The sequence below is a fragment of the Aquarana catesbeiana genome, linkage group LG02, assembly GCF_042186555.1.
Source record: "Aquarana catesbeiana isolate 2022-GZ linkage group LG02, ASM4218655v1, whole genome shotgun sequence".
NCBI classification, from domain to species: Eukaryota; Metazoa; Chordata; class Amphibia; order Anura; family Ranidae; genus Aquarana; species Aquarana catesbeiana.
In genome coordinates, this window is record NC_133325.1 from 559,011,431 (window position 1) to 559,155,609 (window position 144,179).

General features: G+C 42.3%; 2 protein-coding genes across 3 annotated transcripts; both read left to right on the forward strand.

Moving 5' to 3' along the window:
- The first annotated feature begins 2,317 nt into the window (after nucleotides 1-2,317).
- On the forward strand, nucleotides 2,318-69,084 carry NUDT3 (nudix hydrolase 3). The gene is made up of 5 exons (XM_073616030.1): nucleotides 2,318-2,497; nucleotides 46,375-46,485; nucleotides 60,007-60,051; nucleotides 63,421-63,505; nucleotides 63,656-69,084. Exons 1-5 carry the CDS (start codon nucleotides 2,402-2,404, stop codon nucleotides 63,814-63,816), a joined length of 498 nt encoding a protein of 165 aa, XP_073472131.1. The 5' UTR covers nucleotides 2,318-2,401; the 3' UTR covers nucleotides 63,817-69,084.
- Nucleotides 69,085-94,741: 25,657 nt separating this feature from the next.
- SMIM29 (small integral membrane protein 29) lies at nucleotides 94,742-142,873 on the forward strand. 2 transcript variants are annotated; one of them, XM_073616032.1, is made up of 6 exons: nucleotides 94,769-94,854; nucleotides 107,941-108,058; nucleotides 121,184-121,349; nucleotides 121,545-121,570; nucleotides 132,003-132,102; nucleotides 140,052-142,873. In XM_073616032.1, exons 3-6 carry the CDS (start codon nucleotides 121,239-121,241, stop codon nucleotides 140,118-140,120), a joined length of 306 nt encoding a protein of 101 aa, XP_073472133.1. In that variant the 5' UTR covers nucleotides 94,769-94,854; nucleotides 107,941-108,058; nucleotides 121,184-121,238; the 3' UTR covers nucleotides 140,121-142,873. The 2 variants fall into 2 exon arrangements, with proteins under 2 accessions (XP_073472134.1, XP_073472133.1); XM_073616033.1 differs by lacking the exon at nucleotides 107,941-108,058 and having other exon boundaries at nucleotides 94,742-94,854.
- The last annotated feature ends 1,306 nt before the right edge of the window (nucleotides 142,874-144,179 follow it).

Sequence of the window (144,179 nt, forward strand, 5' to 3'; positions counted from 1 at the left end):
ATATGAAGAATACAGGAGATTGTTGTCACATGTACCACACAGCCAGTACTTGCCAGATATTCCTGCAGCTAATTTAATGTTGCTGTAGGCCTCTTGACAGCCTCCATAACCAAGACCTACTAGAACAGATGAACTTTTTTTGGGGTTAATCAGAGGCACTTTAAATGATGGCAGCTGTGTACTGACTCCTATTTAACATGAGTTTGAATGTGATTGCTTAATTCTGAACACAGCTAAAGCCCCAGTTATAGGAGGGTGTGCACATTTATGCAACCACATAAATTTTAGGTTTTTCTATATCTTTACTCCCCCCTAAAAGATTTTTTTGTTTTTCAATTGAGTTGTACAGTTTATAGGTCACATTAAAGGTGGAAAAAGTCTCGAATGATTTATCTTTGTCTCATTTTTTTTACATCACAGAAGCCTGACATTCTGTGTGTATAACACGCACCCCAAGTTTAGGAGGGAATTTTAAGGAAAAAACTTACATTTAAATGCCCATCAATGCAGCCTTATCGGTGTCCATCTGCAGCCTTGTCAGTGTCATTGAAGCCTTCTCAGTGCAGCCTTGCAGCCATGTTAGTGCAGCCTTCCCCAGTGCAGCCTTGCACAGATTTAAATATGGCACCGCGGAGGGACTCGGCGGAGCAGAGTGAGCGCCGCTGAGATCGCAGGGACTGGGCGGAGCCAAGATACACATAGTCGGCTCTTCTCGGCTCCGCTCACAGTCATGCCCAGTCTATGATGGACATAACACAGGTCCAATGGCGGGACTGGGCGTGACTGTGAGCGGAGAAGAGCCGAGTACACTTGGCTATGTGTATCTCGGCGCGATTGCTCCGCTCACAATCAGCAGAGATCGGCGGGGGATCGGGGTATATAACAGGCACCCACGATTTTCCCCTGATTTTAAGGGGAAAAAAGTGCGTGTTATACGCCGATAAATTATGTATGTGTGTGTGTGTGTGTGTGTGTGTGTGTGTGTGTGTGTGTGTGTGTGTGTGTGTGTGTGTGTGTGTGTATATATATATATATATATAATTTTTTTTTTTTTTTTTTTTTTAAAGCCCCCGTCCCCATGCGTTCCCCACTGCCTATGTAAACAGTGATCGCACCACATGTGAGGTATCTCCACGAGCACCAAACCTCCTGTGTAAATCTAAACTGGTTACTTGCAAAGGCTTTTAAAGCATCACCTATGGATAATTAAAAGTACCATAGTTTGTTGCCATTCCATGAGTGTGCAATTTTAAGGTGTGACATGTTTGGTATCTATTTACTCAGTGTAACATCATCTTTTAGGCTGGGTTCACACGGATGCGAATTGAATATGGGTTTCTCCGCATCCAATTTGCATGACAGGAGACTGTGACCGGCTCTCAATGAAACCTGTTCACACATCTCCGGGGCGGCTGCGAAGTGCACAGCAGAAGGGTCCTTTGTGTCTTTGGCTCTGTTTCAGGTTCGAATTCAGCCACAAATTCGGACCTGAAACGATGAACAGGGATGCAGCTGACCCCCTGCTGTGCCCTGCGCCTGCACATAATGTGAACCCAGCCTAATTTAACAAGCAAAAAAAAAACTTAGCTATTACCTTTTGTATCAATTGTAAGCTCTAGCGAGCAGGGCCCTCTGATTCCTCTTGTACCAAATTGTAAGGTAACTGTATTGTCTGCCCTGATGTGGTAAAGCTCTGCACAAAGTGTTGGCGCTATATAAATCCTGTATTATAATAATAATAATATTTATATTGTGTTTGCGTTCACTAAAATTCATGTGTAATTTTTCCCAAAACATTGTTTGAAAAAGCGCTGTGCAAATATTGTGTGAAATAAATAATTGCAACACCCAACATTTTATTCTCCTTTGCTTTAAAACAAATATATAATTGGGGGTTCTGAGTAATTTTCTAGCAGAAAAAAAAAATGAACATGTAGGAGAGAAGTGTCAGAATAGGCCTGGGAAGCAAGTGGTTGTAGTTCAGATTTTATGTGTCAATAAGCGAAGCCTTTTCATTTTTTCACGTACTCCTGCCAGCCATGACAGGTCTTGGGAGTGACTATTCTCTATCTTTAACTCAGGCAGCCATAACCAGGCGCAGCAGCCGCTGCCTTGTACAAACGGCAGCGAGAAAATGGTAGTAGATAACCAAGAATCAAGTAATCACATATAAACAACTGCGGAGCGGAGACAAAAGATATACAATGTATTCAGCAGACAGGAGAAAAGGGCGGTGTGGGCGGTGCCCTGTACAGGAGCGGAAATAATCATAGAGGTGACCAATGGCGATGCAGCTCCTCTCCCTACTGACAGTCCTCTAGCTCCGCCCACCCATGTGGTCAGTCAACTGATCGTGACGTCAGCACAGGTCCTTTAGCCCGTTCGGATCCGGGGACTAGCGATGAAGCTGAAGAACAGCCAGACCCGGACGTATGACCGGGATGGGTACAAGAAACGGGCGGCGTGCGTGTGCTTCCGGGACGGGGCCGAGGATGAAGTGTGTATATTGCAGTCTTTTGTCTGCGCTTTGTGGGTGGGCTGTTTGTCAACATGGTTCGGCGTAAACAATGGGATACCGCTAGGTGTGGAGGGGCGGCTTTGCAGGCCATTGTGTGCCAGCCCTGAGCTGTCAGGAGGCATAGGCCGGTGTGTTGTATGTCTATGGAGTTGTGTGTGACATGAGTACAGATGTGTTGTGTACAATGGGGGGAGATGAGCGCCCTGGTGTAGAGTCCAGCCTGACAGAAAGGGGGCGCTCTTCAGTGTCTGCATTCAGGATGGCTGATTTCTGAGCTCCTGATCTCTACTAACTTTCCAGGTGAGATCACATTCTATATTACAGGCAGATCTTAGCTGCTGGCTCAGCGCATGTCTACTAGAGCTGGATGATTCTGGCTAAAATGAGAATCACCATTTTTTTTTTTTGCTTAGAATAAAGATCACAATTCTTGTGGTTTAACATCTTCTTCTTTCACATTTATACAAAAAAAATTGGGCTAACTTTACTGGGGTTTTTTTTTTTTTTTTTTTTTTTTTTTTTTTTTAATTTAAAGTGTATTTTTCATTTTTTTTTTTTTTTTTAAATTGCGTTTTAAAAAACACTGCGCAAATACTCTGTGACATAAAATATTGCAACAACCACCATTTTATTCTCTAGGGTCTCTGCTAAAAAGAAAAAAATATATATCATGTTTGTGTGTTAAGTAATTTTCTAGCAGAAAATAATGATTTTTTACTTGTAAGCAATAAATGTCAAAGGTTTGGTCTTTAAATGGTTAAATTTCCTTCATTTACATGCCAGTGTTCTGTCGAAGTGCCCCCCATCGAATAGTGCCCGGTATGGACTGCACATGTGCCGTATGGAACAGCACAACAGCTGATTTGCCGATCAGCTGGGCTGACGTAACCAGGACACATGCGCACATCGTAGCAGGTATCTCTCGATGGGAGATACCATTTCACAGGCACAATTTAAACCTATACAAACAGCGGGGGAGACCGTAGTTTTCACATTGTGCATCGCTGCGGCTAGTGGCCGTGTTTGAAGAGTTGGTTTTGTCTGTGTTGCAACCCGCCCTTTCACACAGGCAAAGTTCAACACAGCAAACCTGCCCTGCTACACAGACAAAACCGGACCATCAGCACACTGTAAAGCCGCTCCGCAACAGCGAGGCACAATGTGAGAACTACAATCTCCCCCCCCCCCCCCCCGCTGTTTGTATAGGTTTTAACTATGGCCGTGAAATGGTATCTCCCATCGAGAGATGCCTCCTATGATGTGCGCATGCGCCCTGGTCACATCACTCCAGCTGATCGCCAAATCAGCTGAAGTGCATCTCTGTCCTGCACATGGGGGCACTTCTAGACAGAACATCGGAGTTCTTTCCTTTGATAAAAGAACAAAAAGATACTTTGTTTCTACTTATTCGCTTGTGATAAAACTCGGCAGGCTGCCCAGATTTTTTTTTTTTTTTTTTTTTTTTCAGCTGTGAGAACTCTGCTTTGTTAAAAAGAATCATGACATGCTGTTTTGAAGATCGGGAAGGGAAAACAATTTCGATTCTTAACAATTAATCGTGCAGCTCTAATCTCGCCATCACTTTTGGGCTTATTTTATATTTGTCGTCGGAGGGGGGCAGTGTTTGCGGCAAAACCAGGTTGCGACATTTCTTACTGTGATATACACGTGTCGTGCATCACGGCAAAATCCTCCGCTTTCGGACTTGACAGGAGGTATTGTGAATGGGGCTGCGGTTGTAGCGCAGACTTTTTTTTAGGGGTGCCGAGGCGAACTAAAGCCTCCTTGTTGCCTTTGAAAGGCCTTTCTGAAAAGCAGTCCACTGCAGTTTGCTCTTCACAGACTAAGGAGCCCTTAGGCCTCGTTCACACAAGCGTACAAGCCAGTTGGGATGCAGAAGCTGCATGGACACAGCCGCTGCTCCCATTACTGTCTGTGTTGAGGACAGTGCACGGGCATTAGCTATGGTACACCCATGTGAACAAGGCCTTTAGGGCTCATTCAAACCTGCAGAAGCCTCTACTGCCCCTCTGTAAAGCAATCTGTGATGGCTAGATTTTCAGAGAGCAGTAGATTAGAGACTGCCAGACATTCAGGAGACACTACTGCCACTACTGTGAGCAGGCAGTTATTTTCAAAGGAAAAGATCCATAAGCCACACATCATGAAGCAGGCCCATGTGAATGAATTGAGATGAATGGCAGCCTCAGCCGGACCACAATCCCAATGTGTTTCACTCTGCCCCTTGAAACTTAATCATGGGGAGTTCATGGCATAAGGGGGTGTTTATAAGAGCATCATTGGCTTTCATGTGATAGTTCTAGAGCAGGGATATGTAATTAGCAGACCTCCAGCTGTCGCAAAACTACAAGTCCCATCATGCCTCTGCCTCTGGTTGTCATGCTTGTGGCTGTCAGTCTTGCTATGCCTCATGGGACTTGTAGTTCTGCAACAGCCGGAGGTCTGCTAATTGAATATTCCTGTTCGAGAGTGTTAACATTCATTTTTTAAAATGTTTTAGAGGTAGGACGAGCTCCTGTCCTTGCCTGCACTCACAGTGGTCTAGTTGGACTTTACCTCTGAGCTGCACCTACATTTTGTCTTTTTGTGTCACAGGCATTTTTTTTTTTTTTTTTTTTTTTTTTTGGGAAGAGACATACAATGTCACTTCTGCAACAAAACATACCTACTTGCCTGCTCACAGCAATACCAGGACTTTAAAATGAGCTGTGCATGTTATGCTTACAATGGCTGAGCCAGTCCTGTGTCTGGGGGTTTGACTAGCTCCTGCACATGTACAGGAGTGACCTCATCCCACACCAGCCAATCAAGATGGCCAAATCCCAGCACAAAGGAGAAGATGCCAGGGAGGAAGTATGCCCCCTTTATTTCTGCTTTAAAGCATAACTTCACCAAAAAAATCTGAAGTTTTACTTTTCCTCCTCCCACTATGTTTGTTTTTTTTATTTTATTAGGAGCGGGTACCTAGTTTTGACAGGTACCAGCTCCCACTTAGATCCAAGAGAAAGTCTGGCCTCCCCACTCACCTGAAACCTCCTGTGAGCCAGTATGAAGTCACAGCCAGCTTCCCACACTCAAGACCAGTGAAGAACAGGCCTGGGTGACAACAGCACTGGACTGGGTCTCTGGACTGGTCAGTACCTGTTTATAGTAAGTCAGCAGTTACAGTAATTTTTGTAGCTGCTAACTTAAAATTTTTCTACAAACTGCTGGGCATTTGGTCATTCTACACCAAGTCAACAGTGCCTTTTAAAGGAACATTTAAGACTGAGAATAAAGCCTGGTACATTGCACGGAAAAAAACTGTCCGCTCCGGTCAGAGCCGCTGTACTAACCATGTGAGGTTAGTTCAGCGATCTCCCCCGCTGGGCTTTTGTGTTCTGACAGGGGGACGGCCCCCCGCCAGAGCACTCCAATCAGCTGCTAGTTTTCCAGCATGCACGTCCGACAGAAGCCGGCTTCTGTCTGACAGACTGACATGCAGACGGGCCGAATGTCGGCCGTTTTTTTTTTTTTTTTTTTTTTATCGCCGTTGTCTCCCGACGGGGCTTTGGGCTTTCAGTGAGAATTTGTACTAGTTCACACTGGGGCGACCTGTCAGGTGACTTGGCCACCTGACAAGTCATGCTCCTTGCAGTGCAATGGAACTGTTCTAATGGGAGCGACTCAAGTCACTCTGAAAAAGGTTCCTGTACTACTTGGGGGGGCAACTTTGGAGGGGCTTGCATTGACTTCTATTAAAGAAGTTGTTTGCAAGCCACGCTGAGGTCACGCTGGATGGGGCGGCTTCAGAGTCCGGACGACATTGAAGCTGCTCCAGTGTGAACCGGCACTTCAAGTTGCATGTTAAGTGCACCAATCAACTCTTTCTTGTCCAGTCAACATGGAAGCTGCAACACAGAAAGTGGTGTCACCGAACTGTGCAAAACTCCTGAACAGAACCAGAAATCTTTGTCCTATAAAAAAAAAAAAAATGCATTGATGGATAACAACTGTGTATTTAGCTGTTTACCTGGCTTTGTGATTTATAGTAATTGTTATAATATTTTGAATATATTTACTTATAGTAAAGTGTTCTACTGTGTAAAGCCTAATACACACGATCGGACTTCAAACAAACTTTTCTGTCCAAAGGGCGTTGGCCGTGAACTTGGTATGCATACACACGGCAGGACTTTTTCAGCCAACTTTCACCAAATCATGTGGTTTTTCAGCTCTTTACCACCACCCTTTGGTCAACTTCTGTATTGTTGTCTGATCTTTTGCCGTGGTTCTGAGCATGCGTGTTTGGACTAAAGTCCTATGGACTTGTGTACACACGATAAAATTTTGCACCATCTGACTTTTGTTGCCGGAAAGTTTGCCTGTTTGCACAGCCAACATTTGTCTGATGAAAACCGAAAAAGTTTGTCCGATGGAGCGTACACACGATCGGATGTTGCCTTAAAACGGGTCATTTGCATGTTGTCAAAAAAGTCAGATCATGTGTATGGGCCTTTAGATATCGGCAATGGCCTTGGAGTGTATTGTATGGAAGGGAGATGTTTGCTAGTTCCCTTTTTTGTTTCATTTTGTTTTTGTGCTGCCATGCATACTATCTTAGGCCTGATTCACACCTATGCAGGATGCAGTTTGCATATTCCAGGTGCATTTTGTGTTTTTCAATACACTTTTTTTGATCCATTGAAGTCTATGGAACCAAAAAAACAGAAAAAAGTCCCTGGCCCTTCCCAAAAAATGCACAGATGTGAACGTGACCCATAGGAAACCAAGGTAAATGGACTGTAGTGTGTTTCTGCAAAACTGAAAATGTACTAAAAAATGCATAGGCGTGAACCAGGCCTTAGTGCTGCGTGTCACATAATCTATGGCACTTCATATCCTTATTCCATGTATGGTATTGCTGAGATGCACAATATACTTTCCATATGTACCGTTTTCACACATCCAGTGAAATTATGCAAGTTTTGTTACTGGTGTCGGTCTGTTTCCTAACTAACTAGACACTAATAACAAAACTTGCATAATTACACTTAAATGTTGAAATAATTGCTTTAAATTTTAAGCTTCTTGTGTTACACGGGTGGGCTCTAACACCCACCTGCCACACATATGTCCAAGGGCCGTACATATGTCCAAGGGCTGCAACACTTCCCATGCTGATTGATCATTCACTCCCAGTAAGTTACAGAACTGTCAGACAGCTTTTTGTTTGTTTTGTTCGGGAGTCAACAGAACTTTCCAATCAAGTGACCACTGCGACAGGCAATCGCACAGTGGTCACGTATTTGGCCGATCCTTCCCGCACAGACTTTAAGGCACACTGGGCAGGAAGGGGTTAAAAAGGTGGTCAAAATACCCAATAGCCACCATTGGAAGCCAGAAAATAACGAAGAAGCCCTTCACCAGCACTTCCAGATCTCCCTAAATTCCAGGGTATAGGAGGAGTCGGCATATAAACCATATGATCGCATTTAGTGCCCTAGTGAGCTCTTGCCATCCCTATCGTTATCAGTTGAGAGATACAGTGCCTAAAGCCTGCCATGCATATTCCTACTGAATTGGCTGAAATTTGAGCTTTGGCTTTGTTGGAGCCAGGTGGCAAATTGTCAGAACAGTGGCTGCATCTGGTCAGAATACAGTAGCCAGCAGGGAAGATTGCTTCATCCAGGCTGTTCAGTGTGGATGGAGAAATCTACACGTGTATGGCAAGCCTAAGCCTGTGGCGGCACTACATTTAACCACTTGCCGACCGCCGCACGACTATATACGTCGGCAGAATGGCACGGGCAGGCAAAAGGACTTACATGTACGTCCTTGCCTGCCCGCGGGTGGGGGGTCCGATCGGACCCCCCCCCCGGTGCCTGCGGCGGTCGGCAAATGTCCCCCGGCGATCGGTGGTGAGGGGGAGGCCATCCATTCGTGGCCCCCCCCTCGTGATCGCTCCCAGCCAATGGGATCATTTCCCTGCCTCTGTATTGTACACAGAGGCAGAGGAAATGATGTCATCTCTCCTCGGCTCGGTATTTTCCGTTCCGGGCCGAGGAGAGAAGACTGAAATGTGAGTGCACAACACACACACACACACACACACAGTAGAACATGCCAGGCACACATTACACCCCGATCCCCGCCCCGATCGCCCCCCGATCCCCCCCCAATCACCCTCCCCCCCTGTCACAAACTGACACCAGCAGGTTTTTTTTTTTTTTTTTTTTTTTTTTTTTTTTTTCTGATTACTGTATTGGTGTCAGTTTGTGACAGTTACAGTGTCAGGGCAGTGAGTGTTAGGCCCCCTGTAGGTCTAGGGTACCCCCCTAACCCCCCCTAATAAAGTTTTAACCCCTTGATCACCCCCCGTCACCAGTGTCGCTAAGCGATCATTTTTCTGATCGCTGTATTAGTGTCGCTGGTGATGCTAGTTAGTGAGGTAAATATTTAGGTTCGCCGTCAGCGTTTTATAGCGACAGGGACCCCCATATACTACCTAATAAATGTTTTAACCCCTTGATTGCCCCCTAGTTAACCCTTTCACCACTGATCACTGTATAACCGTTACGGGTGACGCTGGTTAGTTTGTTTATTTTTTTATAGTGTCAGGGCACCCGCTGTTTATTACCGAATAAAGATTTAGCCCCCTGATCGCCCGGCGGTGATATGCGTCGCCCCAGGCAGCGTCAGATTAGCGCCAGTACTGCTAACACCCACGCACGCAGCATACGCCTCCCTTAGTGGTATAGTATCTGTACGGATCAATATCTGATCCGATCAGATCTATACTAGCGTCCCCAGCAGTTTAGGGTTCCCAAAAACACAGTGTTAGCGGGATCAGCCCAGATACCTGCTAGCACCTGCGTTTTGCCCCTCCGCCCGGCTCGGCCCAGCCCACCCAAGTGCAGTATCGATCGATCACTGTCACTTACAAAACACTAAACGCATAACTGCAGCGTTCGCAGAGTCAGGCCTGATCCCTGCGATCGCTAACAGTTTTTTTGGTAGCGTTTTGGTGAAATGGCAAGCACCAGCCCCAGGCAGCGTCAGGTTAGTGCCAGTAGCGCTAACACCCACGCACGCACCGTACACCTCCCTTAGTGGTATAGTATCTGAACTGATCAATATCTGATCCGATCAGATCTATACTGGCATCCCCAGCAGTTTAGGGTTCCCAAAAACGCAGTGTTAGTGGGATCAGCCCAGATACCTGCTAGCACCTGCGTTTTGCCCCTCCGCCCGGCCCAGCCCAGCCCACCCAAGTGCAGTATCGATCGATCACTGTCACTTACAAAACACTAAACGCATAACTGCAGCGTTCGCAGAGTCAGGCCTGATCCCTGCGATCGTTAACAGTTTTTTTGGTAGCGTTTTGGTGAACTGGCAAGCGCCAGTGGCCTAGTACACCCCGGTCGTAGTCAAACCAGCACTGCAGTAACACTTGGTGACGTGGCGAGTCCCATAAGTGCAGTTCAAGCTGGTGAGGTGGCAAGCACAAATAGTGTCCCGCTGCCACCAAGAAGACAAACACAGGCCCGTCGTGCCCATAGTGCCCTTCCTGCTGCATTCGCCAATCCTAATTGGGAACCCACCACTTCTGCAGCGCCCGTACTTCCCCCATTCACATCCCCAACCAAATGCAGTCGGCTGCATGAGAGGCATTTTTATGTCCTCCCGAGTACCCCTACCCAGCGAACCCCCCAAAAAAGATGTCGTGTCTGCAGTAAGCGCGGATATAGGCGTGACACCCGCTATTATTGTCCCTCCTGTCCTGACAATCCTGGTCTTTGCATTGGTGAATGTTTTGAACGCTACCATTCACTAGCTGAGTATTAGCGTAGGGTACAGCATTGCACAGACTAGGACACACTTTCACAGGGTCTCCCAAGATGCCATCGCATTTTGAGAGACCCGAACCTGGAACCGGTTACAGTTACAAAAGGTACAGTTACAAAAAAAGTGTAAAAAAAAAAAAAAAAAAAAAAAAAACACAAACAAAAATATAAAATAAAAAATAATAGTTGTCGTTTTATTGTTCTCTCTCTATTCTCTCTCTCTCTATTCTCTCTATTGTTCTGCTCTTTTTTACTGTATTCTATTCTGCAATGTTTTATTGTTATGTTTTATCATGTTTGCTTTTCAGGTATGCAGTTTTTTATACTTTACCGTTTACTGTGCTTTATTGTTAGCCATATTTTTGTCTTCAGGTACAGCATTCACGACTTTGAGTGGTTATACCAGAATGATGCTTGCAGGTTTAGGTATCATCTTGGTATCATTCTTTTCAGCCAGCGGTCGGCTTTCATGTAAAAGCAATCCTAGCGGCTAATTAGCCTCTAGACTGCTTTTACAAGCAGAGAGAATGCCCCCCCCCCCCCCCATCGTCTTCCGTGTTTTTCTCTGGCTCTCCTGTCTCAACAGGGAACCTGAGAATGCAGCCGGTGATTCAGCCAGCTGACCATAGAGCTGATCAGAGACGAGAGTGGCTCCAAACATCTCTATGGCCTAAGAAACCGGAAGCTACGAGCATTTTATGACTTAGATTTCGCCGGATGTAAATAGCGCCATTGGGAAATTGGGGAAGCATTTTATCACACCGATCTTGGTGTGGTCAGATGCTTTGAGGGCAGAGGAGAAATCTAGGATCTAATAGACCCCAATTTTTTCAAAAAAGAGTACCTGTCACTACCTATTGCTATCATAGGGGATATTTACATTCCCTGAGATAACAGTAAAAATGATTAAAAAAAAAAAAAAAAAATGAAAGGAACAGTTTTAAAATAAGATAAAAAAGCAAAAAAATAATAAAGAAAAAAAAAAAAAAAAAAAAAAAGCACCCCTGTCCCCCCTGCTCTCGCGCTAAGGCGAACGCAAGCGTCGGTCTGGCGTCAAATGTAAACAGCAATTGCACCATGCATGTGAGGTATCACCGCGACGGTCAGATCGAGGGCAGTAATTTTAGCAGTAGACCTCCTCTGTAAATCTAAAGTGGTAACCTGTAAAGGCTTTTAAAGGCTTTTAAAAATGTATTTATTTTGTTGCCACTGCACGTTTGTGCGCAATTGTAAAGCATGTCATGTTTGGTATCCATGTACTCGGCCTAAGATCATCTTTTTTATTTCATCAAACATTTGGGCAATATAGTGTGTTTTAGTGCATTAAAATGTAAAAAAGTGTTTTTTCCCCAAAAAATGCGTTTGAAAAATCGCTGCGCAAATACTGTGTGAAAAAAAAAAAATTAAACACCCACCATTTTAATCTGTAGGGCATTTGCTTTAAAAAAATATATAATGTGTGGGGGTTCAAAGTAATTTTCTTGCAAAAAAAAATAATTTTTTCATGTAATCAAAAAGTGTCAGAAAGGGCTTTGTCTTCAAGTGGTTAGAAGAGTGGGTGATGTGTGACATAAGCTTCTAAATGTTGTGCATAAAATGCCAGGACAGTTCAAACCCCCCCCCCAAATGACCCCATTTTGGAAAGTAGACACCCCAAGCTATTTGCTGAGAGGCATGTCGAGTCCATGGAATATTTTATATTGTGACACAAGTTGCGGGAAAGAGACAAATTTTTTTTTTTTTTTTTTTTGCACAAAGTTGTCACTAAATGATATATTGCTCAAACATGCCATGGGAATATGTGAAATTACACCCCAAAATACATTCTGTTGCTTCTCCTGAGTACGGGGATACCACATGTGTGAGACTTTTTGGGAGCCTAGCCGCGTATGGGACCCCGAAAACCAAGCACCGCCTTCAGGCTTTCTAAGGGCGTAAATTTTTGATTTCACTCTTCACTGCCTATCACAGTCTCGGAGGCCATGGAATGCCCAGGGGGCACAAACCCCCCCCAAATGACCCCATTTTGGAAAGTAGACACCCAAAGCTATTTGCTGAGAGGTATAGTGAGTATTTTGCAGACCTCACTTTTTGTCACAAAGTTTTGAAAATTAAAAAAAGAAAAAAAAATTTTTTTTTTTGTCTTTCTTCATTTTCAAAAACAAATGAGAGCTGCAAAATACTCACCATGCCTCTCAGCAAATAGCTTGGGGTGTCTACTTTCCAAAATGGGGTCATTTGGGGGGGGTTTGTGCCACCTGGGCATTCCATGACCTCCGAAACTGTGATAGGCAGTGAAGAGTGAAATCAAAAATGTACACCCTTAGAAATCCTGAAGGCGGTGATTGGTTTTCGGGGTCCCGTACGCGGCTAGGCTCCTAAAAAGTCCCACACATGTGGTATCCCCATACTCAGGAGAAGCAGCAGAATGTATTTTGGGGTGCAATTCCACATATGCCCATGACCTGTGTGAGCAATATATCATTTAGTGACAACTTTGTGCAAAAAAATAAATAAATAAATAAATAAATTGTCACATTCCCGCAACTTGTGTCAAAATATAAAATATTCCATGGACTCAACATGCCTCTCAGCAAATAGCTTGGGGTGTCTACTTTCCAAAATGGGGTCATTTGGGGGGGGTTTGTGCCATCTGGGCATTTTATGGCCTTCAAAACTGTGATAGGTAGTGAGGAGTAAAATCAAAAATGTACGCCCTTAGAAATCCTGAAGGCAGTGATTGGTTTTCGGGGCCCCGTATGCGGCTAGGCTCCCAAAAAGTCCCACACATGTGGTATCCCCATACTCAGGAGAAGCAGCTAAATGTATTTTGGGGTGCAATTCCACATATGCCCATGGCCTGTGTGAGCAATATATCATTTAGTGACAACTTTTTGTAATTTTTTTTTTTTTTTTTGTCATTATTCAATCACTTGGGACAAAAAAAATGAATATTCAATGGGCTCAACATGCCTCTCAGCAATTTCCTTGGGGTGTCTACTTTCCAAAATGGGGTCATTTGTGGGGGTTTTGTACTGCCCTGCCATTTTAGCACCTCAAGAAACGACATAGGCAGTCATAAATTAAAGGCTGTGTAAATTCCAGAAAATGTACCCTAGATTGTAGGCGCTATAACTTTTGCGCAAACCAATAAATATACACTTATTGACATTTTTTTTACCAAAGACATGTGGCCAAATACATTTTGGCCTAAATGTATGACTAAAATTGAGTTTATTGGATTTTTTTTAGAACAAAAAGTAGAAAATATCATTTTTTTTCAAAATTTTCGGTCTTTTTCCGTGTATAGCGCAAAAAATAAAAACGGCAGAGGTGATCAAATACCATCAAAAGAAAGCTCTATTTGTGGGAAGAAAAGGACGCAAATTTCGTTTGGTTACAGCATTGCATGACCGCGCAATTAGCAGTTAAAGCGACGCAGTGCCAATTTGTAAAAAGTGCTCTGGTCAGGAAGGGGGTAAATCCTTCCGGGGCTGAAGTGGTTAAACCTGGAGGTACCTTTTGTTAAGCCCATCACGCCGACTGTAAGCAAATATGCAGGCCCACTGGACTGGGCTTTTTTCTGTGGTGCCACATATTTGCGTATCTCCCTTTGTGCTGGGGGTGTGCCGCACATCGTGTTCCCAGCACAGAGACCAGGGTCTGACTATCGGGACCTGGAACCGCCGATTCCGGCTCACCTCATCGCTGTGATAGCCTCTGATTGGCTCCTGTTTTTTTGTCTCTGTGAATGGACAAGACAGATGCATTGTATCATTCTATGTCCTTGCTGAGATAGAAAAAAAAACAAACCATGAGAAAATTTTTTAATTAATTTATTATTTTTTTTTAATACCTAGCTCAAGGTTTGATCTAGGTCAGTGCCAAGGTTAGTGTTTGGGTCAGGGTTAGTATTTTTTTGGACGAGGATTTTATTTTTTTTTTTTTATTTTTTTTTATTCGTATTGGTGCCAGTCAGTGTTGGTGGGTTTTATGTAGAATTAAAAAAAAAAAAGTGCACTATTGTTTCTACAGGTGTAGTGGCAAGAAATGTACAGTAGAGCTGCACAATTAATTGTTAAAAAATCGTGATCTTCATTCACCTCCCCTGACATCTCTCCTGCTAAGTTTGCCGATTCTTTCATATAAACAAGTGGAGAGACTTTATCTGCTCACTCAGCTGTCAAAATAAAGCATCCTGGCAGTCTGCCAAGTTTAGAACTTGAAACATTGTAACTAACTTCCTTCTTAGATCAAAAGGATAAACTTCTCTGTGTAAACAAATAACCTGGGCAATCTGCCAAGTTTTAAACAACCTGTAAATGCAGGAAGTTTAACCACTGAGGCTCGGTTCACACTAGGGGCGGCACGACCTGCACACGACATCCACGGCGACTTGCAAAACGACTTCTGTATAGAAGTCTATGCAAGTCGCCTCAAGTCGCCCCAAAAGAAGTACAGGAAACTTTTTCTAAGTCGGAGCAACTTGCGTCACTCATATTAGAACGGTTCCATTGTACAGAACGGGAGGCGACTTGTCAGGCGACTAGGTCGCCTGACAAGTCGCCCCTGGGTGAACCGGGCGTTAGTCTAAATCTTTTTCTGACACTTCTTTCTTAAAGGGGTTGTAAAGGTAAACATTTTTTCACCTTAATGCATTATATGCATTGAGGTGAAAAAACTTTTGACAATACCGCCGCCCCCAGCCCCCCCCCCCGTTTTACTTACCTGACACCTCGAATCTCCGCTGCTCGTTCTCGTCATCTCTATTGCAGCTCAGCCTGGTCGCTGATTGGCTGCAGTGGATGGATTGAAAGCAGCGCAGCCATTGGCTCGCGCTGCTGTCAATCACATCCGATGACGTGGCGCGCCGGGGGCGGGGCCGAGTGATACAGCGAGCGGCTATAGCCGCCGGCTGTATCACGGGAGCGCGCCCGCAACAACTAACCACCATGCGAGGGAGCTCGCATTAAGGTGGTTATTTCTTGCGGGGAGGAGCTGAAACAGCCGCCGAGGGACCCCAGAAGAGCAGGTTTGGGGCCACTCTGTGCAGAACGAGCTGCACAGTGAAGGTAAGTATGACATGTTAGTTATTTAAAAAAAAAAAAATAAAATTACCTTTACAACCCCTTTAAGTTAGAATCAATATTTTTTGCTAAAAAAAATCACTTGGAACCCCCAAACATTATATAAATATAGATATATAGATATATATATGTAGATATATAGATTTTGCACCCGCCAGTTTTAGTAAATCAACCCCTTTGAGTCAGGGGTGATAGGAGGCAAGAAGATTCAAAATCGGGGGTGCAGGGAGATGCAGTGCCAGAGTTCCAGGGGTACTTGGTTCTTCACAGGCCCAAATGCAAATCCAAACACTTGCTAGGAGATATATATATTCCACCCCCCCCCCCCAGCTGATTTTGAAACCTATGCTATTGTGAGAATTTACATATTTGGTGTCTATTTACTGGACACAACTTCAACATTTTGAGGGTATATTGTGTGTTGTGCGCTAAAGATATTATGAGTGTATGGTTTATTGAAAATATAGATATAAGCTCTAGCTCTTAGTGTGCCGGGTCTCTGCTTTCAGAAAATATGTTTTGGGGTTTTAAGCGCATTTTACCATATGTGTGCAAAATGTAAAAATCACCCTGGCTGTGGAAGGGTTTAAGCAGTTCAGAGTTTACCAAGTTGAATGGTTTTGTGTGCACAGGATCATCTCCATCACTAATAATTTACTTGTGCCTCTTCATTAGATTATGTGACATGTAGGAGCAACAAATAAGTTGTTAGTGATGGTGATTTCCTGTGCTGGGAGTTAATTCCTTGGTATCTGTGGTGATCGCTGTGTGTTAGAGGAGATCGGCAGCACTGTCTCTAAACAATAGGTCTGCTCTGGGGGTATTGTAGAGTCTTTTGAGATAAGTCAAAAGGGCGGCAATGCCTGGTGCATACAGAGTAGCATCAGCATTTTAAAGTGTTCCTAAACCCACAACATTAAGGCCCCTTTCACACATGCGGACAGTATGTCCGTATTTCATCCATCCGTTTTCGGATGAAATACGGACATACATGCATCCCTATGGGATAGCGGGTGTCAGCGGATGTACATCCGCTAACACCCGATGTCGTCCGCCTCCGCTCTCGTCCGATTCTGCGGACGGAAGAAAATCCTATTTTTCTATCCGTCTGCAGAGTGGATCGGAGGAACACGGACAAACGGTCCGTGTTCCTCCGATCCCCCATAGGGGAGAGCGGAGATCTGACAGGGCGGTCCCTGCACAGTGTGCGGGTCCCGCCCTGTCATCTGCCTGCTCAGCTGGGGAAAGCGGAGCGATCCCCGCTGAGCAGCGGATAAACATGGGGCGGATCAACACGGATCCGTCCCGTGTGAAAGGGGCCTTAGTCATTCTTGTTAAATTACTGTGGAACCTAAGGGGTTAATTCTCTGCATTGTGTAAAAAGGCTGTTTGATCTGGTCTTCTCTGCTCCTTCTCCTTCTTCCACTGTCCCCAATCCATCTCCTGATAAGACAGAGCCTTTGGAGTCACCCTGCACATACTCAGTTTGGTGTGTATTGCTAGAGAGGTGTTTTTTTTTTTTTTTTTTTTCTTTTCATAGGAGGGTGCATGTGATCAGCACTGTCCAGATAAACGGTCGGGGTTCTGTCTGCAGCCTCATAGGACAGTCAGAGGGGAATGGAAACTCCTCCTACAAGCTTTAACCAGACACTGATAGAAGTCACAAGACTGCTATATAATGCTGATGAGAGAGGGTATTTAGCAGTTTACATTTACTAAAATTATTGCATTTCTGTGTACTGTGGGAGACAAGATATAGTGAATGCAGGCGCCTGGGTTTAGTAACATTTTAAAGGATTAGTTCACTTTTTGTAAAAAAAAAAAAAAAAAAAAAAAAATTAATAATGAATGCACATCTTTTTGCAGGTAAAAAAAAATTAGCATTTTTTTACTAGGAGCCTGGAAAACATTGCACTCGCAGATCCGCAGATCGTGGGTGCCATGCAAGACTCCTGCAGACTGTCAGTGTAAGCTGCCTGCTCGTACGGGCAATGAGATACACACTGACAGGAAGAGACAATGAACTACCAGAGCACTCAACAGTGCAAGCTGATAACTACAAGCTGTCAGCTGCAAGGGATGTTGGTACTTGTAGTTCTCCCATTCACAAAACTCTGCAAATGAATGACGGGTGGCCATTTTTTTTTTTTTTTTTTTTTAACCACTTGCCGACTGCCGATGTACATCCAAACTTTGGCGGCGGATATCGTTGTTATGGCAGCACCTAGCTGCCATAACCCCGGTATCCCCGTTTTCGTGCTGCAGTCGGCTTTCAGATAAAAGTGGTCCCTGCGGTGGATTTACTGCGAGATCACTTTTATCGGTGGCGGGAGAGGCCCCCCTCGCGATCCGGTGCCCTCCGCCGCTTACCGGAGCTGTCGGTAGCAGCGGGGGCGATCGCGCCCTTCTGTGCCTGGAGACGAATGAGGCTAAGAAGGCGCCCACTCGTCTCCATGAAACTGCTGGGCGGAAGCAATGTCAAAACGTCACTTCCGCCCACGCCTCTTAAAGGCACGTTTTTTTTCAATGTAATTTTTTTAAATTACACTTTGTTTTTTTTTTTTGTTTTTTTTTATTGCATTTTAGTGTAAATATGAGATCTGAGGTCTTTTTGACCCCAGATCTCATATTTAAGAGGACCTGTCATACTTTTTTCTATTACAAGGGATGTTTACATTTCTTGTAATAGGAATAAAAGTGACACCATTTTTTTTTTAAATAGTGTAAAAATAAAAATGTAAAATAAATAATAAAAACAAAAAAAATTTTTAAAAACCCCCTGTCCCGACGAGCTTGCGCGCAGAAGCGAACGCATACGTGAGTAGCGCCCGCATATGAAAGCGGTGGTCAAACCACACATGTGAGGTATTGACGAAATTGGTAGAGCGAGAGCAATAATTCTAGCCCTAGACCTCCTCTGTAATGCAAAACATGCAACCTGTAGAATTTTTAAAACGTTGCCTATGGAGATTTTTGAGGGTAAAAGTTTGACACCATTCCAATGCGGGCGCAATTTTGAAGAGTGACATGTTGGGTATCAATTTACTTGGCGTAACGTTATATTTCACAATATAAAAAACAATTGGGCTAACTTTACTGTTGTCTTATTTTTTTTTTTTTTTTATTCAAAAAAGTTAATTTTTTCAAAAAAAAGTGCTCTTATAAGACCGCTGTGCAAATACGGTGCAAAAAAAAGTATTGCATTGACTTCCATTTTATTCTCTAGGGTGTTAGAAAAAAATATAACAATATATAATGTTTGGGGGTTCTAAGTAATTTTCTAGCAAAAAAAACTGTTTTAAACATGTAAATGCTTAAAATCCAAAACAAGGCTGGTCCTTAAGTGGTTAATGGTGAAAGCAAGGTCAGGGAGAAGATTTCCCCAGCTTGTTGTCATAAGAGGCAGCAGATTGGGGAGCGGCTGCAGGAGTGGGAACATGTTCCACCCTAAAAACGGGTGAGACATGTAACATGTTCCCAAAGGTGAACTTATTCTTTAAATGTAGACCAGCACCATCCACAACATTCATATCCAGCAGTAAACACAGCACCCCTACCTCTATGGCTTACAAAGGCACTGTAATCTCCAGCCTGGTATCTATCCCCACCAACATCTCACCCATCTAACCTCTGCTGTTGGCTGGGAGGACTGCATCCAGAGGTTCAGCTGACAGCTATGTTTGCAACCTTCCCGTCACCACTTTTGCATCAGCACCACCCATTGACACCGTGCCTGCACCCTTGCATTCTCATCTCTCCAGCTGACCCCCATGCACAGCAACCCATGCCCTAATAACTGCACTTGGCCCACATCTTCCCCTCCATGTTCTTACCACCTCTCCCACATGCTCCAATTTCACTCAAAACTCTAGCCAGCAACTAGTGCATGTGTGTGTAATATATATATATTTTTAATCTTCCAGTGTACCGTAGATGTTTCCTGATCCCTTGCCACACTGTCCACCTAGGCCTCTGCTTTAGCTCCGACTTGGTGTTAGGACACCATATAACCCTGTTCATGATTTATTCAAGTAAATTGTTCCATTGCTGAGTCTTGGATGAATCCTGACAGAAATATAATAATTTCCATAGCAACCACAATGCAGTAAATGTGTTTATTTTGATGCACAGGTTATTGGATTTGAATGCCCTCTCGTGTGATCAGAAACCCATAAGCTAAAAAAAAATCTGCGCTCCAATTAGTGACAGCCCACAGCTCTGACTATTGTAACCTTGCATTATCACTTTACTTGCCCAAGAGTGACAGCGACATACTGCATTTTCTTTGAACTCAAGCTTGGGATCTCACTGACTGAGGCTATTTTTTTCTTTATATTAATGGGGAAAATCTGTTTGAAGGCATGTGTCACCTGCAACCTACTAAATTCTTCATCTGGAGTGTATGAAAAATGAGGAACAACGGAGATAAAATAATGTAGCTACAAGTGTGGGAAAGTCCAGTTATAAAGTTTTATCGCACTCTGTGGGTTTGCTATTTTGACATCACACATGCTTGAAGTAATTGTAGGCGTATTAGTTCACTTGCGACAGAAACAATTGTGTACTGTCCCTGATACTTTTTTTCATTTGCACTAACCTACAATTTTTCAGGACAAGCTTTCGAGGGTGTGTCCCTTTGATCAAGGTCCAAGCAGTACTAATGCAAATGTTTTAGCAGAGTGTTAACATGACCATTTTCTCCCCTCGTCTTTCAGGACAGCACCTGGAGAGAGCGCAGCTCCACCCACTTTTCCCAGGAAACACTGCAGTCAGTTTTTTCTTTAAAGCCCGGACGCTTCCACCATGGCCTCAGTTGTAGTGTTTCCTCCGCCATGGTGGAAGCGCTGCAGGGAGCCAGGGGTGTGCTGCGCTTTCTCCAGGTGGAGAGAGTTTGGGGCATACCGGTATTTTGTTTTTTATTTCTGTTACAGGCCGGCCCAGCTTCCTCCCTTACGTGCGGGGGTTGCTCCAGCGTCCTCCCCTCCTCATACCTGGCGAGGGTCAGGCTGCTGGGGGTCCCCGCTCCTTCAGACCGGCGGCTAGCTAGGGAGGAGCGGCGTCTCCTTTTCATCCCCAAAGCTCAGCCTTCCAGGTTCCGATGGCGAGCGCGTCACTACGGCCAGGGGCGGCACCTCTAGCGACGCGGGTTCCGGCCGCTGGAACGCAGGAGGAGAGGGCGGTCTCTTCCGGCTGACGTCATTTCCGGCCCTCGCAGCGGCGAGCGGACCGGGAAACTTTAAATATAAGCACCAAACGCCATTGGGAATCCTGGCAACATGGAGGAGGAACAATCGGTGGTGGCAGGAGTAGGAGCCACACAAGTCAGCCAGGCCCAGGTAAGCGGGGACAGCGGTCTCTGTAACTTACTCTATGGGCGTGTTTTAGTTTCCCTCTTTGTTAAATTCTGGGAATTTTAAGAGCCTGCAACACTCTTGCTGTGTATTGAAGCAGGAAGTAAGTGTGTTTAAGGATTGTGAAGTAAATCTGTGGGGGGATTTACTGGCTGAGTTTAAGTAGAGGGGTTAAAGTGTTAGCTCCTCCATTTTTTCAGCATGCTGTTTTTTTATAGGGATAAAAACATACGGTTTTATTTGCTTATGTATTTTAGAAGGCAAAAGAAAAGACCAAACATTCCTCTTTTTCTGTTAAAAGGAAATGTCCATCTTGTAAAAATGTGCTTAAAGAGCCTTGGGCAAAAGTGTTATGCAAAGGATGTATTGCAGACTTCGTGAATGAGGAAACCACTCCTACTACGCCTGTGGTTCAGCAAGATTTACTGAGCTCTTTCAGAAAAGATTTGGCTGATACTTTTGAGTCATTTAGGTCTTACCTTGATAAACGTCCAGCTGCAGGTCGCAGCTCAGTACCTTGTTCCCAGTCCTCTGTTTCTGCATACAGAGGGGGCAGTGACTCGGAAGAGGAAGATCATAGCGTGGCTACGGAATCTGAGGAAGAAGCAGAGGAAGAGAGAGAATCTGCTTCTACTTCTCGCTATAAATTATCTCTAGAGGAGGTGGATGATCTGCTAAAAACTATCCACACTACTCTAAATCTTACAGAAGATAAAACCCTGTTGTCGTTACATGATGAAATGTTTCAAGGCATGGGTGAAGTGAAGCACGGTGTTTCCGGTGCATACGTTTCTGTCAGAAACAATTAAAAGGGAATGGGAGGACCCAGAGAGGGCCCCTTTCTTTTCTAGATTCCTCAAACGCAGGTTTCCCTTTGAAGAAGATAGCACACAGGTCTGGAACAAAAAACCTAGACTGGATGCGGCTTTTTCTCAAGTGTCGAGAAACACCGACCTTGCGTTTGAGGACATGGGTATCCTCAAGGATCCCATGGATAAAAGGGCTGACTCCCTGCTGAAGAAAGGTTGGGATTCCACCCTAGCAAATTTAAAGCCAGCTATGGCCTCAACAGTGGTGGCCAGAAACTTAGAGCATTGGCTGGAACAACTAAAAGCTCACATCGAGGCAGGTACCCCTTGTAAGGATCTTTTAGAGACACTACCGGTGCTACTGAAAGCAGTAGGATATATAGCAGATGCTTCAGCTGAATCAGTCAGGATGTCAGCCAGATCCTCTGCCTTAATTAATTCAACTCGTAGAGCGCTATGGGTCAAAACTTGGACCGGAGATACAACCTCAAAGACCAAGCTGTGTGGTCTACCCTTTGAAGGGGATTTGGTTTTTGGCCCGGGTCTTGAAGCCATACTGGAAAGAACAGCTGACAAGAAAAAGGCCTTCCCCATTAAGAAAAAGGTGATCCCTCAGGGCAGTAAAAATTTTCGTCCTTTTCGGAAAACCTCAGATACAAAGGAGACAGGTTATAAAAGACCTTGGAGGTCTTGGAGGAGAGGCAGGGGCAAGTCAGGAGTGCTATTTTGCCCTCCTACCCCGAATACAAAGAGCTAGTGACTGTCCTCCGACTGTGGGAGCAAGGTTACAGACCTTCTTTCCACAATGACAGAGGATAACACAGTCCGTTTATCCTCAAAACTATAAAAGAGGGTTACAGACTGGAGTTTGCCCAACCACCTCCGGTTCGGCTTTTTATAACGCAAGCTCCCAGAGATCCAGAAAAGCTTGCAGCTATGACTACGATTCTACAGGAATTAATTCAGCAAAAGGTGATCATAAATGTTCCCCCCCAAAGAAGTGGAACAGAGGTGCTATTTTTGGTAAAGAAGCCTTCAGGCAAATTCAGATTAATTCTGAACCTGAAGATTCTCAACAGATCTGTCAGGTACAAAAAATTCAAGATGCATACGATCCTTTCAGTAAAGGGTCTCCTGATCCCAAACTGTTTTATGGTATCCATAGACCTGAGGGATGCATATCTCCATGTGCCTATAGCCCCAGCATCACAAAAACACCTCAGATTTGCAATCAGGATGGGAGAGTCTATCATACATCTTCAGTTCAGAGCTCTCCCTTTCGGGCTGTCGTCCTCTCCGAGGATATTCGCGAAGATCCTAGCAGAGGCCTTAGCTCCTCTCAGAGTAGAGGGAATCTCGATTGTCCCATATTTAGACTATCTTCTATCATTTGCCAAAACAAGGCACGTGTTAGAGAAGGATCTGGAAAGGACAAAGACATCTGGAGAGCCTGGGCTGGTTAATAAACAAGGAAAAATCAAACATGATTCCATCACAGATAATAAAATTCCTAGGTTACACTATAGATTCCATACAGGAGAGAATCTTCCTCCCTGAGGAAAAGATTGTAAAACTTCAGAATGCGGTAAAAAAGACCCAGACAAACCTGCCGATTTCCATCAGGGCAGCGATGTCCGTCTTGGGGCTCCTTACTGCAGCGATACCAGCAGTACAGTGGGCACGTTTACACGCAAGGGATCTTCAGCAGACAATCTTGAAAAATTGGTCCTATGGAGAGTCCCTAGAAAAAAATGATAATATCCCCCCGAGTTCAGAGGAAACTGTGGTGGTGGAGGAGTCACTCCAATCTGGACGGGGGCCTGCTCTGGTGTTTTCCCCGGGAGAGGAGGTTGACAACGGATGCGAGTTCCTGGGGTTGGGGCTCCCACCTGGAAGGACAGATGGCTCAGGGGAATTGGACGAATAGGGAAGCCAGGAGATCCTCCAATTGGAGGGAGCTAAGGGCTATTCTAGGACTATGGGCTTTCGAGAAACTAGTCCAGGGTCACCATGTTCAAGTACTATCAGACAATGCCACAGCAGTGGCATATGTGACAAGACAAGGAGGTACGAGAAGCAAAGTCTTGCTAGCCTTGTCCCTTCAGATTCTATCCTGGGCAGAAAACAATTTAAAGTCCCTAACAGCTGTACACTTAAAGGGAGATCTGAATCTAGTGGCTGACTTTCTAAGCAGAGAAAGGATACTAGAGGCAGAATGGAGTCTAAACAAAGAGGTATTCCAAAAAAAAACAGAGAAGTGGGGAGCTCCTCAGATAGACCTGTTTGCATCCCAGAAGAATTCAAAGGTGAAAGCCTATTATTCACTAAACAGGCAAGAGGGTTGGATGCGCTGGCACAACCGTGGAACTTCCACTTGCGCTACGCCTTTCCCCCCCTTTCAAACGATCCCTTTGGTTTTTAAAGAAACTACAACAAGAGCCGTTTATAATTAGATTTTTTAAAGCATTGGCCAGGCTTAGGCCAATACCTTTTAAATATTTTCCTGAATGGGATTTATCATTGGTGCTACAGGGGTTGATCAAATCACCTTTTGAGCCCCCAGAGGAAACGACTATAAAATTATGGTCGCTCAAATTAGTTCTGTTGGTAGCAATTACCTCGGCCAGAAGAGTAAGTGAGTTACAAGCTCTATCTATAATAGAGATACTGTATTTATCGGCGTATAACACGCACCCCAAGTTTAGGAGAGAATTTTAAGGAAAAAAAACTTTTAGGAGGGAAGTTTAAGGAAAAAAAAACTTACATTAAAATGCCCATCAATGCAGCCTTATCATGTCCATCTGCAGCCTTGTTACTGTCATTGCAGCCTTTTCAGTGTCAGTGCAGCCTTGCCCCAGTGTCCATTGCAGCCTTGTCAGTGCAGCCTTGCCCCAGTGGTCAGTGCAGCCTTGCCCCAGTGGTCAGTGCAGCCTTGCCCCAGTGGTCAGTGCAGCCTTGCCCCAGTGGTCAGTGCAGCCTTGCCCCCAGTGTCCATGCTTGGACAGATCGCCGCCGACATACACATAGCATGTAGTTTTAAATATGGCGCCGCGGAGTTCGGAGGGACTCGGCGGAGCTGAACGAACGCCGATGAGATACACATAGTCGAGTGTACTCGGCTCTTTCCGGCGCCGCTCACAGTCCCGCCCAGTCCCGCCCTATGATGGACATAACACAGGTCCAATGGCGTGACTGTGAGCGGCACCGGAAAGAGCCGAGAACACTCGACTATGTGTATCTCGGCTCCGCCCAGTCACTGTGATTTTGGCGGCGCTCGTTCAGCTCTGCCGAGTCCCTCCGAACTCCGCTGCGCCATATTTAATACTACACGCTATGTGAATGTCGGTGGCGATCGCCGCCGATAGATCACAATTAGCGGGGATCGGCGTATAACACGCACCCACGATTTCCCCCTGATTTTAAGGGGAAAAAAGTGCGTGTTATACGCCGATAAATACGGTAATTTTACCCACTTTTTGTCCTATACCATCCAACTCTAAAGTTGGATGGTGAACGAGCGCCGCCAAAATCAGTGACTGGGCGGAGCCGAGATACACATAGTCGAGTGTTCTTGGCTTTAGAGTTGGATGGTGTAGGACAAAAAGTGGGTAAAATTACCGTATTTATCGGCGTATAAGACGCACTTTTTTCCCCTTAAAATCAGGGGGAAATCGTGGGTGCGTGTTATACGCCGATCCCCGCTAATTGTGATCTATCGGCGGCGATTGCCACCGACATTCACATAGCGTGTAGTATTAAATATGGCGCAGCGGAGTTCGGAGGGACTCGGCAGAGCTGAACGAGCGCCGCCAAAATCACAGTGACTGGGCGGAGCCGAGATACACATAGTCGAGTGTTCTCGGCTTTTCATACTCTGGATGTGAGAAGATGTTTACTTCATTATTTAGAAATCACGAGAGACTTTAGGAAGTCAAATTCTCTTTTTATTCTTTTCTCTGGATCTTGTAAGGGTCATAGTGCTTCCAAAAGCACTATAGGCAGATGGCTAAGAATGGCTATCAGTGAAGCCTATAAAGCTTCAGGGGCTGATCCTCCCACGGGGCTAATGGCCCATTCAACAAGGGCAGTAGCAACGTTCTGGGCGGAAAGAACAGGGGCTTCTCCAGGTCGGATCTGTAAAGTGGCCACGTGGACAAGCTTCTCCACCTTCACCCGCCACTACAGGTTGGACTTGCTATCAGCATCGGAACAATCGTTCGGCAAGAAAGTCCTGCAGGCTGTGGTCCCACCCTAGAGTAAGTACTCTTTTATCATCTCCAGGTGCTGTCCTGAAAGACGAGGGGAGAAAAACCCTAGTTAGACTTACCGGTAATGGTATTTCTACGAGTCTTTCAGGACAGCACCGATGACCCGCCCTAATTGTTTGTGTAACATGTGGTGTTATTGCTGTTTTGCTTATCTAATTTCAGCATGGCTGGAGGTACTCTGAGAACAACTGAGGTCATGGTGGAAGCGTCCGGTCTATAAAGAAAAAACTGACTGCAGTGTTTCCTGGGAAAAGTGGGTGGATCTGCGCTCTCTCCAGGTGCTATCCTGAAAGACTCGTAGAAATACCGTTACCGGTAAGTCTAACTAGGGTTTTTCCTGCATCAAAGCAGCATCTGCAGTCCAGTGCATTCATGTGCATTTTTGATCCAGTGCAGAAAAGATGCAGCATGTTCTACTTTTTTTTTTTTTTTTTTCTGGAACTGACTGTACTCTGGTACTACCTATGTGCTTTTGATGCTGAAAAAAACACACTGGACTGCATGAGGTGTGAACTGGCCCTTAGGCTTGTTTCACACCTATGCATTTTTTTAGTGCATTTTCAGTTTTGCAGAAATGCACTACGATTTATTTTACATGGTTTCCTATATGTTACGGTCACATCTATGCATTTTATGGAAAGGGCCAGACACTTTCCAATAAGAATTATTCTTAGTTCAAAAGTGCGTGTGGTTGTTGAGTGTTTTTTTTTCTTTCCTGAGTAGTGTTAGGCTCGATTCACACCTATGCATGTTGCTTTTTGGAGGTTTTTTTTTCATGCTTGCCACGTTTTTGAGCAGCGTTTTTGCTGCGTTTTTGCCGCGATTTGCGTTTTTTTTTTTTTGTTTTTTTTTTTACAGTCTTAAAAAAATTTTTTAAAAAATAAAAAAAAAAAAAAAAAGGCAAAAACGGTGCACTTGCGTTTTTGATGCTTGTCCATTGAATTGTATTACATGCAAAACGCTGCATTTTGCATGAAAAAAGTCCCTGACCCTTTCCAAAAATGCAGAGAAACAAAAAGGCATTGATGTGAACATGTTCCATAGGAACCCATGTTAAAAAATTCCCGTGCATTTCTGCAAAATGCAAAATGCATCAAAAAACGCGCTAATGTGAATGGAGCCTTAGTGCTAGTTCACAGCAGACGCACTTCCGTTCAGTTCCGTGTTCTTTTTTTCTGCACAAAATGCGTGCAGTGTTTTCAATGTATTCCAATGGCTCTAGTGCACCTCATTGAAATTGATTGCATGGTGTGAACTAGAGCCATTGGAATACATTGAAAACGCTGTGCATGCATTTTTAGTGCAGAAAAAAAGTTCACAGAACTGGTGTGAACTGGCCCTTAAAGTTCTCTTTTTAACAACCATAACATTCAGGTCTTCCATAGTGTGGTCTGGTTGTGGGAAACGATGTTCCACAAGTATGCCATTACATCACACATGGAACTTCATCCTGGACAATGCTGTAAGCTGTGGGATACTTATGCCCCGTACACACGGTCGGATTTTCCGATGGAAAATGTCCGATCGGAGCGTGTTGTCGGAAATTCCGACCGTGTGTGGTCTCCATCAGACATTTTCCATCGAATTTTCCGACACACAAAGTTGGAGAGCAGGAGATAAAATTTTCCGACAACAAAATCCGTTGTCGGAAATTCCGATCGTGTGTACACAAATCCGACGGACAAAGTGCCACGCATGCTCAGAATAAATAAAGAGATGAAAGCTATTGGCCACTGCCCCGTTTATAGTCCCGACGTACGTGTTTTACGTCACCGCGTTTAGAACGATCGGATTTTCCGACAACTTTGTGTGACCGTGTGTATGCAAGACAAGTTTGAGCCAACATCCGTCGGAAAAAATCCTAGGACTTTGTTGTCGGAATGTCCGAACAAAGTCCGACCGTGTGTACGGGGCATTAGTGTTGTCTTGACATATAATGTATGTACATTTTGACAAAAAGGTGTGTATTAATATGTATAAAGTTTAATACCAATGGCACTTTCAGAATGAGCATTTAGCATCTTGTGTTTTTTTAAATGAAAGGTGATTTGCACTGACTTTGTACTTGACTTAGTATTGTCCTGGGAAATATGATCAACTTGATAAAAATATGATCAACTTGATAAAAAAATGCTTATGGTTTCTCAGAGTGTAGGTAGGAATATTGTTGGTTGTTACATGATGGGTAATCTAGCACAATTAAAAGTTGCAAAGATAATTTTAAATTCAGAGTGAGTCGGTAAGATATTTGAAGGCGTGAGCCAGGTGAGCATCCTCTGACTTCAGTGAGTGACCAAGTTCCTTTTCAGTAAGGCTCTAAAACAGCAGTGTTTGTGTGGTGGTTATTTTTTTTTAATAGTGCTCCTTAAAAGACTGTTTTCATGTTTTAACATGCCGTTTTATCCCTTGCTGACCCAGTATTTGCAGTATTGATTTCAGTTAAATTCAATTTAAGCCGCTCCATTTTTTTTTGTTTGGTTTTTCTTTTAGACCGATAAACATGCATTTCTTAATTGTATATCACAGAGCAACTTTAAGAATCTTTATAAGCCTTACAAAGCGGAAAGGATTGGTGGGCTTTTACCTGAACTAACCTCCCTAAGTTCCTGCAGATAAATCAGTCTAAAGGGTTTTGGGTAGCACTAGGTTTCTTTTTTTTTTTTTCCCAAGCCTCATCCCATTTTAGTTTTTACCTAGTGATCGTGTCAATAACACCTTTCTAAGGAGACATTGCTTACTCACTATACTGTAGCTATAGAAGAGTGTCACCGTTAATCTGAGATAGGACTACAGAACCCTCCCCTCTTTTCTTCGTTCATCCTTGGGGGGATCGTTGTTGGAGTTTGCATACACTGCATTTCTGTACAAACAAAGATTGTTGTAGGAATGTATTTTAGATGGGATAATCCACACAATCCTTGTTTGTTTGGACAAGTATAATGGTCCTGGGATCGACCGATATAGTTTTTTCGGTGCCGATACGATACTGATATTTCGTACATTAAAAAAAAAAAAAATTACACTTGTCATTTTACACTTTTTTTTTTTTTTTATTGCTGTCACAAGAAATGTAAACATCCCTTGGACAGCAATAGGCATGTGAGAGGTACTCTTTATGCCGCATCAGTTATTACAATAAAGCTATCACCCCAGAAAAAAACCCTTGAAGCAATATCGGTTAGTTTAGTTTTTTTTTTTTTTTTTTACTTCTACAAAAGTGAATATCGGCTGCACAGATAATCGGTCGATCCCTACCATGGTCAGCAACCATTGGCTCCAAATGAATAGTATTCAGTGATCTTAAAGCTTACCTTTTGTGATTGCTGTCCCTGTACCCCCCCAGAGATGTGGAATGGGGCAAGACTGTCAACCATTTCCTCTTTAGATTGCCCTGTTTGCCCTGGTGGTGTTCTGTTATCCCCCCCAAAAAAAAAAAAAATTGGCTATACAGATACTTTAAGGTGCCATTAATTTCCGGATCTGTGTTTGGTAAGTACAATAAATATGGCAAGAGAAGGAACAGCTATAACTACTACTGTTTCTGTCCACAATATGCCAGGGAAATGTATTATTATTCAGAGTTTTAGTATACAGTTGTGTGAAAAAGTAAGTACCACTGTAAAAATTGACTTTCAACGCATTTTTACAGGAAAACATTTGCTTTTTATTTAAACAGTACATACACATAAAGATGGTCTGCTTGGGGGAAAAAAAACAAGTAAAATATAAACTAAAAATATTATTCAACCCCCTTTTTAGCCAAAAATTCATTCAGATAGGGGTTTTACCTAAATGACCATCAATCACTGACAGGGACATTTTTTACCACTTTTTCACGCAAATTTCCTTCAGTTGCAAGATATCTGCGAGTTTTCTTGCATTACCGGCCCACTTCAAATCCCCCCCCCCCCCATTCTTTCATTACTCGCAAGTTGCTTCAGGTGATTGTTTCTGTCGCAAGTGCACTAATATGGCTACAATCGAGTACTGTCCATGATGCTTTTTATTTGCACTAACATACAATTTTTCAGGACAAGCTTTTGGGGTATGTCCCCTTCAACGTCCTAGCAGTACTGGACACATACAGTACTCGATTGTTTGTTTCTATTACTCACACTTTGATATGCAGAATATATGGTTGACTTGATGACTGTCAGTTGTCTCAGCCCAAAGTAACCTCAAACCATAACATTTCCACCATCATGGTTTACAGTTAGTATGAGGTTCTTCTTGAAATGGTGCCTTTTTTTGTGCCAAATAGGTCTAATGTCACTGTGGCCAAACAATTCAAGCTGCCATTTATCAGTTCACAGCACATTGTTCCAGAAACTGATCTTTGCCAGTGCGAAACAGTAGTCTTGCTTTTGGCCGCACAGGCTTTTTTTCTGCCACACCTCCTATGGAGGCTAAATTGTAGGGCTGCAACTAACGATTAATTTCATAATCGATTAGTTGGCCGGTTATTGTTTTGATTAATCGGTTAATAACCTTAAAAAAAAAAAAAATGTGGCGTATAATTTAGTTAATATGTAAAGTTTTAAAAAAAGGCAATTTATTCTTAAATATCTCTATGCAGCGGTAAATATAAATAACCAACTATATGGTTAGGGAGCAAAATATCTAATCCACTCTGAGAATAACTGACAGAAGAGATATACTGTATATACTATTAGAGGAGATGTACTGTATAAACTGTCAGAGAAGAGATATTCTGTACATACTATTAAAGGGGAATCTGATAAATATTATCAGACTCAGAGATCAAATGTCTTCCTTCAAAAAAAAATTTCATTTTAAGAACGTTCGTTCCATTTTCTAATCGTTAGTGGGGTCAAGTCGACGTTCATTTTCAACCACAGTGACGGGAAAATTTGGAAATAGAAAACTTCTTGGTCAAAGGAATTTTTAGACAGTGTATGTGGTTTTTGTTCAGAAATTACATTTATTTTAAAAACAGAATGTTAAAAACAAGTGAAAATTTCAAACAACGTTCTTTCATTCAGCGAATGTACAAAGATTTTTTTGTCTGAAAATTCATCTGTGTGGCCAGAATAAGGCTCGGTACACACCTATGCAGTTTGCTTTTGATCTGTTTCTGCAGTGCTTTTTGCTGTGTGTTTTGATTTTTGCGCACATGATTTTGCAGCGATTTGTGTTTTTGCATTTTTTTTGCCCAATTTGTTGGGCAGATTAAAAAACACAAATTGCTGCAAAATTGAATCAAGTGCTTTTCTGCAGCTCCATTGAAATATATTGAACCTAAAAAGCACAGTTTTTGCGTTAACATGGGAAACCATGTTTATGAAATGTAGTGCGCTTCTGCAAAAAAGCACCAAAAAAACACATAGATGTGAACAAGGTCTAAGACGTTAAGTAACATAATGGGGTTAAAAAAACTAAAATTAGCTCTTTATAGTACAAAAAAAAGAGCAGATAATCACTACTGTAAGGGGTTCATTTTTTTTTTTACTGTAGAACTGTGAAAGTAACATCTACAGTAGCGATGATGTGCTTTTGTACTATAAAGGGCTTGTTTTAGTTTTTTTAACCCCATTATGTTACTGGCTGATTAATCGATTATGAAAATGGTAATGAAATTAATCGATTAGTTGTCGATTAATCGATTAGTTGTTTCAGCCCTACTAAATTGTGCAATCTCTTTATTATTGTAGATGCACACACACTTTGCCACCAACTGCTATCTGAAGTTGCCTCAGTTACCTGGAGATCCCTTGATTAAATTTTGCGGTTCCTAGAGATTGTTGGGCAGAGCAAATTCAGCCAGCTGTTGGGCTGAATTTGCTGTAGTAGGCAGTCCTGGACAAATTGGCAGTTGTTTTGACATCTATGCCAATTGTAAATTATTTTTCTTATTCTGTAATGATATAGTGGAATAATCTTGAAACGTCTTTAAAATCAATAGGCATCCACAGCCTTCTTTCTGAGGGCCCTAAAGATGTTTTTTTAATTTTTGCATGATGACACCACACATGTCAATAGTGTGCATGAGCTCAGGCTTGTTTGGTTTTAGGTCCGAACCCACCTGACCTATGCAAGCAGGAAGCTGTCCCTCTGGACCACCAATAATAAATAGCCAAGGCATTCAATGTCCTGCAGCCGTTCATATACATACCCCTTGTAAACTAGGATTCGAGCATGCTTGAGCTCATCCCTGGTTAATGGGAAAGAACACCAAACCCTAAATATCTGAGGTTTAAATAACAAAAATTATACCTGCATACTCCCTAAAGAGGTTCTAATCATTTACACCTGATTGTAACTTCATTGGTTTGAATTGGTGGTACATTTACGGGTGTACTTTCTTTTCCACATCACAATTTGTCAATTTAGATTGAGAGAGATTACACCAGGTTACTTGGTGTGCCATTTGTTCATGTATGTTAAATTTCTGTAAGCACTTTGAAGATCTAAGGCTGTTGAAATATGCTGAGTAAGTCAACAATTTTCCATTGGGTATACTTGCTTTTTGTGGCATGACTGCAATGTGTAAATCTATAAAAGTTAGGTTTCAGTAGCTTTTGTTTGCTTAAAAAAAAAAAGTGGTCCTTGCTTACAAGTGTTAATGCAATGCATAAAAACTGACTTTCTATAACAAATTGGTCAGAGAAGCAGGACATGGGTGGGTAGCCTGATACTTACTAGAAGTTGTTGGATAACAGTAGAAAACCCTTTCATTATGTCAACAGAGAACAGCTGAAGTGCAAAGACAGAAGATCATATGTGTGGAATAATAACAATCGCAAAGCAAACCATTCAGACAATTATGCATTAGGATCCAGACGGACCCGCCATTACCGTCTGCATGTTAATTTGCTGTTCTTGAGTTATCTCACAATGACTCTTTTGAAAAGGCTGTATAAATTGGATTGCCATTTATAATTTGCCTTTAGTGATGAATCATATTTCTGTTGGAGACAGACTAATGGAGACATTAAGGTTGATTACTAAAGGCAAATATGTTGCGCATTTGCTCTAGATTTGAGGGGACGTTCTGCTGATTTCTTTCATCCAATCTTGTACAAGCAAAAATGCTGTTTTTTTTTTTTTTTTTTCTTTGCATGTGAAGCTTTACTTCATTTACCAAGCTCTGGAGCAACTGCACTTGCAGTGCACAGTATATTTTCCATTAGTAAATCAACCCCACTGGGTACATAGAATCTCTGCATAGATGTTAGTCATAGTATGTAAGGACACAATGCAACCGATTATCCATAACACAACTTCTCTTCAGAAGTACCCAAAAGGGTAAAAACCTTTCATGACTGGTTGAATATTGTTTTTTTTCAGAATTTTAAAGCTTCATTAAGGATTATCGCATGGAACGGCGTTCAGAAATACTGAATAGGCATTGAAGGTTTACTTGCTAATTGCATTCAAATGTGTAGGTATGATGTTGAAAGATGCACGTTAGGCCATTACTGGAACCCATCAATGGCTTGGCTATTCGGGAGTGCTGAACATGACTGAAAATTATATCCCACGAGCAATAATCCAGACTTACATTATTTGAATGCAACATAATGCAATATATAGATATTAATGGAAACATTGTTTGAATGTATTAATAAAGCTTTGAAACTTTTCATAAACATTCTTGTTAAAATGTATCTTTTTTTTTTTTTTTTTTTTTGTTTTGTCTTTGAAAGCAGTTTTGGCTTCACCCCTTTGGGCAAGAACAAAAAGCTATGCCTTCAAGGTTTAGTGCTTCCAAAACTGATTTATAGGCTCCGTTCACATATATGCTTCTCAAGGCAGCCGGTTCACACATGTTCAGGGTGGCCGTGGTGTGGTTTTTAAAGAGTCCTGTGCGTTTTTCAGTCTGGTTCAGATGCTTTTTTTTCAGGTAAAAAAAATTGCACCTGAATTGGTGAACAGAACTGCACCAGACTCCTGTGCTGAAACTGTGGCCGCATATATGTGAACAGAGCTTTAATGTATTGGTAGAGAAGAAGAAAATCTGTACCTGTCTCATATCTATTTTATCCTCAGAATTTACCCACTGAATTTTACCTGGTGTCCTCCTTAGCACTGCCCATCCTGCCCACTTCTCTGTATACTAATTAGTGTTTTCAAGTCTTAGTGCATCACTCTTGGTCCTGTGTGTCCCTATACTGGTAAAAAAATGAAAACATTCCATAAAAATATCCTATTGTTTTGTAGACGCTTTTTGCGCAAACCAATCAATATACGCTTATTGTGTTTTTTTTTTTTTTTTTTTTTTTTTTTACTAGAAACATGTAGCGGTAAACATTGGCTTAACCACTTAAGCCCCAGACCATTTGGCTGCCCAAAGACCAGAGCACTTGTTGCGATTCGGCACTGCGTCGCTTTAACTGACAATTGCACGGTTGTGCGACGTGGCTCCCAAACAAAATTGACGTCCTTTTTTTCCCCACAAATAGAGCTTTCTTTTGGTGGTATTTGATCACCTCTGCAGTTTTTTATAAACAAAAAAATAGTGACAGTTTTGAAAAAAACGCATTTTTTACTTTTTACTATAATAAATATCCCAGAAAATATATAAAAAAAAGTTTTCCTCGGTTTAGGGCAATACTTATTCTACATATTTTTGGTAAAAAAAAAAATCTCAAGTGTTTACTGATTGGTTTGCGCAAAAGTTATAGCATCTACAAAATAGGGGATCGTTTTATGGCATTTTTATTTTACTTGTAATGGCGGCGATCAGCGATTTCTCCCCCCCCCCCCCCCCCCCCCGTGACTGCTACATTATGGCGGACAGATCGGACTCTTTTGGTGCGATTTTGGGACCATTCACATTTATACAGCGATCAGGGCAATTAAAAATGCGTTGATTACTGTGTAAATGTGACTGGCAGTGAAGGGGTTAACCACTAGGTGGCAGTTTAGGGGTTAAGTGTGTCCTAGGGAGTGATTCTAACTGGGGGGGAGGGGCTATGTGTGACACGACACTGATCACCGCTCCTGATTACAGGGAGCTGTGATCAGTGTCATTAGGCAGAATGGGGAAATGCTTGACATTAGCATTTCCCTGTGCTTCCTCTCTGTGAGACGATTGCGGGTATCCCCGCGGACATCGGGTCTGCGGCACCTGCGATCACACTCACGGAGGTTGCGGCTGGTACGCGCGCCCACAAACCGCTTCTTAAAGGGTAACGTACAGGTACGTTAATCTGCCTGTACGTGCCCTTCTGCCGACGTATATTGGCGTGAGCCGATCGGCAAGCGGTTAAACTGATATATATAACACAAAAACTAAAAACCACAGAGGTTCTCAATTACCACCAAAAGAAAGCTCTGTAGGGAAAAAGGGGGCTTCAATTTTATTTGAGTACAGCATTGCATGACTCTGCAGTTGTCAGTTAAAGTAACGCAGTGCCGTATTGCAAAAAAAATGGCCTGTTGTAACCCTAAAAAAAAAAAAAAAAAAAAAAAAAACAAATATTGGTCCTGTTCTTTAAAAAACCTGGTTGATCCTGCCTGTTCCTTTAAACCCCCACCCCTCCCTCATGTGTGCTGACCACGGTGGATATAAATCAATGAATTAAAAATAAATGAATCAGATTTTTTGTTTTAAATTTTTTTTTTTTTTTTTTTTTTTATTAAATTTATTTTAATAAAATGCTTTTGGAGTAAAAAAAAAAATCTATCTAAAGATTAGTTTTCTATTTTAAGATGCATTAATAATTTAGTTTATTCCGCATGAAATGGAGCTTTGTTATGTAGCTGTATATTCTGCAATATTTACATTTTTGGTAAACTCCTTCAATGAATGCAAGCTGAGATAACATGCACTGCATTGATGTATTCACACAATGTCACAGTAACCATGAGATAAACCACAGTTAAGGAATATTTCTTTATCCCATTGTTTTGCAAATCTATGTACACAAACTGTATGATTGAATCAGTTTTGATATTGCTGTTTTACTAACCTGACGGCTTATTCTTCTAATGGGGGAAACCTTCATTTTGTTTGCAAATATTAAAGATTCCAACTACCAGCAAGAAGTCCTTACATTTAAAGAACACCTGTCATTTCAGATCCATCATGGCTGCGCCTGTTAGCGGACATCCACTCACCTGCTGCCGCCAACGTCCCTCGCCTTGTTGTGTCACTGCTGCATCACCAGCCGTCCCATTTAAGTGAATGGGACTGTTGGTGAGTCCACAGAGGAGGAGCCACTGTGGGACAGAGATGACAGTTGCTCTTTTAAAATTATGATTTAAATCAAGCCTTTTTACTAGTGATTTAAATCGACTTGATTTGATTTAAATCAAATTCACCCTGGTGCTGACCATGGTAATCATGGCTGCTGATTCATGATTACCGTGGTCAGGTTACATGCCGCCTCTGTCATCCTGTTGCTCTCCTCCCTGCCTGTCAGCTTCTTTCTGTGAGCCGCCACTCCCCTCCTAATGCTGTTTTGAGTGGCAGTAACTTTACTGCTCACAATTACTGCCAGCCCCTCTGTTATGACAGAATGTACTACAGTGTTTTTTTTTGTTTATATAATCATTTAAGTTCATTTTTTTTTCCTCATTAATGTACACACAGCACCCCATATTGACAGAAAAACACAGAATGGTTGACATTTTTGCAGATTTATTAAAAAAGAAAAACTGAAATATAACATGGTCCTAAGTATTCAGACCCTTTGCTGTGACACTCATATATTTTAACTCAGGTGCTGTCCATTTCTTCTGATCATCCTTGAGATGGTTCTACACCTTCATTTGAGTCCAGCTGTGTTTTATTATACTGATTGGACTTGATTATTAAAGCCGCACAGCTGTCTATATAAGACCTTACAGCTCACAGTGCATGTCAGAGCAAATGAGAATCATGAGGTCAAAGGAACTGCCTGAAGAGCTCAGAGACAGAATTGTGGCAAGGCACAGATCTGGCCAAGGTTACAAAAACATTTCTGCTGCAGTTAAGGTTCCTAAGAGCACAGTGACCTCCATAATCCTTAAATGGAGACTTTTGGGACGACCAGAACCCTTCCTAGAGCTGGCCGTCCGGCCAAACTGAGCTATCGGAGGAGATGAGCCTTGGTGAGAGAGGTAAAGAAGGACCTGAAGATCACTGTGGCTGAGCTCCAGAGATGCACTCGGGCGATGGGAGAAAGTTGTAGAACCATCACTGCAGCCCTCCACCAGTTGGGGCTTTATGGCAGATTGGCCCAACGGAAGCCTCTCTTCAGTGCAAGACACATGAAAGCCCGCATGGAGTTTGCTAAAAAAACACCTGAAGGACTCCAAGATGGTGAGAAATAAGATTCTTTGGTCTGATGAGACCAAGATAGAACTTTTTGGCCTTAATTCTAAGCGGTATGTGTGGAGAAAACTGGGCACTGCTCATCATCTGTCCAATACAGTCCCAACAGTGAAGCATGGTGGTGGCAGCATCATGCTGTGGGGGTGTTTTTCAGCTGCAGGGACAGGATGACTGGTTGCAATCGAGGGAAAGATGAATGCGGCCAAGTACAGATATATTCTGGACAAAAACCTTCTCCAGAGTGTTTAGGACCTCAGACTGGGCCGAAGGTTTACCTTCCAACAAGATAATGACCCTAAGCACACAGCTAAAATAACGAAGGAGTGGCTTCACAACAACTCCGTGACTGTTCTTGAATGGCCCAGCCAGAGCCCTGACTTAAACCCAATTGAGCATCTCTGGAGAGACCTAAAAATGGCTATCCACCAACTTTTACCATCCAACCTGAAAGAACTGGAGAGGATCTGCAAGGAGGAATGGCAGAGGATCCCCAAAACTTGTTCCATCTTTCCCAAAAAGACTCATGGCTGTATTAGATCAAAAGGGTGCTTCTACTAAATAGTGAGCAAAGGGTCTGAATACTTAAGACCATGTGATATTTCAGTTATTCTTTTTTAATAAATCTGCAAAAATGGCAACAATTCTGTGTTTTTCTGTCAATATGGGGTGCTGTGTGTACATTGAGGGAAAAAAATGAACTTAAATGATTTTAGCAAACGGCTGCACTATAACAAAGAGTGAAAAATTTAAGGGGGTCTGAATACTTTCCGTCTCCACTGTGTATGTGTGTATGTGTGTATGTGTGTGTGTGTGTGTGTGTGTGTGTGTGTGTGTATATATATATATATATATATATATATATATATATATATATATATAATTTCTGCTAAATACCTTATTCCACCTTGCTGATATGGCACTGTGTAGTATATTTTGTCATAGCAGAGGGGCTGGCAATCATAGCGAGCACTGCCTTTACAACCACTTTAATCATAGTAAAAGTAAACCTGTTTAAGAGAGATTTGATCTTATCCTATACCTATATCCTCCTCTACATAAGAAGAGTGAAGGAGACAACAGCAGGAGCCCTGTTGATTAGATACAGTGAGTGCCGGTTCACACTACCGCGACTTGGGATCCGACTTGTCAGACCTCAAGTCGCCCCAAGTCGCTTGACATCTGAAAGTCCATGTAAGTGAATGAGAGCCGTCTATATGTACGCTACTGAAGTCGCTCCGACTTCAGAAAAGGTCCCTGTACTACTTCAAGGCGACTTGTAGGCGACTTGTACCCATTGCTTTCAATGTAAGTCGCCTACAAGTCGGATCGTGATCTATACTGAAGCGACTTCACAGGAAGAGAAGATGTTTTTTTCAAGCAAACCCCTCCCTCCCCCAGAGCGGATCGTAGTTTGATTGGCCACTGGAAAGTCGCCTGTCCTGGAGGCGACTTGAAGTCGCCTTGTAAGTCGCCCCAAGTTGCCCCAAGTCGCGCTGTGGTGTCGCCCTCGGGTCGCGTCCAGGTCGCTTCGCAAAGTCGCGGCCAGAGTCGTGTTGCCCCTGTGTGAACCGGCGCGCAAGGAAAAAGTATTTGATCCCCTGTTGATTTTGTGTTTGCCCACTGACACTGAAATGATCAGTCTATAATTTTAATGTGTGAAAAAAAACTCTGAAGAAAGGTATAGCACTACCTCATAGGTGATGATAAATTTATACAAAACACATAATAATAAAGTTCAACAACAATCGATTAAAGGTTGTATAAAAAATGTATATGTGAAAAAATAGTCAAAACAAATCTAATGTATCTTCACAAAGAAAGTCCAATCACCATGATCCCAAAGAAAAGTGCAGCGGCAAATAATCTCCTTTAAATAGTGCTCCACCACAAATCGTGCATGTAAAATGCAAACTCAGCAGAACTTAAAAGTAAAAAATCCTGTAACAATATTAGATTTCTCTCAACTAGCACCATACATGGAAACGATACCTCTACACCACAACGTATATCTTTTGGCAATAATCAAACAACCAGGCTCGGGAGAAACATATGGAGAATCATAGCGCAATATGTTTATTGCAGATAATTAAAAGCAGGTAGGTAAAACAATGCACACTTACATGTGCAATAAGTCAGCACCAACATGTACAGCTTTTGGATAAATGTGCTTCGCTGTTCCACCAAGCTGTAGCATGCTTTCCAAAACACAGGGGTTAGGAACCAAAAAACCGGATGACGTCAATGGGAAGCGGACGCACAGCCTTTATCGGCAAGATTTCTGGCTCCCAAGCGTCTTCTATACAGACAACAAGCTGAAATTAGGAGCACTCCCTTAAAGGGAGTGCTCCTATTCTCAACTTTTTACCTGCATGAAAGACACCTGTCCACAGAAGCAATCTCTCCACAATGGTCAAGAGCAAAGAGCTGTCTAAGGATGACAAGATTGTAGACCTACACAAGGCTGGTATGGGCTACAAGAGAGGGTGACAACAGTTGGTGTGATTATTCGCAAATGGAAGAAACACAAAATAACTGTCAAATCTCCCTCGGTCTGGGCCTCGTGCAAGATCACACCTTGTGGAGTTTCAGTGATCATGAGAACAGAGGGATCAGCCCAGAACTACATGAGAGAGTTGTCAATGATGGCAAGGCAGGTGGGACCATAGTTACAAAGAAAACAATTGGTAACGCACTATGCCGTGAAAGAATAAAATCCTGCAGCGCCCACAAGGTCCCCCCAGCTCAAGAAAACACACATACAGGCCCATGTGAAGCTTGCTAATGAACTTATGAATGATTCAGATGAAAACTGGGTGAAAGTGTTGTGGTCAAATGAGACCAAAATCGAGCTGTTTGGCATCAACTCAACTCGCCGTGTTTGGAGGAGGAGGAATGCTGCCTCTGACCCCAAGAACACCATGCTCATTGTCAAACATAGAAGTGGAAACATGCTTTGGGAGTGTTTTTCTGCTAAGGGGACAGGACAACTTCACCGCATTAAAGGGACTATGGACGGGGCCATGTACCATTAAATCTTAGGTGAGAACCTTCTTCCCTCAGCCAGGGCATTGAAAATGGGACGTGGATAGGTATTCCAGCATGACAATGACACAAAACACATGGCCAAGGCAACAAGGGAGTGGCTCACAAAGAAGCACAGTAAGGTGCTGAAGTGGCCTAGCCAGTCTCCAGACCTTCATCCCATAGAAAATATGTGGAGGGAGCTGAAGGTTCAAGTTACCAAACGTCCGCCTCAAAACCTTAATGACTTGGAGAGGATCTGCAAAGAAGAGTGAGACAAAATCCCTGAGATGTGTGCAAACCTGGTGGCCAACTACAAGAAACGTCTGACCTCTGTGATTGTACGAAGTCATCTTTTGTGAAGGGGTCAAATACTTTTTTAACTTATTAAAGTGCAAATCAATTTAACTTTTTTGAAATGCGTTTCTCTGGATTTTTTTGTTCTGTCTCACACTGTTAAAATAAACCTACCATTAAATTTATAGACTGATCATTTCTTTGTTGGTGTGCAAACCTACAAAATCAGCTGGGGATCAAATACTTTTTTTTTTTTTTTTTTTACATGAAATTTCCTCCACCTGTTAACAAAGCCTTTGGTTTGAAAGAATACCAATTAAATGGTTGGCCGTTTTTTCTTTGACTCCAGAAATAGATGTTTTCAGCAGAACCTACCCACAAAGGTCTTGTTCATCATGACCAATTCCCTTTTTAAAGGGAACCCATTAGACTAAAAATGTTGCAGCTGCCGCTGCTAATCAGTTATTGAAGAAACCTAACAGTAAGATTTTTGTTTTTGTCTGAAATACAGTGCTTTCACTTGAGGCATCTGTCTGCCATTTCTGACTATATAATAATAATGGGCTTCTAGCCCCTGAAACAAAAAAAGATGCCTAGGACTGGTAGACCTAATCCCTATACAGTGTCCCAGTGTTTGTGGACATCCAACCTTACCGGTTTGTTGCTCTTCCCTTTTTGGCCTATCTACTGTACATTCTCTTCACCAAGGTACTAGCCCCTGTTCTTGCTCTGCTCTTCAGGCATCCCCAGAGTGGGATATTTGAACAAACCACCATCTGGGGGAACAGTCGTCTCAGGAGCTCTGCAATTCAGGAGCCAGCTGATCCTCCACAAAGGATGCCAGCTTAATTGGCCGGGGAAGGATTCCTAGATAACCTCTTGGTTTTAGGAGAAAGCTAATTTCCTGATCAATGTTTTGGAGCTCAGGGTGCTTTTGTTTATCCTTTCTATGCTGGACCTCTTGCCTGTAAGTTCTTTGGACCAGGATCCAGTCAGACGATGCCATTGCAGTGGCTTACTTCAGCCATCAGGAAAGAGACAGTCTTGCGGCTTAATTTGAAGTAGATCTGATTCTGGCTTTAGCAGAACTTATTTTCAGCCCCGTCTGCTGTGCAGATCCCAGACGTGAATAAATCTGACTCAACATGAACATCAGCTCCCACCAGCTCCAGCATGGGTGGGGGGATGTCTCATCGGCTTCCAAGAGAAAGCTTGCATAGTTTGGGTGCAAGAGTTTGTATCCGGACCTTGAAAAGTAGTGTGCCTTCGTCCTCCGGCTTCAAGTTATTGCCTGTCTTCCTCAGAATTTTTGGCACTTAACATAATCCCTACCTTTCTAGATCACCAGCAGTTTCTTTACTTTGCCATGGCAAACAACCATCAAGTTGTGGCTCTCCTGTCCTCACTAAGAGTATTTATTTGCAAAGGTTCTTACACCAGTTCTTGGCCTTTTAGAAGTATTCCAGTCATTTGGGTATTTGGATTATCTGCTGGTGCTGCGTGAACAGACCTTTGGTATCCAGTGTGTCAATCTTGCAGGAAACTGGATAAATACTGAACAGCAAGGACATATTTCTGATCCCATAACATCAATTGTGAATTTTTAGGCCTTTTTCTAGATGCACTTCAAGCCAAGGTCTTCCTGCCTTGCTTGAGGTGCTGTAACCAAGTGTTTGGGCTGTTGGTATCCACTACCAAAGCTGTTCTCTGCTCAATTCCATTCAAATATCTTGCAATGGAACTTTATCTCATGGCATTGGAAAAGTTGAGCCTTCCTCTGAGCAAGAGGATGTGTTTATATCCCCCCAACCATGATTTCAGTTTTGGTGGCTCCTTCTAAACCCTCCCTCCACCCCCCTCCCCCAAACTCTCTCTCTCTCTCTCTCTCTCTCTGGCGATTGCCCCAAAGCAGCAGACCATCTTCTGTCTTGACAGAGTTCTGGATCATCTGTCTGCTCAGGTTTGTTGGTCTGGAGCCTAAACTTCCAATCAACATTCAATTGATTTGTCTGTCTTTACTACAACGGCTCCCCAATTTTCACCGATAATCCAATGTGGACCTAATTGGACAATGACAGAACAGTTCCTTAAATCAACAAGGGAGCGCCAGGTGTGTTGCAGTGACAACAGAGGTAGAATCCTGGGTCCTGATGGAGTTGCATGATCTCCATTGTGCACGTCCCCGGAGTTGACAGGCAGATTTTTTTTTTTTTTTCATACAGAATCTGGAGCTGGGGGAATAGTCTCTCTTCACCTGGACGTGTTTTGGGACTTATGTCTGCTTGTGGGATGTTGGATGTGGATGTGCTACTGTTCAATAAAAAATGGACAAATATTTGTTTCCAGGATGAAGGACTGAGTGACATATAAAGCAGATACCCAAGTAGTGCCTTGGAATCGATATGCTTGATCTATGCCTTTCCTTTGCTACTTTGAAGGGTCAAGGGCATTCCAGTCATTCTCATGACTTCAGATTAGCCTTGCAGAGTGTGATACGCCAGCATCGTTCGTTTGTTAGCAGACGCTCTCTGGCCTCTGCCAGCGTGAGCAGATCTGTTGTTTAATGGACCAGTCTTCCTCTCTGCTTCTTAATCACTGGCTTTGACAGCCTGGTTGTTGAAACCCAAGTTCTGAGAGGCAAATGCATTGCAGATTCTGGTATCCCCACTATGCTTAAAGGGTATCTGTCACTTTTGTGGGGAAAAAAAATAGCATATACAATTAGCAAGCGATTTATTGAAATTTTATGCTGGATCAAGATTGGGCTTAGGGTACGTTTAAGGGGGCCTGGGGGCTGCCTTCAGGTGTGTGTTGTGTGTTTTTTTATCTTCATGCATAGAATGCAAAAAAAAACTTATTGCCTTTTAGAACCACTTTAAATCATTTTCTTGGAGTCCATAGAGATACTGCCACCTGCAGGTGGATTAGACACTTGCAAACAAATAAAATTTTAAGCAAGCCCAGGATAGCTGCTCCTACTACCAGCATACTTCCTTTTTTTTTTTTTTTTTTTTTTCTTGCTAGGAGGATGAACATCCTTTTCATTAACTCTGCTGGGGCTGAGCATTGGGAATTGCCTCATTATTTGTACCGCTGGACACCTTTTTTGAAATCCCTGCTCTTCTCTGGTTTTACCATGGAAGGGGTAAAAGTTGAATGCTGGCGTAATCCACTGGGTGGAACATTCTGCTCTTCCCCTTTTTAACTTTTCATTATTGAGAAAGCTTCACTTTACAAAGAGCCAGGTGGTACTCCCAATCTCTGGTACTGTTGACTTTTTTTTTTGTACCAGAAGCCTTGCCTTGAACTCTGAGCTTGGTTGCATCACTGCCACACAGTCATATTATGTTTGTATCTAGACACAGAGGAGAGAGTCAGGTGTAACAGATGACCCCAGCTCACACTCCCCTAACCATTCATGAGACATTTTAACTCTGCCCTCTGAAAGCACTGATGTCTGCAATCAAAAATAACCTATAATTTTAGGGTTTATTTCACTGCAGTCCTCCCTAGCTCTGCAGGAGAGACTGAATCCCCTGCTTTATTTACTGCATTCAAACTGGACAGATTCACCCATTTACCTTGCGGAAAAAGACCATGGAGGCTACAGGTGTGCTTCTGCTGCAAAGTCAACCTCTCACTGCCTTGTGGCCTTAAATTGTTACTAAACCCACAACAGTAAAATCAGTCTGTATATGCAGTAGAGCAGGGTTAGGCAACCTGGGGCTCTTCAGCTGTTGCAGAACTACAAGTCCCATCATGCCTCAGGCATTGCTGTCAATCAAAGCCAGTAATAAGGGAGTGGGGGGCGGGGCTGAGTCCTGCTGTCTGTGGTAATGAATGCAGCAGTATGGCTCGGGTAATGGATGCAGCATGGGGGCACTGGACAGAGGGGAGAGGCCAGGAGCACCGACGGGGGACCCAAAAAGAGGTTTGCGATCGCTCTTCTTCTTTAAAAATTTTTTTTTTTTTTTTTTTAATTTACCTTTCTATACAATCACTTTAACCGTTTTCCAGGGCCTTGCGCCTCCCACCCCAAAGCACCTTGTTCCCATGTTAAGGACAAGGGCCTCTTCTCGACAGCCCTGGCCGGTGGTTGTCGGGGTCTGAGGGCGGGGCTTATCGGAAACTGGAAGCCGCCCTTAACAAGGGGGCCCCCAGATCCTGGCCCCCCACCCATTTTGAATCAGTATGGGGTACATTGTACCCCTACCCATTCAACTTAAAAAAAAAAAAAAAAAAAACACAGGTTTTTAAAGTATTTTATTAAGGCAGCTCCAATTTTCTCCTCTCTCCTCCAGTTGTCCTCCATCTCCAGTTCTTCTCCTCTTTGTGCTGTCTTCTCGCTCTTTTGCTGGGTCTTTATCTGCTTCTCTATCTGCTGTCTTCTCGCTCTTTTGCTGGGTCTTCTCCCTCTGTTCTTCCGATTGTTAACTCAACGCGATCTCCCAGTGTAATGCTGGGTCTGCCGTGTGCAATGACATATTGGCGTGGGGCGGGGCCACCCGCTGATGTCATCTGAAGGCCCTGCCTCCTTATGACGTCACCACCCGGGGCATGATGGAGACCATGACGTCACAAGGGATGGGGCCTCCAGATGACATCAGTGGGGGGCCCCACCCTATACCAATATAAGTCATTGCACACGGCGGACCCAGCATTACACCGGGAGATGGTGTCCAGTCAACATTAGAAGGAGAACAGACGGAGAAGACACGGAAAAAAGAGCGAGAAGACAGTGGATAGAGAAGACCCAGCAGAAGAGGGAGAAGAACCAGAGAGAGGGAGAAGAAATCGTAAGAGACACCAGAGCTGCCTTAGTAAAATACTTTAAAAACCTCTGTACTGTGTTTATTTTTGATGTGTTTTTTTTTTTTTTTTTTAGGTGATAGGGTATGTGAATGAGTATGTACCCTCACATAGGGTTAGGGGCCAGGATCTGGGGGCCCCCTTGTTAAAGGGGGGCTTCCAGATTCTGATAAGCCCCCGCCCGCAGACTCCAACAACCACCGGCCAGGGTTGTCGGGAAGAGGCACTTGTCATCAACAACATGGCGACAAGGTGCTTTGGGGTGGGGAGCGCAGGGCCCCCCTGCCCCAAAGCACCCACCCCCCATGTTGAGGGCATGTGGCCTGGTATAGTCCAGGAGGGGGGGGGGACTCGCTCGTGCCCCCCCCCCCATCCTGACCTGCCGGACTGCATGCTCAGATAAGGATTTGGATTGGTTTTTGGGGGACCCTGCGCCACTTTTTTTTCCCGTGGGGGCTCCCAAAAGTGGCTAAAAGCTAGCGCAGCCAAACGCACACTTATGCCCATGCAAAACGCTGATATGATCGCATTTTTAAAGCAGCGTTTTCCTGCCAGCAATCCGACATGTATGCATGGATCCTATGGGTTGTCGCGCTGTGGTGAAGATGGCTGCGAAACTTATAGTAAAAAAAGTGTGTGTGTGTGTGTGTGTGTGTGTGTGTAAATATATATAATTTCCTAGCTCTGCCTGATTGAAACTTCAGATTGAGGCATCAAATAATGGGTTATAACTTCTGTGATTCAATCAGTTCTGTGTGTACATTTCAGCTTGAGTTATTAAGCTTTGCAAACTGGATTTTTATGACACCACAGTATACAGAAACTGGAGGGCATGTGGAAAAAAGCCTAGAACTCCAGCTACTGGCTAGTGGAAATAAGACTACATTATGTTTGCATGTAGTATTTCAACCTGAATAAACACATTTTCTAAAAAAAAAAAAAAATGTACATTTCCTCTTATTGTCGAACTAGAAGTGGTAAAATTGGTAAACTATCACAAAATGCATAAGCAAAATTTGATATAGGGTCAAGAGATGAAGATTGGCTATAAATCAATACAAACGTTACTGCATACTCTTTCCCCAGGTACTGTTGGTAAGCAGCAGTCGCTATCCAGATCGATGGATTGTCCCAGGCGGAGGTCTGGAGCCAGAGGAGGAGCCCAGTGCAGCAGCCGCTCGAGAGGTTTTTGAAGAGGTAGTTGCTCTCTTCCTTTTTTTTTTTTTTTTTTTAGTTTAGTAATTTGAAAATCTTCAATGTCCGCATAATACTCTAATTCTACTTATTAAAACTTTTGTGAAAGAAGTTGAAATATAAGGCTGAAACCATGTGTGCATCTTGGCTAGATGTCTTTTCCATTGAAGTGAAAAAGCATCAAAAACATAAGTGGCAATGTACTGTGCATTGTAGGCAAGCCCAAAATAATGAGCATTTGCCGCATGTTTACATGTGTTTTTTTTCACATTTATTTTAAGGGAAGACATGCATTGCCACATGTTCCAAAGTGTGTTGACTTGTGTTCTGATATGTTGCCATTGATATCAAGGGTAAACAGAAAAAACTAACTCGCCACGCTCAACCCAGGTATTTCTTAAAGGCTACGACGAAGATTAGTGCTGCGGCTGAGGCACCTGCAAGCAATAATATGTCTACTGTGCAAAAAAGCTGACTTAGTCAGGCACTGAAAAAATATTTATTGCAAACGGTGTTAAAAACCCGTAAAGTACAACTGCGCCAAATAAGGCTTACATCATAGCTCAAATTAAGGCCGCCTTTGGTTGAAATGCATTGGATCAGCGGTACTTTATGGATCTTTAACCCTGCTTGCAACAAATGGCTAGAATTTTAGTCCCTGATCTAGAGTCAGCATTTTTTGTGTCGTGTTATCAAGGGTAAACGCAATTTGCCAAAAGTGTGAGTTCAACTTTAAAGTGTGTGTTATCCCAACATTTCATATTCCTGACGTGTGTTTGTTGTACCATGTATTTGTATTACATATCCTGTTCTCTGTGTAAAATACCTTGTGAACCTGCCAATCCCCATGCTTTCCTCTTTCAAACTGACCACACTAGGCATGGAAGTAGTGTGGTCAGTTTTCTTTTTTTACATTCAACTTAGGAGCAACGCCTGCCTGTCCTTCAATGGTCAGAATTGTGCTGACACCCCCCCCCCTTTACAGTAGGTCCCTGGGAAGATGTACTGCTGTTCCTCTTATGCCTCCTAAGCCCCTTAAAGCGGGGATCCACCCACACCGCCAAAAAAAAAAAAATTAAAAGCCAGCAGCTACAAATACTGCAGCTGCTGACTTTTAATACATGGCCACTTACCTGTCCCAGGGTCCAGAGATGTCAGCAGGCGACGCCGAGAACCCGCTCGGTTCTCGGCAGCTGCCGCTGCCATCCTAGGTGAGGGAATCAGGAAGTGGAGCGTTGCAGCTTCACTTCCCGGTTCCCTACTGCGCATGCGCGAGTCGCGCTGCGAATCGTAAGTGGTCCCCGCTCTCTCCTGGGAGCTGTGTGTTTCCCAGGAGACATTGCGGTGGGGACGGGAAGAGGCGTAGATTCCCATGGGAGTCTATGCCGGTAGTGGGTGCAAATACCTGTCTTAGACAGGTATCTGCACCCCCCTCCCCCCTGAAAGGTGTCAAATGTGACACCGGAGGGGGGGAGGGTTCCGAAAAGCGGAAGTTCCATTTTTGTGTGGAACTCCGCTTTAATTACATAAAACAGAAGTCTTGTGATGACTTTTAAAACCAGAACAAAATGTACACACACACATGCATATACAGTCATATATACAAACATTTTGCCTTGCATTTCTATTTCAAACTGGTTGTTTTACAAGGTAAGGGTTCACATATAATTGAAGAAATATAAGGCCATATTTGAATTCCATTTGACATTTGAAATTTGAGCTGTGATAAGTGTGAATGCTTGGTAACAAAGTACCTTGTTTGCAAATCCTTACTTCTCATCCAGCAATTCCTTTATAAAGCAGCTGTTGAGTAGAATAATAAATATGCAGCTCTGTTCATAGATGCAGCAGATGCAGTACACGTTGCAACATAATGCAGTTTACAATAAAACCAAGCATATCCTTGGCAAAGTGTGGATTGACATAAAGAAATGTTTAGGTTTCCTGGTCTAAAAAAAAAAGACATACAGGTAACCTGATTACACATGTTTACATATATAAGCAGGGGTTAAAGGTCACATTAATCCCAGACCAATGTGTGTTATACTGATCACTTTATGAGCTACATAAATATGCAGTCTGGGGGGAAGACAAACTATATTGTGATTAAGAAAAAAGGTAAAGCAAGTCTAGGGTAGTTAGAAAAATTCACCATGCAGAAAAAGATGTAGTTTTGGCAAGTGGACAAGATCTTGGGAAATAAATTTTTCCTGACGCCTCCATGGCAGTACACACTGGGTTGTGACTCCGCCCCCACAACCTGACAGGATTGGTTAGCTATAAATTTGAAGGGGAGACACCCCGCTGCATTCTCTTTTTTATCCTCACCTGACAGATTGGGATAAGCAAGCTTGCTCCTGTTATCAAGATTAAAGAAAAAGGTCTAAGTTCAAGTACCCTTAAGGTACAAGTATCCGCCTTGTCGGCCAAAACAGGCATTAGATGGGCATTACATCCACTGGTAATCCAATTCCTGAGAGCCTGTCTGAAAATCAAACCACCCAAGAAACCAGCTTTTCCATCATGAGATCTCTCAGTAGTTCTCGATGCCTTCACCAATCCTCCTTTTACTCCATCTGAATCAATCTCTCTGTGGGATCTGACTTTAAAACTGTCTTTTCTCATTGCAATTACGTCAGCAAAGAGGGTATCTGAAATCCAAGCACTGATGGCATCAGAACCTTACTTAGTATTCTTTCCTGATAAAGTAGTACTAAGACCTTCAGACCACTTCATCCCGAAGGTAGCAACTTCCTTTCATTACAACCAAGACATTGTCTTACCATCCTTTACTAATGATCAAGGTGAGCCTCATCCCCTGGATGTTAAAACAACTATCATTAGTTACCTGGCTTCTACAAATTCTTTTAGGAAGACGGATGCCCTCATGGTCATTCCACATGGAAACCGACGAGGTCAAGCGGCTACTTCACGTACTATCGCCTCCTGGTTAGTCAAGTCCATCAAGAAGGCATACTCCATGCATCATCTGGCAATTCCCGAAGGCATCAGGGCTCACTCGACCAGGGCAGTGGCTACCTCCTGGGCAGCGTATTGCAGGGTTTCACCAGAAACGATTTGCAAAGCAGCAACTTGGTCCTCCAGACACACTTTCATTTCTCACTATAGAGTAGATTCTGCTCACTTGGCTATGGCAGACTTCGGTAGATCTGTTGTTAGAGCCAATTCTTCCGCATTATAAGGAATAAATATTATTTTCTTGCACCCTCCCAGCTGGCGAGTTATTTCCCAGTGTGTGCTGCCATGGAGGCGTCAGGAAAACGGAAAAATGTATACTCACCTTTCGGTAATTTTCCTTTCCTGACGCCTCTCCATGGCAGCACACAGATTCCCATCCCGTTTTATGGTAATATATTTACAGAGAATGCAGCGGGGTGTCTCCCCTTCAAATTTATAGCTAACCAATCCTGTCAGGTTGTGGGGGCGGAGTCACAACCTAGTGTGTGCTGCCATGGAGAGGCGTCGGGAAAGGAAAATTACGGAAAGGTGAGTATACAATTTTCCGTTATTTGAACCAAAGGCTTGATTGTTGCCGAAAGTGTGTGTGTGGGGGGGGGATTCCCAATAAAAGACTGGTATGGTGGTTTGGGAGAAATTCAGTTAAAATGAGTGTTGTAGTTATGGTCCAGACTTGCATGGGTAGACTGCTTCCGGTTCTAAAGCAATCAATGGAGTTTGGAGAAAAAGATCCAGTTTTTATGAGCAAGTTCAGTGGTAAGCTATAACTAAACAATAGGTAAGCCAAGAACTCCTGCTTGTTTTTTTCTTATTTTAGGGCCTGCCAGCTTATACAGAATTGTTAACCTAGAACTGCAATTTTATAATGGAGTTCTTGAATAAATATTTGGGAAATACTTAGTATAGAAGTTTGAGTACTATGCATTTTTTAATTGCAACTGTCAAGGCTCTCCTGGAGTGGAATTAAAATGGTTAGTTCTCATGTGGTGAAAAAAAATATTGAGGTTGTCATTGGTGGCTTCCTTCTAAAAATGCTGCATCTGTCTTCAATCTCATTTTTCCCAGTCATCTTCCAGGACGGCTTACAGAGAGAGAGGCTCCTTCCACCTAGCACAGGAAACACATTATCAACATTATAAAAGACCGCCCATAGGCCATGGCCCCTCAGTATATGTGTTTCCTCCGGGCAGAAAGGAACACTGAAGAAGTTTTGTTATTTTTATCTAGGCCTTCATGCTAGGCAGCAGATTCCAGATTCCTGGAATCTGTTGACAAAGGAGCGCGACTTGCTTACATCGCCAAGTGCGCACGCTCTTGAAACGCGTCCAGCTTTGATGACGTCATCCGTCCGCAGCAAGCTGTCCTGTGCGTTCCACGCCTCGATCTGAGGACGCTCTCCAGAGCCGGCGTCCTCCATCTGCCGGAAGTCCTCAGTTGTCAGCAAGGAATCCACACTGCTTAGGACTAGGGGATGCGTCACTGTATTATTAATACCATGCCTTGTTTATACCTACAAAATGTGAGTTGATCTACATCTATTATTAAAAGCGTTATTTCTAAAATACTGCACCCAGAGGCGTCTCTCTACTTGTGTTTTGTTGCAGCTGAGGAATTGGTTTCTACCCTATCATGATGGCAGCCCTGTTTGCATTTTTTGGATGCTTTTTTTCCATTTTCACCATTCCTAAATACACTCTTTTAGCTGATTATTTTTATGGACTGGATTTACGGACTCTATTTTTATCATTACTTCCTTTTTTTTTTTTTTTTTTTTTTTTAGCAGATTTGTATCAGAATGTGTATGATGTCTGACTTGTTTTGTGCCTATACTTGTTATAATGGGCAGGAATATGGCCTGTAGATGTGGTATCACGTCTTGCTTTCACTCTGACCCTTATACATGACTGAGTATGTTTTTGTTCCGTACTTTGTATATGTTTAAAATCATCAGTACTCTGTATATGTTAAAAACATCAGCACATCTTTTACACAGCCCCCCTAACAGAACAGATATAGTGAGTCAATGTAAATGTTCTGTTACTGCTTCAGGCTCAGTCTCCTAAAGAATTGATCGGCATAGCTTACCACAATGTGCTGTATGAAGTCAGACTTTCTTCTTTGGGCAGAGCACCTGTCATTCATAAAAATGTCAGGTTCATTCTTACCCAGTTCCTTTCCAAACACCCATAGCTGCCGTACCAGCATTTAGAATGGGGAAAGGTCATAGGTATGGGCATATGCATTTTGAGTTTGTAAAGCATTGTGGCAGAAATCTCACTGGATAAATACAAGGGCCTATTATCTAGATGTCCATTGATACCTCTTGACTGAAGATTATGTAGGGTGAGATCTAAATATTGCAGATCAACCTCTAGTTTGTTTATTCTGGGGCCCATATAAAGGCAAGAGGGCGTCAAAATATTTACTATCGCAAGGTGATTGAAATATGCAATGATGGGGCGGCAGGAGGCGGAGCCTAGCGGAGCAGACATGCATTGTTAGAGCTCCACACCGCTGAGGAGAGAAGAGAAGGACAAAGCGGAGCCTGCAGGCTCAAAAGGTATCCATTTGAACCTTTTTGCCCCAGGGAACAAACTGTGAAAGTTTGGGCAGGAAATATGGTACTGGGAGGAAACCGTGGCAGAAATAAAAATCACCTCACAAAGAGCTCACAGGCACTCACTGGAGCTGAAGCAGCTCCAGTCACCTCACAAGATACAGCATCAGGGCGCTCTCACAGACAGAAAATGTCACAGCAAGACTCTCCATTTGAGTCAGATACAGAACAAATCCTCTCACAAACTTCTCCACAAGCCTCCTCAGCATCCCCAGTAATATTATTACAGTTTGAAAAGATGCTTCATAAGGCTTTAAAACAAACCTCAGACCAAATAACAAAAAGCCTAACCAAAGAAATAAGAGAGCTGGGAAACCGCACCGCAGCCCTAGAAATAAAAATGGATGAAATTGAAATTACAACCCAAGAAAATATAACAGAATTGGAACAATTAAAAAAAGAGAATTTAATACTTCAAACTAAGCTCGAAGATTACGAAAATAGAGCCAGACGTTCAAACTTGCGCATAAGGGGAATACCTGAAACTGTGACAGACCTGCAATCTACTATTACAGCTCTATTACAAGAACTAAAGCCAGATATCCCTATTGAACGTTTAGAACTGGACAGAGTACACAGAGCCCTCACAGCCAAAAAGAAAGATGGACCCCCACGTGATATAATCACAAAATTTCATTATTACAGAACGAAAGAACAAATACTAATTGCTGCAAGAGAAAAAAAGGAACTTAATTTTCAAGGACACAATTATCAAATTTTTGCTGACCTATCCCAACTTACTATTACTAAAAGACGATCCATGAAACCCCAACTAATGGAACTGCAACGCCACAACATTATGTATCAATGGGGCTTCCCCTTTTCAGTCAGATTTAACTACCAAGGTACAATTTACAGAAGCAGATCAGCAGATGAACTACAACAAACCCTTTTAAAATTAAATCTGACAGAACCCACAAGCAGCAACACCCCCACACGCAGAAGAATGGCATCATCTTCACCTTCAGGCAGCACTCAGGAAATTTCAGAACAAAATGGGAATCATCATTCTCACAAAAGAGGCCGTTATGCCACATCATCCATGGACCAAGAAGATTCAATGGACTGACATCCTAATTCCTGATATCTCTTCATTTATTATACTAAGAGATGGTTCTCTATAAAAAACCTATATTTATAACTGAATGTAACTGCATTCTGATAGTCACACACTGTGTGGGATCATGTTACATTCCAGTTATATTTCTTATTACTTCTGATTCATATAGCCTTAGAATATATAAGTGAAATAAGGAAATTCTTGTTCAGTTATATATTATCAGGTAATAACAATAGATTTATTACTTTTTAGGACAAATATGTTCAATAATCCAGAAGTAATGGAAGCTTTTTCTTTCTTTTCTTAAAACAAATATATTATTACCTAACTAGTTCCTAGAATTATGTTTTTGTTTATTCTAACCTGAAGCAATACAACCTCAATTTTATGAGTTAACATATCTAAACAGTTACATATGAATAAAATATGTAATTGTTTACTCTAAAAGGGTTAAAATCCCAAAATAATTCAAACTATCTTCATCAATACCAAAGTTATTAACAGTACCTTTCTAACTGAATTATTTAGCCTAGGGCAAGACTAACCATATACAACCACCCTGGAATAAATAATTTCAACAAAAACTATATTCTGCACTCCAATTAATGAAACATCATTTTGATGTCTTTTGACATAGCACTTCTCTCCTGTAAGCGGAAGATCCGTGTACCCCCATTAGCCCTCCTCATTCTCCCAACCATATTATGTGGGAGTGTGACGAAGGCACTTATTCCCCTGAGAGAGATATTTATTCTCTTTCATGGGTAAATTGTGATTACTTGCAAAAAATAATTTATACAATGTATCATCTAATCTCATATGTTTTTTGTTTACTCTTTACTCCAGAATTCACTGGTTTCTTTTCTATCTATTCATCTCTTCAGTCCACACAGGTTGATCTGCGCAGTCAGCTCTGCATAACAAAAAGTAAGTCAAAACTATTTGATCTATTGCCATGGCACCACTGAGTATACTTTCCCTGAATGTTCAGGGAATAAATGTCCCTCAAAAAAGGACCAAAGCCTTCCGTACTTTCCATAACAAGAAGGCTCACATAGTATGCCTCCAAGAAACACACTTCACCAAAGATTCTACTCCAAAATATATTTCTCCTTTTTATCAACAAATTTACACGGCTTCTGCCTGTACCAAGCAAAGGGAAACTCTAATTGCATTTCACCGATCCACACCATTCACCTTATCATCAGAAATTAAAGACCCAGAAGGTAGATACCTGATACTCATGGGTTATATAATGGATACAGCAATCACGGTGATTTCCTACTACGCTCCTAACAAACAACCTACACCATTCCTCTCACATATATTACAAGTGATTAATACACACAAAATAGGAACAGTGATAATGTGTGGGGATTTGAACCAGGTCCTCCTCCCATTTCTAGATAAATCACCTTTTACACCATCCAAAATAACCTCTAGATTACCTTTTTCTCAACTTCTTTCCAAATACAATCTGGTAGATTCGTGGAGAGAAAGTAACCCAATGAAAAAGAAATTCACTTATTTCTCGCACCCTCATCAAACCTTCACCAGAATAGATCATATTTTTCTAACAATAGGAATGATACCAGAAATTATTGCATCAGATATAATTCCGATTCCGTGGTCTGACCATAATGCAGTATACACTACTATAGCCTCAGCCATACCAAAAGCGCGTTGACCCAACGTGGTACTTACCGGACATAATGCTCAAACACCCACTACATCAGATGGCCATTGAACAAGCTTTAAAGGAATACATATCAATTAATAATACAACAGACATCTCCCCAATAACACTGTGGTAAGCTCATAAGCCTGTCTTGCGTGGTACAATACAAAGACAAATGGCACTATTTAAACGGGAACGCAAAAATCTAGCAAAAAAACTAGAACTCCATTTTAATGCAGCCTACATATTATTTCAAGATAATCCATCTCAGAGTACAAAATCTCATCTGGAAAAATCTAGATTGGAATATGATCTATTTCTAACTGAGTCAGTTGATAAATCCCTCAAACGCTCCAAACACAATTTCTACATGAATACAAACAAACCAGGTACATATTTGGCTCGGGCATTAAATTCAACTAACAAATCTTTCAAACCAATACGTTTGAAATTATCAAAAAATGTTTACACTTGTAATCCAGTTAAAATAGTCCATAAATTTCACTCACATCTCGCAACTTTATACAAGACAAACAATGAATTTAATCCTACAGAGGCTGAATCCTTCTTCTCAAAAATAACCTTACCTGAGTTATCTCAGAATCAAAAAAGCAGTTTGGATGAGCCTATAACTATAGATGAAGTTGCTAACGCCATAAAAGACCTAAAACTTAACAAAAGACCAGGCCCAGACGGCTACTCGGCTTTATACTATAAAACATTCTCAGAAATACTCTCTCCCATTCTCACTGAAACTTTTAACAAACTTCTAGATGGACATTCTTTTCGGCAAGAAACACTAATGGCAATTGTTTGTATGATCCCAAAACCCCTTTCTGATGATACTTCCTGTGTGAATTATCGGCCTATCTCTCTGTTAAACCTCGATATTAAATTATTAGCAAAAATAATAGCAAAACGCCTCAATAGCATTATAGGAAAATTAATACATAGAGATCAAGTAGGCTTCATGCCAAATAGAGAGGCAGGCGATAATATACTCAGGGCAGTGTTATTGGCACATATTGCTAAAAAACGGAAAATCCCTTTATGCTTTCTATCTCTCGATATTAAGAGGGCATTTGACACAGTATCCTGGCAATATATGCAATATTCATTACAAAAATGGGGTTTTGGACCTCACTTTTTAACATGGATCAAAGCATTATATAATAAACCCAAAGCCTATATAAAATATGCTGGATACAAATCTGAAGCCTTTAATATCGAAAGAGGTACCCGACAGGGTTGCCCATTATCTCCCTTATTATTTGCCCTTATACTCAAACCCATGGCCCAATACATCAGAACAAACCAAACTATAACTGGCATTGAAGTAGGAGGTATTACACACAAATTATGTATATTTGCAGACGATATATTACTTTTTCTATCATCACCACAGGTCTCTGGTCCTAACTTAATACCAGCTCTTGATGGATTTGCAGCCCTATCCGGCCTTATGATTAATCCTAAGAAATGCCTAGTGCTTAATATTTCACTCACAAACATGGAATTGATCCCGGCTAGGGCTGCACTCCCATTCACATGGGCAGAAAAATCAATCCCATATCTTGGAATTCATTTAACAGCATCTCTTCTGACTTATTCTCAACCAATTATCCTCCTGTATTAAGACAGATCACAAATCTAATAAAACAATGGTCGCAACTTCCTTTATCCTGGATAGGGAAGATTAATGCAATCAAAATGACTATTCTACCCAAATTGCTTTATCTATTCAGAGTCCTCCCTATTCCAATTCCTTCCTATTTTTTGAGAATAGTACAAAAAAGAGCAACTTCGTTTATATGGGGCTCTTCTAAACCACGTATACCTATACACACACTACATCTTCCCAAAAATAAAGGAGGCCTGGGATACCCTAATTTTACTAACTACTACAGAGCAGCACATTTGGCCAGTCTGTCCAAATACCATGCAAAACAGGAAATCCCATTATGGGTATTTATAGAGGCTTCAGAAAATGACCCTCTATTAATATCAAATTTATTATGGCTTGATCCTAAAGACCGCTTTAAAATTCATAATCCCATAACTAAACCCTTCTTATCTCTCTGGGATAAACTAAAAACCAAATATCAGTTACAATCTCCACACAATCCTCTCCTTTCTTTTATCAGAAATCCGGCCTTTTATCCGGCATGGATCTACCCAAATTCTTTTAAAGCTTGGACAACATCAGGCATTCAGACACTAAATGACTTCATAGCATCTAAATCATTCCTTTCATTCCCATCGCTTAGAGAAAAATATGATCTACCAAACTCTGAGATATTTAGATATCTCCAAATCAAAAATTTCTATACACCATTCCTAAAGGGGGATACACCATTATCCCAATTATCCATTTTTGAATCAATCTGTACAAAAGATCCATTTGCTAAAGGTACAATTTCATCACTTTATAATCAATTATATGGAGTAGCAAATCTTAATAGACCCTCTTACGTTCAGAGGTGGGAGGAGGACCTGGGACAAACTTTAGAAGACACGGACTGGTCTAACATATGGCTCACATCTAAGTCATCTTCACCCAACATCTTAGCACTGGAGACAAATTATAAAGTCCTAACTCGCTGGTACCTTGTACCCGCTAGAGTGGCAAAATATTCACCTAATACCTCAGCTCTTTGTTTTCGAGGATGCCCAGAAATAGGCACATATTTACACATATGGTGGACATGCCCAGTAATCCAAACCTTCTGGAAGGAAGTCTTCGTGATTGCATCTAAAATATTTAAAAAAATAATACAACAAGATCCATATTTAACTTTACTTAATCTAAAACCGGAATGGTTAACACTCTCTCAATTCAAACTTATGATCCAACTAATAACGGCTGCAAAACAAACAGTGGCCAAGGCATGGAAATCTCCTACATTGGTACTAGCAGAAACAATTCACAGAATGAATAATACAATGTCCCATGCTAAGATGGTAGCCATCGATCAAAATCAAATTCCAAAATTTGAAAAACTTTGGCATCCTTGGATAAAACAACAGTTCCTGTCAAACTTCAATGACTCTGTCCTGTTGCCATGGTAACAGATTAAATGACTTACAGAGACACCCATTCTAAGGCTTCAAAGAGAACTAAAAAGAATAATAAACTGACGAGCGGGACAACCTTGTGGACCATACCTCTACCTTTCAACCCTTTTTCTTCTTTCTCTTTCCTTTTCTCCACCTTACGATTAAAGCTCATTATCAGAATTTATTTGACCTATATACACTCTACTTGTAAACAATATGTATAGTAGGTATAAATCATTTAAATACCTACAAAAGTAACTAAGGAAATGATATATATCTTTCATTTAGGTTTATGTGAACCCAATGTTTAATATTTGAAATTTCATGATATTTACCTATATAAACCCTACTGTAAAACAATGAGCTTACTTTATAGATCCTTGTAAACTTACTTTATGTATCTTTATAACATTGTATACTCAATAAACTTCTTTTGACAAGGAAATATGCAATGATAGAAGCTTGCCAGGCATCATCGCTGTTTCCTCTAGAAAACATCAAAGCTCCTTCTTGACAGAGCAGGGGCCACTTCTTGGACTAAAAAAGGTCAGCGCGTCTCCTTCCCAGATCTGCTAAATGGCTAACGGATCCAGCTTCCAAACCTTCGTGAAACATTACTGACCGGGCCTGTTCTCTAACCAGAACAGACTATCAGAAGAAAGGTGCTTAAAGCTGTGGTCCCGCCCTGATCAGGTAGTTCTATTTTGTCCTCTCTGTAAGCCATCCTGGAAGATGACTGGGAAAAAACAGGGTTATTACCTGTTAACGCTCTTTTCCAGGACGGCCTCAGCCCCCCCCTTGTTTCGAAGGAATAATTATGTAAAGCAAGTTGGTTGCACCAATGGAAGTGTTTATTTTATCTGTACCTTCAGTTATTTGTTAATACTGAGGGGCCATGCCCTATGGGTGGTCTTTTATAATGTGGATCATGTGTTTCCTGTGCTAGGTGGGAGGAACCTCTCTCTGTAAGCTGTCCTGGAAGATTCCTGGAAAAGAGCATTAACCGGTGATAACCCTGTTTTTTCTTGGTCCGACAGGCAACATGTTTGTGGCCTGATGCAGAAAGAAATTATACATATAGAATAATTGGCATAGCTGTAAATATATTAACTTTTTTATTCTTCTTTCTATTGGTATATGCCTTTTACATTGCTATTGAAAATGGTCCCGCTACCATTACAAACAAAAGCAGGAATGGAGGGGGAGGGAGGGAATGTTCCCATTGTGGGACTGGAGCAAGACACCTTTATTTTAACTTGTAGAAATTTTTAATTAAACGGTTCTATAAATACACGTTAGAGTGGAGTTCCACACACTTTTTTACAACTTTAAGACAAAGGAATGACAACCCCGTCACCGCTTGAGTTTGGATAATTTATTATTTATTTTTTCCTTACCTTTTATGAAGTACCTTGTGTGCTTCCATCCCAGCCTCGCCGCAGCCAAATGCGTCAGGTCCTCTTCTCCCCCCTCTGCCTTCTGGGACCTCTGTGTGTCCCAGAAGATGACGGGGCCGTTCAAAGCGCTGTGTGACTCCATGCGCAGTAGGAAACCCGTAGTGAAGTCTGAAGGCTACAATGCCGATTTCCCTTAGTTGGAATGGCGGCGCCTGCACCTGTTCCGATGGTCGGTTTGACCTTGTGGGGGCAACATTGCGGGCTCCCTGGACAGGTAAGTGTCCTTTTTAAAAGTCAGCAGCTACAGTATTTGTAGCTGCTGACTTTAAAAAAAAAATGTTTTGCAGCTGGAACTCCGCTTTAAAGCTACAATTCTTGGTCTTTCCTGAAAATATTATGTTCTGGGCTGTCATGCTGACCCTTTGGTTTCAATCATTTTGAAGTGCTGACCAAACAGGTATGCAGATAACGACTGGCTTTCTCTTTCTTTCCTGATCCACAGTCTTGTTCCTGATCAGTAATCAAAGTATTGAGGCTAGAGAGAGTCTAGCCTTTTAAGAAGGAGATTAGTAATAGCAGCCTCTTCGGTCTGTAATGACACCTTAATTTAACATACAGGAATATTGAGCAGGTTACAGTTTTTGAGTTGTGAATACTACTAAGCATTCCCTGTATTGGCACACTTTTGTTTGTTTTATAACCAGAGATTTTCTTTGATACTTCTTGTTTCCAATAGGCTGGAGTTAAAGGCACACTGGGTCGTATGCTGGGTGTGTTTGAAGTAAGTAACCTTTGTTAATGTTGAAATAAAGTTTGAGAAAGATAACACGTTACATTTTTAGAATTTAAGGATTTTTTATGTATTAAAACAGTTCAATAATGTAAATTTCAGTATAAATAATATTTGTAAGTATAACTGTCACAAGTGTAACTAAAGGCAAAACTTTTTTTCATTTTTGTATAGAGTAAAGGAGGATTATCACTCCTGTCAATTTTTTTTTTTTTTGCCATCTTTGTCCCATAGAGGATATTTCCCTTCACTTTCTGTCCATTAGTCAAAAGTTATAAGAAATCCCTCCAAAGTGAGGGAACTCCAGGGTGACCAGAGACAGCAAAAAAAAAAAACTGACAGGTGTTCTAATCCCTTTCAATGCTGTCCAAAACTAAAAAAAAAAAAAAGTTGTGCCTTGTAGTTGCACTTTAACATGGCCTATAAAGTTTTACAATTTCTTTGAGCAAAGTATTATAGTATCTCTATGCCTCTGCCAGGTATGCATGTTCTGTACCTGGAAGTTTTGTTATTTGTAGAAGCTCCCCCAGGCTTCTCTCACATGGGCATTGGACCCTCTAAAAAGTGATTTGAGTGGCCGTTTGCAGGTGTTCAGCACTGCCACCTCCTTATTTGCCCGTGTGTGTTTTTTTTTTTTTTTTTTTACCCAAATGCAGATTTAACATAGAAATTCCATGCCATTACCCCATGCCAAGTGTTTGGCATGCAGTTGAGGCATGGTCCCATTGACTTTAATAGCTGCATTTGACAAGCGGAATACCTTTCGAATGTGATAAGGCAAGTTAAAAACGCTTCATTGTGGATGGAAGAAATGGAGTCGTGGCAACGTTAACAGACCTGAGCAGCTGCCATAGTTACATAGTAGGTGAGGCTGAAAAAAAGACACAAGTCCATCAAGTCCAACCTTTGTGTGTGATTATATGTCAGTATTACATTGTATATCCCTGTACCCCATTCAGGTGCTTATATAATAGTTTTTTGAAACGATCGATGCTCCCTGCTGAAACCACCGCCTGTGGAAGGGAATTCCACATCCAGGCCGCTCTTACAGTAAAGAACCCTCTACACAGTTTAAGGTTAAACCTCTTTTCTTCTAATTTTAATGAGTGGCCACGAGTCTTGTTAAACTCCCTTCTGTGGAAAAGTTTTACCCCTGTTGTGGGGTCACCAGTATGGTATTTGTAAATTGAAATAATTTCCCCTCTGAAGCGTGTCTTCTCCAGAGAGAATAAGTTCAGTGCTCAGAACTTTTCTTCATAACTAATATCCTCCAGTCCCTTTAGTAGCTTTGTTGCCTTCTCTGTACTCGCTCCATTTCCAGTACATCCTTTCTAAGGACTGGTGCCCAGAATTGGACAGCATACTCCAGATGAGGCTGGATCAAAGACTTGTAGACTGGGAGAATTATCGCTTTATCTCCTGAGTTAATCCCCTTTTTAATGCATGCCGATATTCTGTTTGCTTTGTTAGCAGCAGCTTGGCATTGCATGCCATTGCTGAGCCTATCATCTACTAGGACCCCCAGGTCCTTTTCCATCCTTGATTCCCCCAGAGTATAGATTGCATTCATATTTTTGCCACCCAAATGCATTATTTAAAAATTTTCCACATTAAACCTCATTTGCCATGTGGTTGCCCACCCCATTAATTTGTTCAGATCTTCTTGCAAGGTTTCCACATCCTGTGGAGAAGTTATTGCCCTGCTTAGCTTAGTATCGTCCGCAAATACAGAGATTGAACTGTTTATCCCATCCTCCAGGTCGTTTATAAACAAATTAAATAGGATTGGTCCCAGCACAGAACCCTGGGAGACCCCACTTTCCACCCCGGACCATTCTGAGTACTCCTCATTTATCACCACCCTCTGAACTCGCCCTTGTAGCCAGTTTTCAATCCATGTACTCACCCTATGGCCCATGCCAACAGACCTTACTTTGTACAGTAAACGTTTTTGGCGAACTGTATCAAATGCTTTTGCAAAATCCAGATACACCATGTTTCCAGGCCTTCCTTTATCTAGATGGCAGCTCACCTCCTCATAGAAGGTTAATTGATTGGTTTGGCAAGAACGATTCTTCATGAATCCATGCTGATTACTGCTAATGATACCATTTTCATTACTAAAATCTTGTCTAAAGTCCCTTATCCCCTCCAAGAGCTTGCATACTATTGATGTTAGGTTAACTGGTCTGTAATTCCCAGGGATGTATTTTGGCCCTTAAATATTGGTGCTACATTGACTTTTCTCCAATCGGCTGGTATCATTCCAGTCAGTAGACTGTCAGTAAAAATTAGGAACAATGGTCTGGCAATTACTTGACTGCGTTCCCTAAGGACCCTTGGGTGCAAGCCATCTGGTCCCGGTGACTTATTAATGTTAAGTTTTCTAAGTCTATTTCTAATTCTGTCCTCTGTTAGCCATGAGGGTGCAAAGATGACGCTTTTTTTCTTGTGTATTGGTGTGTATCCATTAGTTGGAGTAGTTGAATGACTACATCTCCCCTGCCAATTCACAGAACATGATGCATTGTGTAATAGTAGTAAGAGGAAGGAGTTTTATGAATTAGGAGGCGGGGGGGGGGGGGTCAAGCGGCATAACTTTTCTAAATAGCAGTAGTTTCTGTTAATTTTCACAGCTGCTCAGGGCATTATCCAGTAGCTGTGAGCAAACAATTGCAGGAGGAAAAAAACTTCAGCTTAAGTGCCAGTTCACACAGGTGCTTTCTTCGAGATCGCATGTGATTTGCACAGCACTGCTGTGCAAATCACATGTGATGTCCGTGCAATGTGGTTTCAGCCATACAGCTAGTTTGGCTGAATTTGCATCGCATTAGGACCAAACCCGCACAGGACTGTCAGTTCGCAGTGCGATATGTGAGCTGAAATGGGGGTGTCATTAACATTGTATTGACACTCCCAGAAATTCGCATATGGCAGTGTGAACTGTCATGCAAATCGGGTGCGATACAGTAACCTGCAGTGTTCCCGCATCGCACCTATGTGAACCAGCACTTAAAGCAGATATATATTCAAAAATAAAACTGTTGTTACAGTAGTGGTTTAATAAATGTAATTTACCAAGCCTTGCCTGAAAATTTTTGTAGAAGTGATGGTTAGGCAGAACTGGCTCTTTGGCACAGACCACAACCTGACCTGGAAGCATTGCTTTCTGCAGGACAGTTATTTCACTTTGAAGTTAACATCCATTTATAAGTGTAAATTACTGTAATTAATGATATGAATAAAGCACCTTCCTATTTTGCATGAAATAGCAATTAGACTTTTTTTATACAGAAAAAAAACATGTTTTGTCCATGCAAAGATGCTTTCTTTTTTTCTTCAAAATGTATTTCTCTACAGAACTTTGAGAGGAAACACAGAACATTTGTCTATGTCCTGACTGTGACCGAGGTCCTGGATGATTGGGAGGATTCTGTTAGCATCGGTATGTGGGATAAGTTCATCTGCAGATAGTTTTATATATTTGATAAACCTTTTCACAGAAATTTGCAATAATCTTAAAGAATGACTTAAAATTTGTTAGATAACGTACCTGTGATCATAATGTAAGATAATTCAAGTCACGTCTTTATAGGGCGGAAGCGCCGCTGGTTCAGCATTGAGGAGGCTGTTCATGCTTTGCAGGGACACAAACCAGTGCAGGCATCCTACTTCCAAAGTCTGAGGCAGAACTGCCACCCTAACAATGGAGCCATCCCCCTGCCTAGCCAGAGTTCCCTTCCGGACGTCAGATGATCTGTTTACCCTACAGACTCCATCTTTTCTCCTAATCTCCTTTCTTCTCCTGTCCTGGGAAGCATCCAGCAGAAAGAACATCACTGAAAGTGATGAACTCCACTGGGCCTCTGATATTTTGTTGTTCAGCAATGGATTGTGTATGCTGTGATTTTTTTTTTTTTTTCCCCTTTTTGTGTGACATGGACACATTCATGGTTCACTCCTGCTTTCCCTTTTCCTATGTATTTGTGCCATGATCATCTTTACTATAATGTTCTGACTAACCCAGTTTCTGTTTCTCTTTCCTAAGTGGTATGATAGAAACGTTTGCCTGTTAAACCTTTACAGACAGCTATTTAGTGTTCATATTCATCTCCCATATGTACTACGACCTTAATTTCCTCATTTCTTAAGCTACAGCTAAACTAACTGGATGTACTGGAGGATTCTCTAGAGTTTTAAAATGGGGGAAAAAAAAACATTATAAAACCATTAACATTGCTGTTAAACTATAACATCTAATCTTATTTTAGACTTTTTTTTGTGTCCAACTATTTAAATAATTATAAAAAAATGAACTAAAGATTTTCAGAAACCGTTTCATTTTGTACAGTTAGCCAATACTGATAGTTATATATATAATTTTTTTTAAGCTTAGTGCTATGGTCGGTTATATTGTAAAATGACCGGCGCGTCTTAGTAAGCCAGCCAATATTAACATTTTGTTCTAGTATTTTTACTGTAATATAAAGCAAAAATATCAGGAAGCAGTTACTCCAGAAATATCTGAGTTGAATTTTTCAGCAAACTTTTTGTACTTTTAAGCAAGCATATATATATATATATATATTTTTCTTTTTTGTTTTGTTTTTTTTCCAGAATTGTGAAAGGGGTCACCTTTTCTTCAGTTAGAACTTCAAATCCAGTATTTTAATGTTTTTCTGTAAGCAGCTTTTAATACCAGTGTGTAACTATGTCACCTTTGACATACTTTTACGCTTTTCTATTTCCATAATCCTTTTTGCTTGTGTCCTATCATGATGCACTGCAGCTCTAACTGATCTGACTCCTTTTCTGCCATGTGGTTAATCATGTGGACTTACAAACTGTGACAACAGAATATGTGATCTCTGTTTGTGATGTGATGACACCTTACCTAATGATACTTTTTTCTAAATGTTCGCAGTTTGCTCACAGGGCACTTTACCCAACATCTTAGTTATTAAAAACCTGCTACCTCTTGGAATGTAGTCTCACGGTAGATTCTTTTGGGTTGCATGTATTTGAGGGCAAGTATTGGCTAATGAGGAACAAAAAGAATAGGTGCGCTTCTACAGTGGAACATACTTTTATTGCATTTTTGTAGATGTTTCCCCTTTTGTGTGCTGGGGGTAGAGCATGACACTTGAGGGCTGGAAAAAACAAATTTTTGAACTAATTATATGATTATGCCTTAATTATTCTGAACCTATATTTTTTTGTTTTTTAATTAAAATCTGGGCTATATTCAGCATACCGACAGTGGTAGTGGTGGACACAGATTATTTGTGTATTTATATTTTTTTTCTCAATGTGCCATATAGAGGATATGTTTAAATCCCTACTCCAGACTAGTATCTTTTTTTGCTCTACATTTGCTATGCTCTTCAATACTCTTGAGTGGCTTGTCTAATTCAGAGTATTTGAATTGCTTGCTCATGTCACCTCACGTTTTATACTGATCCTCCTCCAGAAGACATGCCTTTGTACCCTTTGGAAATAGGGGGTGTTGGTTTAAAAAAAATGTAAGTAAGCACTATTCTGTTAGTGGGATGAATTACTAAAACTGGAGAGTGCAAGAGTGCATAGAAACCGATCGGCTTCAATTTTGTTATTATTTTTTGCTAAAGCTTAATTGAACAAGCTGAAGTTAGAAGCTGGCTACAATGCACAGCTGCACCAGATTCTGAGTGCTCCAGTTTTAGTAAATCAACCCCAGTATGATATAAACATGTACTTTGGTAAAATGTACAACATAAGTGGAAACACCACATACCCAGTTATTTGGATTACATATAAGTGCTGCCGTTGTGTGTCATTATTCAATTCTATGCCATAATGTATGTAAAAACGATATGCTGTTGTTCTATATGCAGGCACAATGTAACAAATCCTAATTGAATGATGTAGTATACTTCTTTTGAATATATAAGCTTAGGGATTCTTAACCCATGAGTAGGAAAATGTGACTAAATCGAATCTAAATGTGTTTTTTGGTAAATTCTCCTGATCATGTTTGCAAACCTGTCCTGCATATAAAGTATTAATGTGGACCCAGTGAGCTAAAAGTCAGACACAAGAAGTAACTGCACATAAACTTTTTTTTTTTTTGCTTCTGGTAACTAATACATGGCAGGTTTGCTTTAGGTAAATTCTCAGACAGTGCATGTTGCTGTACTTTATCAGTGTCGGTGTAAATTTTTGTGTATGGCAAAAATAGGTACACTTGACTTACTAGATTCGCTGGCATTCACCCATTTGATTTAGGTTATTTACAATATGCGTTGAGATGCAAAAATTCTGATTATGATTTTAAATCGGAAATTGCAAATTTCAGCATAGTGACTGTGCATAGTAGGTGAATGTGCAGGAGCAAGCAAGGTGAGTTCTCCATAGTAGTCAATAGAAAATGATTGCTAAAGTCCATGATTGATCCACCATCTGCAAACAACAAATGTTTTGAAAAAAAAAAAAAATATTACAGCCGGCAGTTTTAACATTTGCCTTGTTTTAAAAATCGTTAATGCTACAGAGACCTGGGTTACCCATTGAAGAATGCAGTGTTGAATGCAGCTCAATCGGGTCAAAATGGAGGAGATAATAGGATAAAAGATCTGAAGGGTATTCTGTGAGAAATGATTAGTGAATGGATGACTGCTTCTGAATGGCAAGAAAGTTACAATCCCAGACTCATTAATGGGGCGTTGTACCTTTCTGACAAATTTGATGTGCAGGGAAAAACAATGAAATCATGAACTTTGGACATATGATGTTCCATATTGCTTGTAAATGGCATTAAAGTATTCACTAATCCCATTGGAAAGGCTACAAAATGAGTTATTTAAAAGGCAGAAACTTCTGAGACATGTACATGTGCTAGTTCCATGAGGGCAATTTTGTAGAAAAATTAAGTATGTGTCAGCAGTTCCCCTTTTGGAAAAATACAGAGCAGTGGGGGCACAGTAGATACAAGTCTGTACGAGGAAACAACATGTCTTGGACCATTATGGCATTGGGTATACAGTTCTGGAGAAACGATCAGACTGATGGCAGATAGGTATTTTTTCCCGAATATAGTACAGTGCATCCTGTGTGAATTCTCCATGTGCTGAATCATGACACTTATAGTTTACGCTGTCTGCATATAACTGGAAATCTGACCCTTTTTCTAGACTTTCCAGTTATGCCCCTGACAGGTGACTTTGTGTACAGGTATCGGCACGGCAGATTCATTCAGTTATGACAAAGTAGCAGGGAGCAATGCTAAATATTAAGAGGGCGCACTAAAAATAATGCAATTACCAGTTTAGGCTGAGAAATAGTAAGCACTTTCACACTGCCAGCGCCCGGGCGTAGGCCGCTATTTTTAGTGGCGCTTTCCAATCGTTTTTGCAGTGCTTTTAGGCTTTTAACACCTGCTAGCGGCCGAAAAAGGGTTTAAACCACCAGCAAAGCGCTGCTGCAGCGGCGCTATGCTGGCGGTTCAATGACGCTGCCCATTGATTTCAAGGGGCGCTTTAAGAGCAGTGTATTCACCTCTCCTACAGCGCTGCAAAGAAGCTGCTTGCAGGACTTTTTTCGACGTCCTAGCAGCGCAGTGCCCCAGTGTGAAAGCACTCAGGCTTTCACACTAGGATTGCAGCTGAGGCTTTTTTAAGGCGCTTTACAGGCGCTATTTTATAGCGCCTGAAAAGTGCCTCCAATGTGAAAGGCTGTCAGGAGCCACAGGTAGCTGTTGATCCCCTGATTGTGAACAGGGAAGTTATAGTATTACAATTATCAGAAAGGTGACTTTAATCTTTTAAGAGAAAAAAAAGTGGTATTCCGCAGCCAACCCAAAATACTTTACAGCTTGTTGTCCTCACCCACCTCCCTAAATACTTACTAAATAGGCCTAAATCGATCTAGCGCTGTGCACGGCTGGATCGTCTCTCCCCTTTCTTCCTCTTCACACAATGACTCGAGCAGCAGGAGAGATTGGCACCTAGTGCTGTCAATCAAATGTTGTGAGGAGGAAGTGGGGGACGGGGGCCAAGCCACGCTATGTGTCTATAGCATGTGTCTCCAAAGACCCACACAGCTCGGGGGCGAGCACGCACCTGTGCCCCTATAGCAAGCAGCTTGCTAAGGCAGTACAAGGAGAAGAGGAGGAGCCAAGATCGCCAGCAGGGAATCCAGAGGAGGAGGTTGGAAGTTGCTCTTTGCAATACTTTTGCACAGAGCAGGTAAGCATAACATGTTTATTACTTTATTTAAAAAAAATGCCTATAGTAACACTTTAAGCTTCTTTTGACACCTTCATTCATGCACCAGGCCCAAAATTGGGAGTAATGGACATCTTTGTCTTTAGCTTTGTGCACGGAATGGGCATTCTGCTCTAAAACCAGTTTGGTACACGTATTGATATCAGGGGACACTGAAAAATGTGCTGGCACTGGGCAGGTGGCACAGTGAAACACTGGATTCATCTGCATATGATCACTCTGCTAGCATTAAATGTAATTTGGGGTGGTGGTGCAGTTCCCCTTGTAGTGTCTAATCTTGACGGTTATGTATAACACGTCTTTAGATGGTAAAAATGCATAGAGAAAGTTTGACGCCATCTAAATAACATGCTTCATATTGTGTATATTTCGTTTTTTTTCTGTATTGCTGAGCCAGGAGAGGGAGAAACAAAGGTTATGAACCCTAAGCTTAAATTTGTTTTTGTTTTTTATGTCTAGTAAGATTGTGTATTTTAGTTTGTTTTATTTCCCTGCAATGTGAAATTATAATATGGATTAATTTCTGAAAGTCCTGTATACAGTTACGGTATTTCCACATTTCTGACTCGATAATAGTGGAGTAATAATAAACAGTCTTTAGCATTCACTGTTCTAAAATAAAACACTATGTGTTAATTTGGATTTTATGATTAGCAATGCATTGTACTGTCAAAAATGAAAAAAATATGTCAAATTTAGTATGGTGTGTTTTTTTTAATGTAATATTATTAACAGAAATAATAAAAACAAACTCTACTTGTCATTGGGTGTTCCTTATTCACTTTTATTTCTTTGTGTATATTTTATTGCCATGATTACTTACATTTTTCAAGTGACCATAAAATGAAGTTGCAAACATCAAAGAAGTGTATTCATCACAGCATAGTAGTAACTTGAAGTTGCATATTTATTGTACCTGCTATAATTACAAAATAAACTTTAAAATATAAATTTTAGTAACTGCCAATCTGCATAAATACATTTCTGACAAGCTACAACATACAGTAACAGTATGGTTTAAAAAAAATAAAAAAGAAAAGAAAAAAAACTTTGAGAAAAATTCAAGTATTTTTTTTATTTTTTTTTTTTAAATGTTACCTTGGCAAAGATGGTGTCATCCGTCCGCAGCAGGCAAGTGGAAGCATTTCTCCTCACCCCCAGTGATCAGACTGCAGTGTGTGTATCCATTGTGAAGTTGTTAACCTTCATAATACCTGAACAAAGATGGCTCTATCCTTTTTAATGATAAAGGCAAATTAAGAAAATTTTTTTTCTCACAAACCCTTCCCTCGGCTCATTTTTCCATTTTTTTTTTTGTGCTTTTTTAGATGTTTTGGGTTCTTAGGCCTTCATTCTGTTTCTAAAGCTTCCTCTGAAAAACGTGAGTTTGGTGGGGGGGGGGGTTCTGCCTGTAAGCTCATATGCCTGTAAAATGGACACATTGGCTAACATTGAGGGGAGTTTCCAGGCAGAAAAAAAGAGCTCACAGCCTGTATGAACAGCTTCTTTGATATGCTGTGTGCATGAGCCCATACACTCCCACGTTTTTTTTTTTTAGCTAAGGTTGAAGATCTGGTGTAGGGGGAATGGAACAACGTGGTTCGGAAGAAATCCTTTCAAACTCATCTATGCAAGCTCTATCCACTCAAAGATTCTGAAGTGAAGCACCTTAAAACAACTTCATTGGTTGAGGCCTCACTTGTGCAACCTGTGAGACATGTACTGCTGGAACTAGATTACATGTTTCCATTCAGAGATGTGCTTAATAGATCCAATGTCATGGATTTATGAAGATCTACCTAAATGCGGGCACATTCTACCCTGCTGCAATAGCCATGACAGTGGTGGCAAGGGCCTTTTAAAGTCTAGGTTGAAAACACTGTAACTGCAGTACAGACTGTAAGACAACTAGTCCAAAGTATTGGAGCTGAATAAATTAAAGATTTATCCAGCTACATTGGTGAGGTTGTAATAGAGGTGATCAGGTGCTAGATTAATGCTGTATGCAATGACAGTGAATAAAGTGCTATGGCTTCTCCAATGGGCAGACAACTCTTTGTCCACTCAGGGGTGGTGCAGAATACCATATAACGGTCAGATATAGTTTGATGACAAACTAGACAAAATTATTTCTAGGGTGACTGGCAGGAAGTTGAGGCGCATATAAGATTAAAGCGGGGGTCCACCTATCTATCGTTTTTTTTTTTTTTTGGAGTTCATTCACAAACTTTTCTTCTCATGATTATCTACTCACATGTTCTGTGTAATAAGTCCGCCTGTGTCCGATTTCATTGTAAAGAATAACTTATAAAATTCACTGAAGGCGGTTTCCATCTTCATTGTGGGCATTTGAAGCCCACAAGCATGTATTTCCTGGATGCGGTGAATGCTGGGAGCAGAGATGTTGTGATGACGCTGTTGCACAATGCATGCTGGGAAGCCTGAGACTAGCTCCCAGGGACTGTGGGAGGTCTGGGAGAGGCTAGAAACACACCTACTCCCATGGGAGGAAAACCAGGAAGTGCAAAGAAGATTAGAAAAAAAAAGGTAATTACGGCGATTTAAATTTTTTTACACAGCATGTCAGCATCTAGGCAAGGAAGAGAATGCATAGAGATAATGTTCAAAATTTGGGTGGAACCCCGCTTTAAGCAACATTTCAAACATAGAAGTTTTTAATCACACCGGCCACACCCAGAATGTTCAATAGATGCAAAAGCATACAGACCAGGTTGAGAATTCAGAACTCATTTAGTAGCACATTTCAATAACCATTGTTTCTTCACAAAGAGCGCTCACTATATTAAATGGTATCTGTCTAGGGTGCCCGATTACCTTAAAGGCCCACTGTGCGAGCCTTTGGAATCCTGCAATGCCAAAAATCTCACACTGAATGCAATCTTTCTGGTCTTCATTACCTTGTCTAAGAGGGATTCAAAGATAGGAGCACTAAGGCCCATGGAGCACTTTCCCTAGCTTAAGCTCTACAATGACATTGGCAGCTCAGAAATTTTCACAAATCATCGAATGGAAATGGCATATTTATTGGAAAGACAAGAACCAAAGTTCCTCATAGTGCATTACCATCTATAAAATTTATTAGCCTATATTTGTCTATATTTTTATCGGTTTGCCCTTTTTCTTACATCCGTATGCGGTCTGTGGTTTGATCTTTATCTTAAGGTATTTCTTTTAACTTCCACTGGGGGAGTTTCTTCCCCCTTTTTTCATCAACATTCAATCTAGTTTGTGGTTTGTCCACAGGATATATTTGGTGATTTAATGGCAATTCACTAAGCCTCCACTGGGGAAGTTTTTTTCTCTGAGTTGCCATTTACAGAGTATAGGATATTTTTTTAAATGTAATAATCCAACAAACAATGATACGTACCACATCACTTCTGCTACCCTTTGGAACGCAGGTGGAGCGCAAACGGTGTCCCTGCCATACTCTAATATGCAATTTTATCTCCTATCTGTGTAATTGCAACCTGTATTTTGTTATTGTTTTTCCATTGAAAAAAAGGTACACGACACAGTAACTACACAAGACAATAGGACAACAATAGACAATACGTAGCATTGCCACAGCACCAGCGGCCGGTATAGCAATTACAGATATCCACCAGTGATATAGTGAAAATCAAAATCATACAGTGAGTATAGTCATGCAAGGGTTTACAGAAGGGCACCAACATTGAGAGACATAATTGCAAAAAATGTCTTGGACCCCCCAAAAAGATCACAAGAATTGTCTTTCTTTCAAAGAAAAGGTTTTTACCCTTGTAAGCCGTGCTATGCATGCAAAAACACCAAATTAAATGGACAAAAATGCACCAACTTTAAAGCCACAAGCAACGATACTCAGTATGAGATTAAGGATTTTTTGACATGTAGAAGTGAAGGGGTTGTATATGTGCTGGAGTGCCCGTGTTCATTGCAATATATTGGAAGAACAAAAAGACCACTATGGAAAAGAATTAGAGAACACATACAAAATATTATGAAGGGATTCCCCAAACATAGCGTTTTAAGGCATTTTTCCTTACACCATAATAAAAATCCAGCACTCCTAAAATTCTGGGCAATTGAAAAATATAGTGCACATTGGAGAGGGAGTAATAAGGTGAAAGAATTAAGCAAACAAGAATCAAAATGGATATTCAATATGCGTACACTCACGCCACTAGGTTTAAACATAGATTTTGATTTAAATTGTTTTATATCAGATTTTTAAATACTTATTAGATTTTTTTATTAAAAAAATGTTTTAATATACTTTTAATTTTTTGGGTAAAATACTTCTCTGGATTAATTATAAAAACTTTTTAATTCTTAAATAATTTTTTTGGGCATGGATCATAACATGTTAAAATTATACATATCCTGACATAAAGGTTATATGTGGTTTTTGGCTATGTCGGGAATATTGAGGATAATTTTATTTCAGTGTGGAGGAGATGTAGTTCTATGTTTTAAACAGGAGGGGGAGTGCTATATCTCACATAATGGAATAAAATCCTTTTTACAAATTTTAGGTTATTTAGCTATATTTTAAAATGTGTATATGATTCTATTTTTTATTTTTTATTGTATTAAAGATTTGTTAATGTAGGCAATATAGAATCATGTTATCTCAACTAATATTAATGATCACTAGAATGCAAGAGAGATCGCGCTATTGAAATGATGATGCAGTGCCTCTCCCAGGGTTGCCATGACTACTAGTAGACACACGCTATAAGTATTCGGCAGGCGCACAAAACGGGCAACCTTGAAAAAGTCACGTGGCAGTGACGTAATGCGTAGGAGGAGCCTGTGACATCCCCAGCACTTGCAGTGTGTGAGTAAGCAGTGACGGATGAATTGCCTCACCGCTGAGCTCCGTGCAGCTGATCAATGCAAACGCGATCGCATGTAGAAGAGTATGTGAGTGAAACTGTCTTAGTCTGATACATAGTATCCAATTGTTTTGAATCTCTGCGCAATGGATGTATACATTTTTTCTTTTCATGTCCGGGATTTGAGTGGAGCAGCGGAGTATAATTAAAACAAAAGAAGTGAAAGTAAAACTTTTTTTGACACTTTATAAATTTTGGTCACACTACAACTGGCACTGATTGAACTTTTTTAGAACACTTGATAGATTTTGAGCACCTTATACTAATGCTTTTTTTAAAAAACAAACTCATTTTTTCAAAACTTACATTTATTCACACTGGATTTAGTTTGTTTTATGTGGCACGACACATATATGTATTTGTTTTAATTATTCAGGCATTTTTTATGAGCAAAATCACGTTCATGATGGAGGGATAAGTTCAGTGTTCGTTATATATTATATCTTATGAGGATTTTTGTAGATTTTTAAGATCACTTGGAGGTGTTTTATTATTTTAGGAGGACAGTCTTTAATCACGAATTGTAATGGTAATTAGAGGATAATATTAGCGCAATTAACCACTATATTATGCAAGGGTTATACACACTTTGATAGCATATCAAAATGAATACATAGGCAAAATCAAAGGATGTACATAGTTACCTGAAAAGGGCATGGGAACCCATCATAGGGTAACTCGAACAGCAATCAAAGAAGAGTTCACACTTGGTACATCAAGCAAGTGCGGTACAGGCACTAAACATAAACTGTAACAGATACTTATCAACCCAAGAAGTCCAGTGCTGTCTTTCTAGAACCCAAAGTCTTCACCAATGTTTTTGTTCTCACACTGTCATCTTAGATTTGGGAGTCAGCTGTGAGATCACTCAGGAAGTCACATGGCTACATCTTCCCCACTTAGGTGAGGAATAAGGAAGTAGGAGCAAGCCCCTGCTGAAAAACAGAAAATTGTTACCAATACTTTAATTTTCCTTTCCTTTCCTGGCCTGCCCTCACGACAGCACACAATGGGTTAACCCCTTCCTCCAGTCTCTCAGTACCACCTTCTCTTAGCTGATAAAAGGGAGCCTCTCCTCCCCCCCCTTATTCCATTAACTAGCGGACAACAGGCTTGTAGGGAGGGAAAAAAAGATTGTGCTGACGTGAGGGCAGGCCAGGAAAGGAAAATTAAAGTAAGTATTGGTAACAATTTTCCGTCTTCCTGGCCAGCCTCACGTCAGCAGACAATGGGATTTGATTTAGCTCATATAGGGTGGGATAACAAAAAGAGTTGAAAAACTGGTAATGCTGCTTTAGTGAATATTTTATTTTGCTTGGAAGGGTGCTGACACCACTGTGTTTCCAAAATTTGATGCACTAGCCGCTGTGACATCTAAACTGTAATGTCTTGCAAAGGTTTCGCAGGAGCTCCAACTAGCGGTCCTGCATATGTCTTCAACCAATATTTTAGCAGAAGCTGCCCATGAGGCTGCCACCCCTCTTGTTGAATGAGCTCTAATAACCTGTGGAGATGTCAGCCCCTGTTTCTCATAAGTGAGGCTTATCACCTTGGTGATCCAGGTAGCTATGATTCTAGCTGATGCTGCTTCTCCTCTGTCATGTCCATGTCCAATGGTCCGAGATCTAGTTCCTCTGCTTGTCTCGGCGGTTGCGTGAAGCTGGGTAGGACCGCCTCCCACTTTACATGGAACTTGGAAACCACCTTAGGGGTTAAGGCTGGTGAGGGCCTTAGGATCACTTTGTCCAGGAGAATGATGCAAAAAGGATCTTTGCAAGATAGAGCTGCCAGCTCTGAAACTCTCCTTGCTGATGTTATGGCTGTGAGGAAAATCAGCTTGACTGTCAGGAACCATAGTGGGCATGTCTCCGCTGGCACTAATGGGTGTTGGGGCAAAGGTTTTAGCACTCTGCCCAAGTCCCAGGCTGGAAACAGGGACTTCCTTGGTGGTCTTATTCTTATGGCCGCTCTAAGAAATTGCTTTATTAGCGGCTCGTCTGCCCACTTGTGGCCTGTGAAGCAAGACAAGGCTAACACCTGCACCTTTATGGTGTTGTATGCTAAGCCCATACTTAGAGCTGACTGTAAAAACTCCAGCACCTGCGCAATGTTTGCGGACAATGGGGCAAATTTTTGTTGTAAAGCGAATGCTGCAAATTTTCTCCAAATCCTGGCGTATGTGGCATTAGTTGTGGCCCTTCTTGACTTCAATAGTGTCGAGATTACCTCCTCTGAGATGCCCTGAGACTGCGGTCTGGCTGATTCTGGCTGATACCGAGGGTGTACCCCACCTGTAAAAGATTGTTTTCAGATAGTCCTTGTTGAGTGCCCACTCGTTTTTTTTGGGAAAATCCCGACTCAGATGGTCTGCTATATAGTTTTCACTGCCCGGAATGTAGGCTGCCATCAAGGCTTCCACATGTGCCTCGGCCCAGACGAATATCTCGGTTGTCAACCGCAGCAGTGGCAAGCTCTGGGTTCTTCCCTGTTTGGTTATATAAGCGACCGCCGTCCGGTTGTCCAAGATAAGCTTGAGCCGAGCTCCCTGAATCAGGTTCTCGATTGCCAGTAGGGCTAGGTATGCTGCCTGTAACTCCAACAGGTTGGAGTGTCTGGTCTCCATCTTGCTCCATTTGCCTTGAACCCGTCTGCCGAGGCAGTGAGAGCCCCAGCCCCGGAGACTGGCATCCAAGGTTATCTGGATCCAATCTCTGGGGCTGAGAGGCATGCCCCGCGGATCCGTCTTGGTATGAAGATTTTTTGGTGGAGTGATACGCCATCCCATGATGTTTGGAATGCCCTTCTATGGAATATTGCCCAGCGAACAGCTGGGGTTGCTGTGGTAAACATTCCCAGAAGCGTCATACAGTCCCTCGCCGACAGTGACGAGGACTCCATCACGCTGTTCACGTAGGCTACTAGCTCGGCTATCTTGCGATGTGGTAGCGAGACCTGCCCTTTATGTTGAAAACAAGCCCTAGGTACTCCATCTCTTGGGAGGGAATCAACTGGCTTTTCTGCTTGTTGATAATTTTCTGCTTGTTGATAATCCAGCCGAATTTGGATAGAATTTTCAGCACCACTTTGCTTTGTGCCGTTAACTCCTCGCTTGCACGGGCCACTACCAAGATGTTGTCTAAGTAGTGGAAAATTTTTATGCCCCTCAAACGTATAACAGCCATGGTAACTAGCAAGATCTTTGAAATGACTCAAGGTGCTGTGCTGATTCCGAAGGGCAGACATTTTAACTGGAAATCATCTTCCCCTACCATGAATCTCAGGTATCTTTGGTGATGCCTGTTGATTGGGACATGAAGGTAGACATCTGCTAAATCGACTGATATTAGCCAGTCCCCTGGTTGCAGAATTGATATAACTGTAAATATTGATAACATTTTGAATGTCTTGGGATCAATGTAGTGGTTTAGAGATCTTAGGTCTAAGACTGGTCTGAGATCTTCGGACACTTTGGGCACCAGATAAATTGGGGAGTAAACCCCTGTTGCCTGCTGCTTTAGAGGAACCGGTGAGATTGCCTCTTTCTGAAGTAATTCGGTCACATATTCTTGCAAGCACCTTCGTTTCTTCTGATCTTGTGGCCATTCTGTTTGGACAAGGATGTCTGGTGGTTTTTCTCAAAACATTATCTTGTATCCTCGATTGACTGTTTTCTGGACCCATTGGTCCTTGACTTTCTTCGCCCATACTTTCCAAAAGGACGCCAACCCGGCACCCACCTGGGGGGGATGGGCAGTCAACCCGTCAAAAGGTCTTCTCCGGTTTCTTAGCGGTCTGAGCAGCCTTAGACTTCACGTTCCGAAGAAAGGAGCTTTGTGAGCCTCTCAATTGGGGTCTCGTATATTCTCTGCCTAGTCTATATAACCTGGCCTCCTGTGCCCTTCTGAACTCTGATTGGCCTGACCAAGAGGTTTGCTGTCTCTTTTTGGGTCTCTGTGGTAGCAGACCCGACTTCCCTCCAGTAGCTCGTTTAATAGCTTCCTCCAGGGTGTCCCCGAATAGCATCTTGCCCTTGTATGGAATGTTACAAAGTGCCTGTTTAGAGGTATTGTCTGCCACCCAATGGTGTAACCATAGGGCCCTTTTCGCCATTACTGAAAACGTCATAATTCTTGCGAGCAGTTTTACTAGGTCTATAGAGGCTTCTGCCAAAAAGGCGGCTGAGAGATTAAGTTCCTCCATTGCTGAAATGATTCTGGCCGTCTCTACGTCAGACTTCAGGGCCGTCTCCACATTTGTGACCCAGACCTTCAGAGCCCTGGAGATCGAGGTTAGGGCTATGGCTGGGCGGCAAGCTGCGCCAGCAGTTAAATAGAACTTCTTTAGATCTGTGTCTGTGCACCTGTCCATCGGGTCTCTGAAGGTTGTAGAATCCTGCAATGGCAGGGACACCTGCCTTGCTAAGCGCTGCAAGGCCACATCTACCCCTGGAGGTGACTCCCAAAAGGCAGCATCTGGGGTGTTAAATGGGTATAACCTTAAAAAGCGATTTTGTATGTTTGCCTTCCTTTCTGGCTTTCCTTATTTCTCATCGAATAATTCATCGTCATGAACGGGAAGGTTGCCCCTTGCCTTTTCAAGTTAGGGAAATATCTTTTATTTTTTTCCGGAAGCTGTGTGTCTTGTTCCCAGTCTATGGCCTGCTTTACTGCTACAACGTAAGGGTCTATGAGTTGGAAGTCGAATAAATATTCCGACGGTTCATCAGAGTCCTGAAGAATCTCCTGAAGATATTTCAGGCGCCGGTGATGAGTCTCGCTTCTGCTTAGATGCGTTCTTGGCTCTAGGCTTAGTCCCGGAGGCACTTACGACTGCGACCGCCTGCATATTCTCCGTCACCGACTGCTGAATATAGTCCTTTATCCTACGTGCCTCTGTTTCTCTATCTGTGGCTACATCTCTTATGCATTCTGCGCACAAGAGTTTCTCAGGGACGGATGGCGCTGAATAGGCCCAGCAGAGGCCTTCGGAGGGACGGCCTCTTGTCGCACTTGGTTCTGCCGCCATAGCGGTCTGAGCATTTTTGCGGGGTGGACTGGCAGTTGCTTGGTATCTATGTCCTGGAGTTCCCCCTCAAGATTCATACCAAAAAGTGCGAGTCGGCACCCTGTCGGGTTGCCATGGAAATGGCACACCGCAGCCAAACGCGACCGCAGCTAATCGCACTGTGCAAATGCAGCTGATCACAGTGCCTGGAGTCTTGAACTCCACAGGAAAAAAAACATGCTTTTAACTGCGGCAGAATAGCTGTCCGTGTGAAAGGCGCCTTAAGGTAAAGTTATTTCCTTTAAAGAGCCATTCACATAGGGTGGGGGGCCGGGATCTGGGGGCCCCCTTATTAAAGGGGGCTCCCGGATTCCGATAAGCCCTCCGCCCGCAGACCCCGACAACCAACGGCCAGGGTTGTCGGGAAGAGGCCCTTGTCCTCCTCAACATGGGGACAAGGTGCTTTGGGGTGGGGGGCCGCAGGGCGCCCCCTCCCCCAAAGCACCCACCCCCCATGTTAAGGGCATGCGGCCTGGTACGGCTCAGGAGGGGGGGCGCTCGCCTGTCCCCACCCCCTTTCCGTGACCGACCGGGCTGCGTGCTCGGATAAGGGTCTGGTATGGACTTTAGGGGGGACCCCACGCCGTTTTTTCGAATTTTTTCAAATTTTTAAAATTTGGCGTGGAGTTCCCCCTCAAGATTCATACCAAACAGTGCCGGGCATTGGCGGGGATCCGATTCAGATCCCCGTGCTTGTCGCTCATTGGGAAAGGAAAAATTATTTTTCCTTTCCCGATGAGCAGCTCAGCGCTGTTATCCGCAGCTGACACAGTGCACTGCGAATACCTGCGGTTATGTGCAGATAGCTAAATCGCTCCTGGACGCAGTCAATCCTATTTTTTCTATCCGCACAGAACCGCATGTATCTAATTCGCAGCTAAACGCAGTGTGTGAATGGGGCCATAGGAAAGCATTATGTGCTTTTAGCTGTGGTAGAAAATGAGAAAATCTGCAGCTAAAAGCATATCCGTCCGTGTGAAAGGGGCCTAATATTGGATATGGAGTCACTTGGGGTGGCAGCAGGTTTGTAGGGTATCTGAAAAGCTGTAAACACATTGTGTAATGCATTTTGTTATCATGGCTCAGTAAACACTGACAAAGCCCAGCCACCCCTCCCCCTCTGTGAAGGAAACTCAACAGTACACTTCCCTCACTAGCTGTGGCAAACAGCACTGGAGCTTCTGGCTCTCCAGGATTTATGGTGAGCGTTGCTAGGTGACGCCTGTGACCTCTGCCCCCACAGCCCCGCCCCCCTGTGAGGTCATCGCCGACTGACCGAAAACACAGGGGAGGCGGCCGGTGCAGCTCCTAGCCTCCCTGGCGGTATGATTATTTCGGATTTTAGGTGCTGAAAGCGGTACAATTATTTTGCATGGAAATTTGGCGTTTTATATTGTAGGCCTGTAATTCTTAACAATAACACACTTAAATCTGTCCAAACAAGAGTCTAGTAGATATCCCGAGTATGATGAAGTTTGAAACACAAAACCATAAATTATAATATAATAAATAAATATAAACAATTAAAAAAAAATAATATAATAATAATAATAAAATAAATTTCCCCGCGATTCACTATCGCTCAATTCTGCAAGTGTTCTAATTTACTATCGCTGTTTTCTAGCTGGTCTAAAGCCACTTTTGACGTAAAGGGACATTTTTTGGTTGCTATGGACAATCTCCTGTTTCCAGGCAGAAAGAACAGTATATATAACATAAAACTGCATGCAGGGCATGGGCCAAAGCACTGGGGACAAAAGGGATGTGAAATAATTTCATACAGTACTGTAATCTGTAAGATTACAGTACTGTATGTGTTATGGTTTGTACATTTTTTTGAATTTGCCGCCAGGCTCCGCCCCCGTGTGTCGCGACGCTCGCAGGGAACGGAGCCTGGCATGGAGAGGCTTCGGAGGAGACAGAGCCCGCAGACACAGCGGGGGACATCGCAGGATCCTGGGGACAAGGTAAGTAACGCTGCACCAGGATTCTGCAATGTAATCCCAAGTGTGGCTCGGGGTTACCGCTAATGGGACTGAAATTTAACCCCGAGCCACACTCGAGATTACCGTCAGGGAGGCTACGGAGCAGGAAAGGAAAGCACGATACAGCAACACCACAGCCTAAAATGGTAAGCTCTTTAAGCCTTAGTATGCCCACATGGCTCCTGCACATAGAGCGTCCAGTGTGATAAAAGGAACTACCTTTATTGTTCTGGACCTTCCGATCCCAGGAGAGGCTTTAACCTGTGTGGGTAGGTTCGGTAGGGAGTGTAGTCTAATCCACGAGCATGATGGCCTGGAGTCCGACCAAAAAAAAGTAACAAGGGCGGGGGAGGAGGGGCTCCCTTTTATCAGCTAAGAGAAGGTGGTACTGAGAGACTGGAGGAGGGGGTTAACCCATTGTGTGCTGATGTGAGGCTGGCCAGGAAAATATATATATTTATTTCACATTTTTATTTTATTTTTATATTTTTATATTTTTATTTTTATTTTTATATTTTTATTTTTTTATTTTTTTTTTATTTTTTTATTTTTATATTTTTATTTATTTTTTTATTTGGTATGTCACATTAATTGGTGATGATTTTTTTCACTGGATTTGTATATTAATTATTCGGTTGGCACAATTTAATTCACTGTCACTTAGGATTGATTTGTGTATTGATTTAATACTCAGCTTATTTAGGTATTTATGCACGTATATTTAGTTATTATTTGGTGGTATGTTAACACATATACAGTTATTTCACCATTGAGCATATGAGCGCCTCTTATTTGCTCTTGTGTATCTAGGAGAAGGTTTCTGGGGGTGTTTGATACATAAGATCAGATAATATTTTAATTTTGGAGTCATTTAAAGGGGCAGCTCGTCTTTTATATATATATTTTTATATATATTTTTTTATATATATTTTTTCATTTCTTTTCATTAAGTTTTGATTTCTTGTTGCACATTGAGCGAGCCATTCACTGGATCTCACTCTCTATTACTTTGCACTCCATCCATTAGCGCAGTGGGGGTGGTTTTGAATCAAGGGCGGTTCACTGATTCAGATTACCCACTTATAGTCAACCTAAGTAATAGTAGCAGGGTTGAATGAGGGAAGTAATGATTGTATCTGTGGACATGGGGTGTTGCATGGGGGAGGTTTTTGCGCATTGGCGATCTCCTCATGAATTGTATCAATCTTAGTTTTGAAGTGATTGGCAATCTCCTGGGCAGTGAGTTGGTGGGTGGAGGCAGTGGAGGACAGAGTAGAGTGTTGAAGGTAGAGAAGAGTTGACATGGACTGGATGAGAAGGTGTTAACGAGTGTGATAAAGTAGGTCTGTTTGGCAGTGTGAAGGCAGGAATAGTATTTTAGGAGGGCAGATTTTTATTGTGTGAAGTCTTCCAGGAACATAGTCTTATGCCACACGCGCTCAAGAGCGCGGCTACGTTTTCTGAGACTTCTGGTGTCATCTGTTTGCCAGGGTTGTAGCAGTCTGGGCCCAATTCTGCGTGTAGTGAGGGGGGCAAGCTTGTCTAGGGAGGAAGACAGTGAGCTGTTGTAGATGAAAATGGCTAGGTTGGGGCAGGACAGAGGTGAGATTTTGTCATAGAGGTGATCAGTAGCACAGTAGAGCAGAGAAGGGTTGAGGTGGCGAAGGTTTCTACGTGTAACTGTTAGGCGGTTGGAGGGAGAAGAGGAGGAAGACAGGGAGAGAGCAAAACTAATAAGGTGGTGATCAGAGAGTGGGAGTGGATTGTTGGAAAGGTTGCACGGAGTGCACAGATAGGAGAAGACAAGGTCAAGGGTGTTTCCGTTGGAGTGGGTAGGAGCCTGTATCCATTGCTTCAGGTCAATCGATGAGGTTAGACTGAGAAGTTTAGAAGTAATAGTAGTGTTAGTGTTAACAGGGATGTTGAAGTCCCTGAGAATAATTGTGGGGATTTCAGAAGAGAGAAAGTAGGGTAGCCAGGCAGAGAAGTCATCAAAGAAGGCTGATACTGGTCCAGGGGGGTGGTAGATGACAGCAATTTTTGGAGAAATGGGAGAGAATAGACGAATGCAATGTGCCTCAGAAGAGGAGAGTGTCAGAGAGGGAGGTGGGTGAAGTACCTAGCATGTGGCTAGAAGGATTCCCACTCCACCTCCCTTCCGTCCACTTGGTCTGGGGGAGTGAGTCCAGAGAAGGCCCCCATGGGAGAGGGAAGCAGGAGAAGTAGTATCTGATTCATGAAGCCAGGTTTCAGTAATGGCAAGTGGGTTAAAGGAATTTGTGATAAAGAGGTCGTGAAGGGCGGTGAGTTTGTTGTAGACAAAACGTGCATTCCAAAGGGCACAGGAAAAGGGGGGGCTGGTTTTGGAAAGAGGAATAGAGACCAAGTTCTGTGGGTTGCGGCTCCTGCCAGAGGGTGTAGGGGGATGGGAGCATTCGGCAAAGACAGATGAAGGTGGCCCAGGGTTTGGGGATATGTCACCAGAGATTAGGAGAAGCAGGAGGGTGAGGGAGGTAATGTGGTAATGTGGAAATGTGATTTATGTGAAGGGGCATGTCTCAGAGTACTGGAGGTTTTATCAGTATATGGATGTAGAATGAGCAAGAGTTGGTAGGAGCAGTAGTAGGGAGAGGACAGAAGGCAGGGTGATATGTGTAAGCAGGCGGGTGGAGAGGGGGGGTGAAGGTAAGAGAGTTTGTGGAGAGAGGACACGAGTGTCAGAAGCAGTGGTAGAGAGTGCATGTTACAGAGTGGAAGGGGAGCTTAATAGAGAGACAGGGTCACCTGCAGTCTGCTAGGTGCTTTCCAGTGCAGTTTGCTGTATTTGTTTGCTTCGTACAATCCCTGAAGTGCAGAGATTGAAGTGCATATCACTTGTAGAAAGAATCACTTAGAGATAGAAGCCTTAAGGGATAGAAGCCACTGCAATGTGCTCCCCCAGCAATGTGCTGACCCCTTAAGGATGCTCAAATTTATACTGTTATAAGGGTGGGGTTGAAGTTCGTTAATTAATCATGAGTGAATATAAGAATGCCTAACAATCAAAGTTGACTTTTTGCTTCTAAAGTCAGAATAGCAAGAGGCCAGAGGCCAAGATAAGATCAACACATAAAACTTAGGTAAGATAGTCCAGAGCAACAAAAAACAACGTCATGGTTATGCACACAGGGCAACAGATAGAGAAGGCCACATACCAAAGACACACACACAGACAGCAAGCAGATCCCAATTTCATTTAATGGTGGAAGATGTGGTTGAGCTGACACATACCAAAGACACACACACACAGAAACAGCAAGCAGATCCCAATTTCATTTAACAGTGGAAGATGTGGTTGAGCTGACACATACCAAAGACACACACACACAGAAACAGCAAGCAGATCCCAATTTCATTTAACAGTGGAAGATGTGGTTGAGCTGACACATACCAAAGACACACACACACACAGACAGCAAGCAGATCCCAATTTCATTTATGATGCAGTCTTTGTTTTTCTGAGTCTCTCTGCCTGTTGATCCTGCTGCTATTCCACTTCCTTTAACAGAACAGCAAAAGTGGCAGTTAGAGGACTGAGATAAACCATTTAACATGAACAGGGGAGCTTACAATGATCAGATTTTATTAATCATTTACTAAAACCTTTATTACCTTTAGGAAAGAAAAAAACCTTTCCTGTAACTGCTTGAAAAGTGTTAACTGCTGTTCAGCTTTAATTTGTATATGTATATGTAAAGCGCTGCGTAAATTGACGGCGCTATATAAGTATCTGAAATAAATAATAAATAAATAAAATAATTTGCTGGACACCTACAGCAAATTTACTAGTCCATCTAACACTACCCTCTCCAGACAGTGCTGCTGTTCAAATGTGACTCATTTTCTCTTCCATAGATACTGTGGATCCCCAGGTAAAAATAAATGAAAAAGTAAGATAGTAATGCAGCCACCATAGGAGGATTGGTAAGCAGCAATATACTGTATTATAATTTTGTTTGTGTATTTAATACAGCTTTGTAGCAGCCCCCTAGCTTAGGTTGCTAGGCAAATTTAGCTTTGGCTCCCTCTGTAATCAAGGGTGCAGTAATTGTTTGTTTGGGCCTGTTCAGGTTCTCACAGGCTGAGAGTTTGATTACTTCTGTCTGCCTCTGGAAGAAGTTTTCATGGCTTAGGGAGGGAGATTCAAATTGACCAGCATGAATATTTCATACCCAACCCTTTCCTGGAGAGCAAGTGTCCAGTAGGGGGCTGGAATGTGGATAAATAGACCCTGGAGAAGAGGGGTCCTTCTTCCAGGAAGGTTTCAGAGGTGCAGGGCTGTTGCTGGCAGGCAGCCCATGGACTGAACAACTGCTGTAGGAGGCCTCAAGGGTGCCAGGATCAAAGGCTCAAATAGACTTTGCTCAGAGCTGATTGCAGAACCACATGTCATGGGATCTGCTTCAAAGAGGTAAATAATAACGGTATCAGCACAGACTGGTATTGTGGATGCTCTACAGATAAATAGTGCCATGTCCCATTAGGATTGAGGAAAAATTATAACAAAGGTCAAGAATCAGTCTACATTGCTTTACTGTAATATAGCCGCACTCTTGGATTTACTACCACAATGAAATGTAATTCTCATCGTTCAGATTCCATGTAGTTACAAGTTGGTTATATACAGATGCATTACTTTATTTGTCTCACTAATGTGAATTTTAATATATATGTTGTGTACTATGTTTATATAATAAAAATATATTTTTGTACATTTTGTCTGGTTGTGCCTAAAAAGTCCAAACCCTTTTTTTATATTTTTTTTGCTTCAAAGAGGTGACATCTCACTCACTAAGTTGTGTCTGGGGGAAGCTGGAAGGTGGCAGCTGTTCTGGGGACTTGTAAGTAGTGACCTCAGGTTGATACCTGAGACTGTGTGCTGGACACTGCGCTGGGTACCAATAGTTTTGCATTGGCACAGGGTGACCAGACACTCAAAAATGTGCCCTGTGGTCTCCAGCTGTAGGGTCTTGGACTATTCACTATTAACAATAGGGATGAGCCGAACACCCCTTCGTTCGGTTTGCCACCAGAACTTGCGAACAGGCAAAAAATTTGTGCAAACAATGTTAATGTCTATGTGACACGAACATGAAAAATCAAAAGTGCTAATTTTAAAAGCTTATATGCATGTTATTGCCATAAAAAGAGAAAAAGTGTTTGGGGACCCAGTTCCTGCCTCAGGGAACATGTATCAATGCAAAAAAAGTTTTAAAAACAGCCCTTTTTTCAAAACCAGTGATTTTAATAATGCTTAAAGTAAAACAATACCAATTAAATATTCCTTTAAATATGCCTCGGGGGTGTCCTTAGTCTGCCTGTAAAGTAGCGCATCTTTCCCGTGTTTAGAACAGTACCGCAGCAAAATGACATTTCTAAAGGAAAAAATGTCATTTAAAACTGCTTGCGGCTATAATGTATTGTCGGGTCCCTGCAATATACATAAAATATCATTGAAAAAAACACACCAAAATAAAAAAAATGGAAAAATCCATACTAGGCCCTTTAGGTTGACCCCGCCCCCTTTTGATGTCATGTGACTTCACGTAACGTCAGAGGGGGCCCTCAGCTATATAACAGCTGTCAAAGCAAAAAGACTGCAGTCGGTGGGAGCCGACTGCAGCCTTTTTTCCATTTTTTTTTTCTCGGTCCGTCGGCGCTGTTCGAAGATGGATGGACATCGCGGGACATTTTTTTTTTTTAATAAAGGACTTGTCCCAAACTGTCTCCTGTCATTTTTACTTTTTTGACACTTTTTTTGGTGAATTTGTAGGAATACAATGTACCCGATACCCATTCACATAGGGGGGCGGGATCTATCTGGGGGCCACTTGTTAATGGGGGCTTCCAGATTCCGATAAGCCCCCCTACCCGCAGACCCCCACAACCACCGGGCAAGGGTTGTGGGGAAAAAGCCCTTGTCCCCATCAACATGGGGACAAGGTGTTTTGGAGGGACCCCAAAACACCCTCCTCATGTTGAGGGCATGTGGCATAGTATGGTTCAGGAGAAGGGGCGCTCTCACCCCCCTTTTCCTGCAGCCTGCATGCTTGGATAGGGGTCTGGTATAGATTTTGGGGGGACCCCACGCCATTTTAAAAAAAAATCTTGGTACGGGGTTCCCGTTAATATCCATACCAGACCTGAAGGGCCTGGTATGGATTTAAAGGGGGATCCCCACGACATTTTATTTTAAATTTTGGTGCAGGGTTCCCCTTAACCGCTTCCCGACCGCCTCACACAGATATACTACGGCAGAAGGGCACGTACAGGCAGATTAATGTACCTGTATGCTGCCCTTTAGGAGGCAGTTCGCGGGCGTGCCCGCCGGGAGTTCCGTGACGGTGATCACGGGTCCCGCGGACTCGATGTCCATGGGGATAACCATGATCGTCTCACGGTGAGGAAGAACAGGGAGCTGCTAATGTAAACAAGCATCTTCCCAGTTCTGCCTAATGACACTGTCACTGATCACCGCTCCCTGTGATCGGGAGTGGTGATCAGTGACATGTCACACACAGCCCCTCCCCCCACAGTTAGAATCACTCCCTAGGACACACTTAACCCCTACGGCACCACCTAGTGGTTAACCTCTTCACTGCCAGTGACATTTTTACAGTAATCAATGCAATTTTTTAGAATTGATCGCTGTATTAATGCCAATGGTCCCAAAAATGTGTCAAAATTGTCCGATGTGTCTGCCATAATGTCGCACTCACGATAAAAATCGCTGATCGCCGCCATTACTAGTAAAGAAAAAAACTGCGCCCCATCAAATGCTGCCACTGGGCCCCATCAAATGCTGCCACTGGGCCCCATTAAATAGTGCCACTGTGACCCCCACGCCCATTCGCCATCACCCAGCACTTACCCTGTCTCAGTGGCAGGTCAGGCATGCGGGTGACGGCAGCGAGCGGTGGGTCCTTGCATCGGGTCCGACAGCGGCTCCTGTGTCCTTCTGCGTCTCCTCCTCTCCTCCCAATTTCCTCCAATCATAGTGCCTGTCCCTTTAGCCAATCAGGTCATGAGTAACAGACCCACGCACCTGATTGGCTGAGAAGCGGTTCAGTGTTAGGAAAGTGAATATTCATTCGCTTTTCTAACACACCTGGGTGAACTGCGGTCGCAAACAAACTGAAAAATTCTGAATAAAAAACATAAATTGCAGTCTCACTGTGCCCCATCATACGCAGCCACTGTGCCCCATCAAATGCTGCCACTGTGCCCCATCAAATGCTGCCACTGTTCCCCATCAAATGCTGCCACTGTGCCCATCATATGCTGCCACTGGGCCCCATCAAATGCTGCCACTGGGCCCCATTAAATAGTGCAACTGTGACCCCCACGCCCATTCACCATCACCCAGCACTTACCCTGTCTCGGTGGCAGGCCAGGCATGCGGGTGACGGCAGCGAGCGGTGGGACCTTGCAGCGGGTCCGACAGCGGCTCCTGTGTCCTCGTGCGTCTCCTCCTCTCCTCCCAATCTCCTCCAATCATAGTGCCTGTCCTTTTAGCCAATCAGGTCACGAGTAACAGACCCACGCACCTGATTGGCTGAGATGCGGTTCAGTGTTAGGAAAGCGAATTTTAATTAGCTTTTCTAACACACCTGGGTGAACTGCGAGGGCAATGCTTTGCCCTCGCAGTTCACCTTTTTTGAAGCCTATTAGAGCCTATGGCTCTAATCAGGTGCTTCAAAAACACCCCCCCCGCTGCTGGATGGACGCCTGAATAGGGGGTGGCGGCCATGGATAGATTCATGCAATGCATGAAAATATCAATCAGTCATAGAGGGGGGTGGCGTGACAGAGGGGGCGGCGCCCAGGTGCCCTTAATGGATGCACCGCCACTGCTGGCCAGTAAACACTGCAGCTGCCGCTACGATCCTGGTATAACCACTTCTCGTCAAGGATGTATATATACGTATGCTGGATGGGAAGTTGGTCTGGGATTTCTTTAAAAGTGATCCGCATCACAGTTGGTGCTCTTAAAATCTTATTTATTGTTAGAGATACAGTGAGTTGACGACTAAAGAAAGTTAAGACTAAAGCCGTGTAGGCTGAAACGTGTCAATTCACTGTATCTCTGACTTCTACGCTGTGGATTCTACAATAAATAAGATTTTAAGCGCACCAACGGTGGTGTGGATCACTTTTATGGATATACTCTACAGCTGTGAGACTGAAAATCGTGCACCGTGAGCTCTACTGATGCTGGACTGATTGGGTAGCAACACTAAACATTTATACTTTGTTCTGGGACTTCTTTATCTGCGTTTCTGTGAATAGGGTGGCCCATTGTAATGAACTGGCTGCCTTACCTGCAGAGCGCTGTTCGTATATGTGTGAATCTAGGCCAAGAAAGGATGTGTGTTACTGGCCAGATCACCAGGTGATTCCGTGCATGCTTTGAAAAGAAAAAAGGTTACAGCGCTCTCTGCAGGGACAACTCAATCCATACACCAGGTCCACTCACAGGTGCCGAGGCTCGATGTGTCCTAACACACTCCAATGCAAAGTAGTAAGAAGAGCCGGCAAAACTGTAGTCCTTGAAGTGTTGTTTATTGGTACATCAAAGTGACAATAAATCTGACGTGTTTTGCCAATAGCCTTATGCCGCGTACACACGAGCGGACTTTACGGCAGACTTTGCCTGGCGGACTGGATTTCGTCAGACAATTCGATCGTGTGTGGGCTCAAGGGGACTTTGTTTTCTCTAAAGTTGGACGGACTTAGATTTGAAACATGTTTTAAATTAATCCGTCGAAATCGAGTCTGGTCGAAAAGTCCGCTCATCAGTATGCTAGTTCGATGAACAAAAAGCCACGCTAGGGCAGCTATTGGCTACTGGCTATGAACTTCCTTGTTTTAGTCCGGTCGTACGTCATCACGTACGAATTCGACAGACTTTGGTGGATTGTGTGTAGGCAAGTCCGTTCATTCAGAAAGTCCGTTGTAAAGTACGTTGAAAAGTCCGCCGGGATAAGTCTGCCGTAAAGTCCGACCGTGTGTACGCGGCATTAGTCGTAGCTAGTTTGAAACAGATATGGCAAAATATATATACTCACATACACATATGCAAACTCCATCTCTACAAAATTGGCCTTCCCTGCTTCTATTGACATCCACCCAGAACCCTGCCTCCCCGCACGCCCACAGGGCGCGCATCAGGAGAGCTTTGTGATCGCTGTATTCTTCAAGCATCAGCTGTGTCCAATTACAATTTAAACAGGATTTGCTGGTTATCGTCAGTCCTTTCCTCGTGCTGACAGCACCGGTAAGCGGCAATCCACACAGGGGACTACACCGATAAACAGGCACTCATCATCTGTGTCCTGAATATCAGTGCAACCCCAACTGGGTCCCATTGACCTGGTTTGCGGCAATCTCCGGTTCTAAGCCCCAGTATATCTGCGCCAGGAGTCCGGGGCTTAGAAATCCTCTCTGCAGCCACGTGTCTTCTCCATAGCTGGACCACAGGACCTGGCAAAAACGGGTACCCGCTCCCCCCCCTGAAAGGTGCCAAATGTGGCACCGGAGGGGGGGAGGAGGCTTATAAGTGGAGATTCCACTTTTGTGGAAGAACTCCGCTTTAAAACCTTCTGCCTTTACAACGACCTTAAAGTGTCACTAGACCCACATGATTAAAAAACTATCAATAAATTCTGTATTACATGCTGTTCATGCTCAGTCACTATGAGATTCGTTTTCTGTATTCTGCAAAAAAACTGGTTGATCCTGTTGTTCTCTATCTCCACCTTCTGTTCACGTCCCCAATTCAGCTAGGGATTTTGCAGAGCAGTGTTAGCAGCTCTGCACATGCTCTGTTTTCAGTGAGTTTCTATGCTGAGCATTTCCTCCCTATCACATCTGAACAGCCCATGTGACTAGAGAGTCACACATGTGAGCGTATACACAGTGGTAAATCACTGCCCACTCCCTCTCTTCTCTTCCTCTATGCCCACTAACCAGCTAAACACAATAGGGATGGGATATTACATGTAGATTAATGGAGGCTTCACCTCCCTCTTTTTCTAAGACACAGGCTGAAGGGGTGTGACACAGCCCGTGACTTGCAGAAATCCGCCCACACCATGTTATTGCCAAAAAATAACCACTTCTGGGAGAAGGGACCGCGGCGCCATCTCTGGGAAGTTCGGCCCCCCCTCCTCCTTCCTCTGCTGCGGGGCCAATTAGAAAGTGCAGCCCACTTCGCACATGTGGAGTAGGGAAACGGCTGTGAAGCTGAAAGGCTTCACTGCCGGGTTCCCTTACCGGCAATGTCGGCGACTGCAACTGACAGCCGATCCGAAGATCAGCTGTGGTGCCAACATCGCAGGCTCCCTGGACAGGTAAGTGTCCATATATTAAGGCTGGGTTCACATTGGAGAACGCAGCGGCTCACAGTAGGAGTCCTGTGCGTCTCTACTGCTTCAGGTCCGATTTTAGCCCGAATTTTGGGCTGAATTTGGACCTGAAACAGACCAAAAGACGCACAGGGCTCCTGTGCAATTCGCACTGGAGTCGCTGCAGAGATTTGTGAACTGGCTCCATATTCAGCATAATTTATGCCAGCACATGCTAATGTGTAAAGCCTCGTACACACAATCGGGTTGTTGGCCAACAAAACTGTGGACTTTTGTCCGAAGGGCGTTGGCCCAAACTTGTCTTGCATACACACGGCCACACAATTGTTGGCCAACAAATAGGAATATAGTGACATACTACGTTGTTTTTGAGATCTTTAGGGCCACCCTTTGGGCTCCTTCTGCTAATTTTGTGTTAGTGGAAGTTTGGTGAGTGTTGATTTGCGCTTTTCATTTTGCGCTTTTCAGTTTGACAACCAGCCGTGTTGCGGAATCGGAGGAGATAACGTGTTATTTATTATTGGCCTTGGAGTTATTGCTTTGACATTATTTTTTTGGTTGAATAATAATTTGATTTGGTATATTTTGTATATTTTTGGATGCACAGAATGCACTTTTGGTTAAGTTCTATTGGCAGATAGCATGTCTAATTTTATTTGTTTTCTTTTTTTAGTGCACAATAAAAAAAAAAAGGTGGAGAATAATACTTGGCTATGTGTTTTACTTCAAATGACAGTTTGGGAGTAGGCAGTTACATTTTAAAAAATACAATGTAAAATTAACAAGGGACACCAACATAGTATCTTTGATCTTAAAAACTACCGGATAATGGTGCTGTGGTAACTTGGCCAAAAAAAAAAAAAAAGCATAATAATATTATTCTTGATATCACTAGAAAAAAAAGCCTTTGAAAATTAGTTTGCAATGACTCCATCAGTATCACCAGCAAAGCAGCTTCATTATTATCCCATTAAAGAAGAAGAGAATGTGCGCTGCATTTCAAGATTTCAGAATTTGCCACGTCACGAATGTTAATTCTCCATTACTAACGCTAGTTTACAAGACTGACCGCTTCTGGCTCGCCCTTGCTTCCGACGGACTTGTGTACACACGCTCGGAAAATCCGACAACAGACATTTGTCCGCGGAAAATTTTAAAACCTGCTATCCAACATTTGTCTGCAGAAAATCAACAATTGTCCGATGAAGCATACACACGGTCGGATTCCTGTAGGAGAATTCTATCGTGTGTACATGGCTTAAGATGTTGATCCCTTTTGTTTTAAATTTATCTGGAGTGTATATGGCAGATTTATACTGAACATTTAACTGGGCTTTTAAGAGCCACAAAAGAAACCCCATCAGCAAATTGTTAATGTGCTCCAGTCCCACTGTAATGCCCCGTACATACGGTCGGAATTTCCGACGGAAAATGTGTGATAGGACCTTGTTGTCGGAAATTCCGACCGTGTGTAGGCTCCTTCACACATTTTCCATCGGATTTTCCGACACACAAAGTTTGAGAGCAGGCTATAAAATTTTCCGACAACAAAATCCGTTGTCGGAATTTCCGATCGTGTGTACACAAATCCGACAGACAAAGTGCCACGCATGTTCAGAATAAATAAAGAGATGAAAGCTTTTGGCTACTGCCCCGTTTAGAGTCCCGACATACGTGTTTTACGTCACCGCGTTCAGAACGATCACAACTTTGTGTGACCGTGTGTATGCAAGACAAGTTTGAGCCAACATCCGTCGGAAAAAATCCTGGGATTTTGTTGTCGGAATGTCCGATCAATGTCCGACCGTGTGTACAGGGCATTACTGTGTTAGGCCCCTAAAGTGTATTTATAGCCAAAAGCTTTTTGTTTTGGATAGAGTGGGGATTTTATAAAATACTTACAATTTGTTAACCAGAACCTCTGGATTCACCAGTGGGGACACAGCTCACAATAAAAACTTGGTGGAAGGTCTAACCCCGTAGCACTCTATCCAGAACTTCTGGCATTCACTTTAATAATTAGTAGCATTGTGTTCTTTACAGAGCAATTCTGATTAAACAATATAAGCCTTCTTTTTTGTCCGACGGACTTGTATACACACGCTTGGAAAATGATATGTTCTTTATTGGCACCTATTGGATGAGATTAATGTTTGTCTTTCTTTTTTTTCTCTTTTTTTTTTATAAATTTAACCCTTTCATGACTAAGCCTATTTTTGAAATTTGGTGTTTACAAGTTAAAATCCGTATTTTTTGCTAGAAATTGACTTAGAACCCCCAAACATTATATATATATATTTTTTTAGCAGAGAATCTAGAGAATAAAATGGAGATTGTTGCAAAATGTTAAATCACACAGTATTTTTGCAGCAGTGTTTTAAACGCAAATTTTTGGGAAAAGGGACACTTTCATGAATTTTAAAAAAACCAAACAGGAAAGTTACCCCAATTTTTTGTATAATGTGAAAGATGATGTTATGACGAGTAAATAGATACCAAACATGTCATGCTTTATAATTGCACGCACTCGTGGAATTGCGACAAACTACGGTACCTAAGAATTTCCATAGGCGACGCTTTTAATTTTTTTTACGGTTACCAGGTTAGAGGTACAGAGGAGGTCTAGTGCTAGAATTATTGCTCTCGCTCTGACGATCGCGGCGATACCTCACATGTGTGATTTCAACACCGTTTACATATGCTGACGCGACTTCCGTATGCGTTTTCTTTGCTGCGCGAGCTTGCGGGGACGGGGGCGCTTTAAAAAAAAAAAAATTTCTTATTTATTTTTATATTTATAAATTGTGTTTTAAAAAAAAAATGTTGATGACTTTTATTGCTGTCACAAGGAATGTAAACATCGCTTGTGACAGTAATAGGTGGTGACAGGTAATCTTTATGGAGAGATCGGGGGTCTAAAAGACCCCCCGATCCCTCCTTTGCACTTCAAAGTATTAAGATCGCCGAAAACGGCGATTCTGAATACTGTGTATTTTTTTAAAACCGGCACCATTGGCAGCCGAGTAAACGGGAAGTGACGTCATGACGTCGCTTCCGTGTTTACGATTAGGCTTCGTTCCAGCCCGCCCCCAGCCACCGGAGGCAGCCGATTGGTTACTGGGCCTCCCGATCGAACGGGAGGCCCGGTAAGAGCGGCGGGAGGTGGGGACGTCCCCTCCCGCTCCTCCGGTATAACAGCCAAGTGGCTTTTAGCCGCATCGATTGTTATACCAGGAAAGCCGATGGCTGGCTCTAAAAAACAGTACCGGGATGATGCCTGCAGCCCCGGAAAGCCGAGTACGCACATCTGCGTACACTCGGCGGGAAGAGGTTACATTTTTTTTTCAATAAAATTAGAATTGAAACACAAGACCGACCGCTTCTGCCTCATCCTTGCTTCCGAGCATGCGCGTTAGTACTTTGGACTTTTGGCCGACGGACTTGTGTACACACGCTCGGAAAATTTGACAACACACATTTGTCCGCGGAAAATTTGAAAACCTGCCATCCAACTGACAATTGTCCGATGGAGCGTACACGGGGTCGGATTTACCGCCAACAGCCTGTCATCGAACATTTCCTGTCGGAAAGTTCGATCGTGTGTAAGCGGCTTAAACGCACGTTTATGCATAACATTTTGCTAGAATAAAGGAATGTTCTAGCCAGTAGAATGAGTTTACGCTCCTATTCATCTAAACTCAATACGTGCATAACGTGGCATTAAGGGTCATTTTTCTGCCAACTCCCAGCAGCGTATACGGAGCATTTTTTTCATGCGCCCGTGTACATGAGGCCTATATGGAGAATTGTCTGATACGCTGAACTTCTCCCCTCATCTTTCCATCTCCTTTTTTCTGGTTATAACTGAATTCCCCTGAAGTGCTGATAGAGTGACATTTTCTGGGGAAGCTCTTAACCAGCAATAATACAGCATGAGAAGCCAATATGAATGGAAGCGACATTGAAGGGAGATAGAGACACTGTGCACTCCGCCATTCCTCTCAGCACAGGGCGGTGAGAGAGAACCATACTGCCGACCGGCTGCAACACAACACACGCGCCCATTGACTGACTGAGCCTCAGTATACGCCCCGCTCCGCCCCCCTAGCCGCTTATTGGCTGGCGCTGGCGGCTATTCTCTTCCGGGTACGGACAGTGAAGGGAGCGCTCCAGCTGGGTAAGAGAGCTCATAGCGGTGTGTTGTTATTAGAAGGTGTCAGAGCTCTGGGTCTGTCCATTGCCCTGTCCCCTCTCCTCGGACCGGAAGTCAGGGTGCTGTCATTGTGTGTATGTTCTTTCTGCTCTATGGATTTGTCTCCTAGGTTTAGAAGGCTGACCTCTGTCCTTTGTGTACAAGGGAATGGGGAAGTCAGCGCTTTGTAGCTCATCTCTCTGTATATAGAGGAGTGCAGCTCATTCTAGAGGTCAGGGTGCATGCTTCATAAAGAAAACAACATTTGTGTGTCTAAGGCTGGCCATACACTATACAATCTTATTAGATCTGCTCTCAACTATGTTGTATAAAGGTCTGCCTGAGCCCTGATTGCACAGTGGTACGATTAAGTAGGTCCTCTATATTACATCGTTTTGGTAACTCCTAAAGTTTATAGTATGGTCAGATTGTAACATGTATGGTGCATTAAACAGTACATTTATGGCCCATATATGAAATCATTCCATGTGTGTCCACTATTAGGCTTTGACATACACTTTACCGCCTGATTGTACAATCTCCTTTGAATCTACCATCAACTAAGGATGAGCTCCGGCGTGTTCGCAAGCCGCACGTGCAGAGCCCGCCAGGAAGTCAGCACTGCATTGTGCTAATCACAGGCAGTGAGACATTTCCCGATCTCTGCAGCCACGCACCGGACAATGTCTCACTGCTTAGCACAGTGCGCTGTGCAGTGCCAACTTCCTGGCGGGTTCTACACGTGGGCTGTGCGAACACACCGGAGCTCATCCTTACTATCCACTATGTAAAATACGGGCCTGTGAGTTTGGATTGAAATTTGGTTGGATTGTAAAAGTTTGTCCTCCCATATTACATCACTTAGGTAAACTGAAATTGTACTACCAGATTGTAGTATGTATGGCAGCTCTAACAATTGATCTTTTTGCAGGCTCTCTTTCTGCTCTTTTCTCCTCTGGGACTGGATTAGTCCTAGATAAGGATGAGCTCAGGCGTGTTCGCAAGCCACACGTGTAGAGACCGCCAGGAAGTCGGCATTGCACAGCGCTAATCACAAGCAGTGAGACATTTCCTGTGATTAGCGCTGTGCAATGCCGACTTCCTGGCGGGCTCTGCACATGTGGCTTGCGAACACGCCTGAGCTCATCCTTAATCCTGGAACTGATAATCATTTTTTTTTTCTATGGTCCTGCTTGACTAATAGAAGGTAATTTTTAATCACAAAATCTATTACAGCAGCCAAGATCTGTTTATACCATTATTATATCACATTTTATTTTTATTTATTTATTCCTCATTGGGGGACATTTCCCTTCACTTCCTGTCCCATAGCCAAAACAGGAAGCGAGAGGAAATCCTTCAACAGTGAAGGGATCCCTAGTTGTCACCAGAACTAGTGCCCTCATTGGAATAGTTCTCCTCTATTACTGTTCCGGTGACAATGTCAAATTTGGGATCTTCTTTTAGTTTTGATGATAACGGTAAACCTGACAAATCAATGAGTTTAATCTTTAATGCGGGCACGTGCAGCGATGAGAACCTCAAAGGTGTTCTAATCCCTCTCCACGCTATGCAAAACTAAAAAGGGGGAAAACCACAAAAAAGTTTCCAAGTTAGTTTTGCCCTGTGTAATAAGTTGAGGTTGCCTGTACTGGATGACAGGCATGTTGTGTGTGTGTGTGTGTGTGTGTGTGTGTGTATATATATAAGGAACAGTTAGCTATTCAAATCTGTGTGCCGTAATGGTGCTCGTGGTCACACATCGGTACTATAATCCTGGGAACACTTAAATATAATCTAAAGAACTTTGGTCATGAGACCATAAACCACCGCTGTATTTTTGGCTGCAGAAGGGAACACCCAAAACAAAGCCACACACAGAAGTTTGCCCGCATGTTCCAGTTCCTCTTCCAATCAAAGATTTAAAGCCCCACTCCAGGGAAATAATAAATGGGGGGGGGAAAAAAAAAAGCCTCTTTGTAGTGAGGCTGCTCCATTCTGAAGGGTTAAATGCTATTTTAAGTCTAGAGGATGGAAGAAGCTGTTTTGCTTACTTGCTCCTCCGCTCTCCCAGCAGACAGCGCTCTCTTATTCTCGGGTAGAGGACTGGTCCTTGGTGTTCTCATGTCCAAAGCAGGGCTGTGGGCTCTGCATCAGTCTTGATGACTACAAGGGCATCCAGGCATTGGGGCATATGGCAAAAGAGGCTCCGGAGACTGGTTTTACAGGGTAGAGAATTGGATAAACGAGTAAGGACAGCCACAAAGCCCCACTGCAAGGGAGGATTTTTACTTTTTCCTAAAGTTAGGCTTTAAAACGGAGTTCCACCCAAAAATGGAACTTCTGCTTTTCAGTTTCCTCCCCCCCCTCCGGTGTCACATTTGGCACCTTTCAGGGGGAGCAAATACCTGTATAATCCAGGTATTTGCTCCCACTTCTGGGCACAGATCGCCGCAGTATCCACTGTGATCTACGCCATGTCGCAGAGGCATGATGGTACTTGTAGTTCCGCAACAGCTGGAGGGCTGGCAGTTTGACACCCCTGGTCAGTTAATCCATGCCAAATCTGGTAGAAGATGGGAGGCAGCATACAAGTGGAACTTCCCCTTTTGATTGAAGTTTCGCTTTAATGCTTTGAGTCCTGGGTTTTTTTTTTTTTTTTTTTTCTGGAACAAAGCTCTGTCTGGAAATATTGATGCTAGGCAGAGCCAAGAAGGGGTTATGTCATAATACTATGTGTATAATAAAAAAAAAATAATTAAAATATATATATATATATATATATATATATATATATATATATATATATATATATAATATCTCTATCGTATTTATCGGCGTATAACACACGCACCCCAGGTTTAGGAGGGAATTTTAAAGTGGATGTAAACCCGAAATTTTTTTTTTTTTTTTTTTTTGATGTCAGTGTAGAGTATAAGGTTTCCTATTATTTGAGCCCAGTCTTGCCACAAAGAGTTAATCCAGCTTTTAGCAATCCTCTTTTATTGTTCAGTGAGATAAATCTTGACAAACAGAGAAAAACTTTGTCAAATCCTCCCCCTTGCTGTGAATGACAGGTGAGTTACATCTTGTGCACTAGCCTAAGACATGCATTATTTTTTAATTCCCACCACCACTCCTTTCTTCAGCAGCTCTGCAAGGATTGGCTGTTCCACACCCCAGTATGATTTGGCATGCTGAAGGCATGTGGTTACTTTCCTGTCTTTTCACTGGATGTTAGAGATCATAGCAGAAGTTCAGTGTTAGAAATACACAGGAGAAAATGCATATTGACAAGGGGAGTGTAGAAGTGGGCGGGGAGTCTACTGACATCACGACTCCACCCACCGAGTTCCAGACAACAGACCCACCCACAGAATCTGCAGTTTTTCGGGTCTAATAACAGAGAGAGGGGAGACATTTGACAGGTAAAGATACATGCAGGAGGCATGTATATCCTTATAGATAACCCCTATGGCTGTAGTTTAGAAAGGATGACATTGGGTTTACATCCACTTTAAGGAAAAAAACTTTTAGGAAGGAAGTATAAGGGAAAAAAAAACTTACAGTTAAATGCCCATCAATGCAGCCTTATCAGTGTCCAGTGCAGCCTTGTCAGTGCAGCCTTGCCCCCAATGTCTATTGCAGCCTTGTCATTGCAGCCTTGGATGGATTTAAAATTGGCGCCGCCGAGATACACCTAGCCAAGTGTACTCGGCTCTTCTCGGCTCCGCTCACAGTCACGCCCAGTCCCGCTCTATGATGGACATAACACAGGTCCAATGGTGGGCCTGGGCGTGACTGTGAGCAGAGCCGAGTACACTCGGCTACGTGTATCTGCAGCGATCGCTCCGCTCACAATCATCATAGATCGGCGTTATATATATATATATATATATATATATATATATATATATATATATATATATATATATATATATATATATATATATATATATATATATATATATATATATATATATATATATATATATATATATATATATATATATATATATATATATATATATATATATTAATTATAATCTCTCTTTTTAATATGTCTTTTTCTATCACTCAAATTTATGTACTATAACCTTTAAATATAATCTATTTTAACGGATGACTCCTTCCGTCTATAATGCTGACATTCGTTACAGAGGTATTTCATTCTGAATCTGCCTGCTACCTGTTCAAGGTCTAGGGTTATGTCTTGCTGTAGGGTTGGTCCAATAAGGGTGTTAACGTTTCCTCTTGGTTTAGTGTAGGGATCTCCAAACTACAGCCCCGCATCTGTTGCGGAACTACACGTCCCATGAGGCTTTGTAAAACTCTGACATTCAAAGACATAATGGGAATTGTAGTTCCTGAACAACTGGAGGGCCATAGTTTGTAGACCCCTGGATTAGTGAATACAGGCGGTCAGGGCCGTCTTTATTATTGATTGGACCCTGGGCAAAAATTTTCTTGGGGCCCCCCCCCATTCATTTTCACGCTCCACCTGCTCTGAGACATACAATAAATAGCAACTAGACTTAAAATCAGTTTACTATATCAGATCAGGCAGCAATTGCGATTGGTTGCCAGTGGTTGCAGCATATCATTACTGCTTACTGACTGGTTGCCAGAGGTTACAGCACACATTACGGCTCACTGATTAGTTGCTAGAGGTTACAGCAAATGATTTCTGCTTGCTAATTGGTTGCTAGAGATTACAGTACAGTATTACTGCTTACTGATTGGCAGCTCATCATCTGCTCACTGCAGGGGGGCATGATATACATATGAATGCCGCCTTTATCTACATATCAATGCTGCCGGCTGCAGCTATTTACCTATGCCTCCGCTATTTACAAATGAATGCCGGTTATTTACATGTAAACACAGCGTCTGCAGGTGAGTCATCTGTACACAACAATAAGGCAGAGCTGGGCAGCAATAGTACCAGCACTTCACACTGAGATATTGGGACACAGCACAGGACTAAAACTTCAAAGAACAAGGGAATTAAAACTGGGATAGTTGGCAAGTATGAGGCAGCTGCTTTGGGCCCCACAACAATGACAGGGCCCAGGGCAGCTGCCCCTTTTGCCCTGCCTTAAAGACGGCCCTGCAGGCGGTCCCCGGGTTACAAACAAGACAGGGACTGTAGGTTTGTTCTTAAGTTGGAACAGGTACATTTTTTAAGTGTAGCTCCAGCCAAAAAATCTATTTTTAAGCTTTTCAGATAGCATAGGAAAGGGTTAACACCCCTGTAATGTTTGTTTAGCTGTCTGTGCCCTTGTTCAGAAGATTTCACTTCACTTCCTGTCCCAATGACAATTGGATTTTGAAAATTTTGGGCTGTTGGGGGAAACATGGACTGGTGATAAAGCATCAGTGGAGACACCTTTTTCCCATAGTAACTCTTATGCCCCGTACACACGGTCGGACTTTGTTCGGACATTCCGGCAACAAAATCCTAGGATATTTTCCAACGGATGTTGGCTCAAACTTGTCTTGCATACACACGGTCACACAAAGTTGTCGGAAAATCCGAACGTTCTGAACGCGGTGACGTAAAACACGTACGTCGGGACTATAAACGGGGCAGTGGCCAATAGCTTTCATCTCTTTATTTATTCTGAGCATGCGTGGCACTTTGTCCGTCGGATTTGTGTACACACGATCAGAATTTCCGACAACGGATTTTGTTGTCGGAAAATTTTATATCCTGCTCTCAAACTTTGTGTGTCGGAAAATCCGATGGAAAATGTATGATGGAGCCCACACACGGTTGGAATTTCCGACAACAAGGTCCTATCACACATTTTCCGTCGGAAAATCCGACCGTGTGTACGGGGCATTACAGGAGAGAATTTCCCTTCTTAGGGGTAGATTTCCTCTCACTTCCTGTTGTCTCCCTTCGTTTGTAAGTAGGAGTCATGTGCAAGTTGAATGTTTGTAAGTAGGGGACCGCCTGTAATGTGTTCACTTCAAACACCCAATCACTGAAATTTAAAAAGCTATGCTTTCAATTGAAAATATAGTGTATTTTCAGTGAGTATATATTTTGCAGCATAACAGATTAAAAGTGCACTAAACCTCACATAATAATAAACTCCTGTAAATAAGTGTCCATTTACACACATAAAAATCTACAAAAAGTCCAGGTGCATAAAATTATATATATCTCTTGAATGCTGACAAAACATGAATAATAATCACTCCATTCTCCATGACAGTCACTGCAGGATCTATGTGCTGAAAATAATCACCACCACCTCAGTGTGCAATGCCTGCTCACGTTAAAGAAAGATCCCCTTGGGTCTATTGGCACTTTCAGTGATACTCCAAAAAAGATCAGAAAGTGATTTCAAATATTGGTTCCAGGATTATCAGAACTTCTCCTCATAAAGTTTATTTCTCCAGGTTCAGTTTCTCAAAGCAAAATAAAAATCATTATCGCGCAAGATTGAATATATTTTTTGCTTTTTATTAATAAGAATTCCTTAATCATATGCACTCACATTTCATTGATGATAAAAACACCTCAAAAGAACAGTTTACAATGGGACAGCTCTCCTCCTCATTTCACTTCCTCAATTACGAGACACCGGAAGAGTCATCACCGGCTCCTCCCGACGCGTTGCGTCACAGGTCACATAACTTTCTGAAGGGAAAGTCACGTGCGTCACAGGTCACGTGAGAAAGTCACCAGACCTGTGACGAAACGCATCAGGATGAGCCAGTGACGACACTTCCGGTGTCTCGTAGTTGAGAAAGTGAAATGAGGAGGAGAGCTGTCCCATTGTAAACTGTTCGTTTTAAGGCGTTTTTATCATCAATGAAATATGAGTGCATATGATTAAGGAATTCTTATTAATAAAAAGCAAAAAATATATTCAATCTTGCGCGATGATGATTTTTATTTTGCTTTGAGAAACTGAACCTGGAGAAATTAACTTTATGAGGAGAAGTTCTGATAATCCTGGAACCAATATTTGAAATCACTTTCTGATCTTTTTTGGAGTATCACTGAAAGTGCCAATAGACCCAAGGGGATCTTTCTTTAAGGTGAGTAGGCATTGCACACTGAGGTGGTGTTGATTATTTGCAGCACACAGATCCTGCAGTGACTGTCTCACGGAATATATATATATATAAAGGCTGCACTGATGGGTACTTATGGGTGGTACTGATAGGTGGCACTGATAGGCATCACTGATGGCACTGGCAGGCATTGGGGATGGGCACTGATTGGCAGCTGCCTGGGCACTGATTGGCATTACCCTGGTGGTCTAGGGTGGCATGCCTGGTGGTCCTGGGTGGGCATCCGAGGGGGTCTGCGCTAATAAACAATCAACGCAGACCCCCCCTGTCAGGAGAGCAGCCGATTGGCTCTCCTCTACTCGCATCTGTCAGACGCGAGTGAGGAAAGCTGATCAACGGCTCTTCCTGTTTACATTGTGATCAGCCGTGAATGGACACGGCTAATCACGTGATAAAGGGCCTCGTCAGAGGCTCTTTACCGAGATCGGTGTAGCGGTCTGTCAGATTGACACCGCATCACTGATGGGCGTGACGCGGGTGCACGTGAGCGGTCGTTCTGGAGGGCCGTCATATGACGTGCACCCAGAATGAGAGCCGCGCCATTTGACAGCGGGGTGGAAAGTGGTTAAAGCAGGTTAGCTTTAGACCGTTTTAACCGGTTTCCGCTAGTGTAAATCTCCTTTTTATTGTGCCCCTAGGCATAAATGAGCAATCAAAGTAATACTGAAGTCTTTGTTATTAAAAAAATCAAAATAGAAGTCATACTTGCCTGCACTGTGCAACAATATTGCACAGAAAGCAACATCTGCTTTTCTGGCAGTCCCCCTCTGGAGCTGTCGCCTTCTTCCTGCTCCAAGTAATTCCTTAGCAACTTGGGTGTGTCTGTGCTCCTAAATCAGGCTGTGTGCGTCCATGGACACACACACGGCTGGTAAGCCATGCCCCAACTTCCTCCTCACAAGAGTTTGACTGACAGCGGTAGGAGCCTATTGCTTTGCTGCCCTCAGTTTCTCCTGTGAAATGAGGGGAAACTGTGCTGGGGCTGAAGACAGTGCTGGAGCTTGGCCTCTCAGTATGCTGTGTAAACTGTATGCAGCATCAGTTACATACAGCAATGTGTTCATTACAATGGCTATTAGTTACACATAGCTACTGTATGGTGTAGACCAGACATTTCCAAAGTCTGGCCCACATTCCGGTTTAATATGACCCCCCTGGTGATTTGGATATATATCTTTTGTGGTCCCCAGGGCCACAAAAAATATTTATCGGCACTGCCTCAGAAGGGGCGGGGCAATTGCTGTCAGATTACATACTGGAGAATCTCCTGTTTACTCTGTAAAGTCCTGTCTCCTGGGCTGCCATTGGATGACTGTTCTGTCTTTCATAGTAGGCGGGACTTTGTATTAAAGAGGCCACAAGTAAACAGGAGATTCTCCTGTATGTAATCTGTTGGCGCTCGTCCTGCCCCCCTCCCTGTTCCCTCCGAGACTGCAGATGGGCATCGATCAGAATGCACTGATTGCAATGGTGCGGCTGCATTCATGGGAATTGCGAGGCTGCAGATAGGCACTGATTAGGCTGCATTGATGGGCACTGACCTTTTATTTTGCTTCACTGTTCTTTATTTAAAATTTATTTTTTTTCCCTTAAACTTCCCTCTTAAAGTGAAGGTGCGAGTTATACACCGATAAATACGGTATATCTAAAACACGCCCGAGCTCATCCTTAGTCCTGAGCGGCAGTCGGGATTCGTTGGGGGCCATAAAAGAGATATGGATCTATATCTATCTCTATCCAAATAACACGCCCAAGCTCATCTCTTCACCACACACAGCCACAAAGGCAAGATAATTCTTGTTGGGCAGTGTATTAGTGCTCAGACGAACACACTTATGCCCCGTACACACGGTTGGATTTTCCAACAGAAAATGTTTGATGGGAGCTTGTTGCTAAATATTCCGACCGTGTGTAGGCTCCATCGGACTATTTCCATCAGAATTTCCGTCACACAAAATTTGAGATCTGGATCTCAAATTTTCCGACAAAAAAAATCCGTTGTCGTAAATTCCGATCATGTGTACACAATTCCGATGCACAAAGTTCCATGCATGCTCAGAATCAAGCAGAAGAGCCGCACTGGCTATTGAACTTCCTTTGTCTCTGCTCGTTGTACGTCACCGCGTTCTTGACGTCCGGAATTTCCGACCAAGATTTGTGTGACTGTTTGTTTGTACGCAAGACAAGTTTGAGCCAACATCCGTCTGAAAAAATCCATTGATTTTTGTTGTCGGAATGTCCGATCGTGTGTACGGGGCAATAGACTGAATTTTAATGGTTCAAAGAATGTCACGCAAAATGGTTGGCCCTCACGCATATTTACTTCATCATATCTGGCCCTCCTTGAAAAAAGTTTGGACACAACTGGTGTAGACGAACGTGCACATTTTTGTCTGGAATTCCTATTTTATTTTATTTTTTTTGTTTTGTGTTTTTTTTTTTTTTTGGGGGGTTTAACTCGAAGAAACTTATTTGAGAGCAAAATGAAAGCCCGAATCTATAAGCACTCAGCTGTATAACGTGACAATGCAGTAACCATCTGAGTAATGTATCCAGTCAGTGATTTGTCATTCCGTCTTTCTAGCTAGTAATCATTTCAGCTCCTTTTGACAATAAAATGTTTCTTCCTCAACCCCTTTTTTTGTCAAAGGAAGGAAGATATATAATACTGTGCAGTGCCCAAATATGTTGTAACTGTCTGAGAAAAAGAAGGCTTATATTGTTTAATCAGACTTGCAGACTAATAATTATTGAAGTGAATGCTATAAGTTCTGGATAGAGTGCTAAGGGGTTAACGACCCTCCACCAAGTTTTTATTGTGGTCTGTGTCCCCACTGGTGAATCCAGAGGTTCTGGTTTACAAATGTTAAGTATGGTATTTTGTAATATCCACACTCTATCCAAAACAAAAAGCTTTTGGCTAGACATACACTTTAAGGGCCTAACACAGTAACAGTGGGACTGGAGCAAATTAACAATTTGCCAGTGGGGTTTCTTTTGTGGCTCTTTAAAGGCCAGTTAAATGTTCAGTATAAATCTGCCATATACACTCCAGATAAATTTAAAACAAAAGGGGATCAATCTTAAGCCTTGTACACACGATAGGATTTTCCGACAGGAATCCGACCGTGTGTATGCTCCATCGGACAATTGTTGTCGGATTTTCCGCGGACAAATGTTAGATGGCAGGTTTTAAAATTTTCCGCTGACAAATGTCTGTTGTCGGATTTTCCGAGCGTGTGTACACAAGTCCGTCGGACAAAAGTCCAAAGTACAAACATGCATGCTCGGAAGCAAGGGCGAGTCAGAAGCGGTCGGTCTTGTAAACTAGCGTTGGTAATGGAGAATTAACATTCGTGACGTGGCAGAATATGAAATCTCCAAATGCAGCGCACAATTCTCTTCTTCTTTAATGGGATAATAATGAAGCTGCTTTGCTGGTGATACTGATGGAGTTATTGCAAATTGATTTTTAAAGGTTTTTTTTTTTCTAGTGATATCGAGAATAATATGTCCACTATTTTTTTTATTGTGCATTAAAAAAGAAACCAAATAAAATTAGACATGCTATCTGCCAATAGAACTTAATCAAAAAGTGCATTCTATGCATCCAGAAATATAGAAAATTATACCAAATCAAATCATTATTCAACCAAAAAAAAATAATGTCAAAGCAGTAACTCCAGGGCCAATAATAAATGACACGTTATCTCCTCCAATTCCGCAACACGGCTGGTTGACGAACGGCCGTTCAGATACAAACTGAAAAGTGCTAATTAACACTCACCAAACTTCTACTAACACGAAATTAAGTCACTACGTTCGTATTTGTTGGCCGACAATTCCTTGCCGCTTGTATGCAAGACAAGTTTGAGCCAACGCCCTTCGGACAAAAGTCCACAGTTTTCTTGGGCAACAATCCGATCGTGTGTATGAGGCTTTAGGCTGCACTGTCACTGGCAGCTTTAACCAAGCCTGAGCATGGTTCAACCCCCTTGGTCCAGTTCGTTTGTGTAGTGTGAGTACTTTGAACCTTGCCCAGGACCCTTGCATGATTCACTTGTAGTCTGGTACGGCTATTTTAAGCAAGTGCAAACCGTGCCTGAGCACAGAAGCAGGGATCCCTGTGGACTGGTTGGTAGAAGTGATAACGTAAGTGTGCACAGGAACACTGGCTTGCAAACCAGTGGGGAGGGAAGACAATCCAATTTATGCCATGCCAATGTGATTGCACCCTTACAGTTAAAGTCAAAACAAAATAGAAATAGTAGCTAATACAGTACCAACATCACATGTATAAGGCAAAACCCTCAAAATGGGACTTTAACAGTACTGGGTCATTGTTATGTCAATTAAATGGAAAGTGTTTCTAGGTAGTATAAGGCTGGGTTCACACCTATGCGAATTGGATGCGGTTTTCCCTCCACATCCAATTCGCATGGTAGGAGATTGTGACTGGCTCTCTATGGAGCCGGTTCACATATCACCGCTACAGCGCAAATTTGCACAGAGGTTTTGCACGTCTTTGAGTCCGTTTCAGGACCTGAAGCGGTGAATGGGGATGCATTGGACCCCCTGCTATGAGCCCCATGCAGAAGTAGTGTGAACCCAGCCTTAAAGTTAGTAAATCTTTATTAATATAAATTGTATAAAACATTACAATACATCTTAAAAATGATGGGGAAACAATGTTCTTAACACTGTACTCAGTTGGAATCACCAAAAAACAAAGTATGTGTTCAGCAACTTCCATCCTTTGTTCTTTGGTGATTCCAGTATTAAGAAAAATGTTTCCATAATTTTTAAGATGTAATGTTTTATACAATTTGTATTAATAAAGATTTACTAACTTTAATACTACCTAGAAATACTTTCCATTTACTTGGATTTTTCCTTGCTGTTAAAGTGTAACTACACCCCCACTGGGTGATTAATGTACATTGCAAGGATTTTAACAAACTGAAAAAAATAGCTGTTTTTCTCTGTCTCCATGTGCAAAATGAATCTGTATAGGAGTGATTTCATAATGGTCAATCAGCTACTGCACTTGCAGGGTTCTAATGATGAAAGTGGTGGGATCATCATTCCTTCAGATGTGACTTCCCTTTTAGAAGTATCTCACTAAAAAAAATATATATTTTTTTTTTTGCTGGGATGTGCCCAAAATCTGACCTGTATCTTAGTGCAGACTTTTGGGAAAATCAGTAAGCCAATCACACAAGCAGGAAATGACATTTCTGGGGGACATTCTGTACACCATCTGTGTATGTAACACCTCCAGGTTGCCATATTGCATTGCGTTTTACAGAAAATTACAGTGCTGCAGATTGAAAATGAAAGGTCATTTTTAATAACATTAAATTACGATATGACTTGTGTCGCAATTGTATATGCTCTATTTATTTATTTATTTATTTATATTTCTTTTATTTGCTATTTTTTTTTTCCCACGACAGTGGAGTTACCCTTTAAATTTCATTGGAAACGGTCACAACCTGATTAGAAAAGCCTGTCCCCTGCTGACATACTCTAAAGAAATAACCTTGCTCAGTGTAAATGTAGTGGTCTCTCTGGAAGGGTCTGACACATCCCATGCTGAGTCAGACCTTTAGTTCTGCAATCTACAATGTTTATACTCCCTGCTGATTGGAGATCCCTGGCTCTAGCACTGACTCGTAGTTGATACAACTGGCTATAGAAAAATGTTGACATTGGCAGCCCTTTAAACTGCTGATTGCTCATGAGATCCTGTTATCATCACTTTGTTTTTGAAATAGTTCCCTGGAAATGTCCTTCAAGTGCATTGAGTCTCTACTTATCTGATTAATGAACCATATTCACTTAATGTCCCATCTCTAAAAGTCTATGCTTGACATCTGGCCTAATGGCCTTGTAACTTGAAAGTAATATTCTCAATTTTGCTTACCAAAAAATTTACATTTTCTTCTCATGTAATAATTATTTTCAAATATTTTTTAGACAATATTGTTGATCAAGCAAAGTGCAGACAGTTTATAACACCGTCAGCCATTCTTTCTAATGTGCTGCCTCTGATAGCATGCTATAATGGAAACCTGAATACCACTTTATTGGCAAGGTAAGCAAAAATAATGGAAAAAATGTCACACATCCATAAGTAGGCTGAATATTGTTATAAGTTAATGGTACTCTGAGTTCAAAATGTAAACCTTGAAATCCATAAAGGGAAAACTGTTTACTTCCTTGGCATTTAAAGGGATACTGAACATACACTGTTTATTTGACATTGTCCCTTCTCTTTCTGTATATGAAGGATTGTACTGTAATCATTTTGATAAAAAAAACAGAGCTGCACTATTCTGGAAAAAATTAGAATCACGATTTCTTTATCGTACATCATGGGAAACAGAGCCTAAGTTAATAACTTAATGGTGTGTAATGGGTATATAGGCACCTTCAGGTGATGGAAACTAATATACCCAATCCAGGAAGTTCACTCCCTGTATAACCCCTCCTCCTTCCAGGAGCACATCATCTATGGTGTTGGTCACGAGTGAAGATGTGCTCTGAGGAGCTCCAAGAGGGATCCATGCTGGATTTAAATAGCCTCCATAGAACAGATCCATCCAAAGTGCCACTGAGGCCAAAGTGGATGGTACCTGGGCCTCGTATACGAAGCACAAGGTTGTGCCTGTAATGCCTCTCTTTGTGGGGCTGGACCCAGGGCTTTGGTCATGCTACATTACCTAAAGGCTTTACTGGTGGGGTGCTTTTTACAGGTCCAAGAGAGTGGAACCTCAATAAAAAGGGACCCGGTGCTTGAAGGTTTGCTAAACGCAGCCCGCCGTGATGGGTAAAGGTTGGATTGTCTGTTATTTCAGCAAATCCTGTGGCGGGGATAAGGTAAGGGAAGAAACTTAGGAACTAAAGTCCACCTATGCTTTCTTCTTTAAGGGAAAAAATGTTGTTATGCCTTAAATCTCCACTAGAGGGAGTGTATGCACATCCTGTTGTCTTCACTTCAGCTCATTGTCAGTCTGTGTGTCCCAAAGCCTCAGTTGGTGGTTACTAACCCAGAATCCGCTGAAAGGAAAATACCTTCAGACCAGTTATCTGGAAAGTGGTAAAAACAGATGCCAGCCTTTCAGGCTGGGGAGTAGTACTAGAAAAGACAACTGTCCAGGGACAGTGGTCAAGAGCTGAAAGAACTTTGCCCATCAATATCCTAGAGATTCGGGCAGTGCGTCTGGCTCTAAAGGCCTGGACTTCCAGGTTATGGGATTGTCCTGTCAGGATCCAATCCAACAATGCCACAGGTATGGCCTATAGCAATCACCAAGGGGGCACCAAGAGTCTCTCAGCGTAGAGAGAGGTGAACCATATTCTAACTTGGGCAGAAAGGAATGTTCCATACCTATCGGCAGTCTTCATTCCGGGAGTAGAGAATTGGCAGGCGGACTACTTTTGTCGCCAGCAGTTATTCCCAGGGGAATGGTCTCTTCACCCCGACATTTTTCAGGCTGTTTGCCAAAGATGGGGGACTCCGGACGTAGATCTTCTAGCGTTCAGATTCAACATGAAGTTAGTCAACTTAGTGTCCAGGACAAGGGACACTCGCATGCGGAACAGATGCGTCGGTGACCCCGTGGGATCAGTTCTCACTGATCTATGCATTTCCCCCTATTCAGTTGCTGCCACAATTTTGCAGGATCAAGCTGGAAAGAAAGCCGTTAGTTCGGGTAGCACCAGCATGGCCCAGAAGTTCATGGTATGCAGAAATCGTAAAGATGGCAGTGGAGGGTCCATGGTCCCTCCCACTATGGCCAGACCTACTCTCACAGGGGCCTATATTCCATCCTACCTTATGGTCTCTAAATTTAACGGCTTGGTTATTGAAACCCACATTCTTAAGAAACATGGGCTTTCCGGGTCAGTTATCTCTACCCTGATTAATGCAAGGAAGCCAGCTTCCAGAACTATATATTATAGGGTCTGGAGGCCTTATGTTTCCTGGTGTGAATCCAAGGGTTGGCACCCTCAGAGATATATCATAGGCAGAATTTTTGCCTTTCTACAATTAGGGGTAGAGATAAAATTGGCCTTGAGTACTATTAAAGGCCAAGTCTCAGCTTTATCGGTCTTATTTCAAAGACTGCTTGCTACACAGTCTTTAGTCCGGGGTTTTATGCAAGGGGTGATGCGGCTTAATCCGCCAGTCAAACCTCCTTTGAACCCCTGGGACTTGAACTTAGTTTTGTCAGTGTTACAAAAACAGCCATTTGAACCGATACAGCATATTCCCTTAGTCCTTCTGACAAGGAAGCTGGTGTTCTTGCTTGCTATATCCTCAGCAAGGAGGGTTTCAAAATTGGTTGCTCTTTCTTGTAAAGAGCCATACTTGATTATTCATGAGGACAGAGTGGTGTTATGCCCTCGTCCAGACTTTTTGCCAAAAGTGGTCTCAGGTTTCCACCTGTATCATAGAAGAACACATATATGGGAGCCTGAAAGGGCTACACACCCTGATACAAGTATTTGAAAGAGATGGAGGATTCCCCATGAGGCTTTTTAGCAGCAATTAAGAGTCAATATTTCGTAAAAATGTATTGATTTTATTATCAAAGACGATTGAAAATGAATAGAATACAAAAGTTAAAATATGAGATCTGGTGTACATAAGGTGAAACAATCTAGGCTAGGAAAGAACATACATCAAGGAATAATTTACTGTATTAGGATAGAAATATACATCATGAAATAATTCCCTACAGTATTAATAATTGCACCATCTGATTTATGAAAATACCCCAATGCATTTCGACCTTGGGGATTATGGTCTTCAGGGGGTTCTTATATTTCTGTTAATACATCAAAGGAACAGATTTAAATATTTAGCAAAATTGAGTATTAATGTCCACTAAAAACATATTTCAATATGCAATATCATATATTGAATTTTATATATCGCAGTATATTTACCCTTTCCGTCAAATGGGTTTGCTTAACCAGAGACTTCTTTAAAAACCAAAGGATTCCCTCGCAGACAATCCCGGACCCTGCTAGAGAATTGTCCACGGCTGCATCCCTAGGGGCGACCCCAGCCCGTGAGCCTTACAAGTGGTCACACAATGATAAAGCCCCCACAAGGGAAGCGTATTGGCGAGAACACCTGAAAATTACAATTGGGTATAGTTAGCATTTCAAGGATGCGAAGGAGGCAAAGAAGGGCAGACATTTTTAAGAGCGTTTTAAAATAGGGAACCCTCTTTATACTGCCGGAAACAGTGGTTATAAGATATTATAGATTTGTAAATTATTATTATTATTTCATTTATTGTGCCATGTATGATTTACCACGCTCGGGGATAAGAAAAATTGTATACAAAATCCCCAAACGTGGAGACACCAGTGGCCAATTTATATTGTACATGGAGAACTAATTATTTTCTCACCTGAACCAAGATATTGTCCTGCCATCGTTTTTTCCAAAACCATGTTCCAGGGAAGAGAAGTCATTTCATTGTCCTGATGTGGTGAGAGCAGTGGAAATCTATTTAAAGACTGCTCAGATTAGAGAGACTGAGGTCTTATTTATTCTGCCAGAGGATCCTAAGAAAGGACAGGCAGCGTTGAAATCCATTGTCGCTAAGTGTATTCGGCAGGTTATAATTCAGACTTATAATTTAAGGGGTAAGATTACCCTTTTTCAAGTCAAAACTTACTCTACCAGGGCGGTTAGTGCTTCTTGGGCAGTGCGTCACCAGGCCTCCATGGCTCAGATCTGTAAGGCTGCTACTTGGTCTTCAGTGCATACATTCACCAAGTTTTATTAAGTGGATGTAAGGGGGTATGAGGATTTTGCCTTTGGGCGCAGTGTGCTGCAGGCAGCAGTATAGGTCCTCAAGTCTGGGGGTACCCTGCAGGTTGTGTCTCACTTCCCTCAAGTAGCATTGCTATAGGATGTCCCATTAAGTTATTAGGCTCTGTGTCCCATGATGTACGATAAAGAAAATAGGATTTTTATAACATCTTGCCTGTAAAATCCTTTTCTTGGAATACATCATGGGACACAGAGGTCCCTCCCCTCTTTTTGGGGTTTAAGTATATTGCTTTGCTACAAAAACTGATGTGCTCCTGGAAGGAGGAGGGGTTATATAGGGAGTGAACTTCCTGGATTGGGTATACCAGTGTCCATCACCTGAAGATGCCTATATACCATTAGGTTATTAACTTAGGCGCTGTGTCCCATGATGTACTCCAAGAAAATGATTTTGCAGGTAAGCTGTTATAAAAATCCTTTTTTTTTTTTTTTTTTGCTTGGAATAAAGATCATGATTCTCGGCGTATTATCTTTCACATTATACAAAAAAATTGGGCTAACTTTGCTATAGTTGTTTGGTTTTTTTTTTTTTTTTTTTTTATTTTTTCTTTTTTTAAATTAATCGAAGTGTATTTTTTCCCAAAAAATTGCGTTTGAAAGACCGCTGCGCAAATGCAGTGACAAATATTTCCACGGCCGCCATTTTATTCTCTAGGGTCTCTGCTAAAAAGAAAAAAAGAAAAGTGTGTGTGTGTGTGTGTGTGTGTGTGTGTGTGTGTGTGTGTGTGTGTGTGTATGTATGTATGTATGTATGTATATATATATATATATGTGTATATATATATATATATATATATATATATATATATATATATATATATATATATATATATATATATATATATAGGCACGCCTATGCCCACCACTGTACCACCCTGCTCTTCTGTCCCACCACTGTAACCTCTTGCTCATCTGCCCCGCCAATTTTCCCCTTTTTCTCCTCTGCCTCACCACTGTGACCCCCTGCACATCTGCCCCACCACTGCACTACCCTGCACATCTGCCCCACCTCTGTAACCCCCCTTTTTAGGAGCCACATTAGGAGGCTTTGGTGAAATATCAGGGGGGTTTAAACAGGGAGAATCTGCGCCACACATGGTGATTAGGGTGTGCCCAGGAACACCTGACACACCCTGTGCGCATGCCTATGCCCACCACTGTACCACCCTGCTCTTCTGTTCCACCACTGTACCTCCCTGCACATCTGCTCCACCGCTGTGCCCCCATGCTCTTCTGTGTCACTGCTCAACCACCTTCTCATCTGTCCTAACACTGAACTTATCTGCTCATCTGCCCAACCACTGTACCTCCTGCAGATCTGCCCCACCTCTGTACCCCCTACTCTTCTGTCCAACCACTGTAACCCCCTCTGCTCATTTGCCCCAACACTGAAACCCCCCCCCCCCCCCCGCTTTTCTGAACCCCCTTCTCATCCCTCTCATCACTGTACCCCCTGCACATCTGCTCCACCACTGTACTCTCTTGCTGTTCTGTCCCATCACTGTAACCCCCTGCTCATCTGCCCTATCAATGTACCCCTTTTCTCCTCTGCCCCACCACTGTAGCTCCCTGCACATCTGCTCAACTGCTATATCCCCATGCTCTTCTGTCTCACTACTAAATCACCTTTTTCATCTGTCCCACCACTGTAACCTGCTTTCTCCTCTGCCCCACTGATGTACCTCCTGCACTTCTGTCTCACCAATGTACCCCCTGATTTTCTGCCCCACCACTGTCCCCCCTGCTCTCCTGCATCACCACTGTAACCCCCTGCTCATCTGTCCCACCAATACACTTCATTTCACATCTGCCCCACTGCTCTACCTCCCTGCTTTTCTGTCCCACTACTTTAACCCCCTTCTCATCTGGCCCAACACTGAACCCCCTGCTCATCTGTCCTACCACTGTGCCCCACCGCTGTACCCTCTTCTCACCTATGATATGCAGAGTGGTGAAAGGAAGCAGAGATGAGACACATCTACCTGTCCTGGCACACTCATCCTGCTGATCTACCTCTCGGATCCAGCCCAGGTGTTTGTATGGGATGTATGTGATGTCACAAGCATCTGGAATGAATGCGCAATGATGAGCTCAGGTCAGGGCCATTTTCTGAAAGCAGTGGGCCTGTGTGCAAGATCATAAGTTGGGCCCCCGCAGCTGAGAAAAAGTTTGTCATTCTGCGCCACAGCAAGAGTTGGGTGTGATTGTCATTGCACTGAATACTGGCTGTGGTTTAAAGGAACAAAGAGTGCAGGGGTTCAGTAGTAAGTGACGCAAAGGTTCAGAAATAATTTCAACAAAGTTCCCAGAAGCTCAACAGTAATTCCACAAACTGTCACCTGATTGTGGTTTTCTCAATCACGGTGAAATCCCTTCTTTCTGAGATTGGTAGTCATCTTCCTCCCAGATGGTGGGTGGGGCTAGCAGGATTGTGATCGTGATTGTGTCCTCTGCTGCTGGTCACATGTTAAAAAAAAAAAAAACAACCTTTCTAATACAGAGTAAAAATAATTACCATTAATAAACTGTTAGAAATGGTCATACAAATGTATATTTGAAATCAAATCTTTGTTGGCAATAACATGGTGTGGGTGGATTTCTGACAGTCACAGGCTGTGTTACGCCCCTGTCCCATATTCTGCCTTAGAATATGATGAAGCCTCCATCAAGCTACGTGTAATATCCCACTCTCCATTGTGTTTAGCTGGTTAGTGGGCATGGAGGCGGAGGGAGGGCGTGGGCTGTGATTTACCACTGTGTATATGCCCACATATGTGACTCTATAGTCACGTGGGCTACTCAGATGTTATGGGAGAGACACTCTCAGCATAGAAATTCACTGAAAACTGAGCATGTGCAGAGCTGCCAATACAGCTCTGCAAAATCCCTAGCTGAATTTAGGTTCTGGACAGAAGGGGAGATCGAGAACAGTAGGATACAGAAAACAAATCTCATAGTGGACTGAGTATGAACAGCATGTAATGCAGCATTTATTGATTTTTATGATGTGGGTTTAGTGACACTCTAATTTTTATCCAGGCATTGCTGCAGTACATGAGTTCACCTGTTTCCAAGAGAGCCTCCATGGGGGGAAAACGTAGACAGGCACTTGGGTACAGATTTCCTTCATGGGATAACCAATCTACAGAAGACAAAGCATTCAGTTAGGATAGAGATAAGAAATACTGTTACATCTCAACAGTTGCTAGAATGCTAAAGGAAAGGACAGGCTCTAAAGAGGTCATGTCTTATTCAACATTCTCACCTGCTGTCTTACTTGCACCAAGTGTCTAAACAAAAAAATGACCATCGGGTAGAAATGTTACTTGGTCGTCCAAAAGAAGGAAGAATGAGGCAGGGCAAGGGGCAGATGATGAGGTTAGAGAAAGGAGGAAAGTATAAAAGATGTGAGCAAGATCCCCCGTTCCCACTAGATCAGTGATGGCGAACCTATGGCATGCGTGCCACAGCTGGCATGCAGAGCCCTCTGTGGGCAGGTGAGCAGGGCCGCCATCTTTTCTCTTGTTCGTAACAGAAGTGACCGACTGTCCATTTAAAAGATATGCTGGTGCTCGGTCTGTTGACTCAGCTCAGGCTTTACCAGCAGCACACGCATGGCCTCCTGCAGTCCTGCCCCCTCCCACCCTCTATGCCTATTGGCTTCCTCGAGACGCCCAGGTCCTGTGCAATAGGCCAGCGCAGGTGTCAGTCATGGTAGCTGGGACGATGCATGTGTCCACTGCTTCGGCCAATCCATGGTTCTGCGTTGGCTCGGTGGGTGGGCTGGGTAGGTCCCGTACAAGGAGGCAATTGACCAGCGCAGTTGTCAGTCATGGGTGCTGGGCCGATCTGTGCATCCGCTGCTTCAGGCAATCTGCAGCTCTGCGTTGGCTTGGTGGGTGGGCTGGGCAGCAGAAAATTAACAACAAAGCTGGCGAGCCAATGGGGAGGCGGGGAGAGTGTCCCAGGTGTTCACTATCGGGCCAGGGCAGAAGTTTCCCGGAGTTCTGGCTGGAGCCCAGTAAGGCTGCTTGGAATGTGGGGAAAAGAGCTGACTGGTTGCCCATAGCAACTTAATACAAGCCTCTGCACTGCAATAGAGGAAAGAGCTGGCAAGAGGACTCCTGGTTGGCTGCAGCCGGGGAACAATGAGGAGCCAGGACAAGTGCACCTTGGGACATGTAATCCCGGAAGACTATGGCCACTATGGAAGACTATGGCTTCATTTTAATTAAAGGAAAACTACAGCCCCAGCATGCCCTGCAAAAATAAGAGGACGGACAGCCTGGAGCCCGGGAAAAAAAGGGCTGAGTGAAAAGGGAGAGCAAGGGTGAGATGAGTGTGGAGACAAGAGTGAGAGGAGGCTGAGGTAGTTTGGAAAAGAGCCCAAGCCACAACAGCCCCTGGAGTTGAACCAGCCAGAGGGGAGTGAGAGGACACGATCGAGAGTGAGGAGGGCAAGCGCAGGCAACAACAAAAGGAGAAGCTGCTGCCAGGCACACCGACACTGGATGCCGAAGCCGGGTGAGTGCTGAACTGACTGCAAACCCTCTTGGGGTGGGCGATCATCACCAGTGTTGGCACTTTGAAATGAATAAGTTGGTGTTAAGTCGCAGTTTGGGCAATCTGGCTCAAAAAGGTTCGCCATCACTGCAATAGACTCTTTCCAGGTACAGCACCCAAGGCTTCCAGGTCTTCTCAAACTTCTACTGGGTATTATTGAGGCTACACAAGAGTTTATCAGTAATCTTTATCTAGTTAGAGTAATGTATTCAAGTGGGACCATTAGCTGGTTCCAAATTCTAGCTGCCAGAATTTTTTTTTTTTTTTGCAGTGTTTAGGAGCCTAAATGTTGGTTTCTGAAAGGGCAATTTCAGGTTTTCTGAGAACATTTACCTCTGTTACTGAGTGTATTAGAATATAGATCCTTATCCAAAATCTAGTGATTTTGGGACATGGTTTCCAGTTTAAAAAGCTTTTAAAGTTGGTTGCAGTCCCGGCAAAAATTCTGGGTTGGTAAATAAAGGTATGAGGAGAGTGTAACCCCTTTTGTGAGTCTAGATCTATCCCAGACAGCTAATGTATAAGAAAGGGAAGGGATCAAAATAGAAGGCCGCAACCTGCTAGGTATCCATATCGACACTTTGAGCAGGGTTCTAGGGCAAGCTAAATTTTTCGATATCTACCCACTGAGGTAGATGTTTTCCAGAGATGATAGGGCCAAGTGTGCTAGTTGTGCTGCATGATAAGCCGACAAATTAGAGACTCTCAGGCGTGCCGACGCCTAGGCTTATACAAGGTAGATTTGTTTATTTTAGATGGTCTGTTCCACAGGAAGTGAAAGATCTTGGTTTAAATGGATTTTTAGGTCCTTCCCAGGTATTGCTAAGGGTAGCATTCTAGAATAGTATAGGAACATCAGAAGTTCATGGAATTGATCCTACCAAATCACAATAGGGGCATGGAGGAGCAATTCTGCAGCAAGTTGCTTAAAGAGGGCTGGATAATTTTCCCAGTAGAGGGAGTCTATAGATAAGGAAACATGGAATGGATTTGGTGGCCCGTTGAAATGCAAAGTTAAATTTAAGCTATGAGCGGGTATAAGTTGATGTTCCTGACTATTTTTTTCTAGTTGGTGAACCCCTGAAGATTTAGAAAAGGCCTGGAGCACTTTAAGCAGAGTAGGGAGTGTTGTATGTGGAGATGAAATGTACATCAGGACGTCATTCGCAAACAATGCACGTTTATGTTCTTGGTGACCGCAAGAGACTCTTCCTCCTTCTTTTTTTTTTGGTCAGGATTCGTGCGAATAACAATATCCAGTCGTTTTATAGCTAAGGCGAACAATAAGGGTGACCATGGGCACCCCTTGCCTTATTCCCCCTCTGAATATTTGAGTGGGGATTTATGTACTCTGATGTACACCTGTGCTGAAGAAGCATGGTATAATGCCCGCAAGGTATTTAGAAACTAATTCCAGAACCAAAAAGAGTTCCACAATAAGCTATCAACAGCTTTATGTAAATCGAAGGAGAGTAGAATAGCCTCTCTGTGAGTTGGAGAGTCCCAATGCATTTGGAGAGTGAGATAATGTCCAGTGTTATGCCGACCTCATCAGAAGTAGGTCTATGCCAAATAAATCCTGATTGCTTCCTATGTACAGTGCCTTGAAAAAGTATTTGTACCTCCTTGAACTTTTTTCACATTGTCATGTTACAGCCAAAAACGTTAGTGTATTTTATTGGGATTTTATGTGATAGACCAGCACAAAGTGGCACATAACTGGGAAGTGAAAGGAAAATGATAAATGGTTTTAATTTTTTTTTTTATAACAAATATCTGAAAAGTGTGACTGCATTTGTATTCAGCCCCCTTTACTCTGATACCCCTAACTAAAATCTAGTGGAACCAATTGCCTTCAGAAGTCACCTAATTAGTAAATGGTCTACCTGTGTGTATTTTAATCGTGGTATAAATACAGCTGTTCTGTGAAGCCCTTAGAAGTTTGTTAGAGAATCTTAGTGAAACAGCATCATGAAGGCCAAGGAACACACTAGACAGGTCAGAGATAAAGTGGAGAAGTTTAAAGTGGGGTTAAGTTTAAAAAAAAAAAAAAAAAAATCCCAAGCTTTGAACCTCTCGCGGAGCACTGTTCAATCCATCATCCGAAAATGGAAAAGAGTATGGCACAACTGCAAACCTACCAAGACATGGATTTCCACCTAAACTGACAGGCTAGGCAAGGAGAGCATTAATCAGAGAAGCAGCCAAGAGGCCCATGGTAACTCTGGAGGAGTTGTAGAGATCCCCAGCTCAGGTGGGAGAATCTGTCCACAGGACAAATCTTAGTTGTGCACTACACAAATCTGGCCTTTATGGAAGAGTAGCAAGAAGAAAGCCATAGGAAGTCCTGTTTGCAGTTTGTGAGAAGCCATGTGAGGAACACAGCAAATGTGTGGAAGAAGGTGCTCTGGTCAGATGAGCCCAAAATGTAACTTTGGCCTAAAAGCAAAACGCTATATTTGGCGGAAAAATAACACTGGACATCCCCCTGAACACACCATCCCCGCTGTAAAACATGATGGTGGTAGCATCATGTTGTGGGGGATGCTTTTCTTCAGCAGTGACAGGGAAATTGGTCAAAATTGATGGGAAGATAGATGTAGCCAAATACAGTGCAATCTTACATTCTATACACACTATTAGATTTTCTGCAGATTTTTGTCTTCAGATTTACCAAGACCATGTAGTGCAAGGGTCTACCTGATTGCATACAAATTGAAACTCTTAAGGTTTGACCTCATATTATATGGTTTTGGTAAATCTAAAGATAAGTCTGCAGAAAATCTAATGTGTGTATGGGGCCTTAGAAGAAAACCTGTTAGAGTCTACAAAAGACTTGAGGCTGGGACAGTGGTTCACCTTCCAGCAGGACAGCGACCCTAAACATACAGCCAGAGCTTTAATGGAATTGTTTAGATCAAAGCATATTTGTGCTAGACTAGCCCAGTCGAAGTTCCAGACCTAAAACCAATTGAGAATCTGTCGCAAGACTTGAAAATTGCTGTTCAGACGTTCTCCATCCAATCTGACAGAGCTTGAGCCATTTTGCAAAGCAGAATGGGCAAAAATGTCTCTCCCTAGATGTGCAAAGCTGACAGAGACATATCCAACAATACTCGCGAAAAGTAGTTCTACAAAGTATTGACTCGGAGGGAGGGGTGGGCCTGAATACAAATGTAGGCCACACTTTTCACATATTTATTTGTAAAAAAAAAACTTGAAAACCATTTATTGTCCTTCCACTTCATAATTATGTGCCACTTTGTGTTAGTCTATCACATAAAATCCCAATAAAAGACATTTACTTTTTTGGTTGCAGCATGACAAAATGTGAAAAATTTCAAGGGGTATGAATACTTTTTAAAGGCGCTGTATAGAACACCCCAGAAATGAGTTGTTGCGTCAAAGCCTTAGTAAGAATTTTAAGATCACAAATAATTAAAGGGATGTCTATAATTCCCAACATCGATGGAATCCTTGTTTAGTTTAGTTTAGGTATCGCGCTGATAAAGGGCTTATTTTCATTGTGAGGGTTAGATCCCCCTTCCCGAAGGTAGTTAAAGTACCGGACCAGTTGAGGGATTAACAAGTCTGAAAATTGTTTATAATATTTATTAGGAAAGCCATCAGGGGATTTATATAGTTTTAAGGTTTTCAGGTTTTGGCTCATCAGTTGTGAATGGTTTATCCATTAGATCTGTGTGACTAGGGAAAAGAGTTGGGAGTTGCATAGTATCTAGGAATGTGTGAATGTGAGTATTCTGTAGAACTTTTGGGGTATTTTGGGATATTTTGAGAATCATTTTTGTTATAGGGCCAAGCACAAAGCAGTGGGACCAAATGCTTTCCAAGTACTGATGGAGGGATAATTTATATTTGCCTGGTTTAGTGCTCATATTTCCAGTCCCCTTTTTAAACCATCCTGTCATGGCTGAACCTCAAGCTGTTCTGACAGGCAAGGCCTTTGGCACGTTATGACAGAGCTGAAGAATGCCCACCTCCTCCTACCTCCTGCATGTGTGTGCATGGGGTACTTTGCAAAAGATACACCCGTGTCAGAGCTGTGTCATTTTCAGTGTGGCTCTCAGAGCTGTGAAAACCTGTTTAGGCAGTTTACAGGACGGGAGCATCGGGATGACCTAATCTGTGTGCTGCTAAAACATCATTGTCCAGCCAGTAGGGTACTATCGGGTGAACAAGCTCCATAGCATTTATGTAATATGCAAAAGTGAGGCCAGTGTGTGGCAGAAATGTGTAAACCACTCAAGTGGTGGGATGGAATTAAAAATCGCGTGTAAGGTATACCAACTGGTATGCATGAATTTTAACAGTATATTTAGCATAACATGCTCAGTGCTATATTTTTATAGTGTTCTCCTTGTTTCTGTAGTTTTACAAAACTGTATTGTCTTTGCTGTTAGGTAAGTGGACATCCTGCAGTGTATTACAGCTACTGTCCCAGTTCTATGCCATAGAATGCCTGCACTTCTACTGAGCATTGATGCATGTATATCTGAACAATGTCTCTTCTGGTGAGGGCATACAGCTGTAACTAGAAGGTCCACTCACTGTCTATCATTCTATAACTTTACGTCTACATTTACTCAACCTGTGATATGTCAAAAAAACTGAAATTGCTCTTCGGTCTTCTGTTTGTGCAAGCAATAACTGTATTTAACTGCAAATCTACTAATAGAGAATAGAACCGAGTACGCACCAGAAACAAATAAAACCAGTCATATTTGAATCATAACTGCATAGAATTCATAGAGAAAGCATTTTTGTTTCTTTTTATACCAGATTCTTGTCAACATCACATTCTGGTTATCACACCAATGCCCGCCTCAGTGACACCATGAGTAATTCCACAGATTCCGGACCAAGTAATATTAATGCTGACTCTATGGGAGGGATTGTGCTGGTGCCTTTCTTCCTAATCACTTTGCTTGGTGTAGTTGTTGCAGTGGTAAGTTTAAAAAACTTCTGAGTGCTTCTACCATATATAACATAAGTCCTGAATGATTGCTTCATATTTGCTACAACTCCTGCATGCTGTCTTAATTGCTATGGAATTATTTACGTTGTCAGTCTGTTTAGTATTTTGTGCATTGCTTTTATGTTGATTGTAACAGATTTTCATTTTGTGCTTTTTTGTTTATAGATCATGTATGTAAAGAAGAGGAAAAGGTATCTGTGGTGAACAATATATGACATATTGCATAATTTTCACCTCTATTGGTCTTTTGTTCATCATTTCTTTTTAGCTACAGTATAGCGACACCTGCTTGAAACCACCTCCCAGAGCAGCAGCTATTTGTTAGCATTCATTGAACACCATTCATTGTTTTGATGTATTATTTATTCTTGTAGTTTTTGTAAAGAATCTTCTTCTTCCTAAAGTGTAGATATTAGCAGACCAGGACACCGAGTCAGGCTGCTGTACACACTGGCCAAATGTTGGCTGGTTTCTGTCGAATCGGCCAACGCCGGGTGATATTCAGCCTGTGTGTACCAGCCTTAAGGGTGGTCAGAGACACTGTAGCCATGGGCATGCAGGCAAATGTGACCTCATCCCTGGAAAGACCACACCTCCTTGACCACCTTACCTGTCCTTTCTTGCAGTTCCTTACTCCTTCTCAGTTGACAAGAATGCCTGTCACTTTTGGGTATAGAGGCGCATGTGACCGGCTTCCCTTTAATGGCATCTGTGCCTAGCAGCCAATTGCAAGGCCTGAGCACACATGATTGGGGGAGTGATGTCCTAACTTACCAAGATTACCAACACAGCCGATCTCAGCACCAGCTGCGGAAGAGCAAGGTTTTGCACGCTAGAGCAGGCAAGGTGAGTATAAGTAGGTTGGGGGTTTGCCTATTTCAGGTGCACTCAGAATCTGGCTGCCATGCACAGCTGCACCAGATTCTATCTTCAGCTTGTTCCAATAAGCTTTGGCAATAAAACCTGGAAGCTGATTGGTCTCTATGAAGAGTTGCATCAGATTTTGCACTCTCTGGTTTTAAAAATTAAAAACCCACTATCTCCTTGTCTTTTTTATTTTTTTATTTTTTTTCTTGCCATTTTTGTACCATGGTAAATATTTCCCTTCACTTTTTGTCCTGTAGACACAACAGGAAGTGAAAGGAAAATCTCTTAAAACTTAGGTAAATTCCCACTTGGACAATTTATTACAGGAACAGGTAACCACATTATACGGCTTCATGTACACACTGCCTACTTTTGACTGACGCAAAGCAGTTTGCTTTTCCCATGGCTGACGGTCAAAACGTTACTATTCTGAATGCGATTCATCCCTGTTTGAGAGGGAGGTTGAGGTCCTAACTGCAGCAGTTTCTAAACTCTGGCCAAAGCCTATGTCACATTGACACATACAATGGATATAAAAAGTCTACACACCCTTGTTAAAATGTCAGGTTTCTGTGATGTAAAAAAATGAGACAAAGATAAATAATTTCAGAACTTTTTCCACCTTTTTAATGTGACCTATAAACTGTACAACTCAATTGAAAAACAAACTGGGGGAGTGAAAATGTGTTGCATAATTGTGCATAACACCATCTTTTAACTGGGGATGTAGCTGTGTTCAGAATTAAGCAGTCACACCTGCCATCATTTAAAATGCCTCTGATTAACCCCAAATAAAGTTCAGCTGTTCTAGAAGGTTTTTCCTGAGATTTTCTTAGTCACATCCTACAGCAAAAGCCATGGTCTGCAGAGAGCTTCCAAATCATCAGAGGGATCTCGTTAAAAAGTATCAGTCAGGAGAATGGTACAAAAGAATTTCCAAGGCATTATTAGATATACCATGGAACACAGTGAAGACAGTCATCATCAAGTGGAGAAAATATGGCACAACAGTGACATTACCAAGAACTGGACGTCCCTCCAAAATTGCTAAGAAGAAAACTGGTCAGGGAGGCTGCCAAGAGGCCTACAACATTATTAAAGGAGCTTCAGGAATATCTGGCAAGTACGGGCTGTGTGGTACATGTGACAACAATCTCCCGTATTCTTCATATATCTGGGTTATTATTATTATTATTATTATACAGAATTTATATAGTGCAATCAATAGTATATAAGACATATAATTGGTAATAAGAATAGTCATATACTAAAACAGCGCTGTGTTGCGCACAAAGAAATGTGTGGCCAACTACACACAGACAGAGTCCATAAGAGTAGTGCAATATAGGTAGTGGTTCAGAGGGTGTTCAAGTAGATCCTAAAGCATGTCACAGCGTGCACCTTCCACTGATCACTCCAACTCCACCATGTGTGAACACACTCCCCTCAGGGGATCAAACTCACCAGAGCTTAATAAATAAAAGCCTTCAAGATAAAGATCTCCTGGGCCTCCTTAATACAGCACTTCTCTATATCATAAGGAGATGGAGGGGCTCCAAAGGATTAAAAAACAAGAAAAAAGCACAAATAGCGTAATTCCGTTTTTATTAATAAAAAGCACCCCTTACATCATAACTCCCCCATCACTAACAACGTACTAGATTTAAGCAGTTTAAATAGCAGATAGAGTGAACATCACCGTGCACTGCACCGTAGCTGTCTGGTACCCGTCTCAGCAATCAAGGAACAGTAGTAGTTTCCTCGTTCCGGGTCCGACCTCGATGGAGCGCACGCGTCACTGCCAGCGTTTTTCCAGCAGGTTCAAGTCAGAGTATAGAAGCTTCCATCCAGCATCAAGGTCTCCTCATCACTGATAGCAAACCCATTTATATAGTGCCAACAGTTTGCGCAGCACTTTACAACACGAAGGCAGACAGTACAGTTGCAATACAATTCAATACAGGAGGAATCGGAGGGCCCATCTCGTTAGAGCTTACAATCTAGGAGATAGGATAGAGTGGCAAGATGGAAGCCTTTTCACGTGAAGAAATACATCCAAGCCCACCTAAATTTAGCAAAAACACATCTGAAGTTTCCCAAAAGCATGCGGGAAAATGTGTTCTGGTCTGATGAAACCAAGGTTGATCTTTTTGGCCATAATTCCAAAAGGTATGTTCGGTGCAAAAACACTGAACATCACCAAAAGAACACCATACCCACAGTGAAGCATGATGGTGGCAGCCTCATGCTTTGGGGCTGTTTTTTTTTCTTCAGCTGGAACAGAGGCCTTAGTCAAGGTAGAGGGAATTATGAACAGTTCCAAATATCAGTCAATATTGGCACAAAACCTCCAGGCTTCTGCTAGAATGCTGAACATGAAGAGGAACTTCATCTTTTAGCATGACAACGACCCAAATCATACAGTACATCCAAATCAAAGGAATGGCTTCACCAGAAGAAGATTAAAGTTTTGGAATGGCCCAGCCAGAGCCCAGACCTGAATCCCTTTGAAAATCTGGGGGGTGATCTGAAGAGTGCTGTGCACAGGAGATGCCCTCACAATCTGACAGATATGGAGTGTTTTTGCAAACAAGAGTGGGCAAATATTGCCAAGTCAAGATGTGCCATGCTGATAGACTCAAAGACTGAGTGCTGTAATAAAATCAAAAGGTGCTTCAACAAAGTATTAATTTAAGGGTGTGCATACTTCTGCAACCATAATTTTTATTTTTTTACTTCCACCTAAAAGATTTCAGGTTGTTGTTCAACTGAGTTGTACAGTTTATAGGTCACACAAAAGTTCTGAAATGATTTATTTTTGTCTCCTTCCTTATTTTTTTTTTTTACATCACAGAAACATCACAGGGGTGTGTAGACTTTTTATATCCACTGTAGGCTTTTATGGAGTTTAGTTTAGGAGCTATGGCCAAAAAAAACACCAAGCCTAAGATTTCTATTCCTCCTTCCTTTTTTTTTTATTTATTTTTTTTATTTTATCTTTTTCCCTTTTTCTGATGACCTCTCAAAATTCTGGATTCTCAATCGCTTTTAGTCCCAGTGGTCACCAGGACAAATATAGAGTTAATCCCAAGCGTACCATACACATTACTGTCTGACTGACTTTATATTCTTTGTACAGTTGTCTCAAGTTTTGCCAAAACTATATAATAGGACCTACCTAATTATCTAGTCAGGCAAAAAAAAAAAAAGTTGGACTTTCACTGTAAAGTAAACAGCGCTATCAAATTATGTTAGAGCCTGTTCACACATAGGGTGCATGGAAATGCTGAAAAACGGATGTGCATTCCCTTCCATTGGCATGCATTTTTATGTGCGTTTTTATGTGCGTTAAATTACTATGGGCCCTTCAAAAGGACAAAATAATAAACAGCTTTTTTGTCAATAGTTTCGCATTGCGTTGATTTGCGTTGCGTTAAAATGCATACATGTAGCATTTTTTTTTCAAATAACAACAGTTTTTATTTGTCATCTCAGCAGAGAATAGTACAAGAACAGATCAAAGTAAGCTCCAAGTAATACTGAAATATGAGTACAGCAAGTTCAAGCAATGTAATAGCAATAGGCAGGATCACCATGCTAGATCATACCCTGAACTGTTGGGTAATATATGAAAATTGTCACAGCTGAGGTATAAGCTTATAGAGTGAAAGAGAGAGTGTGGAAAAAGAAGGGTAGGGGAAAGAGGGTACTGGGGGGTGGAAATAAAGGAATGGTAGGGAAATAGCACATTGGCTCATCTCCCGATTTAAGAGGGGTCCTCCCGAAGATGCCACAGCTCCCAGTCATGTATTTCCAGCCTATCCTGTAATCTAGCAGTCATTTTTTCCATTAGCTCCACGTCTTTTATTCTGGTGTACAGAGCATCTTGGGAAGGTGGGGAGCTTAGTTTCCAGTTGAGGGCAACCAGACAGCGTGCAGCAGTAAGGATGTGTGTGAGTAGTTTCAAATGTTGCGTTCAATGCCAGAAGGGCACTATCGGGGGGCAACTCCAGTAATTATGGTAAAGAGTACCTCTATCTCTTTGAACACCGCCAGCATCAGTCAGAGCTAGATGGCTAGATGGCGTGGAGCACGTCCAGAGTCTAGTACCAAAAGTAAAGGATTTTATAGGCATTTTCCTTGTAAAGCGTGCAAAAGGAGCTCTTAGCTGCCTGGGTCCAGATCGTCCGCCACGATCCCTCCAAGATTATCGAAATGGGAAGGCGCTGAAAATTGCAAATTTGGAGCAATGGTTTGGGCATAGTGGCGTATTTGCAACTATCCATAGAACACCTGGCCAGGTAACTAATGTTTGTTCTGAAGTTCAGCAAATGTTAGTAGCTTACGAGTTCTACCTGTCCACCAAGTGTCCAAAGTGGAATAAGTTCCGTGTCGCCCAAGGCGAACACATCTGATGGGTGAGACCAGCAGGCAGCGTGGGGTTACAGATAAAGGAGGTTAGGAGTGATTTTGCAGAGCAGAGCCCATGGTCACGGGATAGTTTATGCCAGAGCGATCTGGGTTGAGACCTGGATCCCAGGAGCCTACCCGGGTCCGCATTTGCATTCCAGAGCAAGCTGTTTGGGTGCCAGCCATAATTTTTAAATCCCAGTCCACTTATTATAAGATCGTTGGGGGAACCAGGAGGTTATAGCACTCAATTGGGTTGCTTTGCATTATTTTATCAGGTTAGGGAACACTAGTCCCCCATCGGATCTAGACGCCATTAATACTAAACGGGGAAACCTGTGTCTCTTATAGTTCCAAACAAAGCGCATCAGATCCACTTGGAGTGTTCTCAAGTGCGCATAGGGGACGGGGATGGGCAGTGTTTTTGTATAGGAGTTTAGGGAGAATGGTCATCTTGACCGAGGCCACACGCCCCAGAAGGGATATGTGGTGGGACTTCCATTTTTGTAATAGTTCCCGTATAGAGCGAAAAAGAGGGGGGAATTTGCTTGGTATAGGGTGGCGAATGTCGGTGTGAGGTGAACCCCTAGGTATTTCATGGCCGAGGTCTTCCAGTTATAGGGGAAACTCGTTTGCAGGTGGTGGACTTCTCCAGCAGGGATATTGATCGGGAGGGCCTCCGGTTTGGACGCATTCATTTTATACCCTGAGAGGGACCTATATGTGTCCAACTCAGCATGCAGATTAGGTAAGGAAATCCTGGGCTGGATCATAGTAATTATGTCGTCCGCAAACAGTGACAGCTTTAAACTCCTTTCCCCTGACCGGTATGCCCCGAATGTCTGGATTTCCGCGTTTAGATGCTGCCAGGGGTTCAACACATAGCGCAAACAGTAGGGGTGAGAGAGGGCACCCCTGACGGGTGCTATTAGTGACTAGGAAGGAGGAGGATAGAGCGAAGGGGGTCTTCACTTGGGATGTAGGGTTAGTATAAAGGAGTGAGATGGCTTGTAGGAATGGTCCCCGAAATCCCATATAGCGCAACATGGCAAACAGGAAGGGCCAACCAAGCCGTTCAAAACCCTTTTCCGTGTCCAAGCTTAGTATTAGGGACCCCAGACCCTCCCTGTTCGCCATCTTGATTAGGTCTATGACCCCCCTTGTATTGTCACCCACCTGACGGAGAGTGACAAAGCCCATTTATTTTTTTTTTTTTTACGGTCAACTCAAGTTCCTCCTCGGTGATGGGTGCATTGAGGGGAAGAAGGTCCGAAGGTTGCAGTTGGGGGATTCCACCTCTGTAGGTTTTGATCTATGCGATCAGCGAGATCGGGGGGGGGGGGTAATGAGGAATTCCGGGGTTATTATTTAACGCTGATAGAACTCCTCAAAGGAATGGGCAATGTCTCGAGGGTGGGATAGTATACAGCCCGATCTATTTTTAATTTGGTGGGTCAGACAGTTTTCTAGCTAACAGGAAGTGGGCTTTATTACCATTGTCGTAGTATAATTGTTTCAGTCTAGTCAGGGCTTTTTCCACTTGTCCTAGTGCTAGGTCTTTGAGTGTCATTCGGAGACGGGTGATTTTTTTTTTTTTTTTTTTTTTTTTTTTTGTAAGGGTAGGGATGGAGATAGCTGTAGCTGATTTTCAAGGGCCATAAGTTCCCTTTCAGTTTGTAACTTGGTGGCCCTAGCGTCTTTTTTTTTCATGGCGGAGGTGAGTGCGATGCAGCAGCCCCGTAACACTGCCTTTTCGGCTTCCCAGAGGGTGGAGAAAGATACCTTGGGGGTGTTGTTTTCAAGAAAATATAGTTTTAGTGTGGACTCTAGTTCTATTTTTGATGGGAAGTGCTGCAACAGGAAGTTATTCAGCTGCCACTGGCAAGGTTTGCGATTCAGGGCTCCTAATTCCAGGGTAAGTAAGATGGGGGCATGGTCAGACCAGGTGATTGGGAGTATCTGCGCGGACTTAGTGATGCGTAGTGTGGTATTATTAACAAAGTAGTAGTCAGTACGTGTGTGCGTGCGATGAAGGGCGGGAATAAAACGTATACTGCCGGTCGCCAGGGTGGAGAACCCGCCAGGACTCAAAAAGAACAGATCGTCTGGTAAGTTAACGAAAGAGTTTCGAGTCCCTAGAGGCTCGGGCAGGCAAATCCTGTGGGTTCACCACATGGCGATCCAGAACCACAGAGTGAGATAGATTGAAGTCTCCCCCTACAATTAGGAATTTGTTTGGTGTGCGAAAGAGACGCGCAAATACCTTAGTTAAAAAGCAGATTTGGTAGACATTCGGGGCATAAATGGCACAAAGGGTGACTGGCTGCTCCTGCCAGTGGCCACACAGAATGATAAAGTGTCCCCGCAGGTCATTGTACGACTTAGAGCATGTGAATGGTCCCCCCCCCCCCGTTTTAAATAGTATAGCTACACCGGCACGCTTACGGGGGTTGAACGCCTGGTAGGCCTAAATCTGGATGCGAAGGAGTCTCCCTTGTTAAAATGGGTTTGTTTCCTGAATCAGGATATTATTTGCCCCCAACTGCCTGAACTCTCTAAGCGCCAGGTGTGTCTTTCTGTTAGAGTTTAGGCCATAAACATTCAGTGAGATTACCTTAGCCATGGTGTTGGATAAAAGCACTTATCTGAGCCATCTGGGGAGTAGATGTGGTACCAGAGCCAGAAGAGCCATTTCCAGGAGGAAGTCTTGGATGTGGCGCTGCATATCTCTTAATAGTAATCGATGGTCTGCCCCCTGTAGTTGAGTGTGGTGAACTGCTAGTTTTGGTCTCTTGGATCTCTTCCTCAGCCATATCCACCCTATCTGCTAGGTGTTTAAAGTTTGTATGTAATGTCTGAATCTCCGCACGGCATGTGGATTTAACATCTTCCATGGGTTGTTTAAATTCCTCTTTGGTCGGTATAGTCTGCAGATAGGTTTGCCATGAGGGTGGGACCTGATGGTGGGGGCCCACTGCCTCTTGTATGTGCAGGTGAGAGCAGAGGCCGCATGGTGGTATATTGGGCCTGTATGTTGGGGTCCATTGGGGTGTCCCATGTTTCACACCACACCAGGGCCTGCGCTGCTGGGGGCCCTGTGTGAGATGGAGCTGGGGAGCTGATAGCCTGGGCGTAAGTGGGAGCAGGGACTGTGGCTTTCCCAGAGGAGCTGGTGTCTCTGGAGCGGGACTGCCTCTCAGCTTTGGGGAAGGCAGGGGCCGAGGAGCAGGCCGAATGCGGCATGAGGTCCCCCTGAGGCCTAGTATGTGACGCCACAGGTCCCTGGGATTGTGTGGGGCCCATCAGGGGTGGAAAATCCTTCAAGTTACCGAGAGAGAGGGAGAGCTAGGTCTTCCAGCTTGGAGACCGGGGTCTGATGCAGTGCAGAGCTGCCGTGGGAAGGCATCTCTGCACTGAGTGCACGAGGCAGGGAGCAGGCCTAGTTTAGATGGCTGGGTCCCATATGGCGCTGCTGCCATGTAGGAAGAGTGATGGGTAAGACTCACTGCGTCCACCGGTGCTGGATGGTTGCATGCTGTTGTCCTTGGGTGTGCTCTGGTGCAGAGTTTGCCATGCCGGCTGCAGGGGGTCCGCGTGCATGTGGTGGAGGCGGAAGGTAGTAGAAAACCCAGGAGGAGGTTGGGAGGATCCCGCGCTTTAGAGGATCGGGTCCTTCTGGATCCACCCATGTGAGGGTGTAAAAAGTCCCCTGGAAAGGCCTTGTATCTGTGGGCTGTGAGAGAGCTAGGAGCTCAAGCGTCCATGCAGGTCGACTTCCGGTCAAGCCCCCCACATGTAGCATTTTATTGTACCACACTGCACATAACAGCATTATGGTATGAACAGCACACAAACAGAACAAATTGTTTGCGCTCTTCCAGTGCAGTAAAACGTAAGTTACTGCAGTATGTGTGAACCGGACTTAAATGTTTTAACAGTCTTGTTTTTGTGTATAGTTAATATGAATTGTTATAAATAGGGAGCAACCATACTGCTCATATGGAGAGCCTTCTTCCTTTGTGCTTTGCTGATCCTCTTATTGCACTGAAAGTTTGCCAAACAGGGTCTATGTGATTGTAAACAGTGGACTCTAATGTTTGTGAAAGTTCTCATTTATCCGATTCCTGGAATTAATTTTGCAAAAGTGTCTTGCATGCTTTCTAAAAGTGGTAACTTATGCAGTAAATTCAGGTACTTTATGTAGAACTTGTACTTGAATTTGACACATGCTGCACCTATTTTAGAATACACATGAGACACTTTTGCAAAGGCTGTCTGCTCAGGATCACTTTCTGCATGCCAAAAGAGAGTTGATCTTGATTGGCTCCCCTTTAGTAAAGCCCCATACACACTATTAGATTTTCTGCAGAATTTTGTCTTCAGATTTACCAAAACCATGTAGTGCAAGGGCCTGCCTGATTCTATACAAATTGAAACTCTTAACTCATATTATATGGTTTTGGTAAATCTGAAGACACATCTGCAGAAAATCTAATAGTGTGTATGGGGCTTAAGAAACAAACTGTTAATATTTTATTTTGCATTTGGTGCATGTTAAAGTGGTACAAGTGGTTAGAACTACCTGAATTTGATGCACGAGTCGCTCTCGGCACCAAAAGTGTCGCAGATGCTTCATGAACTTGATGCAATGTGTTAACGAGGGATTAATGCCAGAAAAGTGACCCAACTTCTTTATTGAATTCCCCCAGTATCGCTCTAGTAGTAGTTAGTCAAATTCAACTAGATTTGTTCTGTAATCTTAATGATGCCCTGTAACTCACCCAAGTCAATTCCAGTGAGTGTCTTGGACAATAACCTCTGCCTTTCCATGGTGATTAGTTAAGGTGTCTCTGTTACCTATGTGGTTATAATTGCTAGGGTATTTTCCTGACGCTCATTAGAGCTGAAGACATGGCTTGGATAAGCTACGAATCATGTTCAGTAGTACAAAACAAGTCCAGCTGAATGTGACTAACTACTACTAGATTTTGGACTCTGACTAGCAGCTAGAGGCCATGTAATCAAGGCTATTAGGCTGGGACTATTCCAAACTAGCTGCTCATGTAGTGTAAGTCACTTGACAACATTGATAACTCATACAGGAAATGATTTCCTGTATACTGGCCACATGTATTCCCTATACAGTATGTTTGTTTTTATATAGATGAAAATTCAGATTTATATGTAAAATATCCATCTCCATACATATTTTAGCAATTTACTTTCAGGTAATTACTGCAGTTTGGCTTTATCCTACATTCTTGTTATAGCTTTTACTAGTGGATATCTTCTCAAAAGTTAAGGCTGCATTTTAATTCACTATTCTCATATATTTCTCCATCTTAGAGTGGACCGGCTTAGACATCATCTGCTTCCTCTATACAGCTATGATCCAGCAGAAGAAATACATGAAGCTGAGCAGGAACTATTAGGCCAAGAGACTAAGGTCAGTGATACATTTTTTTTTCCTCTTCTACATACAAAATACACAAATGCTTTACAGCACACAGGACATGTAAAGATTACAAGTCATGTGTTAGCTACTGAATGAAGGAATAAACGCAGACACGGTAGCCTTATAAACTCTGTAAAAGAAGTGCCGTTTGTATGGAAGCATATCTTTTGTGATTCAGATGACATGCTGTCTATACTTCATGCCTCAAAATACTGTAAATACAGTATTCTTTGTAAAGAAGGTTGTTTATGGGAATTAAATGTATAGGACTGCCAACACCCTTTAAAACATGAGAGAAAAAAGGAGCATGCAACAAGTTCCACCCCCTTAGGCGGTAAATAAAAGGCAACCATGTGCCACTTTTAATGAGTACACAGTATCTGATAAATTTTGTAGTCATAAACAATCACAATAAAATATACAAAAAGTACACCAATGAACCAATTAATGCATTAGACATATATATCAAACCCAAAGCTAAATAGTCAAGCTGAAGTCAGTCCATGGTTGCCTTTTTATTTACTCCTATTACTACTATTACCTTTTATTTCTGCCTTTTAAAAGTCCAAGGGGGAAGCCCCTGTTGCACTTGTTGCATGCCCTTTTTTTCTCAGTATTCTTTGTGATCTCACAGTGGCAAGTGTGATATACAGTTTTCACAAATTGTGATAATTTCCCTTAATATTTAGCTGCACATATTCGGAAATGACTGATAACATTGCTGAGCTAGGTTGTGAGACAAACCTATTTAGTAAGTCACAAGAAAAAGCAGTGTTGTGCAAAGTGAAGTAACCCAAGTCAACTGATAAAATCTTCCCCTAAATCATGTAGCCAGTAGTTAAACAAAATGGAAGTTGACACTTATCAGTTACTCTGGATTGCTGTATTTTTCTGTCTTGTAGTAAGTGAAAACAAAGTGGTTTCACCTGCAACCATGTATGCATTTCTCCCTAGAGCAGATATGTCAAGCTGAAATTGAACAGAAGTGCCAACCTGTTTACAGTCACCCTAATATTCCTGCTGAGGGGGCAAGAATCAAATTTATGTTCAAAAAGTGCACCGTTTTGCTGGAAGACCAATTTTCTCTTCTTCACATGTAAAATAAAATGCACATTGCCTGTAGAACCAAAATCTATAGTGACGAATTATAGAGCATGCAATTGCTGATCTCAGCATACATGTTTTGAGTCAGCAACTTCAAGTACTGAAGCCAGATATACATTTCCAGAAGACAGTCAGCAGCCCCTTGAAATCATTCATGACAGGTTTGTTTTGCTGACCTCCTTCAGTGTAAAAACGTGTAACTTCAGAATCCAATCCAAAAGTCAACAAAGCATCACATTAATTCACATATACAGTGCCTTGCAAAAGTATTCACCCCCCTTGGCATTTTTCGTGTTTTGTTGCCTCGCAACCTGGAATTAACATGGATTGTTTGAGGATTTGCATCATTTAATTTACAGAACATGCCCACAACTTTGAAGATTTTTTTTTTTTTTTTTTTAAATGTGAAGCAAACAACAAATAGGACAAGATAACAGAAAAAGTCAATGTGCATAACTATTCACGCCCCTAAAGTCAATACTTTCTAGAGCCACCTTTTGCGGCTATCACAGCTCCAAGTCGCTTTGGATAAGTGTCTGTGAGCTTGCCACATCTTACCACTGGGATTTTTGCCCATTCCTCCTTGCAAAACTGCTCCAGCTCCTTCAAGCTGGATGGTTTGCACTTGTGAACAGCAATCTTTAACCACAGATTTACTATTGGATTGGGGTCTAGGCTTTGACTAGGCCATTCCAACACATTTACATGATTCCCCTTAAACCACCCAAGTGTTGCTTTAGCAGTGTGTTTGGGTCATTGTCCCGCTGGAAGGTGAATCTCCGTTCTAGCCTCAAATCACAGAGTAGTACAGGTTTTGCTCAAGAATATCCCTGTATTTAGCACCATACATCTTTCCCTCAACTCTGACCAGTTTCCCAGTCCCAACTGCTGAAAAACATGCCCACGGCATGATGCTGCCACCACCATGTTTCACTGTGAGGATGATGTTCTTTGGTTAATGTGTTGGGTTTGTGCCAGACATAGCGTTTTCTTTGATGGCCAAAAAGTTCAGTTTTAGTCTCATTAGACCAGAGCACCTTCCTCTATACATTTTGGGAGTCTCCCATATGCCTTTCCGCAAACTCAAAACGTGCCATTTTGTTTTTCGCTGAAAGTAATGGCTTTCTTCTGGCCACTCTGCCATAAAGTCCAACTCTATGGCGCGTACGGCTTATTGTCGTCCTATGTACAGATACTCCCGTCTATGCTGTGGAACTCTGCAGCTCCTGCAGGGTTACCTTAGGTCTCTGTGCTGCCTCTCTGATTAATGCCCTCCTTGCCCAGTCCATGCGTTTTGGTTTGCGGCCGTCTCTTGGCAGGTTTGCTGTTGTGCCATGTTCTTTCCATTTGGTTATGATAGATTTGATGGGGCTCCTAGGGATCATCAAAGATTTGGATATTTTTTTTATAACCTAACCCTGACTTGTACCTCTCAACAACATTGTCCCTTACTTGTTTGGAGAGTTCCTTGGTCTTCATGACAGTGTTTGGTTAGTGGTGCATCTTGCTTAGGTGTTGCAGCCTTTGGTGCCTTTCAAAAAGGTGTGTATATGTAATGATAGATCATGTGACACTTAGATTGCACACAGGAGGACATCATTTCACTAATTATGTGACTTCTGAAGGTATTGGTTGCACCAGAGCCTTTTATGGGCTTCATAACAAAGGGGGTGAATACATACGCACATGTATGTATTATCGTTTTTTTTTTTTTTTTTTTTTTTTTTTTTTTAATTTCTGAAAAATAGTTTTATGTATATATTTTTCTAATTTTACTTCACCAACTTAGACTCTTGTGTTCAGATCCATCACATATAATTCAGATAAAAAAAAATTTAAACTAAAGGCTGTAATGTAACAAATAGGTAAAAAGCCAAGAGGGGTAAACACTTTTGCAAGGTTCTGTTTGCTTGCAGCTTACCTGCGCTTGCTTTGTAGTAGTGTGGTGAAAAAAAATGTTGCTGCATTATTTTCTCGAGATAATCATTGGACTATAAGGTCAATTTAATCATTGCACATGTTGTACATTTATTTTTTCAGTTGTGTTTTTTTTTTTTTTTTTTTTCTCTGCTTTTTTATTATCACAAATGTAAATCTATGTAATGCTTTATTGTTTTATTGCATAGAGCATCCTGGATACAGTTGGAGTGTGTGTGTTTTTTTTTTTTCCCTTCTGTATCAAAGTCCATTTACAAAGATTAAAATATCATTATGAGGTGTCTATTGATGAAAGCATGCCTTTGTGGTGGAATGAAGATAACACACTGAGATACTACCTCAATTCCAAAAAAGTTGGGACGCCGTGTAAAATATACATAAAAACATTGCAAATCTCGTAAACCCATACTTTATTCACAATAGAAATGTTAAAACCCATCACATTTTTAAACTGAGAAAATGTACCATTTTAAGGAAAACAAAAAGGTAAATTTTGAAATTGGCAGCAACATGTCTCAAAATAGTTGGGACAGGGCAACAAAAAGTTGTCAATGGCAAAATAAGTGGTACTAACAAAGAGCTGGAAGAACATTTTGCAACTAATTCGGTTAACTGCCAATAGCTTAGTAAGATGTTTGGGTATAAAAAGAACATCTTGAGAGTCAGTGTCTCAGATGCAAAGATGGGCAGAGGTTCACCAATCTGGAAAGCTGCATGAAAAAATTGTCGAACAATTTCAGAATAATGTTCCTTAATGTAAATTTGCAAAGACTTTAAATATATCTACAGTACATAATATCAAAAGATTGTGAAAATCTGGAGAAACCTCTGTGTGCAAGGGACAAGGCCAAAACTCAATAATATGGATGCCTGTGATCTTCGGGCCCTTAGACGTCACTGTATTAAAAACGGGCATGATTCTATGATGGACATCACTGCATGGGCTCAGGAATACTTCCAAAAACCACTGTCTGAACACCTTTCACTGTGCCATCCAAAAATGCAAGGTAAAGCTCTATAATGCAAAGCAGAAGCCATATCTGAACATGATCCAGAAACTCTGTCTTTCTTGGACCAAAGCTCATTTAAAATGGTCTGTTGCAAAGTGGAAAACTGTGTTTTAGACAAATCAAAATTTGACGTTCTTTTTGGCACCCGTAGGCGCCTCGTCCTCCGCACTAAAGAGGAAAAGGGACCCTTTCCAGCTTTTTATCAGCTCTCAGTTCAAAGCCTGCATCTCTGATGGTATGTGGGTGCATTGGTGCATATTTAATGGGCAGCTTTCAAATCTGGAAAGGGACCCTCAGTGTTGAAAGATATGTCCAGGTTTTAGAGCAGCATATGCTCTCATCCAGACAACCTCCTTTTCAGAAAAGGACTTGCATGTTTTAGCAGGACAAAGCTAAACTGCATACATACATACATATGACAACAGCATGGCTTTGTAGTAAGAGTCTGTCTGCTTAACTGGCCTGCCTGCTGTCCAGACCTTTCACCAACTGAAAATATTTAGCTCTTGAAACGAAGATGACCCAAGACTGTTGAGCAGTTAGAAACCTATATCAGGCAAGAATGAAACATTCCTCTCTCAAAACTCCAGCAACTGGTCTTCTCAGTTCCCAGACCTTTTACAGAGTATTGTTAAGAAGAGGGAATGCTACACCATGGGAAACATGGGACTGTCAACTTTTTTGAGACATGTTGCTGCCATCCGTTTCAAAATTGCCTTATCTTTTTCTTAAAATGGTACATTTTCTCAATTTAAACATTTGACATGTTTTTCTTTTTTAATTATTTTTGGGGGAATTTAAAATTTGATTTCATTAGACTTTCCAATCATTGCATTATGTTTTTTTATGTAGATTTTACACCGCATCCCAACTTTTTTGGAATTGGGGTTGTAGAACATTGATTTTTCAGAAATCAAGACTTTCAGTCTTAAAACAACTAATTCATGTGTGGGGAGAAAACCACTCCATACCGAAACGATTTTTATGCTTCTGAACTTTTATGACAATTTAATATATATTGTGTGTAGTTGCACACCTTAGTGAATTGACCCGGATGATAAAACCCAGTATTTTACCATGCACACTAGTGTTAGTACCTGCTCCAGCACATTACACTGCTTGTTTTTTCTTTTTCAGCTTTATTTGAAGTGTCATACATAGTCTCTGTACAGCAGTGTGGTGGGGTGCTCTGCTATGCAGTGACATGCGGTGGCATTCAGTGTCGTGCAGGAAAATACAGACATGCTGAATTTTTCCACACTGCTCTGCCCCATACATCACACTAGCATTGTAATGTGAACCAGGCACAGAGAACAATTGTGCATTCGTTTGTGACCTATATTTTATTAAGTGTGAATAAGTGCAGGTCACAACACGTTGTGTGAACGAACCCTTTATAGGTATTTACTGTCTGTTATCGTGCACTCTTTCCACATGGTGGGAGGGCTTTCTAATTCTAGTCCTATTGCAGATTTTCTTAAAAACCCAAAGTAAATATGTATAATTGGAATATTCAGAGTAACAGGTTTGCTTGATAGCAGACATAGGAAGGAGTTTGTACCCACTATAACCCGCCCCTGCCCTGATCTACCCCCAGAGCTACTCAGTACTTCCAGCTAAGGGATAAAAACTTGGCACTCCTATGCAGTGTTCAGTGTCTAAATGGCCAACCCCCAAGCCTAATTGTGCATAGCCCTGAATAAGTTTCAACTTTGTCTAAGTTTGTATAAGGAATTTTCTAGGGCTGGAGAAGAAGAGCTGAGTGGCGTGGGATAGTGAGAAAGGTTTGTATAGACTTCTTGTGAAGTCTGTCAAGTAAACATTCAAGTACTTTGATTAGTCCAGGCATAGTTTCCCTTTACCATGTGAAAATCTGAGATACAGTATTATGCAAATGCTTCTACGAAATCTGTACCCCCTCTTGCATCTTGTCAGACTGTCCAGCACATTGAGGGGTCAAAATTGAAGTGGGGAAGGAAGCTAGTCCAAACAGCAATATCCTAGATAAAACCAGAGTTCATATATTAGAGTAACCTGGTTTTTGGGGCTGTATGAAATGACGATCTGGGCAGGAACCTATGGGTACCTGCATTTACATCTTAGGCTTCATGCACACGAGACGCCAGTGCAAATTCTGCTGAACACATGTTTTTAAAAGCTGAAACCAGCGTTTAGAAACGCCCGTTTAGCCGCGTTTTACCGCGTCTGCGTCTAGAAGCGTCTGCAGAGCAGAAAATGACATTTTGCGACCCAACTTTGGGGCCCCATGTCTCGGGGCCACTTGGTGCTAGGAACCCCAAATTTAGTGTGCTAACACAGTGGAACTACACCATATCCAAATTTGGGGGTCCTAGCACTAAGTGGCCCCGAGATACAGGGCCCCAAACTCGGGTCAGAAAATGTCATTCTCTGCTGCAGAAAAATGCTTGACATTTTGTGACCCGAATTTGAGGCCCCTTAGTGCTAGGAACCACAAATTTGGATATGTTGTAGTGTTAGTTCCACTGTTAGCAAACCAAATTTGGGGTTCCTAGCACCAAGTGGCCCAGAGATATGGGGCCCCAAAGTCAGGTCGCAAAATGTCAAGCACTTTTCTGCAGCAGGGAATGACATTTTGTGACCCGAATTTGGGGCCCCATATCTTGGGGCCACCTGGTGCTAGGAACCTCAAATTTGGATATGTTATAGTGCTAATTACACTGTTTGCACACCAAATTTGGTGTTCCTAGCACTAAGTATCCCCAAGATATGGGGCCCCAAATTTGGGTCGCAAAATGTCATTCTCTGCTGCAATTTACCATCATATTTCTGTGTTTTCTGGTCCAAAAAATAGGGTTCCTTTAAAAACCGTTATCAACGCAAATGCGGCTAAACGCGGTACCTTTTGAATCGTCTGAAACATGGAAAACTTTTGCGTCTGAACCCATTTTTTGCTTCTGGAAAAACGAGGTTAAACGCAACTGCCTAAAAACGCCAAAAAATGAGACTGTGTACATGGACGTATAGGATAACATTGAATGAGTTCAGGGACAGTTGAAAAGTGTCCAGCTGCCTCTGAACGCGCGTTTAACAGCGTCTCGTGTGCATGAGGCCTTAGTGCCACTTTACTGTATTACAGATATACTGAAGAACAACAAAGTGTAGAGAAACATTAAAGCAGCTTAATCAACTAAATATAGAGTAAGTAGTTAAATGGTTTTGCATTATTACTTGAGTGAGGGGAAAGTATAAAGAAAGGGTTATTGCTTATGTAATGAAATTATATAATTGTTCCCTTTTTATAACCTCTTTTTTAGCATTTCTTCCAAAGTAGACAGAAAACAAGGCACTTCATATGAAATTTTCCACCCAGTGCAGTTCTGAAATTTCATAACAAAATTAAAAAGGAACTGAATAAAGTTCTTTTTTTACTTATCAAACTAGTAATGTTCAGATGAAATAATGACTGAATTAACAAAAGTGAGTCAGGCACTTTGATCATATGATAGCCAGCTGCTGGCTAAAATTCAGACTTGACTTTCTGATATTCCTCCACCCAGAAACAGAGGATGTCAGATATGTTGCTGCTAGTTTGACAATTTATATGAAGCTGCTATGCACAATTTTGCCAGTTTAGCCTTTCAAGAAGAGAATATTTCAATTCTTACTTGAAATAGTAAATCGTTTTAAGGCTCAGCCTTTAAGTCAGTCACTACAGAGTTTCACGGCTAGGCTATTGTGCTGATTATAGTTGATCATTGTCCCTACAACTTGTGCCATATCCATGCTAAAGGCAGTAATGCATCAGCACCCATTGCAGTCAATCACAAGTCTTTACAGTGTGGTGGTGTTGGGACAGAGAGCAGATGCATGCAATGTTCTTTTCTCTAACCGTTTCTTCTTTTGTAGGTTGTACATGGTTGGACAAGTGGTTATCACCAGTATAAGAGAGCATCATTAAGGGATATAACGGCCTAAGTCTTTGCCACTGGAGAAGTCTGCACATGGGCTGGAACAAACTTCAACACCCTCCCTTTTAATGCTTTATTTCCCATGGGTTTCATTATTTTAAATTGATGGGGATTCATTAAGTCTAAATTGATACTCTGTATTCACATATATTGCAAAGCCTTGTGTTATTAAAATCCTAAGTGTAGGATCTATGTAGAACTCTAGTGTCCCACAGTTAAGGTCCCCAGAAAGTCCCCTCTACTTTCTACTTTTGCCTGTCAGAAATATTAGAAGTTAATTCTCACATCTGACGGTTAGTTACTAATTCTCATTTCTGATTAAGTTCAAAAGAAATGCTCAGACACACTACCAGAGATACCATAGAAAGTGAGAAGAGGAATTACTGGAGACTTTCAGGTTGGATCTTGTACCAAGGAAGCATGAAGAATGCCATTGCTGACTTCCCATATAAAAACATGGATTTCCCTAGCTGCAATGCTGATCTAAGGGCTTCAGTACTTTCTAAGTAATTGACTTGGAACAAATATTCCAAGCAGGAGTTCCGAGATCAATCTGACTTTCCCTATTCTCATGGAGATTCCCAAGCAACTAGCAGATTCAAAAGGAGGTGAGCAATGACAGCCTCCTCGTGTCCTCCTCCAGGTTTCCTTGAACATCTTGGCCTATGTATAAGAATGTTAGTGCCTGTAATGGTTTAAATGTTTTGAGACTGATGTGTGTCAGTATACTTTTTTTGCTGAATTATTTGCAGTTTAGAACAATTTGAGGGGGAAAACAAAAAGCGTCTGAGAGAAGTTCTATCACCTGGTACTGTTGCCCATAACGATCATTCAGCTTCTATTAGTTTTTTTCTACACAGCTTAGAAAATGAAAATTTAAAAGCTGATAGTTGCATTTCAGTCGAGCCAAAATTTGTCTTAGACACTTTTTTTTTTTTTTTTTTTGTTCCCCCTCTTTGTCATATCCTTTTTAGAATCTATGACCATACCTTTTCACAAGGTAATAAACACTGGAAGAGTATCATAGGAAAGTGTCTAAGCTTTTCTCAAAATTAAACAACCACTGCTACTTGTTTGTATCAATACTTTGCTGCTATAGCAAATGAGAAAGGAGGTTCTCCAGCCATTATTCATATAATTACGTCTATTCGAGCGTCCATTTAAAGTTATAGTAATGTCCTTCATAGCTCCATGCCGCGGCCGTGACTCCCACGCTCATGCGGTAGTGACGTAATCGCGGCTAGGCCAATCAGATGGCCACAGCACTGGAACCCAAGAGGAAAACTGGGTGAAGATGGAAGCCCTATCAGCAGTAACAGCACGCCGAAGGAGGGCTTTGTTCTAAGGTAAGTATTTCATAATGTGCAAGTATGCGATGCATACTAGCACAATATGCCATTGTCCTGCAAGGGTTTTCCTTCCTTTTTTTTTTTTTTTTTTTTTTTTTTTTTTTTTTTTTTTTAGTTGAGGTTTACTACCACTTTAAGGCCTCTTGCACACTGCAGCTTGAAAAAGCTCAGTACAGCTTATTATTTATTTTATTTATTTTACTGAGCTACAATATAGCCCAATAATTGTAATGTGCCTATGCGCACAAGCGTATAAACAAGCACTGTGTATTCTCCAGTAAAAATAAAATAGAGAAATCAGCATTTTTGGTCAGTAATTTATGCCAGATGTGCGCGTATGCGCACAGTAGCGTGCATTTGTGTGCATACGTCCATTACAATATTTTCAATGTGAGACTAAGTATGCGCACAAAAATGCGTGGAATTGCACGAATGCATATGCGCGAAAATACACACAAATGCATACAAAAGACAGGCTGAAAAAAATAGATGCTTAAACAGGAGTATCGAGTGCAAGAGGCCTAACGCTTTCATGTGCCTCAAATAGATCATTCTCTAATGGCAAATTGTCATCAAAAGTAGATTTAGAAGAAGAGACGGATACAGTAGAGAGGTTTTTTTTTTTTTTTTTTTTTAACAATATCTATATAAGGCATTTCTCTCATTTCTTACTTTCACTTGACATATTGGGGTTGATTTGCTACAAGCAAATATGCTGTTCACTTTCTAAGGGAATTTTGTCTTTGCTTAGTGACTGACTTTGATCATACAATCATGTGCAAGCAAAAATACTGTGGTGGTGTTTTTTTTTTTGTTTTTTTTGTTTTTCTTTTCTTTCCTTGTACATGATTGGGTATTAGTGAATTTTCACCACATTCACAAAGTTAAAAAGGGAAATTTTTCTTACAAAGTGAGCAGCCTATTTATCTTTAGTAACTCAACCTCCTTGACTCTTTCCAATTTGCCATACTTTACAGAAAATTTGGAGACGATGGTCCACATTGGCTTCATATGTAGAGCAGCCAATAATAATTAGAACAAAGGCAGCAGTGTGTGCTACCTCACCGTACTCTGGGAAAACCAATTTTGGACTTTTTTTTTTTTTTTTTTTTTTTTTTTGCAGTTACTGGCAGGTATACATTTTGGAAAAAAAAAAAAAGTACATGTGTATTAAAAATACAGTCAGACCTAAAATTTAGTGTATAAATACATTCAAGGAACACTGCCTTACCTGCCTTTTGGTGTCTTAGATGTAATTCAGAGCTTGTGATTCTGAAGGCTAGGGATTCCAACCTGGTTATGCAGACGCAGTCTAACTGTGTTTACTCGAAAAGGCAGGTCACTATGTTGTCAGGTAAAAAGATCAGATTGAAATTAAGGTGAACTGAATTAAACATTTTTGATTATAATATGTGGCATTACTTCTCAGATTTACTTTTTCGACTGCTTTTGCTTGTCTGGTAAATGTTCCCATTTATGACACTGATATTAAAGTGTTGCAAAAAAAAAAAAAATGTAACCGTGGTTCAAATAAGACCTTCACCCAGATCTATTGTTTTCACTACAGCCTTTCTGTAAGATTGTACTTCTCTTTGCAACAGCTCTGTGAAGCTGCTTTTCACGTCAGTGTCAGAGGAAGCCCAGGGTCTCGGAGAGGCTACTGTATAGTGCTGGCAGGCAGTTTAGAAGATCCCCCAACTAATAATGCATAGCCAATACTTAATTGTATTACAATAAACCTAAAATGATTGCACTGCTCACTAATAAAGAGAATGGAAAAAAAAGTATATAAACTATTTTACTAACCAAAAGATTGACAAATCTGCACTGCTAGTTTTGTGATTTACTCACTGGTGATGCATGAACAAGACCAGATGAACAGAATAGACAGTCTCTTTGCAAGTAACAGTTTACAAACTTGCATTTCATCTGTGTATTTAGCGGTTTGTCCGAAGTTTTGGTTTTAATTTACTGAACTTCAGAGCATGTCTGCAAATATAGCCATAACATTCCACATGGGCTGGGTGGAAAATTACAGGTGAAACAATGGCTGCATCTCCATGCAGTCATTTTTGGCAGTGCCATTGAATTCAGGCAGCCGCTGAACAATACATAAATGGCAGAATAACCGGCAGTGGATATTCCTCCAAAAGCAGGAGATTCTCTTGGGGGGGGGGGGGGGGGCTAAACGAGAGAAAATTTAAGCCGTGTATTGTGGCCTTTACTCATTACCCACCTAATTTTAGAGAAAGCACTGTATGCAAACAGATGTCATTACAGATTCTCCACACTATTTGCTTTTGCTTCAGTTTAAAAATAATCTAAGAGGTACATGTGTTTTGAGAATCAAGTCTATTTCTCAGTGAGTATAGAGGTGCCCATATGATATACATGTTATTATTATGATAAATTGTTGTTTTTTTTTCCTGCCATATGTTGCTGTGTGAGATTAATATTTTGAAATTAAGAATAAATTTAAGTTATTTTATAAACTGTATGAATGATTCTGAAGGTTTACTTTTTGTGGTATGGATGTAAAATGTAAAAAACCCTATTGTTAACATGTAAACGCTGAAGTAAACGTTATTGTTAAACATTTTTCTTGCTTTGATTACAAACACTGATTCTTCAAAGGTACTGCATTTTTATGAAACCTGTATTAATGTTCAATCGGGGCTGGTGGCAGGACTGAATAAACCTAAATCAGCAAAAAGCAA

Bases quoted from the DNA above. Each gene is read 5' to 3' on its own strand.
- NUDT3 (XM_073616030.1), top strand. From the start codon at position 2,402: ATGAAGCTGAAGAACAGCCAGACCCGGACGTATGACCGGGATGGGTAC. The intron at 2,498-46,374 runs GTGTGTATATTG...CTCTTTCCCCAG, and splicing joins GGGACGGGGCCGAGGATGAA to GTACTGTTGGTAAGCAGCAG. The intron at 60,052-63,420 runs GTAAGTAACCTT...ATTTCTCTACAG, and splicing joins GTATGCTGGGTGTGTTTGAA to AACTTTGAGAGGAAACACAG.
- SMIM29 (XM_073616033.1), top strand. From the start codon at position 121,239: ATGAGTAATTCCACAGATTCCGGACCAAGTAATATTAATGCTGACTCT. The intron at 121,571-132,002 runs GTATCTGTGGTG...TCTCCATCTTAG, and splicing joins TATGTAAAGAAGAGGAAAAG to AGTGGACCGGCTTAGACATC. The intron at 132,103-140,051 runs GTCAGTGATACA...CTTCTTTTGTAG, and splicing joins TATTAGGCCAAGAGACTAAG to GTTGTACATGGTTGGACAAG.